The 144,179-nt window shown below is 37.4% G+C and overlaps 5 protein-coding genes across 10 annotated transcripts in view; 1 reads left to right on the forward strand and 4 right to left on the reverse strand.

Annotated features, from left to right (window-relative positions):
- Positions 1–8,360: 8,360 nt before the first annotated feature.
- TRPM6 (transient receptor potential cation channel subfamily M member 6) lies at positions 8,361–83,169 on the reverse strand. 5 transcript variants are annotated; one of them, XM_063295147.1, is made up of 40 exons: positions 82,726–83,169; positions 72,649–72,728; positions 70,880–70,927; positions 69,857–69,895; positions 66,684–66,864; positions 65,296–65,509; positions 64,557–64,681; positions 62,827–62,998; positions 62,059–62,233; positions 61,678–61,801; positions 59,942–60,014; positions 59,737–59,837; positions 59,428–59,562; positions 56,509–56,562; positions 55,500–55,640; positions 54,623–54,757; positions 52,847–53,127; positions 51,328–51,556; positions 47,782–47,937; positions 45,255–45,398; positions 44,615–44,743; positions 41,242–41,493; positions 40,267–40,441; positions 37,565–37,679; positions 36,814–37,016; positions 35,087–35,219; positions 32,685–33,817; positions 31,431–31,537; positions 30,284–30,410; positions 28,853–28,950; positions 25,522–25,586; positions 24,714–24,739; positions 24,171–24,221; positions 20,193–20,258; positions 19,690–19,976; positions 18,876–18,958; positions 15,206–15,411; positions 13,333–13,384; positions 10,807–10,907; positions 8,361–8,645 (listed from the first exon to the last, which is right to left on the reverse strand). In XM_063295147.1, exons 1-40 carry the CDS (start codon positions 82,738–82,740, stop codon positions 8,509–8,511), a joined length of 6,168 nt encoding a protein of 2,055 aa, XP_063151217.1. In that variant the 5' UTR covers positions 82,741–83,169; the 3' UTR covers positions 8,361–8,508. The 5 variants fall into 5 exon arrangements, 4 of the variants coding, with proteins under 4 accessions (XP_063151217.1, XP_063151216.1, XP_063151218.1 ...); XM_063295146.1 differs by lacking the exon at positions 82,726–83,169 and adding an exon at positions 79,509–79,619; XM_063295148.1 differs by lacking the exons at positions 8,361–8,645; positions 15,206–15,411; positions 82,726–83,169 and adding an exon at positions 79,509–79,629 and having other exon boundaries at positions 10,802–10,907.
- A 1,004-nt stretch (positions 83,170–84,173) lies between these two features.
- On the reverse strand, positions 84,174–89,447 carry C2H9orf40 (chromosome 2 C9orf40 homolog). The gene is made up of 2 exons (XM_063295150.1): positions 88,956–89,447; positions 84,174–86,066 (listed from the first exon to the last, which is right to left on the reverse strand). Exons 1-2 carry the CDS (start codon positions 89,331–89,333, stop codon positions 85,914–85,916), a joined length of 531 nt encoding a protein of 176 aa, XP_063151220.1. The 5' UTR covers positions 89,334–89,447; the 3' UTR covers positions 84,174–85,913.
- A 6,426-nt stretch (positions 89,448–95,873) lies between these two features.
- CARNMT1 (carnosine N-methyltransferase 1) lies at positions 95,874–111,259 on the reverse strand. Its single transcript, XM_063295151.1, has 8 exons — positions 110,896–111,259; positions 108,670–108,865; positions 106,593–106,756; positions 101,082–101,222; positions 99,786–99,964; positions 98,326–98,439; positions 97,465–97,568; positions 95,874–96,890 (listed from the first exon to the last, which is right to left on the reverse strand). Exons 1-8 carry the CDS (start codon positions 111,249–111,251, stop codon positions 96,780–96,782), a joined length of 1,365 nt encoding a protein of 454 aa, XP_063151221.1. The 5' UTR covers positions 111,252–111,259; the 3' UTR covers positions 95,874–96,779.
- A 1,319-nt stretch (positions 111,260–112,578) lies between these two features.
- NMRK1 (nicotinamide riboside kinase 1) lies at positions 112,579–130,149 on the reverse strand. Its single transcript, XM_063295155.1, has 9 exons — positions 129,996–130,149; positions 126,468–126,510; positions 119,889–119,979; positions 118,546–118,594; positions 116,326–116,494; positions 116,177–116,248; positions 114,975–115,081; positions 114,521–114,601; positions 112,579–113,034 (listed from the first exon to the last, which is right to left on the reverse strand). Exons 2-9 carry the CDS (start codon positions 126,494–126,496, stop codon positions 113,015–113,017), a joined length of 618 nt encoding a protein of 205 aa, XP_063151225.1. The 5' UTR covers positions 126,497–126,510; positions 129,996–130,149; the 3' UTR covers positions 112,579–113,014.
- A 245-nt stretch (positions 130,150–130,394) lies between these two features.
- OSTF1 (osteoclast stimulating factor 1) overlaps positions 130,395–144,179 on the forward strand; it is a 24,003-nt gene continuing 10,218 nt past the window's right edge. The window contains exons 1-4 of one of the 2 annotated variants that reach the window (XM_063295154.1): positions 130,395–130,667; positions 139,802–139,848; positions 143,106–143,156; positions 143,261–143,324. In XM_063295154.1, the coding sequence (XP_063151224.1) occupies positions 130,634–130,667; positions 139,802–139,848; positions 143,106–143,156; positions 143,261–143,324 (196 nt within the window). In that variant the 5' untranslated portion in view covers positions 130,395–130,633. The remainder of the gene's footprint in view (positions 130,668–139,801; positions 139,849–143,105; positions 143,157–143,260; positions 143,325–144,179) is intronic. The other variant, XM_063295153.1, reaches the window with a different exon arrangement.

Consider the following 144,179-nt stretch of genomic DNA (forward strand, 5'->3'; position numbering starts at 1 on the left):
CACCTATTTATTGGAAGAATAAGAAGCCACAGTTACTTGGGAAGACCTGTTATGCTCACCAATGAACATTGCAAAAAAGACCAGGTTCAGTGTGGCAGATAAGCTTGTGGCACCCCATTACACTTCCTCAGAACCTGAGTTAGTAGAACAGCAGATGTTCTTGAAAGTAAACCTCCCACTCAAGCTAGACCTGCATTAAGAAATGAGTGCCACACACTCACACTGTTGCATGCCGTTGCTGCTTACATACATACATACATACATACATACATACATACATACATACTCTGTGTGTGTGTAAGCGGCTGGATAGCATAGTGGTTAGAACGCCACCTTTGGAGTGGGAGACAAATCCCAGCTGTACCTACCTTACCAGTAGGGGTCCTTGGGCAAAGACCCCCTAACGTTTCACCTGCCTGCCTCAAAAATATGAAAGTGACATAAACTAAGAGAGTCATGCCAGCTTGGATGTTGCCTGGATTAACAACGTCCGCATCAGATGTTGGGTTGTTATTGTTTATTCGTTCAGTTGCTTCTGACTCTTCGTGACTTCATGGACCAGCCCACTCCAGAGCTTCCTGTCAGTCATCAACACCCCCAGCTCCCCCAGGGACGAATCCATCACCTCTAGAATATCATCTATCCATCTTGACCTTGGTTGGCCCCTCTTCCTTTTGCCTTCCACTTTCCCTAGCATCAGCATCTTCTCCAGGGTGTCCTGTCTTCTCCAGATGTTGGGGAACCAGGACAATCTGACGATAAGTGGGCTACTGGAACAAACCATACATGGACAAGACAAGAGAACCTGGAATTGATGGAATGCTTATACAATAGCAGATCTAATGAGAGGGGATATATGAAATGCATGAGGGAACAATGGATGGATAGAAGACCTGCATCCACACTAACTGAGAAACAGCTAGTTACCCAATGCTTCAACATAGTGAAGAGGAAGCTGCTCTCACAACTTGAGACAGACCAACTACACATTATATCCCAGACTCAAGAAGACCCAGAAGAACAACTGGAGGTGCAGCCAACACCTGAAGCTGGAACATCACAAGCTGGAACATCACTGCCACCCCCTCCATTACAAAGCACAGCAGCTGATATGAGGCAAAAGATCATGGATAAACTAACTACAGTCAACTCTCAAGACTGATTACCCAGGCTCAGTGGAGAAGTACCATCAGATAGTATGCTAGAAGATGCCAACAGAGCCCCCGTGACAATCCCTACTACCACTATAACTCAAACCAATGCACTAGTATATGCTACAGCTGCTGTAATCCTGGAGATGCTTGGCTACTTGATCAAGAAAAACAGGAGTGCATACCCCCCTGGAAAATGAGGTTGGAGGCTAAGATCAAGGCAAGTCAGAGAGAAGTTAGGCAGCTGGTGGAACTACAGAAGGGTGTGGAGATTAAGGATAAGACTCGGCTACTGAAAAAATACAAGGGTCTGACTCCATCTGAAGCCCTAGAGACTGCTAAACAAAGGCTCACAGCACTGGCTACCAGGATAAGGAGATTCACTAGAGAAGCAGAGGCCAAGAAAATAAATGCCCTGTTCGCCAAAGAACCATCCAAGGTGTACTCCCAACTGCAGTGCAACAACACAGTAACAGTAGAGCCACCAACAGCAGAAACTGAACAGTACTGGAAAAACATATGGGAGAAAGAGAAGACACATAACACCAGTGCAAAGTGGCTGCAGGATCTGAGAGCAGACCACAGAAATCTCCCAGAGCAGGAACCAGTCACCATCACAGTAGCAGACATCCAACAGTGGGTCAAGAACATGAAGAGCTGGACAGCACCTGGCCCCAACATGATCCACACCTACTGGCTAAAGAAACTAACAGCAGTGCATGAACGCCTAGCAGCACAGATGAACCAGCTGCTAGCAGCAGGCTCCCACCCAGACTGGCTAACACAAGGTAGGAGAGTGTGGATCATGAAAGACCCCAAACAAGGGAACAACACCATCCAACTACTGGCCAATAACCTGCCTCCCCACAACATGGAAAGCCCTATCAGACATCATAGCTGCCAAGCTGCAGGACCATATAGTCCAGTACATGAGCACAGCTCAGAAGGGCATTGGGAACAACACCAGAGACTCCAAACACCAGTTGCTCATAGATACAGCAATTGCCCAAGATTCAAGGTCTAGACAGACCAATCTGAGCACAGCCTGGATTGACTACAGGAAAGCCTACGACTCAATGCCACATACGTGGATCTGTGAATGCCTTGCACTATACAAAGTCAACAGGACATTCAGGGCCTTTCTCAAGAACTCAGTGGGACTGTGGAAGACAACACTGGAAGTCAACTCAAGGCAGCTTGCACAAGTGGCCATCAAGTGCGGCATATACCAAGGTGATGCACTGTCCCCACTGCTGTTCTGCATGGGCTTGAACCCCTCAGCCAGTTTATCACAAGAACTGGATATGGATACAAGTTCAAGAGTGGAACTACCATCAGCCACCTCCTCTACATGGATGACATCAAGCTGTATGCTAAGAGTGAATGAGACATCGACTCACTGATCCACCTGACACGGATCTACAGTGAGGACACTGGGATGTCATTCGGATGGGAGAAGTGTGGCCGGATGGTAGTAAAGAGAGGGAAGGTAGTTAAGACTGATGGGGTGGAACTACCAGCAGGCCACATAGCAGACATACAGACCAGCTACAAGTACCTTGGTATCCCACAGACACATGGGAACCACGATGAGGAGGCAAGGAAGACAGCAACAACCAAGTACCACCAAAGAATAAGACAAGTCCTAAAGAGCCAGCTCAATGAGAAGAACAAGATCCACACCATCAACATGTATGCCCTGCCAGTCATCAGATACCCTGCCAGTATAGTGAGCTGGCCAAAGGAGGACATGGAGGCTGCTGATGTGAAGATGAGAAGCTCCTCACAATGTACAGAGGCTTCCACCCCAACTCCAACACTCAGAGACTGTATACCAGGTGGAAAGAGGGAGGGAGGGGTCTGGTGAGTGTCCAAGCCAGTGTCCTGGATGAGACCCAAAGCATCCAAGAGCACATCAGTAAGATGGCCCTTAAAGATGAGCTGTTGAGAGAATGCCTGAGGCAGCAGCAGACGTGCCATGGCAAGACAAGACCCTGCATGGGATGTACCATCGACAGATAGCTGAGGTGGCTGACCTTGGGAAATCCTACCAGTGGCTGGAAAGGGCTGGACTAAAAGACAGTACTGAGGCACTGATCACAGCAGCACAAGAACAGGCACTAAGCACCAGATCCGTACAAGCAGGGGTCTACCACACTAGACAGGACCCAAGGTGCAGACTGTGCAGAGAGGCCTCAGAGACAGTCCAACACATAGTGGCAGGGTGTAAGATGCAGGCAGGAACAGCATACACTGAGCGACCCAGCTAAATAGCTGGCATTGTGTACAGGAACATCTGCACAGTGTATGGGCTAGACCCTCCCAAGTCCAGATGGGAGATTCCACAGAAGGTCGTGGAGAATGACAGGGCTAAGATCCTGTGGGACTTCCAGATCCAGACAGACAGGCAGGTACTGGCCAATCAACTGGACATCGTGGTAATAGACAAGGACCAGAAGACAGCGGTGGTCATAGATATAGCAGTGCCAAGTGACAGCAACATCAGGAAGAAAGAGTATGAGAAGCTGGAGAAGTACCAGGGCCTGAAGGAGGAACTAGGAAGGATATGGAAAGTGAAGGCCAAAGTGGTCCCAGTGGTGGTAGGGGCACTTGGGGCTGTGAAACCCAAGCTGGGAGAGTGGCTCCAACAGATCCCAGGAACAACATCAGAGCTCTCTGCCCAGAAGAGTGCAGTGCTAGGAACAGCCAAGATAATGCACATAGCCCTCAAACTCCCAGGCCTCTGGTAGAGGAACTGAGGTTGAGGAAGACACATACCACCCATGGGGGTAAGAAGGGAATTCATGTATGTACATATGTATATGTATATATACATACACACACACACACACACACACATACATACATACATAGGGTTGCTTTGCATCTCTTTAATGCAAATCCTCAGCTCCAACTATGCAGGCTGTCCCATTCTGGGGCAGACATCACTCACCCGGGTCTTTTAATTAATTAGAGGCCATGACATTTCCTCCAAATTCTCAAACTTATTAATTGTGGGGTGGCTTGCCTCATCCCACACTCCTCCCCACCAAAGATTGATTCTTCTGGGAGTGGGGCAGGGGCAGGTGGACAGACTAATTCAAGATTTGTCAAAATAACATTTCCTCTGCTGGAAACTGCAATTTGGAGCTGCCTTCCTCATCCACACTACAGTGATTCTCTGCCTTCAAAGAGGCTCAATAAGCTGTTTAAAAGTTAAACATAGAGAAAAACGACTTCTATTTGGTTTACCAGGTCAGATATAAAAATTGACATTGAGTGAATGTATTGCCCCCCAATGTGTGTTGCTGCTGTTAAGCAAGAAAGGGAGCAAGATGTGTGAACTGTGAATGGCTCTTAATTGCTAATGCTAATGGTTGGCTTACTTTTCAGGAACAAGGCAATGGTGCTTATCTTGCCAAAGGTGCTACAGTTAGGGCAGACTCTTGTCAAGTGTGTGGCTTTTAAAAAGACAAGTTATTGCTTTGGAAAAGGAGGCCAGGCTTGGTTGAAGTTTGCTTTCCTCCTCTCTCTCTTCTCCCTGCCTGCCATTCTCTCTCGGTGCCCACAGTGCCGGGATGACTTTGGGGAGCTGTTGACTGCTCAGGACCAGGAAATGAGCGTGTCACTTTCTGCTTCTTCAGTGCCAGCCAGCCTGCCAGGCTTTCACAAGCCTGCTCTTTCCAGGCATATTATTTCATGTTGCTAGATTGGCTCTGCTTCTCCCTCTCTCCGACTGACCACACTGCCAAAGCCCGCTGACCTGCTAGAAACCAGATCTGCATTTCTGCAATCCTCTCTTGGAGAGGGAGCCTTTAAAATCACCCACATGGAACATAGTCAGCCAGTCATACCCTCTGGAGTTCCTCTTACACTGGGACTTGGACTTTCCTTCAGGGTCATTCCCATAAGGAGTTGGGCTAAGAAACTGAGCATGAAGGCAGGCTTTCAGTGCTTTGTTTGGAAATCCTGAGAGTTGCATCATGCCAAGGAGCTATGTAAAGCTGCCTGCCCGCCCATAAAAAGCACTGATCTTAGGATGCCAACCTGGGACTTTGGCAGGTCAATGTGAATTGAATGGGGAGGCACACGAGCTTAACCAGCAGGCTTTTCACGACTCTTGCTCTCTTCACAACATTGCTCTATTATGGTTAGAGCAATGAATGGAGAGGCTATCTCCAAGTGAGGGAACTGCTGAGTGTTTGCTAATGCTATTTCTTTTATTGATTAGTGGAGACTTGTGCTCTTCTCCAAACGAGCAAGACTGGAAATGGAGTAAAGCGAATGTTACTTGGGCTTCATTCACTGTCTGTGGTGTTTGTTTGTTTTTTAATTTATCCATTTTTAGATGTAGAAATGAAGATGGTTGAATAGTGTGAAGGGAACACTGATGTTGATGTGAATGGGTAGCCAGAAAGTTTTGTTATTTCGTTAAACTCTGCCAACAGGACTCTGTTAGAGTGGCAAGGTTAATACTGCTTTGGACTTCATTCATTCCTCAGTTCTCAACTTGCTTGATATGGCAAACTGACAACTTTTAACTTTGCCTTCTCTTGTGCTAATGGAATGTTACACTTCGGTTCTTGTTCTGCCATTACAAGTGGGAAGTTCAGTTGGGCTCTCAGTGCTCTGAAAGTGGGCTCAAGGCTGCCTAGTGCAGCACTGAATCTCATCTGTTTCTGCAGCCTCTGCTAATCACTTAACTAAGAATATTTCTAGCAAGCTGCCCCTCTGATGCAACTGACAGCAATGAGAAGTCATCAAGGTCTGCCAGTGTGCCCTACTCCACCTAGCATCACACCTAGGCCAATGTTGAGAAGATCTTCCTGGGACAGTTTCTGCTCTTCTTCCAGAAAACCGCATTTATTATCAGGACACCAAAGAAATCACAGTACTAATACTAGGGTCTAGAACACCCTTGGCCCCATATGAAGTGTAAGCAACTGAATCCAGAATCACTGTGGTGGATCCATCACGGGATCAGTATTAAAACCTGGAAATCAAAGAGTTACGACCTAAACTCCTGCTCAAACTAGTTGTCTTAGATCAAAGGAAGGTTTGAATGGCAGTACATCAACTGCAACATCTCCACTATGTCAGTGTTCGCTGTTGACATGGCTACAGTTTGTAGCATTTATTGTCACCCAGTGTAAGAAATGAATTAAAATTCTCCACGGGGCCCTTACTGGTGCAGTGTATATTAAGACTAAAAGGCTACTTATGTAAAGAGTTACATCATGGTTATTTATCTGCCTGCTGCTGAGTTGCATCCAAGGTAACAAAGTGGCCACAAAATGTGCAATTTCACATGAGGCAGTTATCCAGTGGCGCTAAGGGGTCTTCCTGGCATCATGTCTTTGTAACAACAAATGCAAACAAAACGTGTGTGTGTGTGTGTGTGTATGTATGTGTGTGTGTGTGTGTGTATATATGTATATGTATGTATGTGTATATATATATATCAGGATCAAAATTCTCTTGAAGATTATATACCTGGTTCCAAAACCCATGGTAATAAAAGCAAGTCTTTCTGATTTCAATAATTTTAGAAATGCTAGAAAATGTCAGGGGATACAAATTATCCCCTCTCCTCCCCCAAAACCCCTCCTATTCTCTAATGCACTGAATTACCAATCTGTTTTTCCTTGGCTTTTGAGCACACAGATTACTTCTATAAAGACAGTCACTTCTACATAATGTATTTATTTCCGTGTGCTTATAAGAAGAGAATAAATGCCAGCATAATTCATATTAAATAGATCCATTCTTCCTCTCTCCTAAAACACACACACAGATAAGAGAGATCTTACACAATGCTTAAATATTGAGTAGAAAAACAGATTTATTCTTCGTTTGAGATTTTCATTCCTTGCACAGGTACCTTAAAGTTGGAGGACTGAAGTGAAATTAAAATAGAACCATTCCAACAGCTAAATTATACCAGCTCTTCAGGCAACAAGGCAGGTTTGATAAATGCTGACAGTTACCATTGACAAGAGGGTTAAATTTGCATATCATATAGTGTGTGTATATGTGCATTTCATCTTCTTTTTTAGTTACCCCAACCCTCATTATGAAGACTGAGGAAAGCATCTGTCAGATACATTCTTGTAGGAATTTTAGCTATCTTTCTTCTTTAATTTTATATCAGGGCAACACCATACAGCATTGCTCAGAGCTGCATCTACTGCCTGCTAATTTACACATTTTGACAAACAGGAGGAAAGCTTGTGGCTCTGTCTGAAATGTTATCTCACACTATTTCAGTACTAACGTTCCACTTATTTATTTATTTATTTATTTATTTGCTGGGAAGGGCTTTAGCTTAGCAGGAGCTCATATGTTTTTGTGAGGAAAGACCTCTGTTCAGTCTGCCGTGTGTCTGTAGGACAGGGATATTTATGTCTGAAGCCCTGAGACTCCAATTCCAGCTCAGTATAGAAAACATTAAACCAGCTGAGTCATAAATCTATTTGTAATAAGATCCTGTGCCTTGTATTTCCAAGTTAAGTGATCATATGGATATCATTCCTCAGTCCTCCTGATTTTAATGTTTCCTAAGTGACTTACTGTACATTTATGTATGAGATGGTGTTCTTTTACGTACACACACACACATAAACACTCAATGAAAATCTAGATACTAAAAATGTTAGGAACAGGTCTAATGGGGAGAGGGGGAAAAAAGTACATTCTCGTTGCAATGGATTCAAATGTTAACAGATATCCACCAAATTAAATTTTAATAAATAACTTGAAGCACTTTCCATGTGTGTGATCAGAACTTACTTGAAATAAAGCCATGGTCAACCCAAACACCCAAAACTTTATTAAAATTACCAGCCATAATCATAGGATCCACTGTTAAAATAAAAAGATGAACAAAACATCCATGAAATATATATGCAGGAGGCCTTTTCTGCTCCAGCTCCTGGACTTTGGAACTCTTTGCCTTAGAAAGTTTGAGCTTCACCTTTTATCTGGCATTTTGTCAAGTACTTAACACCATTGGACTTTTGACCAGGATTGAATATTTCTGGTTGCCATCTGGGGGATTTCTATGAGTTAAATTGTTTCTTGGAAAGCTTCCAATTTCTCATAATCATTTGTTATTTTCTTATTTTAAGTAACATTTTTAAACATTCATAAATTGAAGCACTGTCGCTAGCATCTCAATTATTCCAGTAACCTATACAAACAGGAGATTCCTTATTTTAGAAGAAATTTATTTGCAAGCACTTTCACATTAGTGGTTTTATTTCTTTGTTCTAGAGAAGTACAGACAATGGAGGTAGTGGAGCCCTAACATTTGGCCCTTCAGAAAAAAATTCTAAGGATAAAACTAACAACTCATGCATCACAGACGAGTATAATATTCCAGCAGTTCATCATTCCTACTGTTTGCAGTCTCATCTTCTGCTGCAATTGGTACTTCAGTGTCAACTTCATAAGCTGGATTGACCCTCCCAGGTGCATAATCATTTCTTTTCAAATCTATGAAGAAAACAGGCAAAAGCTTTATCTTAGATAATACATCTTTATTACATTTGCATGCTGCAGTAATCTCCAAGGACTCCAATAACAATAAACATCCAAGCAATATACAAAATTAAAACATCCGCTGCTGCTGCTGCTGCTACTACTACTACTACTACTAATAATAATAATAATACAGAACTGTAAACCATGGACAGTGTCATCCCAGCTTATCCCTAAATGCTCTCTATACAAGCTCTGTTTCAACTAAATTCTGGAAAGCCTTAAGAGGGGGAGTGAGTCTTGTTTCACTGAATAGGCACCATCACTGAGAAACAATATTTCCAGTCATCAGCCCCCACGCCATCACAAATCCCCTATCACCACTTCAAACTTGGTCCATGAAAAATGAAGATTTCACTGAATCAAAATTTTATCATCAAAATGCTGAGCACACACACACACACAAAATCACAGCTGCCTGCTGCGAGATTCATCTGCCCACTACTCCTCAAAATGAGAGTTGACCACAGAGCTGCCAGCATGGTAAGATAAGTACTGGTATTTTGCTACACTTATCATCAGAGTATAGGCTCAAACTTGAGCTTGTTCAGTCAAGTTTACTCTTTGTCACCACCAGTACTTCAGGCACCATGTCCGCTGCTTCATCTCCAGTAGCTCCTCCAGAGCCCCTTAAGATCAACCAATAGAAAAAGGCCACTTTAGAGCATCAAGATTCCAAGTCACTTTCTGTTACCAGAAGTTGGCTACCCAAATCAAAAGAACTGTCCACCAGGTTATTGGAAAACTCCTCAAGCACCCTCCAGACTCCCTCCAGATCCAACAGTTACTCAGGACTGCCTCAGGAATGTCCTGGGTGGTAATTGATCTCATCTAAACTAAGAAGTGATTGGACCACAGCAAAGGACTAAAGTGTAATGTTCTCTATATCCAGGTCACAGCACACAAATGCTATGAGGCAAAAACAAGATTTAACCTATGCTGTCCATGTGTATGAGACAAAGATCATCCAGGACAAGCCCTGGATGATTGCCATGGAAGTCATGAATCTCTGACCCCACCCATAGGACATGAAGAGCAAATGCGTCTAATATGAAAAGGCAAGAGTATTCCAACATCTGCCCAGAGACAAAGTCTAGGAGTAAAGGAAGGGAGCCTACCAGGCAAAAAGCAGATGGCACACCATAGAGATTCCCAGCTTATACCTACAATCCAGCTCTGTCACCTTAACAGCAGGAACCCTGATCATAAGAAAGATGTCTTTTAAGATCAACTCTATCACTCTGAAGTTTGCTGCAGGATCCAAAATCTAGGTAGGCAGATTTCCAACAGAGTGACATCACAGCCATCATCCAAAGGGGTTTAGGTAATACACATTAATATTACTAACTGAAGAAATATCTCTTCAACTAAGTAGTGAGCCTGCATATAATATAGTAATTATACAGAACAAAAAGAAATACTTTTATTATTATTTCCTTCCTATAATCTATTAGATTGTAAAAAAAAGTGAAAGGCTCCTTACTTAATCTTTAAATATACTGCTAAAAACTAATCTAATATTTAAATATACTGCTAAAAAACTAATCTACTAAAAAAACTAATCTAATATCCTGTTTAGAGAAGGGACATAATTGCATGTTTAATATGACATTTTAATTCAGAAGTCCAAAACCTGAGGCCCCAAGGCCACATATGACCCCCATGTTTTGGGTGCAGCCCTCTGCCTAATACAAAAATGGCCAATAAATTGAAATTTTAATGTGATAATAAGGAATTTAATATAATATAATATAATTTAAATTAATTTATGTTTTGTTTTTATCCATTTCTTTTCTTGTCCCTTCCATGCTTGAATGGATTGTGAAAAGCCAAGTGGGACTCTTGTCATTAAAAAAAGTGCACCCCATATTTAAAGAGTTTGTCACACCAATATCTGAAATATAGAAGCAATAAATAATGTGTAATATTGCTCTTCCCTAGACATATGTTAGTATTGTGTCGACCCTCAAAACATTTATGGAAAATCTTAATTCATATAAGTCCTTCTTAGAGTTCTTTGTTATCAGGGTCAATAAAATGAGCTCAGTCCTAGATTCATAGATAAACTCTAAGGCCAGATTTATTCAAAAACATGCAGAACATTCCTACTGCATACCAGGAAGTTTGAGTTTCCTGCAACAAGAATTGCAGCAATGCTTTGAAATGAAGTTTTTGATGGCTTCTTCCCCAAGGTTTGCTGGTCCAAATGCCATCCCTCTAGAGTTTGAAAATAACAAAGGACTAATTAATGTCACAATATTTGTACACAAAGCAATCTCAATCAAGTATATATGTATGTTTATATGCATTCTCCTGAATTCTTCTACATAATTCAACCAACAGTATTCCAATTCAGCAATGATTAAGTTCTAATTTTTAAAGCTGCTCATTACATATAAATATAATACAAAAATTTGCTGACATCCTCAAATGATAACATATTTATAAATTATTTGTCATTAACAAAAGATTTGTGACTAACAAAAGATTGGTTAACCTTCCTAAATTTACACTGAAATGCAGGTCTACCTGCAGCCATCAGGATGCATTGTGTAAATGGAACTGGTTGTGAATTTGGGAGTGGGAGAAATTGATAAACAACCTATTTTTAAAAAAGCAGCAGCAAAATGTCATCTCAATAGATCCATGTCTTGTGGGCCTGCATTTTTTGGATAAGACTTCAAGATCTTCATTCTTCCTCCTTAAAAAGTTTAAGAAACTGTTAACTACAAAATCATTTTTTAATTCATAATGTGATTTCATTGTACTCAAAGATGCTCCATAGTCAAGCAAAGCATCTCCCATCTGTTCAATTTAGGACAGACATTTCTTATGTAAATACTGTAGAACTTTACTTGTCCTACTATTGTTCATAGGCAAGATCTAGAATCCAATAATTGTCATGAGTAAGGATGGCGAGTAGGGGGCTCCCATCCAGACTGTTAAGCGCATGCGTAGCACTGAGGAATTGGTCAGTCATTCAAAGAGACACAGATTGGGACCGGCTTAACCTTTGGGGTTTGTATGTCTGGGTTTTTCCCACGTTTCTTCAGTTTGTTAGGATTACTGTTATGTATTAGCAATAAACATTAGAGACCAGTTCCCTGTCTCAGAGTGTTTCCTGGGAGTCAGGACAATAATCTTAATAAAAGTTACAATACAGGTTGTCTATTTAAATGAATCCTTGAATTGCTGCAATGTGACACTCTTACAACAGCAGTATAACAAACAGGGTATTGAGGAATTTATCTTCAGCTGCACAATTGACAGAATATCTGAGCATGTTGCAGTACTGGTAAAATACACACACACAAACACACATACTAAAGTGAATGCCTATTAATTTATTTACTACAAAATTGAGAATCTTCTGAAAATAGAATTAGAACTTGTAAATATTAAAGAAAAGGCTGCACAAAAATACTGCTGAGTATACAGTATTATATTTATATGACATGTACTGCATCCCCCCAAAAAAATAGAGTGTAAAATTTTGCCTAGTTATGCATTGCTATCAGAGAAAAATATGTCAATACTTGGATCCTCTGATCAAAGTCTATACATTTTCTGGAAAGTGCTTTTTGAATTACTGTGATGACTTCCCGGATTACATATTACGTATTAAGAGATCATCCTTATTTGTATGCAATAAAAATTCAAAGTCTAACTAAATTGTTATGAGCAGAAAAATTGATACAATTAAATCTATCTACCATATACAGTATATTTACCATATGGTATGTATTTATATGAGGCTTTGAGAGTCAGGAGCCATACAAGTTGCTGTTGTTGTTGTCTATGGATTCGCTGAAATATAATTACTCCAAAGCCTTCCCTGAGCATGTATCAATATACTGCAAGTTGATGGGATGTGGGCAACAGTATGTTAGCTTGAAAGATAGTTTCAAGATTTAAGGCCCAACCTTGTAAAAAATAGCATAAGCATGGTTGGAGTAAAACAGCTTTCATTGGACTTGTAGCATACTAGCCAAAATGTGCCAGACTGACAGTACTGTGTCCTTACCATTAGCACAAAATGCTGTATATGGCACAGGTATGACTAAGGTTGGTAACCTAGTATATACCTTCTCTAAAAAAGCCAAGTGTCACTTGGCCAAAACCATGAAGAATAGTGGAAGTCACTAATCTATCTGGTGATGACTATATCATATCGATGTTTGTGCCTTGGAATGAATAATAAAGACTGAATTGTTTACTAACGATTGGAAAATGGATGGAGACATGTTAAGATGTTAAGACATACAAATGATGGCAGAAAATGAATAGGATGTGTATGTTGTAAGAAATGAATGTTGGCTGAAAGAATTGAAAATGGCTGTGGAAAGGCCATGTTTTTTTTCCATTCTGTTATATGGAAATAAGAGTTTTTCAGTTTTTCAATCAGTAAATATTTGCATTCGTAGCTTTATTAAGCTTTCTTCAGTGACCTTTATGTCAATGCATTACATTATTCTTGATTGGCCACTTTAAAAGATACAGATACAAAAGTGCAGTGATAACCAAAAAGAGCATCATTCTCAGCAATGTGTACAAATATGCATATGTGCATTACAGTTAATACTGAATTGAATCATGCAATATACGTTACCTTTTATATGATAAATTTACATGAGATACTCACTGTTTGTCTTCAGGTTTAATGACAGATGGATCTGTAAGGTTTTCTCCAACACCTGCAGAAGTCAAATTTAGAAAGGTTATTAGAAGATAATTGTCTTCTTAAAAACCATTTGGGAAATTATAACCTATGCAATTAGTATATAGTTATCTAATCTTTTGGTTTATAGAGTAGAAATGAAAAGGCAATATTGAAATTATAAAATACATCAGACTTTGACAAGCAAATGTTGCATACTCAACTGTTTTTTAAGCCATTTTTCCATTTTAATACATGCAAACAACACAAGGGCTCTAATTCAGAATATTTTGTGGATCCAAATGTATGTTGCTGGAACAATATATAAATAAGATGTATATTTCAATGTCATAGAGAACTAAGATAACTACTTTCCATACTGTGCAAGGAAACTTCCCTACCCTGAATAAAATAGATCAACACAACACACATTTTCCACATATGTTCTAAAACCTTCATATGCTCCAGAACATCTAGATCAAGACAGAAATATGGTTCCCCACACTTAGTCTACTGCTTAAGCTTGTTTTGCGGTCCTGAATTAATAGTTCATGTCAAGCATATTAAAAAGTCTTTTTGGTTTATTTATGTCAAAGATGGATAACCTTTATGGGCCAATTTGAAACTGTGAAAGCATTATGTCAGGCACGATCACAAAATGGCTGCCATAGAAGACTTCCCTTGTCACAAAATGGCTACTGTAGTGAGTGTGGCCAGTCACAAAACATCCATTTATCACAAGGCAAACTAGTCCTCAAGGATGCTTCCCATCATCACTGTGGGACCTCATGGCATTCATGAAGCACTAGAGGCTGGTGCTTTGCTTTGGAACAAACCAGTTCCCTTTAAAACATCTTTTAAAATGTTTTTTAAGTGAAGCTTTGCTTCACTACACCTTTCCTCATACTTTCTAAGATAGAGATGCCCTTCTGATGATCATTATGCAATACTTGGTGACTCACTCTTGGAGCACTTCTGATCAGTTTGCTTGGCATCAGCATGGAAGTGATTTTTGATTCCCTTCTTCTGAGAAGAAAGAAGTTTCTTTCAACTTCCAGTCTAGCCTACATCCAAGTACTAATTAGGCCCAATCCTACCTAGCTTTGAGCTAACACAAATTCAGACTAGTGCTGCTGCTGGCTGAGTCTCATACCTGTCATTTCAACCTTAAAAGAGATGCAGGGGGGATATTTATAATATCCCCCCTGCATCTCTTTTAATAATAATAATAAATTATTATGATGAAACCCTTGAATATCCAGCAGAACCTTCACAGGGCTAATGCCTCCAACAAGTCAATAAACCCTGTATTTTTACCTCATTCTGCCAAAAAATGAAGTAGCCACAGGGATTTTGAGACTTTCCTATTATAATCTAAAGAAACAGCTCAGATCAGGTTGATTTGTCCTCAAATCAACAAGCCCAACCTTAAAACAAATCATGCTTATTTTGAATCTCAATATTCAAACTGAATCAGAACTAATACACACAGGCCCAGTGGCATTCATGGGGATGGGGAGATGGAGGGAAGGAGGAGAGAATGACAAAAGCAGAACTGCAATGTCATGTTGCTCACACAAGGAAAAGGAGACAGAACTTGTGGCATGATTGCACAATCCTCTGTAGATGCCCACACACAGGCCCAGAAGTCACTGTTAATCAGTCACCCACCTAACAATAGATGGTTGTATATATGTGTGCCTATGTATATTTTATACTGAATGCATAGAAGTCTTCTTCTATCTGATAAAGTCCACCAGTACTGACAACCAGATAAATGTGTTAGCCATTCAAGTGTCACACACCATTTTCCGAGCTTTCATTTCCTAACTTTCATGGTACAGTCTTTATTACTCACCTTGCAAATCTAGTACAAGAAGTTCTCCTCGAGTATATTCATAACTCCAGTGAGAAAAAGCCAGCATAACTTCTTCCAGCAAATTGCTAGGGGTGATTTCATCCCCATTGTTGTTATTGTACTTGCGGAATTCTCCTGTCATGTACTTTTCTATTGTCAGCCACTGATTGGCTGAATGGCAATAAATTAAAAAGACTTCAAGGAATCTGAAAAGAAGGGATAGTATCTTTTCAGGAGGTATTTTTCACACTGCTATTGATGAATAAAGGGTACTAATCTCATGTAAAACTTCTATCTAACATCATAATTTTTAATAACATTCAAAAGCATCAGGGTGTGTACTGTATATATGTAAATCTCAGTGTAATCCTATTCATGTCTATGCAGAAATAAACTTCATTGAATTAAATTGAATTTATTCCCAAATAAGTAGTTACAGGACTAGAGCCAAAAAAGATGGCCTGAGATAATTAACGTAAGAGTCAATGAGGGCCTAATCTTCAGACTGGGCTTTATAAGATCTCCATGTTTGATGGGGAAAATGGGCACATCCCTTGAGAAAATCCATTCTCAAAATCTTGGCAAACAAATGGCAGGGGGCAATCACCACCTGCAATTTAACAACAGAATAAAAGTATAATAATCACAGCAAATAAGATTCACTGGTGATTCCAGGGTAACTTGCTTGCAAACCTGTACGAAGCTCTCACAAAACTATTAACATATCTCCCCCCCTCGTTTCTTTTTTTTTGCAATAATCAGCAATTTTCTGATATTTTTGTTTATTCCTACATATCTACTTTCCAGAGGGCTTGATCCAATGTAATCTTTTCTGCTATTTCTGAAGTTGGATACTCCAATCCAAATCACTGTTCATGGAATTAAAAGCATGTCATTGTATTACCTTGTAAATCAAATAATAACATTTCATTTCAAATATTCAGAATGAAGTTTTGATCTTGCTCATCAAATGAATACAGGTGAATGGAGAAGCCTGAAGTAGTCTCAGAAAAAAATTATATATACACGTTAAAATAATTCTATCCTGCTACACTATTATCTGACTTGTGCAACTTTATCAGCACTGAACTGAACAAACGGCTTTAAAACAAAACAAAACAAAACAAAACAAAACAAAAACAAAACAAAACAAAACAAAACAAAACAAAACAAAACAAAAACATAAGGATAGTTGAAACAAGCCTAGATTTACAGTAACGGTACTATGCTCCCTGAATAAGTAGAGGAAGATGCCACTTTCAAAAGTCCATGCAAGGAAATGGTTTGTGGTTCATAAGGATCTATTTCAATGCTAACAGAAGCCAAAAATAAGTCTCGGTGGCAACTATCCATTACTGGATTAGCACTCAAAGTCAGTTCTCTCATGAAATAAGACTAAAGTGCAACGTGATGTGAGAAATCAGGACACAAGATAAAGAAAAGCAAATTTTGAATTTTTCTGAAATATGATTTTTTCTAAAATTTGAATTTCCCTAAAATTATGATTTCTTATGTAGTGGTGGCCAGCAGTAAAAACAAAATCAAAAACTGATTGGTCCTGTTGCTTCTATTGGACAACTGCTAAAAGGAGCTGGCTGGCTTTGCCACATCTGAACCATGGTTTCCATGAGTGTTCAGAAACATGAAGTCATTGGAAAGCTTGAACACTAGTCACTGAAGACCACTGGGAAATAGATTATACGATAAGACTCTCCCTTGAATTCTTCATCTAAATCAGTTTTTTTCCAAATTAGTGTCTTCTGGATGCACTGAAATTCAACTCCTATCATTTCCAGTCAGCCTCACAAGGATCACATTGACTGGGAATTATGAGAGCTGATATTCAACACATCTGGAAGGTACCAAATAAGAGAAGGTCAGTCAATGTTATGATAAAAGTGCTTTCCCCCATTTTATAGTAATATAAATATCCAACTTCTAGAAGATTACATTGGATCTTGCTGAACTGGAACAAATATTTCTTCCTTCTCACCACCTATTATGTATGCTTTTTTGGGGAGGGGGCTGCAGTGTTGATTTCCAAAGAAGAATTCACAAATTATAATGACTATGATATTTTTAGTATGATCATAGTTAATTAGAATTACCATTTGACAACTTAAACATTGAAAAACTGCTGATTTATCTATGAAATGTTTATACATTAGGAATGATTGTTGGGTATTATATAAAACAGCCAGCATAGAAACCCAGCCTTTAAGGAAATATTGTGTATTCCATATTTATTTACTTATTTATTTAATGTAGGCACTGCCCAACTCCAAACCAACTCTGGGTGGTTCACAATGTAACAAACAGGATAAAAATACAATATAAATTTAAAAAGCAAGATAAATAATGAACAGAAGGTAAATCCAGCCAACAACACAAGACATAAACAACTCCAACTAGCAAGGGGCTCCAGCTATCCTAGCCGAGGGTCTGGGAAAACAGCCAGGTCTTTAAGACCTCTGGAATGCCAGCAGGGCGGTAGCCACTCAGTTCTCAGGGGGAACCACATTGCAGAGCGCAGGTGCTGCAACAGAAAAGCACACTTCCTGTGTCCCAGTAGATAATACTGTTTGATCAAAGGAACCCTGAGTGTGCCAGCCCTGCCAGCTCATATCAGCGGGGTAGACATTATGGGTGATAGGCAGTTCCTCAAATAACCATGTCCTATGCCATGGACTTTATAGGTCATAACCAGCACCTGGAATTGTACCCAGAAGCAAATTGACGACCAGTGCAGCTTAGGGAGCAGAAGCGTCACTGAAACAAGCCCACCACTGCTCAAGCTGCCACTTAAAGCTTCTGAGTGATCTTCAAGATCTACTGCAGCCCTATGTAGAGCACACTGCAGTAACCAAGCCATAAGATGACTAGGGCATCAATAAATAATTTCATGCATAGCATATATTCTAATGTAAAATGAATGCATAAATTTATGCAGAGATACATGGACACACAGAGCCTTCAGTTCAATTTAACTATCTAAGAATGCTTGTTCTACAACACACAGACATCTCATGTAGGCCTACTTAGCATTTTGAGTTGGTAAGTTTATAGGCTATTTGCTTGAAACTTTCAACATTTGCATGATACACATTTGTATTTAATATCTTATGTGAATAAAGCCTGCAGCCAGAACTGAGTTTAATACAGAATGTCTCAACCATCATCATAAACCATTTGACCAAGCAATGAGGTGCAGAAGACACTGTAAAATGGAGCTGCATCCATACCCTCTCTTTTGCCACCATCTGCTTCCTTTCCATATTTCTTCTGAAAGTGCCACCATTCAGCAGCAGGCACTTGATTGCACAGACACATAAACAACAATGGAATTGTCAAATTTATTTTTGAAGAGTTGCCTATATGGCAGAACTAAATTATGAAGTTGTATAATATCTTCCAAGTTTATTTTAGGGATAAATAAATGTAGTTTAAAATCTTTCTGACATCACTCCAAAGTGATAGACTTGGCTTCCTTGTGCTGATGTTGCATCCTCTCTTACTAGGACATCAGTGCAGTATCAGGTTTTGGTGATCACTATATAGAGAGAGGGTGGGGTGGGATGAACTATGGAATATAAACTACATTTAAAAATACATGAATAAATAGTTGTCTGCTTCTCTAATAATTGTTGGAATTCTAGCCCATTTTTCATACCTTGGAGTATATGGAATGGTATGGGGCTTCATTTGATTGAAGGTATATATCAATTTCTGAGCTGCCCTTTGCTGTTGTATTTCCTAAAAGTATTAACAGCAGATTTCACAAAAAATATTAGCAAAAACCCAAAAACCTTCTAGGTATATTATCTCAGTAATGTTTACAATAACACTTTAACAAAACAGTACTGCTTCCATCCAAGTTATCCTTTTTAAGATTGTGATGAGAGAATATGATTTGACTAAGTTTGCCCAATGACTCTTTCCAGGGATGAAGTAAGAACTGAATTCTGAAATCATATCAAAAACTACTAATGGCATGGGTGGGGAAAACTTACAAGCACTCATAAGCATCATTCAAAGGACATGAGGAAGAGATAGTCTTCTTAGAAAATAAAATCACAAAATACCTGAAAAAATAAGAGCGATCTGTTCACATTTATTTTCCTGACAAGTAAGAAATACACTTTATCTGATCTGTCCAGTCCTACTACAAAGATACTAACAGCTTTGTGATGCATTTTATTCAGAATATATTATAATATGTATCTGAGAATACAAGAAGTTACTGGTATTACCACTTGTGTGCTACAGTGAATCCATTTTAGCCATTTAGCTATTCTAATGAATAGACCTACTGTTGGGGTACCTGGGGAGCAGGGCTGAGGCAGTGAGGGTGTTCTCACCAGCTAACTGTTGGCAGAATTGTGCTGTGGTGACAAATGGGTTTTGGCAGACTACCATGGACGTCACTGTGAGAGTGCCTGCTGTAGAGTCTCCTGTTGTATGGATTGCTGATCAGATATACTCACTCTAAGACAGAGATGGAGAACTGTGGCTTCATGGAAGATCTTCTGCCAAGTCTGAACAACTTCAGGAAGGAAAGATTTTACAATGAAAACTTCTCCTAACTTTAGCACATTATTTTCAGACCAGGTGCAGACAGCTTTCATAGCTCTCCTCAGCCCTCCATCCATTTCCTCCTGAGACAAAACTTGAATCATGGCAGCCATGCCATGCTGTGACCAAGAGGACATGCTTTTATCAAGGTTCAAAGGTGAACTTTCTTCCAGTCTATAGATGGTTACTTCTTCTCCAGCTAAATTAGAAATATTGTGAAAAACACAATGAGATTGATTAACAATAGAAGAACATTTTAAGTTTTTTTACAATAATGTTTTTCAGTTATTTCTTCGTATTACACAAAATAATATATAAGATAAATAGATGGATGGATGGATGGATGGATGGATGGATGGATAGATAGATAGATAGATAGATAGATAGATATGATAGTATGGAATCTGGTACTCACCAAAAAACTGCACTGGTGTGAAAGGGATCGTTTGAGCTAGCCTCATTAAATTGTTTCTTTCAACAGCTGCAAAGAAGCAGGTTAATCATATGATCGATTATTTCCATCCAGAAACATTTGAAAGCACTTGTCCATCATTTTAAAAAAGAAAAGAGGAAAAGAGACAATTTTTTCTGAAATCTTATATCAAAGGTACATCATTTTATAAAACTTCTCTTTTAGATTACAACATAATGTAAATTTCAGTCCTTTTAACCACATATTTCCCAACTGTTCCATCAGTATATCTACCTTAAATCTTTCTCTTAACTGTGCATACAAAAAACATTGAAAACTAAATCCCTCTCCAGCCAATTGCTTTTTTGATTTCATCTTATATTCTCCATGTTCCTGTTCTAACAACTCTTCTTGTTTTCAACAAAACAAAACAGTTGTTTTCTAACAACGCCATTTTTCTTTTCCTACTGTTTCTTTCTTGTATAATGCTTCTTGTGCAAAAACCCACAAAGGCATTTTTGGGCACATTGGGTTTATATTGTATCTGTTCCATATTCTCAATATGGTACTTCTAATATAATGATTCTTAAAATCTACATTAACCTTAACTTTGTCGTACCATAGAAAACCATGACATCCGAACCTCGGGTTGTGCTCTTCTAATTCTAAAATTCTTTTATTTCTCACTCTTATTTCTCACACTCACTCTTTCATCCAAACTAAGCAGCAGGCTTCAAAATATAATTTCAAATTAGGTGGTCCCAATCCTCCTTGTTCCTTTGCATCTTGAAGTATTTTATATTTAACTCTTGGTTTTTTCCCTTGCCATACAGCCTTGGATATATCTTTCTGCCATTGTTTAAATGGTACATCAGTTGTCAGAACAGGTATTGTCTGAAACAGAAATATCATCCTTGGCAAAACATTGATTTTTATCACAGAAATTCTCCCCAAAATGGCAATCGTAATTTGTCCCAACTTAACATGTCCTTCTTAATTTCATTCCATGTCTTAACATAATTATTTTGGTATAACATACAAATCATATTAGTCATAGTAGTATTTCACTTTTTTCTCAATCTTAAAACCAGTTTTTCCCATCAATTCCATTTGCTTTTCAACGTTCATATTCTTTGTTAACATCTTCATCTTTCCTTTATTAATTTTAAAGCCAGCTAATACCCCATAGTCCATTAGTTTTTCCATTAATATTTCTATTTCTTCCAGAGGATCTTCCAAAATTATCACCAGATCATCAGCAAACTCCCATAATATATAAGTTTCTCTTTTAATCTTCACTCCAGCAATTCTCTCATCTCACCTTATATCTCTATTAAATACTTCCAAAACTAAAATAAATAGCAATGGTGACAAGTGGCATCCTTCTCTAGTCCCTTTCTGTGTCTCACAAGGTTTTGTTAATTCCCCATTCACAATTATCTGTGCCTTTTGTGATGTGTGAATTGATTTTACCTGTTTGATAAAATTCTCACCAAAGTCCATATCCTCCAAAATTTTAAAGAAAAATTGCAATTCAAATTGTCAAAGGCCTTGTCTGCCTCAAGAAAAATCAGTGCTGCTTGTTCTTCATTATGTTGTTCCAAGTACTCCAGAATATCCAATACATTTCTAATATTGTCCCTCAGCTGTCTCTCAGGGAAAAACCCACACTGATCTTCATGAATAAAGTCCTATAAAACCATCTTCATTCACTCAGCTAAAGTCATCATAAATAACTTACAATTATTATTCAGTAATGATATCAGGCGGTAATCTTTTGATGAGGAAAATCTTGACCTTCTTTAGGTATTAATGCTGCATTAGCCTCTATTCAACTGTCCAGTATCTTTCTAGTCTCTAAAATAAGAGTTTATCATGTTTTGCAATGGTTGTAGTAGTTCATCTTCAAATGTTTATAATTAGAGGCTGGTAAGCCATCTAGTCCAGGCACTTTCCCCATTTTGACCTTTTTTATTGCTACACAAATTTCCCTTCTTGTTATAGGTCCATTCATTGTTTCTGTTTTTCTGTGATCTTCAGTAAATTTTGCTTCTTTAAGTATTCATCAACCTCTGCCAGGGAAATTTCTTTCTCCTTTATACAATTTAGAGTAATATTGATGAAATATTTTTGTATCTTTAAATTATCAGTTGTTATGGAATTTCCATCTTGTCGCTTAGTATTATTTTTTTCGCTTTTCCTTTTCTCAGTTTATATGCCAACCATTTCCCTGGTTTATTTTGCAAATTTAAAATTCTTTTGTTTTGCATAATTCATTTTTGCCCCCATTTTTCTTATTGTTAACAAAGACAACTGCAATTGTAAAAGTTTAATTTGTTGGGTAATAATTTGCAGGGGGAGGGATTTCTTCAATTCTTTATTTTTATATGATCTAAAATTGCCTGTGTTTTCTCTTTGCTATTATGCTGAAGGAAATATCCCCTCATAAAAACTTTACTTGCATCCTAAAACATTATTCTATCTGTACTTTTATTAAGATTATTGTCAAATAATTCTATTAACTTCTTCTTTACCATCTTCCATTACTGTTTCTATCTGCAAAAATGTTTAGTTTAACCCCCATTTGAAGGAACTGATTTTCCTTTTAAATACTAAAGTCACTGGATTGTGGGTTCAAATACATACAATGAAACAAAGAATTTTAAAGATCAACATTCAGTTGAAACCAGAACTTTTCTTGCTGGGATTAATGGACAGCCAATTAGAAAAGAGCCATGGAAGATTATTTTTATATATGATTACTGCTGAGAGACCATTATTTGCACAAAAAAGGAAAGACTCTGCAATACCCACAATGGACAAAAGGTTGGTGAAGACAACAGAACCAGCAGAGATGGCAAAATTAGCTTGTTTGATTACAGAAAGATCAACAACTTCATTTATCAGTGACTAGAAACCCCTTATGAACTTTTTGCTGAAAAAAGAAAAATGAACGTGTGATTAATGGGTTTGAAGATTTAAAAGGATAGCTTATGGAAAGAAGGAAATTATGAGGAAAAATATAAATGTATTTATAACCACTGTCAAGAAGATCAGAAGCCACTTCTTTATGATCTTTCTTTTCCTTTTTCCTTTTTTCACTGTTTACTATTTTTCTTTATTATCTTTATTTTCTTTTATGGTTTTTGCTTTGTTAAAAATTTCTTCAATAAAAATTATAAAAAAATAAAATAAAATTCAGTGTGTAAAGTTTGAACGTGTTTTGCTAAAGTTGCATGAAAATCCAATATGGCTCTGTTTTAAATATATACTAAAGTGAACACAGCATGTTTGGTGTTTGCTGATATTTGTTTATGATATAATAGCTGTTCTACTTATTGTAATAACAATATACTTGCTATAACTATCATACAATTGTTACCTACTGCAAATATTTCATTTAGCAATCTCATCCTAAACAATATTTGCAAAAATTGTGATATAAGTATGTTCTTAAATGTGTGGACTACAAGGACATCTGCTGGTAGGTTTCACAAAGTTCATCATCTTACAGAGAGGTAAAATCAGCTTTGAATGAAATATATGTAACAGAGCTTGGCATGTTCATATGTGTTCACTGCTTCCAAAACGGTGTGAAATCATTTTTAGTATATGAATTCACTAAGAATTGATACTGAAAACAGATGTATTTGATCAAAAACTGAACTAGATGATCTTCCATTTCCTCCATCTCCTTTTATTGTACTTCCTATATATTTTTCTTTCTATGGCTTTTGATTATGAATCTGTTATTATTCTTTCCAGTACTCAGTTTATTTTACCAACAACTGCTTGACATGCAAAAAGCAGTACTAACATAATAAATAATCTTAATCTTCCCAAGATACTCTGTTAGGAATTATTTTGATACACTGCTCTTGATAATGAGCTACTTCAAAGTGAGATAATTAGAAAATGTTAGAGGGAAATAATTAATATACTAAGCATACTCACTTAAATACTTAAATAGTCACTACTTACCTGAGTAATGATGTTGCAAATCTTGAGGGGGTTTTAAGGAGTGTGAGATTTCTGAAATATTTTTAAAACATTATTTTAAATATAGAAAGAAAATATACTATTGTGAGCACTCTGCAGTCAGGACTGTCATAAAAGTGATTGGCTTAGCATTCTATGAAAGAGAATGCATTTTAACTTGCTATAAAGCCCTTCACTGGGCTAATTAATAATAATGTAAATGAATTTTATTATCAGTTAAAAAAACATATAATTATACTGGGGACCACAATATTTAATTGTTTATTTCACAATACCTATATCTCGCTCTATTCCTAGCAATCTCTGGGCAGGATACAACAGGGTAAAAACCATTTTTTTTAAGTTTATAAAATTAAAATAATATTTTAAAAAGTCAATGTTTAGTGTCATAGGAACCAATTAAATTAAACTAATTGCCAAACATACACCAGGATAATATTGGTTTCAATCTTATAAAGAGGCTCTTTTATAGTAACTTTGCTCTAAACGTGCTTTGACTATTTACAAATGAAGTCAAAAACTTACTGCCATCTCCATCTAAACTTCTCAACCTATTTGAAACAAAAAATGGAATTAGATTTTTATCACTGTCTGAATTAATGCACATACACACAGTCACATATACACAAGGAATGTTTAATTGTTTTGGGAAACTTACATAAATGTTCATTCATTTTAATTTTGCAAATAGAGCCAGTTTGGTCTAGTGGTTAAGGTGCTGGGCTAGAAACCAGGAGACTGAGAGTTCTAGTCCCACCTTATGCAAGAAAGCCAGCTGGGACCTTGGGCCAGTCACTCTCTCTCAGCCCAACTCACCTCACAGGGTTGTTGTGGGGAAAATAGGAGGAGGAAGGAGTATAAGGTATGTTCGCCGCCTTGAGTTATTTATAAAAATAATAAAGGTGGGATAAAAAAATGATAGTACAGTAGCTGCAATAAGGACTGGATTCATTCACCATTCCTACATTGACTTGCATTTCTTAATATCTCATGATTAATGATAGAAAAACTCTATATCCAATAATTTGTACCCAGCATTTATCTGCTTTATGCTTGATGTATTGTAAATGGTTCAGGTACAGATATTTCTGTGCATTTTGACACTAGTTTCAGTGAGGACCACATGCAAATTGAACTCATATTTATATTCACTTATAAATATACTTAATATAACTCACAGTCCTTTGTGATAATCTTTTAGAATGGGACATCTCAATGAGGTTATCAGCTAAAAATGATTAAAGGCCACAGAGGCATGTCCAATAATAGAAATAATATCACTGAAAACCATAAAAACAAAGCCATCTTTGATCAAATAGAGAAGGGTACTTACGAGTGGCTTCTGCTCAGATTATTCTTTCTATTTTTCCTAGTCCAAGCAATGCTGTTATTTAAATCCTGAAAAAGTTGTTGCTTTTATTATTTTTTCTGAATAGGCATTTTAAATAAAATTATGCCCCAAGATCATTACTAGTAACTTCCATATATCCACATACACTCTTTCCTCTGTAACTGGCAAGGTGCACATATTACACAAATTTGTGGCTTCTTTTAAGTACAGTTTATTGAAATCACTCATAATCCTAACGAAACTTGTGACTCACAAGCTACAGTAGCCGGATTCTTTGATCATGTTAAAACAAATCAACCACTTCATGAAATATGAAAACACAAATATTAATAGTTCCTCACTAAGGATGCTGGAAAGTCTGAGGAAAGGCAGAAAACAGCTAAGGATATATACTTAAAATTCTAGTTTTTGTTTCAAAACTTTGTTAAAATACAGCTTTGTTATTAATACTTAGTCATTATGGATTTATACAATGGACCAGAAAACAAAACTTTGCTCTCCACAATTGGAAATTATTCCTTGAGGCTTTTCATTTAGCAGCTCAACATTATTGTAATTTTTAATCAACATCAAAATATTTTTCTGGATCTAGTACAATAGTTTAGCAAACTCGGTGGCTTCACAAAAGGAACAGGGATTTTGGTCAAAAAAGGCCCAAAGTTCTAATTGTAAAATTCTTTCATCGGCAGTCTATAGTAGGACTATGCAAGTTCTTCAAAAGAGTTCCTCAGAACATTCTGGAGTGTGTATGACACTTGGGTTCTTTTTTTTTTTTTTTTTTTAATAATGAAAGCCATGTCTTTTTCCAGCTTTCACAGCTGCTTCAGAAGTTATTTCTGGGAACAGCCATGGAAAGTAGCTTCCAAAAAAGCAATATGATCCTGGGAAAAAAAGGTAGTTTAAAAAGATATGCTATGTATGAGCAATCCACATTACAAAGGATCCCTTCTGAAGAGGACTACACACCACCAATCTATATTACTCACTTAAGTTATTTTCTTAACAGTAGGCTGACCATATTTCCTTGAGACAAAAATGGGACATTGGGATGGCAAAATGGGACAGGGTTAAAAACAGGACATTGGGATGGCAAAACAGGCTGGATCAGCAGGCAGGAACTTCTCTGGTTTTCTCGGGCTGGGAATCTTCAGATTCCTTCATTTGCGAGAGGCAAGGCTGGGCTGGAGAGTCTAGTGAACAGTTGTCCCCAACAAGCCGTTCCTCCTCTGGCTATTCTTTTACGTTCTTTTCTTCCTGCCATTTCAAGGCAGGAGCCAGTCGGCTGTTCCTTTGATCACCACCTATCAGCTGATCCTGTTTTTTCCTTTTTAGGTTTCCCACGGGGTTGAGCAATGTGGCTTTTTTCCCGCCGTTTCTGTTGAGCTCCCCCTCCTTCCACTCAAAGTCAGACTGCATTCTGACAGGTTAACGGGAGCTTTCAAATTTTTAAGTAAGGTTTTTAAGAAAACGGGACAAAATGGACATTCATATTAAAACAACGGGACGGTCTGGAAATTTTAAAAAAACGGGACTGTCCCATTCAAAATGGGACATATGGTCAGCCTACTTAACAGCCAACAATCATATAAAGCCTCACCTTTTAAAGCTATTCTCTTCATGGGGCTTCTGGTGGGGAATGGCAGGCTGAGCAGCTGTGCCCGCAGGCTTAGTGGGCGGAGCTGACAACATGGTAACTTTTTTCAGGCTCAGGCAGGTTCTCCTTCCTCCAAGATTTTAAACAGATTTCTTCTGACTTTTACCAAACTTTTATGCAAGATATTCAGGACATCATAGAAAATATGAGATTTAAAATGTGCCATCAGGTTGGGGATGTGGTGGAAGAAACTGAGGAATTCAACAGCGATAGAAATGTTTCTTCTAAGAGTAAGATTGGGATTTTTATTGAGATGCTAGATAAAGATCAGATAGGAAATTTAAGGGAGAGATCTGCAAGCCACAAGTGAAACTGACTTTCTGATGGAATGCCATGAAAAGAAGTTGCAATTTTTGAGCGGGGCAGTTGGACTGTTTGATTCCTTTAAGAGAAAAGCTCTGTGCACATTTGGGGGATATGTAAATGCCCTGGATTATTTTGAAGTGGTATAAGGGTTAAAGAATGTCAGTCTGGTTTGCTTTAAGGGTTTGGTTAATGTCATTCACTTTTAAAGATTTGGATTAAGATTATTAAGGTTAAAAATGTGTTTATTTGGACGGTTTTAAGGATTTAATTTAAGGTTACTATTTTGAGTTGTCTTTGTTTTTGGGGTTTATTATTAAGATTTTTAAAACTGTTGTATTATCAAGTATAATAGCAGACAATCTCTGTGCTTTTTAATTTGATTCTTATTTTAGTAGACAGAAATGTATAGAATAGAGGTAGGAAGGGAATAATTAAATATGTGTTATCTTTTGAAGAGAAAGATGTTTAGGAGGTTTACATGATTTTTTTAAAAAATTATTTTAATTTAAGTGGGAGGAATAACTGTACTAAGTGATTTTTATTATGTGCCAAAGTGGAATGATTTATAGAAATAATGTGGTTTTGGTTTAATATAGAGTAAGAGATTAATTATGGAATTTTTTTATAACCTTGCTGTTTAAACACAGAAGACACATCTTTCTGTAAATTTGAAAAAAAAATTCTCTTGTGTTTTCACATCTTTTTAGTTCTTTTTTCCTTCTTTGTAGTTTTTTGTAGTTTTTACTCTTCTTTTGGGGACGCGGTGGCGCTGCGGGTTAAACCGCTGAGCTGTCGATCGGAAGGTTGGCGGTTCGAAACCGCGCGGCGGGGTGAGCTCCCGTTGCTCGTCCCAGCTCCTGCTCACCTAGCAGTTCGAAAACATGCAAATGTGAGTAGATCAATAGGTACCGCTTCGGCGGGAAGGTAACGGCGTTCCGTGTCGTCATGCTGGCCACATGACCCGGAAGTGTCTATGACAACGCCGGCTCCATGGCTTAGAAACGGAGATGAGCACCGCCCCCTAGAGTCGGATTCGACTGGACTTTACGTCAAGGGAAACCTTTACCTTTACCTTTACTCTTCTTTTGAAACTTAATAAAATTTATTAGTTATTCTCTTCTTGTATCCTTTACTTCATGCTTTCATAGGTTAAAGTTTTTAATCATTAATCTTTTAAAAATATAAGTGAAGAATTACTTATTTCTTCAACAGCATCTTCTGTGCTCGCTGCATAAAAAATACCGCATATCAAGAAAAGTCTCTTTATTGTACTCACTATAGGTTCAGCCTAAAATAACAGAACAACTAAGCAACTAATATAATTTACATAAAAAGCTGTGCTGCACATCTTACCTCTTGCGATTGTCTCAAGTAGTCACAGATTTGTACTGTCTGCCTCACCAGTTCTTGATTTTTCATTTCCTGATGCATACAACTGATATGATCCAAATCTAGCCAAGTAAACAAATACAATAGCAGCATATCTGAAGTTATTGCAAGCATTTTGTTCCCAAAGAAGTGAAAGAATCTTCATCAATAAATCCATTTAAAGCAATGGGAATTGTGACTTTTATAAGAGTTATGCAATGTCAACACTGGGCTATGTCATGGTAGACTTTGTTCATTATGAGAGACAGCCTTTCTTCTTCACTTTGTTTGCCTGTCACTAGGCTAGTCAGCCAAGGGACTGAAGGGAATGATAAAGGAAATTTGCATAATTAGGATTAATGATAAAGGATTTGTATAATCAAATAATTAATATGATCTGGGTAAGGTGGGTGAAAATCAAAGAATTTTGCATATGGGAGTGAAGTGTGCTAAATATTTTTCAGATCTGGGGGTAAATTGCACTCAGATGTACACTAGAGAAAGGACATGGGTCCACCCCTGTCTTTCTCTACAGCAGGAATGGGTAATCTACTGCTCCCATCATCTCACCAGCTTCATTTTTACAGTCCTGAGGTCCTTGCAGGACTCCATTGTCCAAGTTCATCAAAAAATACTGATTTTTAGTTGCACCCTTTCTGATTCTGGGATAGAATAGTGGTAAAATGCATGTTGTTAACCCTCTGCAATATTTAAGGCACCTATTTTACATTAAAAAGTCTTCCACAAATAAAGACAGGCTAAAAATACCAGCCATGTGCCTTCTAGTCATGTCACTACTTGGCCCCTGCAACACTCAGAGGGAGGAGGAGGAGTGAAACCTCTGGCAAAATAAAGTTGACTAATCCTGTTCTTCAGAACTCATTAAACTTTTGCTGGTTCTGTGCAATTTCATATTCTCTACAGGCTCCTGATATCACAATATCTACAATAGAAACAACTCTATTATTCAAATGCCACTGCTAAGAAATAAAAAGAAATCTCCTACAGAAATGGAAAAAAATGCATACTAATGGGCTTCTTACTGTAGCACATATGGAAATTAATATATTGATGGTCAAGCCAACATGCATTATTACAGTAAATTTACACTGTTAACTCTGTAGAACAGTTGCATGTTCCCCCGCGGTCCAAGATTTCCTGCAGGCTGGGCATCTGTCACCTGTTACTTATGATTTGAAAACATGACCATTCTAGCCATCATGGCAGACCTACAATTCTCCCCACCCTTGAAATGAGATTAGTATATTCTTTATTCTTCAAATTCACAGTACTGTAATTCTTCACAAGAAGTCTCTTAGCCTATCTTTATAACTTGTTCTCTTAAAGAGGTTATTTTCAACAGTATGCATGGTTTTCTTAAAGAATATGCATCTTCATGGGCCTAATGTGACATACTTAGTTGCTTGAAATGAGACACGGTTAGCCATTTGGCTCTATGTTCCTGTTTGTCTTCCACAGGTTTACTGTCAAGTGACTCCAAATTCATTTGGGTGCTCTGAGGACAACTGTCCACTGTAATCAGCTGCCAAGAGAAAAGAGAAAACAATAATCAGCAAAAGGTCCAGAAAATAGGCATTTGAATATCACCAGGACTGTTGTCATGTATTCAGCCACTCTAAAAGCAATGTCTATTATCCCCAATACAAACAGGGATTACAGAGTTATTGGAAAATATTGCATGAATCAAATAGAACAGTAACAAGGTACCAAAACAAAAACAAAAACCACCCAACAACCCCCACAATCCCAGTTTTTATCCAAAGCCAAATCAGGTTATCTACATAAAAGTATTTGTATGCTTCATGCATTACATTCATTATACAGTGCAAGTAGTAGACAGAGGGGAAGAAGTGATTTAGCTTACATAACAATCAGTTGCACTGGGGAAAAAAATCAGATGTCATCAAATGTAAGATTAAAAGCCACAACACTCTGGGAAAATTCTGTTCATAGGATGAAATCCAGTGATTAAGCACATAATTCTATAGATTTCAATCAAACTTAAAATATGCCTTTTTCCTGTGGATTGTATCCTAAAATTTCCAGACAACTCATTTCATCAAACATTTCAAAATTCAGAATATGGTTCAGAGAACAAAAAAGTTATCTCTACAGATTAAGTACTCCAAAACCTGCTGCTCTGAAAGAATCTTCAGTGGAGATAAACAACTTTTCTTTGAAAATATCTGCATCAATAAATTATCCATGCATTCCAGTTTACAGATTACCATCCTCTATTTGAAGGACTATTTTCTATTTTTGGTAAACCTTTGTCCTCTATTTTGGTAATGCATTGTCTGCAAACAAACAATTAACTGATCCCACCAGCACTTTTAATCACTTTGAAATCTAAATAACACTAAAGCAGTGTTACTCAACCTCAACAACTTTAAGCTGTATGGATTTCAACTCCCAGAATTCCCCAGCCAGTATGCAGCTTAAAGTGGCTGAAGTTGAGAAACAAAGCACTAGAGTATTAGGTCTTTTGTTTAAACACACACACACTCCAACAACATGTTTTTCTAATTCTATCAGTACCTACCGGAACCTGAAGAGTTTTTCGCTTTTTCCTCAAGGACTTCCTTTCTTTGTTTCCAAGTTTTGCCTTGGCCCATACTGACTGACATAGCTGAGTAGATTTTGAAAATTCTAAGAATAAAAGGGGGGGAGGGGACACATTCATACTTCAAATAAATCTACAATTTTCACACTGAAGGTTCTATATAGAGGTAGGACATACTGTGGTCAGTGGGATTTACTCTTAGGTAAATCTTTACCTTTTTAGTATTAACAGCTTGCAACACCATGCTATCATCTTTAATACAATAAAATATGTGAAAATTAAAGACACCATGAAGTTTAGTTATAGAAGTGGCTTGTCACAGACTTCTTGCAGGATATTTTCTAGCAATATTTTTTAAAACACACTGATTATACAAATTTACCTAGAATCTATTCTGCAAATGAACAAGTTCAATTATTTAGGCATAGCATAATACATATTTTTATTTATGGCATGCTGAGAGTGACTAACAAAATATCTAGCATAATTCAACATACTATTTTTTCCCTGTATTACCTTCTCCATTAGATTACATATCATCATATTTGTGGCACAGTTGACCATTTATTTAATTACAAATATTTTTATGCTTCCCATTTTAAACAACTCCAAGTGGTTTTCAATTTATTTCCCTCTTTTCATGCCAGAGAGGGGAGGGGAGGGGAGGGAAGGAGAGGAGAGGGGAGTCAAAATCTCCTAGCCAAAATTTAATAGCATAGGTATATGGGGAAGTGAGGGGAGGAGTGTTTAGTGACATCTCATATGTCATGGAAGTATTGCATAAATTATATATGTCATTTGCCCTATGATGTCATAAAATGTGTGATATCATTGTAGCTTCTATTGCATCCTACTCTAAGATACTGCTAATGTCATGGTGCCTGTGGGTGCCATCTTGTGATCCTTGCACTAAGATGGCTGTGTTCATACAACCTGCCTAACTAAAACCACATGACATACATTATTGCTTAGTGTGTTGTTTGAACCCAGTCACTGGGTAATAGTAATTTATTTGTATCCTGCCTTACACACACACACACACACACACACAGGAAGCTAAAAGAAGGCAGAAAAATGCAAATACAGTAAACATGTTTTTTTAAAATAAATGCAATAGCACGCTCGCTTGCTCTCTCACTCACTCTCTCTCTCTATATATATGTATATAGCAACTGAAGATTTGAAGATAAAAGCATAAGAAGAGCAGAAAACTCAAGTTTGTGTTGTTATTGCCTTTTATTTTGCAGGTTTTTCCTGTTTTCTCAGCACCATGGGCGCAAAAGCTGCTTCCTTTGCAGAAAGGCCAATTTCTTTTAAGTGGATTGATCCAGACCGACATGCTGCGCTGAAAAGTGAGGTGAGACTGTGAGCTGTCACTACTGTATCCTGATATGTCAGAACTGTAAGAAAATGATTTGGATTCCTTTATCTGCACATGTGGAGGACTATAACTGCAGTCTTTGTCATGGAGCGAATGTAGGCATGCTTGCTGTCTTGACTGATTGCCACAATCTCTCTTTTCATCATCTTCCAAGAACCCCCAATTTACATAACCTTTTCCTGGTCCTTCACAGTGATAATGAGAAGGTCGAGAGATCTCACTGACACTATTAACTGCCTGGATGGACAAATGGTGTTCAGCAGCAGTTTCATTCTCTTTCTCAGCAAGTGAAATGTTTAGTTCCTGCACTTGGCTGATAACCGGCATTGTTTTTGCATCATCATTGGTATTGCATACATTACATGGAGGGGCAGTGTCACTCTGCTTAGTTTGGTATTTAGCTTTTAAGTCATCATCCTTAAGCTCATTCAGAGTATTTGAAAAGGCCAAACTTAAACCAGCATCTTCATAAGATCCTTTCTGATCAGAAGGCACAAGAAGAAACTGTCCATATCTAGAGCTTGATTTATTCCCTGAAGATAACTCTGATGTTAGAATGCCATTTTCAACTTCCTGTTCCTGATCTTTCTTGATTAATTGGATTTCACTATAGTTTAGGGCATCAAGAATGGGATGCTTCCCCCCCAGTGACCAATGGCTCCTTGCTAGGTTCCTCTGAAGGGAAGGTGGCATGCTGTAGTAATTGTACTTAACACTCCCACTTTCCATACAACTCAAACCCTTTGAACACAGGGTGTTGCTCCAACTATGAGGAAGCTTCCTACAGGTTTGATGCTTCTGTTCAGAAAGAAAGGCCTCCCCTTCTTGCAAAGTATCCACAGCTGAAATGACTTTGAGAGTATCAACTGTTAAAACTGAGAGGTCCTGTAAGTGTCCCAGTTGGCTGTCCAAGGCAAGCAAAGCATCTTTGATATAAAATACTTTCTCGTGTACTTCCTTCAGCTGTGAAAACATTTCTTCAACTCTAGGGGAAGAACATCCAAAAGTTATATTCCTATGCATGCTTCACTATATTAAAGGAATGTATTTACTGTATTTTCCAACCAGTAAATTAAAGCACTCATTAGATATGAGGTCAAATTGTATAATATATCACTATTTGCATTTTCTACCTGATGTATTGTAACAAATTAAACCTTGATACTGCAAGCTATTTATGATCCATAACATAGCTTGGCATAAATGTAAAATCTGAGAGAAAGAGCACGATCATTAGTGCAAATAGGTTTGGTTCTGACTAGCTATTTGGTCTGAAGAATGTTCAAATCTAAAATACACACCTTTGAGTTTCTTAAAAGAAAAGGAAGATACAAATGCAACGGGCCAATACTATATTCTATACAGATAGAAAAAATGCAAAAAAACCTCTTCCTACTCCCTTGTAATTTCAGTATGTCAGGAGCTCCAGCTTCAACACTAAGTGGACTCTCTTTTTCCTAGAACTTACAGAAAAAGGGCTTTTCAATTCTTCAGGAGCAACTGCAACACTGAGAAGTTGTAATTTAAATGAGACAGTGGAATATTGCCAGCATGTTATTCTTTTCTTACTAAAAATGTACATGAAAATGTAAGAAGCAGAGAAGATTTTACAGTCTATTGCCCTGCTTTAATTTTTCCAAGTGCCAAAATTTAGCAGACTGCAACTTAAATGGGTTGCAGTCTGCTAAAGCAGTTTCACTGTCATATTGCTCAATATAATCTATTTGAGTAATAGAATACTATTTGTTAAATATAATTCAGCATAACCCAAAATTTAGCTGAATAAATCTTTGCTTTCTGTATTAAACTGGGGAATGCCTGAAGTGTCTAATAGGATATGGTAGCTTAAGGAATTTAGTTATTCATTTTTTTCAGAATTGCTGCAACACCACCTTATATTTCATACCCTTATTCTTTCCTCCACTGTATTATGCAGTACAGTAATGAAAATATTTAATTTCATACTTAAATATTTAGGACTTAATTTCCAAAGTTCAACATACTTTTTTATTTCTAGCCAGTAGCTTCCACTGGGGTGGGGGGGTGAAGTTCAAAATCTGCAAGATGGTAGATGCAAGACTGAGATGCAAGCCCTGGCTCTTTTGCATGCGGATACGATTTTGCATACATGCACAAAAGGGCTGGGACTTGCACTGTGATGTTGTGTCTGCCAACTTGTAGATTTTGAAACCACCATCAATACCATTATTGCTAGGTATTAAAGGAAGAATTATTATGGAAAGTGTTCTCCTACCTTGCATTTGTAACACGGATCTGTTCGCTATCACTGAAATGAAGGCTTTCCTTCTTTTCATGTAAGTACTGTTCCACACACTGCTCTTCAAAATCATGAAGTTTTTTTAATTCTTCCTCACTCAGGTACAGTTCTGGATAAAGCAGTAACAAATCAATTTTACCTTTATCGGGTTTAAATAATCCTAGTGATCAAACATGTGACAGAAATGTGTTAGTTACAGGTGGGTGAATCTTTAAAGCAGCATTGATTAACTGCTGATAGGGAGTGGCAAAGTGAAAATTGAGACAATGACATGTGAAGACATAAACTCTTCTTCCAGACCTTGGGATTAAGATGGCTGGAGCCTCTTGATGAATGTTTTGTCTATATTTTTACATAGAGAGACTGGATCCCATCTTGTTTTGTTCTGTATCATGTTTTTGCTGTTTATTATATTGTAAGTTGCCCAGAATTAAATTAAACTGAATTAAAGTTAAATAAAATCCTTTTCTCCTCCACTGTAATTCCCATCCCTTTAGTTAATGTTTTAAACACACACAAGCACACACATCATGCCTAGCGTCACATGTAGCTGTCCCTCATATTGTGTTAAATAAAGGATGATACTGAAAAAAGTTGCTTTCCTTCATACATACAAAAGATAGCCCTCCTTAAAGAAGGCAATAGTGAATTTACTTTTGGAGAAAAGACAATATAATGGTATTAGCAGTGGATAGTTTGCTTGAACAAGTGTTGTTCAACATATTCTGGAAGAGGTAGCATTCCTTTCTACACAATCTAGTTCATACTAGGAGATTATGATAAATCTAGCTTTGTCATTGCAGGACCGCTCTGGAATGCAGCATCTTTTACCAACAGCTGTAGTGGTACAGCTACAACCCCACTTGATTAGAAATAGCTTCAACTGAACATAATATACACATTTCAGTTGATAGAAAATATGGCGCTAGGGTACTGATTGTAACTGGGATTTATGATCATACTATGTTAATATGGATTAGTGTTTACATTGTTCAGAGGTCCTACTCCAAGGGCTTGGGGCAAGATCTCTGAAGTTGATGGGACCAATGAAGATAACACTATTGTTCTGCTGATATACACATATGGCAGCTTAAGGAATTTGACAGCAGGCCTTTTCAATAACAACACCCTTGTTACGAATACCTTATGTTCAGAGGTCCACCGTACCTACTTTGTTAATCATTTTGGCATCAGGGAAATCCTTTTAATTTTCTGACTTTCCAATGTCTCTGTTACTATGTTTTGTCTTTAAATAATTAAGCATGCTGAGGCAAACCCACCACTGCCCACACTGCTGCTTCAACTGAATGCAGCTACGCTGGTTGTCAGCATGCTTCTAGGTACAGTTCAAGGTGCTAGTTATTACTTATAAAGCCATATGTGGCACAGGGCCTGGACGTTTGAGGAACTGCCTATCTTCTGTGGTTTCTGCCAAACTGCTATAAGCTGACAGAGTGGGCATGCTCTGGGTCCTGGCTCTAGGTAAACAGTGTCATCTATCAGGACCCAGGAAGCATGCTTCTCTCTAAAAGGATTAAAGATACATACATACATGCATACATACATGTTGTTGTTTCTTACTTTTATACTTATAATCACAAAGTTAACAATTGGAATGCCACTGTAATATTTTATTTACAAAAAAATGGCATATACGTTTGGTTCTTGTATAAGAAATCCAAGGATAGACAGACTCTGCTTACTCAGTTCAACATGTTCCTCCTCCTCTTGATCCACTTCATTTGACAGCCGGCGGCTGCAAAGGCAATTTAGCACAATACCAATGTGGCTCAGTATTATGAAAGGTGGTGGCAGCCATGGTTTTTCATGGTATGTCATGATATAGCGGTAACGGTTATATTTCCAGAGTTTGTTTGACATAGACTTCATATCAAAATAAACATTACTGTGGATTGAGAGGGAAAGTAGAGAGAGTGGATCATATGACAACTTTGTAAATAACCATAGAAGTGTTACATAAAAAACAGTTTGGTTTTTTAAGAGTCTGCTTCTTTTTATGTCAAAGGTCTCCACTGCCTTTCACCCAATGGTAATTAAATAGCATAAAGCCTATAGAACTAGGAAAGAATTCCTAGATGTGCATACAAAGGCAACATATAAGCAAACATCTGCTGAAAAACTGTTCAGTATTGAATTCATTTAACAGGCATCTTACTATAGTCTAGTAAGAAAAAATCATGATCATAACCTTGAACTGATTATGCCTTTTCTCCTGAGTTTTGCTTTGGACATCTATATATTACAGCTCCAGTAAGTTGATTTTTACTTCTGTAAAATTTCTAAGCTAAATATACTACCAATAATAATAAAATGTCCAAGGATTGGGGTTTCTTCAAGTTGATACTTTACAGATGTGTTTGAACTATAACTCCCAAAATTTCCTTGGGAACTCTCAAGGTCATCAGGATAGGGATGGTTGATCCTGGTACTTACTTGAAGAAAGCAATAAGTAGATTGACCATGATGATGTATTGTACAAAGAGATACACTGCTTGAAGAAATGGCGTGAGGAATGAACCTGGAGGACAGCCTGGATCTAATTCACAAGCTGAAAAAAAAAAAACCCTCTATAAATCTGGCAAGTGAACACTAACATAATTAAGGGCATATCCATTCATAAACTGTTCCAGCCAGTTTAAACCAAATAATAAAGTTTAACCAGTTTGATGCTAGTGAATCAGATATAATGAACCATTTCTAATCATTTAAAATATTATTAATAGTATAATAATATTATAATTATTATATACATTATAATTATATAATGTAGTATCCCTAATATTTCTTTTATTTTCCATAATGAAAGAGAAATGTATTTACAGAATTAAGATTTAATGACACCTAGCAAGAGAACAGAGTTCTTTGAAAAACACACATAATCTCACAATGTCTATTCTATTCTATACTAAAAATGTTGTAAAGTCAGAGCGGGTGGAAACATATGAAAAATTATTGAACAATGACCTCATTAGAGAATATTGTATAATAAATTTTAAGATGTAATGCAATCTAAGATAGTTAAACTTCAAGTGCTTCAAAGATGGCTAGTATATCTCAGAATAATCTAGTTATTATTATATAAGAGTCACTTCTTATGAGATGAGTGGCCATATAAATTTGATAAATAAATAAATAAATTTGTATAGCTCTCATTTTGTGCAATACACATTTTAATCATTATATGACTTACACTCATTATAATCCTTTGATATATTAATTTTATAGATAAGGGTTAATTTGTGATTAATTAATATTTATATTTTTCTATCTTTACTGATATAAAATTTCATAGGATAAATCCTATGAAACTCAAAAGTGAGTCTCGTTGTGTTTAGAAGGCTTATATTTAAGACAGAGATGCACAGAGCTGATCTCAGGGTGGTTATGGCTATGGAAATATTATTATCTTTTGTGGCAATTTTAGGATGGATGGGAACAAACATGGTAAAGCTAGTGCAGACAAAACAATTGCTATGAATAGGGAAATCAAAAATTTTGGCTGGAGGTTTACAACTTGTCCTGTATGGAGTTGTAGTATCCCTAAGAGACCAGGGACACTACTTTAGAGTACTTCAGGACTCACTGTTAATTATCACAGTTCAGTTGGTGGTAGTGATCAGGATTACTTAGACTAGTATACAAAGAATGGCTTAACCTGAAAAGGTATGATACTTTCTCTGTTAACCATGCAAATCACATGCAGTCTATTGAACTCTCCATAGAGTTGCCTTTAAAGACTGTTGGAAGTGGATGTCAGGTCATGTGATATCTATATTGTTTGACCTGCATTAGTTGCCTGTGTTTTTGGAAGCGAGTTACATGAAATCATTAAGATTGCAAATGTATTTGTTCATCACACTCGATGCTGGTATTGGTGGTTGTGGAAAATAAACAATGGCCCTTTGTCTCTGAAATACATCACCAACCAAAATCCATCACATCTAATTTATAAAGACCTATACAAATGTCCCCCTATCATCTTTTGAGCTATGTTTTAAGAATACTGCAATCATTCTTTTTTTTCCTTTTTTGGTATGTGTATTAATATTTTAAATTAAAACAAACAAGTAAACAAAAAGATAATGATTTGCCCAAGCCCATTCTGTCAACTGAGGGCTGAAGATTTGCCTCTTTGTTTCCTGAATTTATTCATCTATGGATTACTATGGGTAACCACTAAACAAAGGTTCAGACCAAGCCATGATGTACAGGCTCTTGTGGAGGAAGATTTAAGGCAGAATGACCACTGCTGTCTCAATTTTTCACAACCACTACATTTATATTCTCCAACATAAAAATCTATATAATATTTTTGAGCATTTTAAGAGTGCCACAACTTTTCATTAACTTTAAACATTAAACTTTTAGTTGGAAAAAATAATCTCACCATTGCCAGTTGATTGCTTATCCTACAACCACTTGTTAATTCCTCTCTTCTGAAACTACTCACTTATGACAGCTATGCACATTCTTTCTCCTGCCCTAAAAAGACTGGGTGAAAGAGCAGTGCATAACCATGTGTCACAGCATAATCTGTTGTGTATTGCAGCATGGTATACAATCCTTCTGGCCTTTCCTGGATATTCTTCTGCTCAAAGCCTTTGTCATCTAGCCTATCTTTGTTTCTTCCCCTAACTTTAAGAATCCAAGACAGATAGTAGTAAAACGACCACAGTGCTCCAGTTGGGAACGTCAAGTCTCAAGTTGTCAGAAAGGATGGGAGAAAACGGCTGCTTTTTTTTTTTTGGTGGGGGGGTGCTATTTTCCTGTTTATCCAGATATCATAGCTTCTCATTGCGGTGAAATTGAGACCTATGAAAGTATATTTCATGTTTCATTTGCATTTCAAGTTATACAGCACAATTAAGACAAACATTTTCCACTGTTTATCATTACTAGTCCATATAAAAAGTGGCTGTGTTAAGAAATAACCTAAGTAATTATTTTATTATTTAATTTGTCAAATTTATATGGCCACCCATCTCACATGAAGTGACTCTGGGCACTGAACAATAAAGCCTACTATTAAAACATACTACAAAGCCATCAAAACAATTAAAACAGTAAAACAACAAACATAAATAGAAAGATTTACATGAATGTGGCATGCAACATTTCAACAATAGCAGACATACCATCAATTTCTCCCGCATACACTTCACCAAATATCATCCAGTAAGGTTGAAATACAATATCTCGTGCAAGAGTCCATGATGGCTGCTCATTTGGAGAAAGTATTGCTTTTCGTGCAACGCCAAAACTTAACAGTACTATGGCCATCATAATGACAATATAGAACATGTTTGCTGTCTGTATGAAAAACAAAATTAAGCAATCAGAGTAGTAAGAATTTTAAAGCAAAGACACATCCCCTGTAGTTGGCTTTTACAGTTGGCTCTGTAGTTGGTTAATAGTGCAATCTATTAAGAAATGATGTAAAAGCATCTTACAAGGTATGATGCCAATTATTCAAAAACCTTGAATAATAATAATATAGCTTATTAACTGACAAGCTCCAATCAAGTCAATGGGCTGTTCATAAGCCCTTCTACAGTGTACTGGTACATTTAACCCATTCACTCCCTCAAATGACTAAATAAATCAGGAATAGTTTGTTTAGCATATTGTTCAAACTGGGGAGCCTGGTTTATTACTCTCAAAGAATCCAAGATTTATGTGAAGAATAAATTGTAGATTATGGTCCTGCTTTATAATGGGGAGTGGTCAGAGAAACAGGGTAAGAGAAATTACCAAGATCTTTATTCAAATATGCTGCACAAATCATTCTTCATTTATTCAGCCTTATGTATTAGCAAAAGAGGCCAAGTGGGAGCAACATCCACCAACACACACCTTGTACCCAGTAAGTCAAGTGTCCTTCAGGATCACATTTTATTATTCCATGTGACTATCTGCACATAATGCAGTTCTACTGTGCTTATGTAACTACAACAGAAAGCAAGAATTATTAACTTCTTTTGCATGGCTGCTTGTACATGATAGGCAAAGTTCAGCAAGTGAAGATTCAAACTTTGTTATAATTCTGCCACTTGAAAAGCTATTAAAGCCATGCCTCATTAAGAAAATGTGCTCTATAGCTAAATACTTACCATTTTCCCGATCATGGTCAGATAGGGGCCAGCATGCTGATTCACAGCAAAAAAATCAAGAAGTCGAGCATACCAGAATATTATATCCAGACAATAAATTAACCTTCCAGCTGTTTGAAGTGGAGGATTAGCCCAGCGCAAACCAAAACCAGTCATGAACAGGATGATGGCAATAAAATCTGTAAAATTCCAGTACTCATAAATCCACACTTTCATCTTTTGGATGAACTTGCTTGGCTCTGAAATAAAAATCTAAAGGCAGAATGATTTGTTATAAAATTACTGTATAAACAAAATTATGTATTTCAACTGAGTGACATAAGGCACCATGAAAAATTATTCTCCATTTGACTTCAGGGTCAGCACAGTGCAAATGCCCAACACCGCTTCTATACTTACATATTAAATTATATTATTTTTTCTATACAAATGAAATAATAATGTAATTATTTATTTACATAATAATGTAAAATTAATTACAAAATGTCACTGAACACACTTTCTTGAAGATTGAAGAAACTTATATATTATTACCCTAGAAAACACAGCAGATTAAGTTCTTAAAGTCTTTATAAGAAATGGAAAGTAACTAATGGGTACAAATATCCTTATTGATACATTCAATGAATCACCTGTATGTTGCCATTTGCTATATTTATTTTCTCATCCATAAAACTCAAATTACAGTGCTTTCATGACCATGAATAGTCAGATTGAAATAGATATGTTTTTACATGTAATGACAATTTAGAAAGAAGCCAATTTCAAACTAAAAAAATAACCTCTTAATTTAATTTAATTTAATTTAAAGGTTAAAAAATTAACCTTTTAATTTCTTTTCAATGTTAAGGATTTATTGAATTTATTACTGATAACAATAAAATTATCCTGACTCAGATCAGGGAATGGTATCATTTCAGAAGGGTAAATATACAGAAATGGCACATACTAACACATATCTCCAACTTGACATATTCTATTTTCCTACTGCCTTGATTTTCTATTGTAAATAGTTGAATGGTATGTGACTGTTTAATTACTTCATTCATGTCTTATTTTTCCCAGTTAATTTTTTAACAAGATCTTCCTTCATAGCTTCTTTGAGGGCTTATCAGTTATTCATCAGTTCATAGCACCAGAACAATAGATACATTTTGTGAAGAGTAACCTTTATATGTAAAATGGTGACACCCAAATATCCTGACAAGCTCACTTGCCCATAGCTCATGTTTCTCTCAAAAGTTCTACCCCTAGATTATAATGTTTTTATTTTCACTTTGAAATGTTTGAAATGCCTTGAAATTGAAGTCTCCCCAGTACGCTAGGGGGCTCACATCAGGATTACTGATAAACCATACATCAAGATCACAAAATTAGTATTGTTCAACAACTCAGTTCTTCAGTCTACATGATGAGAATAAAATATTTGCAGTCAGAAACCTTAAGCCTAAATAAAGATCTACTCATAGCTTCACAGGTAAGTTGGAAACTGAAAGTATAAGTATAGGCTATCTGGAAAGCTCTGGGGTCAGAAGGGCACAGATGAAGCTTACAGATGAAAGAGACTATTAAGACCCTTGGACTGGAAATCCTTCAGATGCAGGCTATGCAAAAAAAAAAAAAAAGGCTAAGGAAACTTGTGTTCTTATTGCTTTAAATATTTTTAGTCAGTTTCTTCATTTTGTTTGTAAAGAAGCAAGTAGTCTCTGATTCTTGAAAGTCATTACTATCCCTGTTGAGGCCTAATTGCCTTGATGCTTAATAGATATTTGGGAAGTTCATTTTTACAACTTTTGAAATGATTTGAACAGGGTAGTTAAGTGGAAGGGTGGTGGCAAAGAATCACTCACCGAAACTTTGGGAAAATGGTTGGCATGGCAGAAGGAACAATATTGTAGTTCAAATTTGAAATTACTCATTCAACTGCTGTTCAAAAATCCTGAATCTCAGATTCTTGTCTGTTCTTCCAACTGAAATGTATTTCTATTTCTATGTCTATTTGTTCTCTATTTTGTTAGAGTGAGCATAGGGGTGCAATTGTTAAACATGTGTTTAAAAAATAGCACTTTGGCAATATAAAAAGATAATAGACATCATATAAAACCCAGGAAGCAGGTGGGAAATCAAAAGAGTTCTGGTAAGTGAAGTATGAATTAATAAATTAGTTTTACTTTGATACAAAAAGAAGAAAACAAATTGTTGCCATTTATAAAAGACATGCCAATCCTGAAAAGAGAAGTTTTTGAAATTACAAGAAGAGAAAATGGCATGTTGCTTTCTGGAACAATAAGAGTCTCCTCCAGGGCTTTTTCAGTGAGGCAAATTATGAACTGGAATCTTTGGAAGGTCAAGGATTTCTTAACACATTATACAGTACAGCCCAATTATACACTGCTATGATCATGCTGATAAGCTGCAAAGTGAAACAGTGATGTTAAAATGTTTGCCTCCAAGCTTGAAAAAGAGAGAGAGAAACTTATAAATAACCCTATGTGTATAAGTCCCACTAAGCTGAAGGATACTGTTAGGAAGTATACTAATATTTAAAGAAATGTTGGTCAGGAGTTAGCAATTACTTGATATAATCTAAGAGGCAAACATCTCCATCACTGCATATAGCAAATATTTGTGAAGTTAATTAAGCATATGTAAAACACAATGCTCTGCAAAATTGTACTTAGTAAACCAGAAGCAGTGCATGATACTGTTTCACAAAGGAATAGCTTCCAGTTCCAGTTCATCAAAGCCTGATCTCTAGCATACACATAGCCAAAATTTAATTAATTTGCACCCCTAGGACTGAATTCTTCCAGGGCAGGGGTGCATAGCATTTCCTGGGCAAAACTTGACCTTTGAATGGCATGGCAGGGATTGCACTCTGAAAAGGAGGAGACAGGAGCAGGACAAGAACTACATTTGATTTCTATTTGATATATATTTACCTATTACATTTCAAATTATAATTTGGTAACGATTTTTGGTTCTGGAGCCAAATGTATCAGCAAAGAGCTGCATGGCCTAAATGACCCCTTCCAACTCGGATTCTATGAAACTGGTGAAAAGGAGAATACTGCAGAACAAAAATGCTGCCCAGAATTGTTAACTGCTGCTTTCAAATGTATTTGTTACGTTCCCTACCACCACTCCAAAAAAGAGATTGTTGAAAGGCTGCATGCTCAATGCACATTTTCAGACTCCTGTTTTGTTTTGTTTTTGCAAAAAATGTAATACTAATATTTTCAAGAAAAAAATTAAGTGGATTAAAATTCCTGGGAATTTATTTGGTCTTTCATAGAATTGTACATATACAGTGCATGTGTGTGTATATAAGAATTACTACAGCAATAAGTTTAGCATTAAATAAAGGGCATACCTCTCTGACTTTCTCAATGGAGGTAGTAAAAATGTAGATGATTACAAGCCATTCCTGGACACTGGGGGTTGGTTTCATCTTTACCAAAACTGTGTAAGTGAACAGCATGAGAAAGGCTAAATAGGCCATCTAGGGAATACACAATAGACATTTTATGACAGACAGCTGTGACAAAAATGAGCAACAAATAGTTTACACAGTCTCAAAGCATTGTTATTCAGCATCCGTAATTCATTCACTTGCCTGCCCTGGATATTGTGCACAGTAGGCCCATAGAGCCAGTACTGATATTTTGAGGGACTGAATCATAAATATAATACAGTCAACTAAAATAAATATGCAAATGCATATTTAGTAATCTCATTGTCTTATTAATGCCCCATTCTCAGGAAAATAGAGTCAATATTATTTCAAATAAGTTTATTTTAAAAATTATTTGGCTATTAGAAAATCTAAATCTAAGATAAAATAAATAAAATAAAATAAAATACAACCAGATATTTAAAATAACTACTTAAAATACCAAAATTCTCATTCTTTCTTATGAGTAGCTCTGTTTCAGTGACATGCATAGTGAGTTGGTTATCTATATTTTAATAAACATTTTAGTAAAACATTTAGTGTAACGTCAATAACTGACCGTGTGGAACCAGAACTTGACAATAGGGGCATTGTAGAATTCATAGATTTTCCTAGTTCCAGGAAGACTTTGATGTTCATTGTTGTTGGGAAAAGTCTGCTTTTCAGCTTGCTTCTCCACCCCTTTCTCAAAATCATAATTGCTCTTTAAAAAAAAATGAAATGTTTATATTAGTTGCCATCCAACTAAATAATTGGATTCCAGGGTATGTAGATAAGCATATATTCTGAATGTGTCAGTCCACTGTAAGTACTCCTGAATTGGTGGGATGCAGGCAACTGTATATTGGCTTGCAAAGTAGTCTACAGATCCAGCCTGCATAAACTAGCATGAATGTGTTTTGGTTGGGACTTCTGGGGACGAAATGGTGAAATGAAGATGGCTCTGCTAAAAGTAAAGCCGATGACTGCAATAGAATGAAAATCTTTTTTTTTTAAATAAACAGCAAAAGGGTGATTAAAACTTTGATTCTGAAAGGGTCCAAGTGGATTTGAAATAAAATTTTGGAATTAATTATAAGAATCCTTCCCATGGGAAAATTTAATTAATTAATTAATTGATTGATTGATTTTTATCCCACCTTTTGCTGTGGTTTTGAATTCTTTTAAAAGAAAAAAAAACATGATAGGATGGGACTTTGAAGGTTGGACACTAGAGGGAACTAGAAGGAACTAAAAATTAATTGTAATTTTTAGGAGAACACTTAAATTTAACTTACAAATTCAGAAGCAAAATATTTTAACATTGGACATATTGAAGGATAGTTTTGAACAATGGACCCAGAAGTTAATTTTAAGAGTGTTTGCCTCTATAGATAGACTGTGTTTGAAAGATATTATGGAAGAGGAACAAGTTTTACCTGATAAGTTTGAGACTGATTTAAAAGTGGATTTTAAAATGACAGGCTACAAGAATGACATGGAAGAAGATGTTACTGTGGTCATACAAAAGAAACCAGCTGATGTTTTAATAATTAAAAGGGATACACAGATAACAAACCAAGAGGATGATCTGGATAATTTTCCTATATTGGATTTACAAAAGAGGCTTGTTGAAGCTTTGAAGAATTTTGTGAGAAGGGACACAGAAAAAATGAAAATCAAGTTCTTATTTAGTCCCTTATTTATTTATTTATTTATTTTAGTCCCTTATTTGAAGGGACTAAAGAGCAAGATTGTTAAAAGTAAAAGGAAGGAATATAAAGTTGGTTTATTTGATCAAGGTTAAAATAGATATGCTGTTATCTCTGGTAAACCTTAATGGACTTTTGCTGATCAGGACTGAAATGATGAGGTTTTAAGGATTTGTTTATAGATAAAAGATAGGATATGGGAAGAAGAGATCATTTGTTGTATTTTAAAGGAAGGTGATAAGTTACTAAAATTGTTTATACTTGTGATGAAGGGGGAAGTTATTTCTTTATATATTTCTTTTCTTGTTCTTTACTATATTCTTATTTTTTCTTTCTTTTCTATTTTTCTTTCTATTTTTTTCTGCACCTTCTATTTTTTCTTTTTTCTTTTTTTTAAGTTTGTATTAGCTTTTATTGTTGCAATTGTAATTTTTAATAAAATTACTATTAAAAAAACATTTTTTGGTTAAAACTGAACTTTGATTGTACTTGTGGCATACTGGTGATATATCAAACACAGAGTAAAGCTGCTTCACTTTCTTCCAAGATAGTCAATAGGAGAAAAAGTGCAAAAGAAAAAATAACTTGGGTTGAAGAATACAAAAAATTGTGCTGTAAATTCTCCCTAGCAAAATAAAAGATATCTAAATGCAGTGTAAAAATCTATATATCTGCCTTGTATTTATTTATCACATCAGTAGTGCATATAGTTATTGAATTATGGCATTAGAAAATGAGAACTATGAGGTTGATATTTTAGTGAGATTGTTCTTAGTCCAAAATCTCTTGCTGTATGCTATTCAAGAGAAAACAACTATAACTGGGAAAAGGTTATAGCTCAACATTAAAATATATGCTCTGCATATAGAAGAGCCTAGTCTGTTGTATCTTAAAGTAAAGCTGAAACTTATCTCTTCCTAAAAATTTTGGAGCTACTTTGAGTTACTGTAGGCAATTCACATGGGAAGAATCCATAGTCTAACTAGAAATTACCATAATAATTTCATATGGCCACAAACACTCAGAATAGCAAAATTCAGATCCTGCTTTAAAGCTTTTTTAGATCTCATAGTCTGAGGGCAGTACATTATCTACATTATCCAATACGAAAGGCCTATCAGCAGTATATTGTTAAGTGGCATGAATGATTGAAAGAGAGAAAATGGGGTAGAGGATGGGAATATACTGGAGGAGAGCTGAGAGTGCTAGAGCCCAGCACAATATACCAAAGGTACACAAATATTCCTCCCTCCCCCCAACCGCCAAGTGTATCAAACTTTCTAAGCTTTGGGTTTTTTCTTTTGAACCAACATTTAAAACAAAACATTTCCTAACAAAAATTCTGCTTGTACTCCATTGAATAAAATGAAATCAAAACCTGGCTTACATACTCACCAATGATAGGTCATCCTTTCCACTGGAGGTGCTGGGATCACCATGATACCACGTGAATTGATGGGACTCCTGCGATTGAGGCACATGTGACATTTCAGCCTTGCTTTTAAACTCCAGCATCAAGATGGTGGGAGGTAGAAGAATACTTAGAATCACCTAAAATAGCATCAAACTTTTACTACAGATGTGTTCTTTATTCTTACTTAATATTAATGATTAACTAGAGAACAATCTTTAAAAAGCAAGTCTATCCATGCTGACCACATACTTTTGGCAACTAAAACTTGCCAAAGATCCTCCTGGCTGAGTGAACTTGGGCCAGTCACTCTCACTAAGCCCAACTCACCTCACAGGGTTGTTGTTGTGGGGAAAATAGGAGGAGGAAGGAGTACTAGGTATGTTCACCGCCTGGAGTTATTTATAAAAATAATAAAGGCAGGATAGAAAATAAATAAAAAATAAACTAGATTCGCCTGATTAAGCAGTTGCATAAATAACATTTAAAACTATCAATAACAGGGAGCCATCATTCTGGATTATAGCCATGGTTGGAGAGACTGCAGCGCTTCAAAATTTTGCCCTCCTTATAATCCTGATTTGGACTGGAAGCTGGAATTTTCTACTTAGATTGGAAGAAAAGCTTGGTTCATATGACAGGTTTTCACTGCAACAGTCCCCACATTATGGAAAACTCTCCCCCAAGAAGTACATGCACTGTTACAGTTCCATAAAGAGGTTAAACTGTTTTATCTCAATCCACTTTGGTTCCAACTGACTGACTTATAGGTGCCTATCTTGGGTTTTGTGGTGTATCTTTTTTATTGTTATTATTTGGTTTGGCATTGTTCTGATTCACTTATTTTTGGTTTTCTTTTTGTTGATATCATATACCACCTAGAGTCCTTTGAGACTGGGGTGCAATATAAGTACCGTGAAAAGAAGGAAGGAAGTTTTCCTTCTAGAGGCAAAAGCAAATACTGGAACTCAAATATTCAGATCAGAAATGCAATAAAAGACAAGCCACTCTTATTCTCCCATGTCAAAATTCCAATCTGAATCAGGTTCTCAGTCCTAAAATAAATAGAAATATTTATTTTAGTTTTGTGAAATTTGATACACATGAAGTTGGGGGCATTCATACCAGCAGTCTATTGTAGATTGCTTGAAATATGACCAAGATATGACTGTTTAAACATGTCGATGTTTTCAAATAGTAACCATTGGTTTTTTGGGGTCAATGACATTTCAGTTCTTGTTCCATTTTTGGAAGCCAAAAGGTTTTTGCCCACTAGTGAATTTCGCACACCAATTGGTTACATCTGACTTGTGCTTTTTTTCCTGCCAAATGGGTTAGGGTTAGGGTTAGGGTTATTGATTGATGATTGATAGTTATGTCTGCAAATTTATTTACCCATGCTGAAATCACAAGGATATCGCACCAATCAATTACTTCTGCAGTGGGCGAAAGCTTTTCAGACATGAGATTTTAACACTAGTGGTGGGCAAAAAGTAACAAGAGTGAACATTTAAAAAAAAATCAGAATAGTCCTGAAACATTTTCCCATCACCATTAAAATGACAATTAAAGCAGAAAAGTTCCATTTTAAGGGAATTAAAATCTAACGTCCAAAAAAGGTTTTGCCCATTGCAGATGTAATCAATTGGTGCAATATCTACGTTTTACAACATGAGTGCATTAATTCACAGAGGCAATGATCAACCATCAGTCAATAACCTTTACCCTAACCCACTTCACATGGAAAAATGTGCGAGACAAATGAAATAAGTAGTTGTAATCAACTAGTATGTGAAACTTACTGGTGGGCAAAAACTTGGGGGAAGAGGCAAAAAGGGAACAAGAGCCGGCATCTCTATCAAGGGAGCGGGGAAACAGCACTAGTGCAATATCTGCCGTGACCTATCCCGAAGTTGAACTGAAAGACCAAGACGCACATGGGTATAGGATTCCTGACTTCAGTCATCATAGTAGCCTATAAGATTTTATATGTTTTATACTCCAGTTTTCTGGGATTCTGAAGCACAAATGGAAACTGAAACTTTTTTATACTGTCACCTTAAGTCTACCCACAGTTCCTCTCCTCCCCCCTCCCAAGTTCTCCTTTGATGCACATTTAGTTTTCATCCTGCAAGCTCTATGCTCAATTCTTCTCTTCAAGTGAACCAAATAGCCTCCAATTGGAATTGTTTCCACTTTTTCCCTCCTAGATATGCAATAACATCATGTCATAAAACAAAACTGGTAGAACCAGCATTAACAAAAATAGACCTGGCAGATGTACCCCCTGATTGGGAAAGAAAACTGTTTTATATCCATGTCTCCTTACTACACATGGGGATAAGTAAGCAGAATTCAGTGGCCATCACTGACTGTGAAAGTTACTGTGAAACAATCAAATGCAGGAGTGTTATAATCTATGTTTATTTTGGCAGACAGAGGCAAAGGGCTTCTGTGGGACTACAAAGCATAAATGAGTTTTATGTTACAAGAGCGCAGAGTACATTGCCTTCTCCACAATAGTCCAAGGAGGAAATGCTTTCGAAGAGATAACGAACAGTTCAGTATTTGAGAAACAGGAAGGAGTGCCTTATAAGTGTACAACTGACTTCACTAATTCCATCACTTCCCAGATAATCCTTGTTCATTTATTTGCTGTGGCAGAGGAACTACGTGCAGTTTCTCTCCTGCCATTTTTGTCACATCATCAGACATTGACATTTTGGACACACGATGCCACAAGAATCTGAAAAAGTATGTATAGCTGTTTCAGGCAGTTCACCTGGATACATTCCATTTGGACATCCAGTTTCTGTTTTCACCTGCTGTCCAGAACTCACTCAGTTACATACTGTCGTTCCCCAAACCACTAATTATATCTGACCATGAATTAAAACAGCCATTGATGGACCATATACTATATAACACAATCATGTGTTATTGGATTTGTGGTTGTCCTGGAGACCAACTTTACTACATACTCACATGATCAAAATTACAAAACTGACAGGCACTTGCCTTATCTTGCTTCGGTACAAACATATCCTGGAAACACTTTCTTGCCTGCTCTGTCCCCATGATGTTGTTTTCATTTCATCCCAGCCCACGAATGAAACAGGCTTAAGTCATCCATAGACGTACTGGTGTTAAAGTAATACTTTTCCCCATATTCTGACACTGACCAACAGCAGCCTCAAGATGTATGAAATTGGTTAGGCTCTGGCTGCCATTACCTCAGAGGGAAGTTAGGTGACAGTGACCCAAAAGGGGCAAACAGGATAGAAACTGGTAATGAGGTTAGTTAATTTCACAACAGTTTTCTGGCAAGTCAAGGGCAGGTGGATAACATTATAATTTGGTAGTGCAGAGTAACTCAGCATTGAGTACCTTCTCTCTCGAAACTAAAACCACTGAAATGAACTAAAATGAAGAAAGTTTTATATAATTCCAGTCTAAGATCCTCAAATTATGCAGCCCAAGGCTGGAGAAATGCCTTTTGTTTGGACAAAAACAACATAGAAATTATTTACCTTAAACCAGGAATTCTTTCTCATTTTCAGGCGTCCCATCCACATATCAGTCAACAGCATCTGGGTACATGTGTGAGACACAAAAGGTCGCAAGCCCACTGACACAGCCAGTTTCAGACATGTTGAATTACTCCAGTTCTTCAGCTCATATGTCAACAGCTTCATGGCCATCTGTTCATTTTGTTTGAATGCATTATCTAACACATCTAGAGCAAGCTGCCCAAACTCACTATGACAGCAAAAGAAAATAGGGCAGGGGGTAGGAGAGTAGTGAATTTTAGAATAGAATTAGTCATTGTAGCCAAGACATCTTGCATAGAGCTCATTATCATATGTACACCCTGACCCTAACATTGACTCAAATGAGAATTAAGTAAGGACAGCAGCCGTATACAACACTGTGCTTTTCTACAGTTTCCAATTAACCTATTTCCTTGAGAGAATCCAGAAATCCTTATATAATTTATTCTACAAATCACAGGCTTATATATATATATGTATGTATGTATGTATGTATGTATGTATGTATATATATATATATATATAATTTTTTACTAGCATCAATATATGTTTATGAAAACTACAGTGTAACTAGTTAAGGCAAGTAGAAGGGACCATGGTGTTTCAGAATTTGAAATTTTGTTTTAGTTATACAATATCAGAGTCCTCGTGTTATGGGGGAGATGGGCAGTGATAGAAATTTGAATAACAAACAAACAAACAAATAAATAAATATAGATTTTGTATTTTCTGCTTCAAAATGGCAGGAAGATACACTTGGTGATCTTGGTCAAAGGGGGATATAAAAGGGGTACAGGTTGCTCATTCCTGATTTATGGTAAAATTCTCATAGGTTTTAATGGATTCTGGCTATATTTTTTTGAAACCCATTTTACCACAATCATATACATAATTACTCAGCTGTGAATTCCATTATGTCCAATGAGACTTACTCTTTCATACCTCCTATCAGACTATTATTGCAATCAGATAAAGTGAAGATGAATCACTGACAGAGACAAGAAGAGGTAAGCTTCACACTGGTGCTATAAAGTAATAATTCATTTTATGAATAATACCAAAATGCCAATAGATTTTAACATGGGCCTCACTCAGAAGCATGAACTAAATAAAATAATGAAAATACTGTGAAATAAATAAATAATGAAAATACTGAAATTATACATATATGACTTCACCTGAAAAATATAAATAAAATATAATTCATAAATAATCCAAAATATATGGTTATCAGCTTTTATATAACATTACGTACTACAGTATCATAAAATGTAAAGAATACACATAAAATATAAGAATTCTATACAACAGTTGGAATTAGTGTATTGGGATGATTAATTACATTTCAAGCCAGCTCTTTTCATGCTGAGCCAAAAGATTTTCAGATCAGATTTCACCCGTCATAACATTAAACAGTCTTAAGCAACCGAGAGAAAAGAGTCTAACCATTCTAAGTATTGTAGATCATTATTATCTGAAGTGAAGGAAGAATCCCTACTTTGAATACTTCTTCAACTCCTCTGATGTATCATCCTCCATGTTGCATTGTTTGGCTTCACGTGCCATGGCTCTATAGAGCTTGCAAGCCACCACAGCCTTGACCATTGCTTCTTTTCCATGCTGCCAGAAGAACATAGCCATCTTCTGTCTTTTCATCAAAACTGCCCAAACCAAGAGATCATTGTAGGGATAAATAAAGCCAACTGACTCTTGGTCATCAGATACTGTGAATTCATCTTTGGTTTTCTTCTTGGATTTATGGAGATTTGCTGATTTTTCCTACAAGTTAATGAATAAAAAGTCAAGATAAGTCACTAAACATTTAGTATTTTGATCCTATACTTATTTTCTCAGTTCAACTCAGCTTTGTGTCTTGGAATTAGAAATCCATGTTATAGGTTATAAGCAGAACTAGTAACATGTAATACTTAAAAGATAAAAACAATATAGAGAAAATTACAAGTTCACAAATGGAACTGCAATACATGAAACAATTTTCAGAAAATTGTATGCAATGATTAATATCAATAATTATTTTGTGGTTAGTCTGTATTTAATCTAGGCAATTACACATATAGTGTATGTTGGAAACAAGTAATATATCAAATCAGATAAACAGAAAGTCCACAGCCTGAACCACAATTTCCAACAACTTAGGTACAATTAAAATCTAGGGGAATATGCCAAGTCTCACTAAAGTGGTGAGGTCTAATAGCTGGCTGCATTTAATCTGTTGCCTTTATGGCAGAGCCCTATTCTGCCTCAGTTATGAGGCCAGTGAATAGTGCTATCCTTACAGCTTTAACCTAGGGCTGGTTAAGGAAAGCAATTGGTGGATTCCCCTGGCTTTGTTTTATTGTCAGTGAGGAAAAAACCCACAATAACTCTCTTTAACATGTGGAGGGGCAGGAATGGGAGAATATAGAGAAATGCTTTGAATGGCAGCTTTAGGCATCTGTCAGATTCCTGGACTAAGAGGCTGCAAGCGCAGAAATACTCTGTATGTGTGACTATTACTTGGATTATTTCTGAACTCAGGTCTAGCAATCTTTTGAAAAAGCACTAAACGTGTGTCCAAAAACAGCCGGGCTGATAGGTTGTAAGTACAGAGGAGGGAATGCATTCACTCTGCACCTTCCACCACATCTGTGACTTGCCAGCTGAACTAATTGATGAAAAGGAGAGATATGGGGTAAAGCAGACAGAGTAACTGATAAAGAGAAAGAACGCAAAAAAAAAAAAAATGCTGAAGGCTACTTAAGGAACCCACATAAGTGCTTCAGAAAGCAACAGTCAGGTATTATGTCGGCAGATGCTTCTCCAGAAACCAGGTGTCTGGCCTCTTTTGCAGCCAAAGGCAAAATGGCCATGGAAAGCAATGCACAGAGAATGGAGAAGAAGGGCTGTGCCCATGGCAGCTAAATCCTACAATGACAGGCATAGTCAGGTCTTGGGTAAGACCTATTCAGGCTATTCCTTAGGTTAGGTTGGCTTGTAAAAGTTAAAGTGTCTCCAACTGATCTCTATCTATTGCCTGACTTCAGCAAATACCTGAAATCTTTCTCTGCCTCTCACCACACAAAATAGACCAAGAGGAATATAGAAAGCCAATAGTATTTCTAGTTCTTATCTGATTCAACCTTGCCACCATGTGCTAAAGAGATTTTTTTTTAAGCCAACATGCCTGCCTCTTTTCATCTTGTTGAGTGAACAAACAGGATCTCCAACCTAGTGCTTTTTAACAAACTGCATGAGTAAGCAACAATCACAGTACTTTGTATTTGTATGGCTGTGCTGTTCTGATAAACTGGGAATGCAAAGTATTTTCAGCAGATCCACTTCGACTCCCAGTCTGATTAAGCTGATGAAGAGGGAGGTTCTGTGTCAATCTGGAGACAACTTCCTGGTTCTAAAGATACATTATGAAACAGAAAGAAAGAGTTTAATTAAGACTCAGTTGCAAAACCATTATATACTGGTCATGACAATGCTGATTAAAACGTATGCATACATGCAGAACTTTTCTTTCCCACTCAATAAGTTAAATAATGACCTTCAAAATTATATAGAGTATGTCCCCACCATTTGCTTTACAAAATGGATGTGTCAAGGCTGCAAGCTAAGCAGAAAACAAATATAGGAACCCTTCCACTGCTCTTGGGTATCAAGGAAGTACATTCTAAACTAAACTCAATTACATGCTTACACTTAGTTTTTAAAAATAGCCCTATTTTATTTCTTTATTAGATTTTTATCTCAGTTTTTGTACAGGAGCTCAAGGCAGAATACTTACTGCTCCCTCCTCCTATTTTCCCCCACAGCAGCAACTCTGTGATATAGGTTGGATCAATATTTTAAAAGAAATAGGCAGACATCTGAAATGTTATACTGACTGTGTGCTGATCTAAGATGGGTCATCTGCCCAAAGTGAAGTTTATGTATGTGAAGTTTACCCTTAAAGCAAAAGAGTGGAATTTTCTTGAATCTTCCATCTCTCTCAAAAAATAGTTGAGCTTCCTTTGGTAAGTAAAATTACAAAATCAGCGTGGGAAAAGCATTAGGAGGTAAGAAATGGATGTTGACATTATGTGAATGAGGGTGCTCCCCAAACAGCATAAGAAAATGTGTCATGGAACTAAGTCTTTGTTTACCTTATGTTTCCTGTAAATGTTATTGTATAAAATTCTGAAATGTTTTCTTGTGTAGCTGCTCTGATAAGCTCCACCGATCAAGTATTCTATAACCAGCCCAATATCGATCAATGATATTTTATAGTCCACTGGAAGAGTACTCTGTAACACAAATATTTAATATCTTACATTGCAATAAATACTTGTTTTGGAATGTATTTAGGAAATCGTTCTCACATCTCAGAAAATCTTTCAACAGCATTATTCTTCCCATCTTGTGGATGAATTCAAAAGGCATTAGCTTTGTCAAAATCGCCTACCCTGTTCTTGATTAAACTGTGATAAAACTTTTCTAGCTCACGGTTTATTCATTAGACCAAATTATTATTATTATTATTTCCTGAGCCAAAATTGAAGCCAGCTAGCTATCAAACACTATAGTATCAATATAAGCCAATGAAACAATAATTTGGCGAGATTTTTAAAGTAGAGAAAACTGCCCATAAAATAAAATCAAGAGATAAAACACAAATTATCTAGCTGATGGCCGAACAGGTGCCTGAAATAAAATAAAATATTTATTAAGCAACTTAATGCTTTTACAGAAAGTTAACTTGAATACTGAATATAAAAATAACCTTTGCTGTTACCTTAGGAACAAAAGAACACTTAGCTAATATAAAGTTCCAAGATTTACATGTACATTCATAATAGTAATAACCTATGGGCAGTTAATAGCTTTTACCATTTTAGTCAATACCATATCCCTCTTACGTCTTTAATTAGAAGATACCTAGATATCTTCCTCAGTAACAATAGCTCAAGACAGAAAGGAATGGGGGACATTTCACGGAAGAGTTTTCAATTAGAGTGTCTTACTTAGTGACACCTTTTTTATTGCAGCTATTGCTATAGACCAATAGGATTATCACACTTCTGAGAAAGATTATATATACATTTGCCAATAGCAAATAGAAATAAATTACTGCATACAAGAGCCCTTGCTCTTCATACTTTAGAATTAAATTACCTGTTTCACATCACAAACAAGATGATGTAAAAGAAGATTTGTCAGCCCTTGTTTCTGGAATTTTAAAACAAAAATAAGATGAATACATTGAATAACATGAATAAATACCCCAAAGAAAACCAATAACATTTAATTTAGAAGGAAAATTTAGCCATACCAATTCAGTTTCCTTGGATACTTGTGTACATCAACTTTCCTCAATAAATGTTGAAAATCTTTAAGATTTTAGCTGAATACAGTTATAATAAAAGAGGAATGAAATTACAGTACATACTTTATACTTTCTATCCATGTACACAACAGAAGAATCTATGCTACACATGAACTCATATATTGAAGGAACACAAAGCTATATGCTCTCTTTGACTGAAACAAAAGACTTTAAACTAGGAGGAGTGGAGGAGTAGAGGAAATTGATATTTCTATACCCATAATGTTATCAATCAAGCTTCAGCTTTTTTTGTGAATAGCATAACCTAATATTGCTGTTCAACTTTTCTAATATAAAGCCTATGATATTTCTTTATCTTTGACTAATGTCTAGTAAAGCTGGAGACTGATCTCAGTAACTGCTGGCCACAATTAAAATTGTGGCCAATGATTAAATCCATAATTTTACGTATAAGCTACATTTTGTAACACCTACCAGAAACCAATCATCATCTTCATTTCCAGATGGTTCATTTTATGTCTACAGAGAGGTCAGCCACATAGCACACACAGAAACAAGGAACACAGGAACATATATCTCCCTTGAAAGCATTGCCCATAATTTTAATGACTTAAAGCAAGTAAGATCACTGAAATGTCAGTATTTCAGTGATTGCTCATGAGTTTTCACAAGATTTTGAAAGACTTCCTTTAAAAAAAAATGTATGAAAACTTCAAAATCTCATGAGATCTCAAATTTCTTTCATAAGAACGTGCAAAATCTCAGGGTGGGATGGCCAAAAAGCACTCAATCTTTAGTCATTTTTCAAAACTGAAAGCAATTGTTGGGACTGAGATCACACTCTGGCCCCCAGAGCCTGAAAAATGCCAAGCCAGAATTACATTCAGGAAGACTATTTGACCTTGGTTCCCAAATCAAGCTGGGGGGAAGGGGAAGAAGGGTCTAAAATTCAGGGGTTTTCTTGATTATTTTTTATTTAAAAATAAAAAAAATATCTCAACCTTTTTTCAAATAAATGGTTTATTTACATCATGTCTTATTATTTTTCAAGTTTTTTATTTATTTTATTTATTATTCAAATTTCTATCACCACCCATCTCCTCCCGAATAAAACATTTTTTATTATTGTTGTGGGTCTCACAGTCTGCAAGTGGACTGAGCCTCTTTCAATCTCTGAAAAGAAAAAAGGTTGCTAACAGCATCAGCTGAATTTTCCAAAATCTTGCTTGTTATTTTGTAACTTAATAATGTTTAGTCTTAATAATGATTTTGTTCCATTGTCAGTTTGTTTTTGTTTGTTTGTTGTTGTAGTTGTTTTGTTTTTTGTGACATCTCTGTCTATACCAGCCATGGGGGTTGCCAAAAGAATTATACTGAGAAAATGGAAAAGTGATATTACTCCAGGAATTAAGGACTGTTTTTTTGGAAATGCAAGTTATCTTTCTCTATTTGATAATAATATAATGTTATAAGGAACTTTCTGTAAAGCAGTGATTTCTACACATTTAATATATATATTTTAGATGTTTAGTATTTTTTTTTTTAATTTTCCCTGGTCCTTTTATTTTGTTTTTGTTTTCCTATTCCTTGTTCTGCTTAAGTTATTTATAGTTCATTCAGTCTTTAGTATTTCATTTTTTTTTAATCGTATGGCATAGCAGTTCGGTGTTTATGCTGCTTTTTCTTGCTGGGAAACCCTTGTGAGGTCCAGCAGCCAGATATGTAGACTATTTAGCACTGACAAGTCACATTGCCTGGGTGCACCATGAGGAGGCTAGTCTACATTGCACCGAGTTGGGCTGAGAGAGAGTGACTGGCCCAAGGTCACCCAGCTGGCTTCCATGCCTAAGGCAGGACTAGAACTCACAGACTCCTGGTTTCTAGTCCAGAACCTTAACCACTAGACCAAACTGGCACTCTAGTATTTCATTGTTTGTTTCACTGTTTACCTTTTGTATTTTTACATTCTGTTATTTTTATAATCTTATATAAAATATATAATTAAATGGGTGAATTTTTAATTTAAAAAAATTAGTGTAACTCTCTGTACAGGTGCTGTTCATGAAGACCACCCAGAACCTTCAGCTAGCCCAGAGTGCAGTGGCGTATGTGCTTAGTGGTCAGTCTAAGTACTGCAAAGTTACACCTTTGCTGTGCAAGCTTCTCTGGCGACTAGTAGGTTTCCAAGGGCAATTCAAGGTGCTGGTCATTATCTATAAAGCCTTATATGGCTCAGGGCCTGGGTACCTTAGAGACTGCCTTTCCGCAACAGCTTCTACCCATCCAACCAGGACAACTAGGGAGCACCTGCTGAGCAACTCGGTGCAGATGTGGGGACTGATAGCAAGCATTCTCTGTAAAAGCCCCCCATCACTGCAACAGCTTGTCCCCTGAAATGCATATGGCCCCCACCTTCATGAAAACATGGCTCATCTGGAGGGCCTTTGGGGATTGACATATTGTAATGCCACTTGTTAATTTTATATTTTAATCATATTTTATTTTTTTATTTGTATTTCTTTTTAACCATTAATTTCTGTAAGACACCTAGATTTCAGGTTTCAGGTGGTTATATAAATTTTACAAATAAATAAATAAATCTAAAGGACCTGACATTTTCAGGCGTCTTTATAATTATCCTGCAATAACTTTATAATTCCCAAAGTTGTGGTACTATTTTGTTTCTTGGTTCCTGTTTAAAAGCCATTTTTCATTGTTAAAAACAAATCAGAATTTCAGCCACTCACAGTATTGTACAGTTCTTCCAGTCGGGATATTGTAAGAAAACGGTGCAGATTCACGCCATGTTCTATTAACAACTTCACAAACTCCACCCGATCCATCACCAGAGCATCCTGCATTGCTTGTTCAAGGGAGCCAACCTTCAGAAAATATGGTGAATGAAAATAATAATAGTAATAATAATAATAATCTCAATGCTGATGACAATTCAGATACAAGATGCTCTATAGGCAAGATAAGACAAGTAAAGAATTGCAGAGAGCACGATTGCTAATAATCATATTCAGAAGAAAGAAATTAAATGTTAAGTTTACCTTCCAGTGTTGTCCATAAACCAATATATGTTTCTTAGCAATGTCCAATCTGTTCCAAGCCAGAGCCAGATTTAGCTGATCTGGAGCAGACATGTGTGTGCCTATGGACAAACACATTCTCTGTTAGATTTTATACACAGAATAATTTAACTACTACTTCCTGATCTGATTTGGGAGGGACACGAGAAATGAGGATACGAAGTACCTTTCAAGAGTGCAGTTAGGATTGCCAAATCCATGTCCTGATGTTCCTCTGACTCTGCATCAAATATGGTTATCTGTCAAAGAGTAACGTAAGTTATTAGAGGAAAGAAAAGTGAAAACCACTAGACAATTTCTAAGGTCTGCTAAGTGGTAAAGAAAAGATTGATAGGAAGGAAGGGAATAAATGCCATGAAAAATATGAAAATAAGATTAGAAGGAATAAATTAAAGCTGGAGTGTTAGAGAGATATCTATGACAGGGATGTTAAAGAGTTTCTGTAAGCACGAGAAATAGAAGCGGATACTACACAGCTGGAATCGGCACACATGAGGGAAGTGTTCAAATCATTTCTTAGTGCTTCCAGGGAATGGTAGTGGAGACTCAGTCATTTCATATTTTAAGCCACATTTACATAACCTGTGGTTCCAAGACCAATAATTGAACTGATATACAAATTACAGCAATCAAAGGATTTTCCCAAGGTATCACAACCAAGAAAAAGGGTAGGAATGGGCATTACTACAAAAGTATAAGAATGGGCATTACTACAAAAATGCATAATGTTAGGGGAAAACTGTGCATAAAACTGCATATTAGAATAACATAGTATAAAAGTGTATTATATGAGAGGAATTATTTGCAGAATGAACTTACTAGGAAAACTGCATTGCCAAATTATGTAAAACATGGGCACAAACATACAGACAGAGGACAAAATGGGATAGGACATATCTATGGTTGACTAAATGATGACTGAAGGAAAATTGAATTCAACAGATTTCTTCATATGTATTCCAGACAAAGATCCTAGTGCAATTGATCAAAATACATTTGAAACTACATTTTTTTTCTTTTGTGGAAGATGACAGAAAGAAGAATATAATATAATATAATCATATAAATATAATATAATATAATATAATAATATGTGATAACTAATGGAAGATGACAATCCTCTCTAAAATTCTATGAATGATAAGAAGAATTGCATAAGAAATACATCTGAAAACATACCTACTATATTAACAGAAGTTTCTCTGGACTAAAAAAATGGATAGGCAAGTATATCTACTGTAAAACAATCTAAACCCACAGCTGAGAACATTAAAAGTGGGAATAGGTAGATTTATGAATACCAGAACAAAAGAGCTCTAGTAATTGAAATTATCTCCATCAGGCCAACAGGAAGATAAACTCCTAAGCAAAATTTAAGAAAAGTCCTTTAAAAACAATTTGAACATATTAACGTCTAATCCTCTCCAAAGTAGTCAAACTTAAAAACGTTGAATAAGCTATAAGCTCTAATGCCAATTTTATTCCTTCATCAAACTGGGGTTTTTTAGATGGATAATTTTCAGAATTTAACATCAATAATTTACAGGCAACCTGTTGATAACTCACATAGCAATAGATTTTATCATGGTTTTACAGAATTGAGAAAGTGAAAGGCTATCATACTTCAACTGCACATTGCAATATATAACAAATTATAAGCATTTTATGTATTTGCAATACTAATTACCGGTTCACATTACTGGTGCAAAAATGTCCACAAATTATCTTGAAGCATACAATTCTCACCTTATTAAAAAAGCCCTGTACAAATAAACATTGTTCTTAATTATTATTTTCCTACTGATAATGTTAAGGAAACAGTATCTGTATATTAGTAACAATTCAGTGGCAGAGAAGAGGATGAGATTAATAAAAAAGATTCCATGAAATCATTATACTTACAGAATCCCTATGTTCCATACATTCCATTAAAATTTTAAACAAGTGATGGGACTGCTTCTGCCCAAAACTGAAGCTGTTCTGAATCATTAATAATATCTCTTCTTTAAGCTGAGAGTTCCAATTTCTGATAGGGAAAAGTATGTTCAAAAAGATATTATTTCACTACACACGTCTTGTCATGTTCCCTACCAGTGTAAATGTTTTCCAACAACCCCAGCAATGCTTATTATACTGTACCTCTCCTGAATAGCCAAATACAAGGTTTTAGATACAGAGGTAGTCTTATGACACCCCATTTAAAGAAACACTAGATTTGAACTGTTTACTTTGGTGCACTACTTTTTCATTCAGTATCTGAAGGAATCTTATGGAAGTACTCACGTGTCATCTGCGGTGTGCTTATGGGTAAAAGCAAGGAGGTCGGCAGCTCTTCCGGTTCCTTCACATATTACTACAGGAACAGCAGGTTTGTCCCTAACGTATTCCCGTACTGTCAGGATTTCATTTGGACCACCTTCTACCACCAGCCCAACTAAGGGCACTCCTTGTCCCATTCCTAGTTCAAATCACACAGAAATTGTAACCAATAATGCAGGGCATTCAGTACTTACTGAAATCCACTGTTGCCATTATGGGAGAAAAATCTTACTATTTTTCATGATGTGAAATGTTGGAAGAGCTCTAAACTGAAGACTTCTTACTCAATAAAAATATTTTAGTAAGAGGTTGATTTCATTTGTTATGTTGGATTAATGTATGAATGACAGCAACTTTCAGAATCAAGAATCATATATTTTCCTTGTTTTTATATAATGAGTATGTGCACTATGATGAGCTTCTTATCAGAAGAAGCTTTTCCTTCCAGGGTGAAAGAAAAGGAAGAAAACCTTTAAATGTATAGTTTTTAATGACTACTTTGACAATTATATACACAGTAATGGCCTGTTAATTAAAAAAGAACAGAAATATGAAGACATTACTATTAAAGAATATCGTAAGACCAATGAAACAAGCCACTTAATGGAAAATATGCTACCCCGTTGCTAAAAGACATATTCCCTCTACCCTACAAGATCAATGTAATTCATTAGAAAAGTGCATCACTGAAATAGCTTCTTACAGAAATATCACAGAATAAGGATTTCTTACTGGTATGTATTTTTTGAAGTGATAGATACTTTTCCAGTTTCCTCCTGAGTTTCATCTCACTGCCATACTTGCCCACTGTGCCATCGTCTACCAGTATGAAATGGGAATGCATGCTGTTGAGGGCGCTCAGCTTGCTGAGGGGGTTGCCCAGTGTCTGGTACAGGCAGACTACCTGAGGACAAAAAACAATTAAAACAAAAACAAAACAGCCCCTCCAAAGCACTATTGCAGTGCCATTAAGATGGACTACAAACATTTGAGAAGGTTCAGGAAGACCATGGAATATTGACCATGCTTGATATCAACTCTCCAATACCCAGCAGAGGAACAAAGAATTATGATCCTTGAATTATGATCCTTGATACAACTCTTCGTATTTTATACCTAGCAAACTAGCAGCCTTAAGTAATGAGAAATTACACACACACACACAGACAGAGATTGATTGATTGATTGATTTTGTGGAGGAAATATGGAAATCTGCTCCTCTTCCACTATCCTGTTCTGTTTCAATATTTTTTTGTAGAATAATGTTTTTTTTACAGAATTGGTAGAGAAGGGAAAGAGCATTTTATTTCTCATCATTCCTCATTAAAAAATTTTAATGAAGTAACAATGATCTTGCCAACAGGATAGCCTATGGCAAGATTCTAGCTCATAAGAAGCTACTTAATTTGTGGGGTTTATCATGATTGATTAATTTTCAATACATAAATTTAAAAATTCAAATGGTATTTTATGTTGTATAATGAAAAATAATATGATTTACTTACATAAAACCTGGAATGAATCATTCACAAATAGTTCCAAATATTTTTCCTATGTTTTGAGATTCTGCTAAACACCTTAATAATTATAAATTCCATAGTAAATCATACAAAAATAAAAACAGTATGTATTTCTGTATGGAAATGTATTTGCCTGCTAAAGTGAAAGGTAAAACTCTCAGCTGAGTATACAAATAAAAAGACAAATCTCAAGTGACATTCACCTAGCTTTAAAATATATCAATTCTATTTAAAGAACAAAATTAAAATTAAGAGCTTTCATTTTGAAAATTGGTCAGTGGTAATGAAGAAAGTACTCTCCATCCTATAAACATTAAAATCTGTGTTATAAAGACTTTCAAAACCTAAGATTCATTTCTAAAAGAAGGATGTTTATAACTGCAAAAAAGTGTAGCAGGTGTAACTGTTACTTTCCAGATTGTAAGGGACTGGGACTCTGCTTAGCTGAGAATCTGTGTGGTGTAGGGCATGGAGTGAACTTGGATCAAAAGACTGGAGGCCTCCCAGACTTATATTTCTCTGCCCACTATTTGACAATGTTAGATTAAAATAGAGATACAGTTTTAGAAGATGAAGATACTTATGATCAATAAATAACAAGATATTGTAAATGACCAGTAGTACACAGGCTAAATTTCTAAAAAGTAAATTTTGCAGCTGTTTTAATAGGTAAATAGAAATGTTCATCCTCACATATATTATATATGGGGAATTAGTAATATTCTACAATCTGTATCATGTCCCTAATATTACGCAATTAAAACATTATGCACCTATTACTAGATAGATGATAGAGACAGACAGACAGACAGACATCTGATGCTAAATGGATCTTAAAGAAAGCCCTGTTTATTTATTTATGCAAGTATGTGCATGTGATAGTATAGTGCAGAACAGTGCAAATAGTGCATTAAGAAAAATAAAAAATATTTGGAAACTCACATCTTTCCCAATAAGTTCTCTCTGATTCTCAATGATGCCCCAAGGGGGAATTCCAATAGCACAGATCTTCCTTAAATATTGAGAGGCATGGAATTTCAGTGCATCTCCCACATGCTTAGATACTCCTAGACAAATAAATAATAATTACACTGAAATAGTTGGCATATTGTCATCATTATCCATTTGTAATATGATCAGATTACAGAAATGAAATGTCTTGTAAGCCTTCCAAATATAAACAAGAATCAGAGCAACAATGAATCTGATGGAGTTACTACAGCTTAATTATGTTACATCTGTGAAATGTCTACACAATACTGTGCATTGGTTCCTCAGTTACGGTACATGATCTGAATGTGTTTTCAGAAGAATGGGATGATACAATATTTTCCCACATGTTAAATGTGACAAATAATGCTCTGTGGAATATAGATGCACCAGCTGTATACAGTAGTGATATATTTGTGGGGGCGGGGGTGGGGGAGGAACCAGTTGCCAGATTATTGGCTGAGTTTCCAGAATTACATTTAGTAAATCTGTATTTCTGTAAGTTAATATTATCCTCCAAAAGTGCTTAGTGTTTAGTCTTTGAATTTGCCTCTCCCTATGAAAAGTGATATGCCTAAGATGGATCCTGTAGCAAAGAAAGCATGGCACCTTGACCTCTAGCAAGACTATTCCAGTGTTCACAGATACAAGATACATTTGCCCACGAAATATTAAAGAGAGATAAATTTACCGGTGTTAATGCCTTCTGTTAATATCCAAGCTCCTGTAGTTTCAGCAGCTTTGACCAAGCCTTTGCTGAAAAGCTGTACTAGTTTAGATGGAAGTTTGAAGTTTTGGATGCCACCATGAACAGAAATAACCAGTCTGGGAAATTCCATTTGCCATTCTTTAACCATGAGCTGCAACAGTTGGTCTAGCTTTGTGTCATAAGAAGTTCTGATATACTATGGGACAAAAAAAATATACAGCTGTGTTTGCCCAAAAAACAACAGGGATAAGTATACATTTACAGGAATAATATAGAATTTTAATTCTAGCTTCCTCAGGTTCATGTGAGTTCTAATCATTGTCTTGCTTTCTGTCAGCCCTTCAAGGTAGACCAGGCCAAGAAAAAGACTCTACAAGTTTGACTGGAACTATACTTTATTGATTTACTGTAACTTATAATAACAGAATCTTGAAAGCCTGTGTTTTCCCTTCTCTCCTTTTTATACCTCAGTGAATTAGAATGGAGCCACCCTTAGCTTCTTATGTTTTTTTCTGTTTCCCAGGCTTAACAAATGCTTTTGTTTTCATAACCATTTCTGCACATTTGCTCCAAGGTCATCTCTGTGGCTCTCCATATCTTCAAACATTTTCAACTCTGTAACATTGCCTGCAGTTTTCAATGTCATGCTTCTAACAACATTTACAACCTTAAATCTGTAATTGATATAAAGTGCCTCTTTTCCTTTCCCAGTATCACAACATCAGCAGGAACAGAAATCCACTGATTAATATGATTTCAACAATGTTTTAATGTTTTCCAAATTCCTGGTTGGAACATGCATGTTTATCACAAAGGAGTGAATGTCTTCACCGCTTTAATTAAATTATTGTCAAGCCCACTAGATGGACCAGACCAGGAAATCAACTCAACCGGAAGCTACTTTTATGAAGACTGACTATTATAACAGAATCCTGCACCTCTGATTGTGCTGTACCTCCTCCCTCTTCTTATAGTTCAGTGAATTAGGGAGGTGTCTGTCTGAGTCACTTCTGAATGTCATCTGGCGGTTCTAAACTTTAAAAATGCTTCAGCCCCTTTTGCCTAGGCAACAGCTCCTGAATGTCTCCATCAAGGTCATCTTCTTTCTTCTCTACAATTATTGTGCTTGAGATGTTAAGACTACTGTTTCTATAGAGTTTTATATGTATGTTCTCTCCTGATATTCAGCTCAACAAATTATGAGAAAGCATTTAAACAAAATCACATAACTACTGGTTCTATTTATGAAATTGCAGCAGTTTTATGTTTAGCGCTAATATTTGTTTTCTGAAGTTTCACAGCTGTACTTCTACAGGATTCTGAAAGAAACCCAATAGTGGTTACAAATCCAGTTTTAAAATTGTACAAACCTTGGCATGGTATGTATGATCACTGTCTTGGAAATTGATTGTACCAAATGCATCAGTTGGACTAATATTTGTGTCTTTCTCAACAGACCATTCCACATTATCTTTCTCTTTTGCAGACTGAAATACAGGGCAACCATAATCTATCCCATGATGATCACCAATTAGCCGACCACAGCAACATCTCAAATAGAAAGATAAAAACACTATAACAACACTAGTTCAATTAACGTTGCTACTTTTCTTCTAACATTGAATCACCATAATAGCAACTTCACCTCAAAGTTTATTATTAGAAATCTGTTACATAATTTTCATGTTTTCTAGGGCTTAAAACATAACCACGTCTTCTGATATATGAAAAAAATATGTTAAAATTATAAATGAAGTGCATGAAATGGCCTCTGTTAAGAACCATTTTAAATGCCCAATGCAGAGAAAAGTTTAGACTGAATTAAAGGCAAAGATGGAGAAAAGGGACTGCTTGATTTGATGGAGAATCACAGGAGGAATGGGCTATCACTTATTAGTTTCCTGATTGAAATGTTCCCTCAAAACTCCTACTTGTCTCATGACAAGGAAAATCAGAATAGGAAAGTCCTTAAATACCCCTTCCCCAGTATTGTGACCTTGATCTGAACTCCTCCAGAAGAGAAGGGAAGGGAAGGGAAGGGAAGGGGAAGAGGAAGGGAAGGGAAATTGGACATGCTGCTCACTTTCTATCTCTTGTTTAGTTTTACTGTAAGAAAACAATCTTCCCCAGGGCATTTAATTATTATTATCCATTAATACATCATTGATTATCCATGTGGCCCTGTCTGGAAGGACAGATTGCCTGAACAGATTAAAAGCACCTGGGCTCCTTCCTGTTCCTCCCTTCTTGGCCCTCTGAGGGAAATGGCTCAAGGAACATTTCCCTCATGCAAATCTGAGGGAAAGAAATAAACCCCTCTCTCTCCCCAGTTCTCTCAGTTGCTGCCTCCTTTCCTCTTGCTTCTTCTCATCAGGGCTGTCTATCTTTTACAGGTAATCCTCGTTCAGCAACCACTTGTTTGGCCCGTTCAAAGTTACGATGGCGCTGAACAAGACTTATGACAGGTCCTCGTAGTTGCGGCTGTTGCAGCATCCCCACAGTCACATGATTGTGATTTGGGAGCTTGGCAACCAGCTGGCAATTATGACATCGCAGTATCCTGCAGTCACATGATCACCATTTGTGACCTTCACTGCCAGCTTCCGATAAGCAAAGTCAATGGGGAAGCTGGCAGTAGGTTGCAAATGGTGATCACATGCCATTGTGCCTAATGACTGTGCAGGATTGGCCTAACCACAGCACCTGGAACTGGTGAGTGTGGGGTTTGCTCCCTGTTTATATACAGTAGCTACAGTACAGTGCAATACAGTACAGTAGCTACAGTACAGCAGGAGTTATCTACAACAAACAGTGTAAGGACAGTAACAGCCACTATGTAGGACAGATAGACAGAAGATTAGCAGAGTGCAACCATGACACCAACTAGCAGTCGGAAGACATGATGAGAACTCCTTAATCTCACAACACATGGACAGACTCAACCATAGTTTCAACCGGGAAACTGTGAGCATCCTAGACCAAGCTAAATCCAAAAACACTAGGGTATTCCTGGAAGCTTGGCACTCAGACAAATCAGACAACAATAGATTCATAGCGATAAACCACATTTACACACCATTCCAAGGAGACAGTAAAAAGCTAAGAAGGAAACAAAATGACCAGAACACATCCCCTCCTGCAGCCAACACCCAGATAAGCAGGGATTGACACCAGGCAAACAATCAAGCAGAAAACAACACCCTACTCAAGGAACGACCAAGGAGAAAGCCACCGTCACCAACACTGGCAGGACAAGCTATTGTATATAAACAGGGAGCAAGCCCCACACTCACTTGCACTGATAATGTTACCTAGTTTGGTAATGAAACATCTGCAAGCAAACAACTAAACTCAGAGAGCACCAAGGACTCCATAAATCTAAGTTTCTAACTTCTCCTTTGTTGTACTCAACTAATGTACAATATTCATTTAGACGTTTAATTTTTTCTGTGTGTCTCTGATTTCAGTTCTTACTCAAGAATTGAAATATCAGAGATAATCAAAATCATACTCTACATACTTATATTTGGCTTGCTGCATAATATATTTATTTTATTTACTTATTAATCAAATTTAGCCACTGCCCATCTCCCCCAAAAGAGGGACTCTGGGCGGTTTACAATAAAATATATAGTAATATATATACATACAATATATAGTATGTATTGGACCTATTCTTGCTCCAATTTGGTTAAACTTCTGTTATGACTATATGCTGTTAGTTTTGACACTACTGCATATTCTCCAAGGTTAAGTTCCCAGTCTGATATCTTCAATAATGTCTCTCTTTTCCAATGTTGTGTTAAATTAATCCTTGCCTCTGCAAACATGCATCTTAGTAAATTGTGATATTTGCAAGTAACTTTTTTTTACGGCAGTGGTAGACAATTTCACTCTCTACTCACTCTCTACTCACCATGAAAGCAACCTCTAGGAGTCTTTTCCTGATGTACTTTTAAAGCATTGTTTTCTCCTTATGTCTATTCAAGAGATCTTGCCCATTAAGACTGCAGTGTTTTACTTCCTTGCAGGCTAATTCCAGCAGCTCACTGCTTGCTTCACAGAGGAAGGAATGCCCTTTCAGATAAGTCAATTGTTGCCCAGATCTTTAATGTCTTCTAGAGTTTCCCTTTAACAGCAATCTGAAATTGCACAGAGGTCATGACCTCTGCCTAGCATAAAGAAGGTTGCCAACTGGAAACTTGTCAGACTTTTTTTTAATTACTATTTTTCTTTTCCTGCACTATCTAGTTTTTCCCAAGGGATTGTTTTTTTTTTTTCTTTTTCAAGTAAGTTGAGGGGAGCTACATCATTTCTTGAAGTATTTTTGTTGTTGTGTTCCATGTTTAAGACAAAAGTTATGATGGTCTTTGGAATATAATTTGTAGGTCATCACTATAACATGATCACTGGAAAATCGGTTATTGGTACAATTCTTCATTTCTTCATTATTATTGAAGAATGGTTAAATAATAACTGCATCATCCCTTAAGAATACTCCGTTCTTTGTTTTTACAGATGTTCAGATTTTAGGTGGTCTTACCGAATTAGATTCTGGCATACTTGACATCCTGCAGAACCTCTGAAAAAAAAATCCATTAAAAATACTGCGTTAAAAAAATGCATGAAATATTTTAAACAGTTAAAACAAACAGTTCTATAGTTCATTAAAGACTTAAGACACTGATTATGGCATATGGTTCCATGGACTTACGTGCCATAAGGGGTTTTTTTGTTGCAACAGTCCTGTTATTGCATTAAGAGATTAACACAACTAACCTGTTGGAATCATGCATAATAATGTCAGTTATAAAATACATTACATGCTGTTTAATAAAGATACCAGAAACAGTGTGGAATTCTTGTGTGTGTGTGTGTGGCATTCCTTAGAATTTAGATCCCATTCTTCAAATATTAGACTATAAAGGGATGGGCAGCATAAGACCATTGGTAACAAACTGGTAAGTAATGGACTGAAAACAGCAGCAAAGTGATGTGTAGTTTAACAAATGAACAAACCACATGAAATACAGGCATAAAGGAAAAAATGAAGACTGAACAGAAGGAGTCTAACATTAACTTAAATATTTCTTTATGAATGGCATTGTATCCAATATTACACTTGGATAACAAGCAAGATGAGCTACATGTTATTGGGCACAAAGGCAAGTATGATATAAGAGGGATTATTATTATTATTATTATTATTATCCCATCTTTTTTATATATATGGAACTCAAGGTGGCAAACATACTTAATACTCCTTCCTCCTGTTTTTCCCCACAACAACAACCCCGTGAGGTGGGCTGGGCTGAGAGAGAGTGACCAGCCCAAGGTCACCCAGCCAGATTACATGCTTAATGGAGGCCCAGAACTCAGTCTCCTAGCTTCTAGGCCAGCACCTGAACCACTACACCAAACTGGCTCTATAAGGATTATAGAAACATGATGGAATGAACCACACCAGTGAAACTTTGGGCTTGATTGGTACATCTCGTTTCAGTGAAATGGGCAACACAAGAGAATAAAAAAGAAGTGTAGCATTGTATATCAGGAATAAACTTACCTGTACAGTGATCCACTGGACTGATAGTAACGTGAATGTTGAAAACATCTGGGTTAAATAAAAGAACACGTTAACAGAAAGGATATCTTACTAGGAGTCTGCTACAGCTCACCAAACCAGCCAAAGGGGGTAGATGGAGATTTTTTAAAGCAGTTCACTTAAGCCTAAAAAAAAGTCACTGTGTCTCTAAATAAGGATGCGTATTAGGAATATAAGGGGGGGTTAACAGCCAAGGAAGTTTATAAAGCTCAAAAGTACAACAATGAGGTCAAAAAGGCAAAGGTAGAAAATGAGCTAGGACTAGCAAGAGAGACAAAAAGCAACAAAAAGTGTTTCTTCAGATATGTCAACAGCAAGAGGAAAGGAGGTCTTGGGCTCACTGCTAATTCCAAACTGGGCAATCTTAACAGATGACCAAGAAAGCAGAGAAGCTCAATTCCAGTGTTGCCTCTGTCTTTACAAAGTGAGTTTACTAGTGTAGACTGAGAAAAAATGTAACAGGGGAGGGTGCAAGCCAATAAGGATGTAGTAAAGGATCTCCTAGCTAATATGAATGTTTTCAAGCCCCATGTCCCAGTGAAATACACCCTACATTACTGAAGAAACTGACTGAAGAGTTGTTGGACCTCTGCCAATTACCTGAAGAACAAATGTGGTCTATTATTCAAGAAAGGGAAAAAAGAGATGCCAGGAATTATCAACCACTAAGCCTAACAATACCTAAAAGTATGTTAGAGCATATAATGAAGCAGGCCATTTATAATCCTCTTGAAGACGATGTCGTGTATGCATAAGTTTGTTCAAACAGGTCATATGAGACAAATCTCATTTCTTTCTTTGACAAAATTACTACTTGAACAGTCAAGAGCAATGGCTGAGATACAACCTACCCTGATTAGGTTCCATATCACATTTTTCCCTGTTTCTGTCCCCACCCCCACCCTTCCCAGAACCAAAACCAACTCCTTCTTCCCATGGAAGATGAGCTTTACCACAGGGTACAGCTAACCTCCTCCCCCCACAGCTATTAGTTCTTTATACATGTCCAGCAATTTTCCAAAAAGCAAAGGAAAGCTGAAGTAAAGTCATAAGCACAGTCGTGGTCACGTGATTTTCACTAGTGACCACTTTGCTTAACTACTGAGTTGACAGAACCAATTGTGGTCACTAAAGAAGGACTACTGTATCTAATGATTCTATGCTCATTATGCTGACCTTATTCCAACTCAGCCCAATTAATCTTTCTAGCTTATAGCTGTCATTCATTATAATAAACACATTAACTTGTTGGACATTCCATCATCTCCCACGCCACTTGGAATGCATTTTACTTTTATTCCTTTGTATTAATTCCTTTGTATTAATATAGACAGATCTAGATGTACAGAACACTGAACAACTACTGTATGTGATCGGCATTTAATCCATGATAATTATATTTCCTCAAATGCTATCTAGTTTGTGGATGTGTCACTTTTAAGAACAAAAGCAGTGAGTGCAGAATTAAAACATGGCTGCAATTTTTTGACTAAAATTATTTACAGAAACTAAAATGACAATATTTGACCTTGTGGTTCAAATATCAGCTTCTCCCCCACACTGTCCACTGTTTTGTTTACAATGGTGCCAATAAGATTTGGGATTGTTTTTATGTCAACATGATTAACTTTGCTCATTATTTATTGAACACTGACATTGTTAAGTATACATTTATACAAAATACATCATACTCCTTGTACTAGTCAAACAAAAGACAAAAAGCAAAGTACCTGTGAGAATCTTTTGAACTTGGTACAATTTTTGCACATTCTCTTTTACTGAAGGCACCTTCAATCCAAGATTTCTGGGACTGAACAGAAATATTACATCTCAAAGAGATTTTCTAGAAATCTTTGATACACACAAAAAAAATCAACAATTCTATAGTATCATGAATAAATTGATATTATACTGCAAATATCAATACAGAACTGAAAAAAAATGTAGAAGTTGTACATTAGACCATTAGTTTACACAATTCTTGCCTTTACCATGTGAGAAAACTGTTGATCCTTTTTTACTCACCCAACTGAACTCCATGGTAGCCAGTTTGTGAAAGCATTTGTGACATGTTAATAAAATTCCAAATGTATCTACTGGTTCAAAAAATTTTGAGATGCTTAGTGTAGACATTTGTTTAAACTGAAATTTGTGTTCTATAGTTGAAACTTTTTTTTAACCCATAGGTAACCTAATTAACCTCCTCAAATTCTTAATAAATGACTATTCGCCATTTACCAGAAGGCCAGATCATCTACTGTAGTGTTGCTGTCTGCTAGAATCAGTGCCTATTTACTGAAAGCATACTGTACATTATGCAAGAATCCTCTAAGAAACCATTCTTTTAATCAAGCTACTGAACTGAGCTAAAGCAGGAAAACGAGCTGAATGCCCAATGATTTTTTCTCTGCAATTGGTTTATCCATCCAAAATTGCTCTAGAATACAGTTGGGGAACCTGTAATTCTGTAGATGTTGCTAAACTGCAGCTCCGCTCCTGTTGGAGCTGCTGGGAGCTGTATACAAAACCATCTAAAAGATCACAAACTTCCTTACCCCTGTTACACCAAAGGTTTTGAATCCTTCAGCAGCTGTAACTCCATGGCTGGAGAGGGATAGTGGCAATGAGATTAAGAGATTTGCCTGTGACCAAGAGTCCTGTTCTTAAGGTGGCAGAGTATGCATGAAATTAGGTTATGGGTATCTTGATTATGTACCAACCTTGTTGCTGCCAAGCAGGAGCCTTTCTTGAGCTCCTGGACCTCATTGCTAGGCTGGTGTTGGAGAAGTTCAATATGGCTGTGGAGTCAGGGTAGACTCGGGAGTTCATGGCCTCCATGGTGAAGACAGGCTTGTGCTGGGTAATGTTGGGCCCAACACACAAAGGTGGGTACATGTTGACTTTGTGCTTGCCTCAGAACAGTTGGCATATGATGTTGATATAGCCATTAGTTTACTGGTCGTATCATTTCCTAGGTGAAATGAAATTCAACACAGCCTTCAATCTCCAAGAAACCAGTTAAAATGGTCAGTGAGTTGTTGTTGAACAGCATTGTTTAGAATGGTCATCTCTCTTAGAAAAGGGGAGGGAGATCTTCCATCAGGGTGCTATGACATTTTTGCACAATATTTTGCAGATAAACTCACATTCACCAAGTCCTGTCTCTTCATGGGCAGGGTCTGAAACGTTGATTGGGTCAACATGTTGTAATATTACGTGGGATTCCTTTTGGTCTGTAGACTCCAGTGAAATGGATACAGTACACTCTGATACAAACTCTGCCACCTATGGCTTAGATCCTTTGCTCCTGACTCTTTCAGAGGGCTGGGTCCTATGACTGACTGAGGTCTGGGAGATGACAACATTTCCTTAGGGGAGAGGGTAATGTCACCTACCTTTTTGAGAAGGTTATTGAGAAGGTGCTGGGGTGTCCTTTACAAAATGCTGTATAGGACAAAGATTATTTGGAGACCTTTTAGTCAGGATAAAGGCCTGGGCATTGAATGGAAACAACAGTAGTCACTCTGGAGAAGACTCTATGCCAGGATTTAGGAATGAGTGAACTCTTCCTGATGCTGCTAGACTTTTGATGGCATTCTATACCACTCTCCAAAATATCTGTGAGGGTTGGAGTTGGAGGCACTATTCTACAGTGTTTCCCTTCTTTCTCAGCAGGCAGTTTCAGTTGTGGTGTGGGAGGAGAGGTTGGCCAGCAGGGTGCTCCTTTGTGGGCTATCCAGGGTTTGGTCCTCTCTCTTGCTTTTTTGCATTTATATGAAAATGCTGGAAGGTCATCCATTGAGATACCAGTATGATATACATCCATTCTACATCTTCATCCCAGGTGAAGTTGGAGATGCTTGGAATCTTAACCCAGTATCTGGAAGATATTGGGGTCTGAATAGCACACACAGGCTGAATGTGAACCTCAGGAAGATATAAGTACTCTGTTCAGAAAGGCCATCAGTTTGTGCTAACCCTGGTTTGTGTGGTACCTGCAAAAGATAGTTCTGTTACTTAGGGATTGTCCTGAACTCACAGATATGCTGGATGAGCAAGAGGAAGCCATGGCTGGGATTTGCCCAGCCTTGGTAACCTAGCCTGAAGCAGGAGGCTCTGGTGATGGTACCTCATGCTCTTATCACACAACTAGACTAATGTTATTAGTCTACACAAATAGACTAATAATATTGTATATGGAGCTCATCTGAAGACCACTTGGAAATTGCAGTTGTTGCAAAATGAAGCTAGCCATTTACTGGCAAGTGAAAGCCACTAGAGCCTATGTTAAAGGCCCTGCTCTTGCTCCCAATAGGTTTCTGAATACAGTTGAAACTGCTAGCTTTAACCTATAAAGCCCAATATGGCTTGGCTCCTAGGTATCTTGAGGATTGTTGCCTTCAAGTGGAATTAACCCATCAGGTATGTTCTTTCTATAAAGTTGGTGGTAGTTCTCAATTTTCAGATGAGTAGCACTGAGGCCAAGAAAAGGTGCCTTCTTTTGTAATGGCCCTTATGTTATCAATAGTCTCCCCCCTCTGCCGCTCCCCACAAAGCTAGGTTGGTGCCACCCCAATCACTTTCCAGAATTTGGTTAAAACTTCTATTTTCTGAAGAGCTTTTGGAGAAATGGATGCATCTACAGTTATTGTTTTATTGTATTATGAGCTTTATATGTTTTTGTTGTTGTATGTTATGATGTTAGTTACAACCAGTATGTTATTGATTACAGTGGTACATTACACAAGTAATTATTCTCTTTCTCTTTCTTCTGGTGAAATAGATTGTGTAAGAGATGACAACTAACTAATTTCATTCAATAAGACTGGTAGCTAACTGCAGATCTGAGTCTCCATGCCTAAGGCTGCCATGATCACACTGTATCTTATATCAAACAAGTTACAAGATTAAGGAAGCATCCCTTCCTGATTTCAGGATGTTCTCTGCTACAATTTTCATTTTTTAAAACGTTCCCCATCCCCACTCTATACACGGATTCTTTTGCTGCTCTTTCCACTAGTTCTGATGGGTCATCATGGCAATTGCAGTCTAGTAGCCAGCCCACTTCACTGGCCAAACTGTCTCTCATTGTATTTCTTCTAGTAGGATAGGAGCTTACAAATTCTTGAAATTAAAGGATATTTATGTCCCTCTTCTTTGAAAAAGGGCTGACTTAGGTTCCTGAGAAGGCAGTAAAGTCTAACTGCTTTGTAAGGATCTGACATGCTACACCCATAACTCAACTTTCACTATTTTTGTTTTTAATTTGCACTTCTTACAGTCTAAAGACTCAAGAAAATATACAGTAGAGTAGCTATTCTTCCTTTGTTTTTAAAGTTCAGCTTTCAGAATTTCCAGACCTGGGTCTTGATCTATAACCAGTTAGGGTTGGCTGACTGGCTATTATTATACATAACCACTCTGAAAGATAGGTTCAGAGCATTCATTGAGACTTGGCTGAGAAAGGAAACCTGTAGTTACCAGAAGTCTTGCTATTTTACATAAAAGCTCATATGTTTATGGGAAAACTCAAATAAAATATTAATAAGTAACTGTTAGAATTAGAAACCTTGCCCATATGCCTGGTCTGCATATTAGACACATTTACAGTAGCCTGGATTTAAAGCTGTAAATACTTTAGTGTTTTAAAGCAATGTTGTATTGAATCTGTTACATACATGGCAAACCACAGCACCATCTGTCAGGAGACCCCACTTTATGACTGGTTTATCTTATATTTTAGGAAAAAGAATGTTCAGACTGGACTTTGGGGAGGGTATTTTGTAAAAAATATCCTATATTTTAAAGTGTTATTTCAACACAATAAAATATTACACTCACCAAGACCATAAAATCTTACAACAGCTGTGGTAATACTAGAGCATTACAGAACATTCTGATTCTCTTGATGGCTTTTGAAAATTGTTGCATAGATTGTATTTACAGAAAGAGAATGCAGAAATAGTCTAAATAAGTAAATTATCTTTTCTCAGTTCGTTGTGCAATTAGCCAGTTAGATTTATGAAAAGTAGCTGAGTCTAGAATGGTTGCACTGAAGCATAGGAGTCCTACAAAATATTCCATACATCCAGCTATGTAGTTTGTAGCTTCAGTGGTGTAGTTTGTAAACAACTGAAGCATATTGTAGAAGGTCTCCAGTCCAAACTAATGAGATCTCAAGTCCCTTATTTTAATCAAATGTTTACCTAAGGGTAATTTATGAGCACTTGTCTGGTAGATTGAAGCTTTGTACTGAGGTATGATAGTTGTCTTCTGCAAATATTCAAATTGTTTTTATGGAAAGTTAAATATCATTTCATTACTGCATTTTCATGTGGTCTTTATTATTTTTCAGACAAGTTTTGTGGCAAGTTTCCGGTTTTAAAATACAACTGCAATACCAGCTAGCTTAATGTGAACATAGACTTTTCACAAGTGCTGTGCGTTTAATCATGTTCTTCCTTTTGCTGTTAAAAAGATTTTTCAGCAGCTTGTTCTGCAGTTCCTTTTTCCATAATCACTGGCATTCCTTCAGGTATCCTTTAACAGCACATTAGGCTGAGACTCTGCTTCAAATATTTATTTGATTAGTAAACATCTAAAAAAACATGGGATTATTAAACTCTACCAGTTGACTTAAGAAACAACTGGGTAAGGAAATATAACATTACAATCTTAGTAAATGAGAGGTCTGGGAAAACAGATATGCCTTGAAATATTTCTTAATCGTAGTTGTAATAAGATCATATAGTTAATTATGAGGCTTTGTACATTTTGATTTTCAGTCTTACAAACTACCAACATCTACACGTTTATTACCTCAGCTGCTGATTATGTAAATGTTTATTTCCCAGGAACTGCCATGGCAGAAGAAAAAGAAGTTGCTACAAACAGTTCATGTGCACCAGACATGAGTATTTTTTCTCCCCTTAGTTGATTTCATCATTTGGACTTTCTATCTTAAACTATGCTTTTAGCAATTAAGACAAAGTTGATCTCAATGGGAAGGTCAAGGCTTCTTAATGAAAAGTGTGCTAAATGCGGATAACGAGTTCTTAGGGACCTCTAGAATTAATATCGCTAAATTCAAGTTATTGCACAAGCAGACATAAGCATTCATAAATTGGTGAACTGGAAAAAACCTAAGTTCCAATATATTTGGGGAGGGAGGGAGGGAGGGAGGGAGGGAGGGAGGGAGGCAGGAGAGAGAGAGAGAGAGAGAGAGAGAGAGAGAGAGAGAGAGAGAGAGAGAGAGAGAGAGAGAGAGAAGGATCACTAACTGTCTGGCTTTGAAGCCAGCCATATCTGGATTTCTTGGTTCCAGATGAGTTTATTTTACATTTTCTCTTCTCTGTGGGAAAAGAAAAAGTGCATACATAGAGAAAAATCAAATGTTCTCTTGCCATCTATAATAAAAAGTATTACTGTGCCATAGTGTGGGATGTACTTTTATAGACCAAGTTCACCTTATCAAATATATGTATGCAAGCATATTTGAGCATACAAACACACTATGGACAGGGAAAGTGCCTTGACATGTAAAAGGTATATATAATGCTCAACATAAAGAAAATGATCATTCACACAAATACAATTTGGACAATTCTACAGAAACAAACTTAAAAGAGTTAAATTGCTTGTTAAGTTATAATTCAATGATTTAACATTTGTGTCTTTCTAGAATCCTCTAAGAATAGAAAATTTCAGCTCAGCAGTAAAATGTCCTAGATGACAGCATAGTGCTTTTTGGAGGTACAATTTGTAAGGTTTCATTTGTGTTATTATTTTGTGTGATGAAGAACCGTAACAGGTACTATATCACAGAAGTGAATGAAGTGAATGAATCCTTGATGTTCTGACCAATGTAATTAAGAATTGTAACTACATCACCTAACTCAATAGGGTTAGACTTGGCATTTGGATTTATTGCAGTTAATTATTTTTTGTTATGTGGTTTCTTACTAGAAATTAGCAGTCTTAAATTAGTAGTTTGCCTATATGAAAGTGACCTGTAAATAACTATCCTTCAAACACTGCCACTCATTGTATTACTGAACTACAATTCCCAGCTTTTCTAAGAAGATTGGTGAATAGTAATGGATGCTAGGAGACTTCTCCTGGTTTAGAGTATGAGGGGCTTGATAATGTTCTGTCACTTTATCTCCTGTATACCCCAAACCAGATTCTGAGTACAAATCTGAAACATTTTCCCTTTTTTCAAGTCCCCCCCACCCCAAGAATTGTTCCTTCCTACCACCCCGTAGCTTGTTTTTCCAACTCAGTTACAAAGTAGTCTGACAACCCCTGAAAATACTTCTAAGCCATGATCTGCATTCTATGTCTCTCCTCACTTATAGTTACAAATAGGGAAATAACTTACGAAAACTTAAGAGCCAAATAAATAACAATTTAGTACCCATGTTCATAAGCATATGCTACATAAAAAGTAATTGCAGTGGAAGAAGCAGGTTTGAGACATACTTTCAGCTAGAAAGATCACTAGCTGCCTAGATGTACTGTATTAAAATGACTAGCAAAAAACCTGTCCAAACTCATCTATATGCCCAACTCTATGTAGATATATTTTTACCTTCACTTGAACTTTCATCCTGTCCTGATGTTTTTCCCTTACTTCATAAATTGGAGCTTTGCAAGCTGGAGTTGCACTCATAAATCAGTGCTGCTCTCTTTCTTTCCCAGTCCCTGAAAGCTGCTTGAAGTATCGCAGATACACAGAAAGGAAGTCCATTCAAAACTCAAAGAACACTTTGCCTGATCCTTGGACTACACCAATGGTTAATGTTCCACTTTCTTCTATCAGAGATTGGCAGCTGTCTTTATGACCCGAGTTCTTTTGAGGATTCTCTAAGTTACGTACAAAGGCTCTCTTGCAAAATACATAAACAAGAGACAGGCCAAGGGGCATGGTCAGACTATCCAGTTTGGTCTGTTATGAATACCAGCAGGTGCTTTTCCACCTCAATGAAACACTGCATGGTTCCTCCCTTCCCATAACTTAAAATAATATATGCAAAGGAATAGAGTTTCAAACTTTTGGGAGCCTCCCTACTTTAGGGAGGAACCGATCAGGCACAGCAGTCTAGCCAAACTTGATTTTTCAGTCCAAAAGAATACTGGGGTAAGATAGAGTAACTGCTGTCACATTGATAAGATTCTCTGAAATAAGCCAAACATATTTTAGTTTGATATCATAAATTATGAAGTGGCTGGGCATATACTTTCCAAAGGGTAGATATTTTTTTTCAAGGTAAACCCTAATATTTATAAAAAAGAAAGAGGAAAAGAAACCTGAAAATAATAAGTTACTTTGGCACTGTTCTCCTCACTGGGGAGAACTCCATAGTTTCCACACAGGAAAAAAATAGCTAATGCTTTACATTTTGGCCCTAAATTATTTGCACATACAAAGAAAACATATCAACTCACATCTTAACCTTCAGAATCTAACTCAATGTGATAATCAGTCATGTACCTCTTTTCTCAACATTTTAATAAGGGATGTACAAAACAAAAAAGTTTTATTCTGAACTCTGAACAAAACTTCCCCAATTAAGACATGCTCTAACGGAACAAAACTTAAAATATATTGACTATTCTGCTATAGGAATTAAGGGAAATTGAGACAAGCTTGGGGCTCCCGTTTTCTGTCAGGAAGGAAGGAAGGAAGGGGCAAGGCAGGCCAATAGTCCACAGTTATGTAGAGAGCCACAAGGATGACTCTGAAGAAAACGGGCATTAACAGCCACAGAAACAAAATCCTGCATTGATTCTGGGAAACAGAGGTGTGAGAAAGCTCAGACTGGACCCACCCTAATTCACTGAGATGTAAGTGGAGGGACTAGTAGCAGTCAAGCCTCGCTTCCAGATTCTATTACTATAGTTTATATCAATACAATATCAAGTACAGTGCTAGTCAAACTTGTGGAGTCTGTTTCCCGATCTGGGCTACCTTGAAGGGTTGACGCTCATCTACAGAAAAATGGCCAAGAGGATATTTTTATTTTCTTGGATTCTTAGCCTGCACTTATAAAAAAAAAAAAAAAAGAGAGACTGAGCTCAATAGGGCAAAACTAGCTGCAATGTACACACATCATGTACTACTGCTTTTGGCAGATTATCAGAAAGTGCTACACACAACCCATTGCCTTAACTTCACCAGTGAAGAATTTAAAGACCACCCAAAACCAGGCAGTTAACAGTCTTTTTAGTCAAGAGCTCTGAATGCATTTCACTGATTCACTGAAATCAAACAAGCCACATTCTCCCTCCCTGGATGGCCAAGTTTCAGTAGGAAGTTTTAATGGGCAGAACAGAAGAGTCCAGCAGCTCCTCAGAATTCTACTAGAAGTCAGGACCAGAGCATTGTACTTCCGAAGCAGGCCTCAGATTCAGTCAAGAATCAGAAGCAAGTGACAGCAAAAAATTCCATCTGCAAGACCTTTAATATAGCAAAGATTTCTAGTGCTGAATAGTAGATTACATGGGCAAATAATCTACCTTGATGTAAAGCTTTTTCCTTTACATTTTAACCTATGGCCTTCTGAGGCTATGGATCAAAAAAACAAAACAAAACCTGTTGAATATTACCAATCAAGCCTAATTTGACCATCATATTCATTACAGCAGCATATCTGTTACAACATGTATCTTAATCTCTTAAAAACCACCAATATGAAATATTACCAATTCAACTACCTAATCACCCAAATGTTTTCCATTCAAAAATTTACTTGGACCAGCCACCTCATACAAATAAAGGAGTACTGCTCTGGTTCATGCATGCATTTTCATCACTTCAGAAGTTTTAAGTTTTCTAATGTAGAAGGTATGAGACAGAGAGTAAAATAGAACCATATTGTTCAAATGAAGAGCATAACTCACATATTTATGAGAACTGAAGTGTAAAACCACATTTTCTCTTCCCAGAACACATTTGTGATTTAGCTATAAGTTATTTGATACGCAAGGCTATCCTATCCTCTTTACTTGCCCTTTGTACAACTTACTGAGCATTCCTAAGGGAAATCCTCTGCATCATGAGTAATTTTAGCTATAATTTATCTTAGTATTTGAAGAGGTAATTGGTGTCTTGCAATATTTTTTTTTTCAGAATATGCACAGCTCTGGATTTGTGCATCACAAATGGAAAAGGGACTTCGTTATTGGTTTGAAATGTGCTGGTGAAATATGTAAGGAATGTATATTGCTTTTTATTTCACTTTAAGTATTTATTATAAATATTTATTTCTTTACTCAGTAAGAAATAATCATTCCTTTTTTCCCCTCAAAGCAGTGTAATTCGAATTCTCCGAATTGATGAGTTCATAGGATAATGACCTACAGCTATGTTACGGACAAGAAGTAAAACTCAACAGCTTGAGTGCAAAACTCATTTGACACAACTTAATCCTAGAAATAGAATTCTAATTCTTTACCCTCTTTTATTGATCCTTATACATAATTGCAGATCAGTAATATGTGAAAGTCCAAACGTAAGTGACTGATGCAGCTAGATTATTTTGAGGACCCAGGTAACATTTCTTCACATGCTGTTTTAACCAGTTTTGTCTTTTGCTCAGAGGTATATGTTAAAAGATCAAGAATATGCAGGAAAAAAACCATCAGTGCAACTGTTTGCAACCTCCTCTCTGGTTCTTAATTTTTCATATGCTAAAAAAGTTTACTCATTCCACACCGAAGCCGATAAAAACACTTTACATAATTTTATTCAAAGTTTTTCCGTATCAAATCTGCATACATCACAATAGAAAAGTCAGCTTACTTACCTTCTTCATTCTCATCACTACAATGAAGTTTTTGTAGCCTTTAGCCACTGGATTTCATACTGAAGTTTCCATCTACATCACAATCAGATAAAGCCTGCTTAGCCCTAGCAGCTAATGGAAACAATGCTGGAAAGTAATGATTACAATTGTCCATGCGCTTGCAATTAAAAGCTTTAATGGGAGCAGGAAAAAGATGAACTCTGAAAACTCTGGTGACAAACTTGTACTGCAATTAAACTGAAGAGACTACAATTTATAATCAAGAACATGTGATTTGATCTGGTTTCAAGTTCATATACCACATTAGGGAAATGATTAACATTCAGAATGTTGCTTGTTTAATGTTTTAGTAGCAGCTGAGTTCAGTATAAGAGTTTTCCAATGGAAAAAAATCCAGATTTTCAACTGTTCACTGTGCATCTCTTCTACTAATATAAGCTATGATTTGTTCACTCTGAGGTCACGAAAAAACAACTTTTACTATTTTTCTTACTAATCTCAATACTACTAAATAAATAAGACTGTTCCAGTTAGTAGCTGTTGCAACAAAATACTGATGCAACGATTGCCACCAAAAAGCTTGTTATTGTTTGTACAATATATAGCCAAGTGAGTCCTTATAAGCATCTTTTTGTTCAAGTAGAACTTGTTGCAGAAACCAGTTTTTCTAATCACTTTGGGTAAATCTGCAGAGACACCAGGAAAAAAGTCAAATGCCTGAATTACAATGCTCTTTTTTAATGATTAAAATGCAGTAACACCAACTTATGGCTATCCAAGAATGTGTTCATTTTTTACACTAAAGTAGGTAACCTTATGCATTTTTCAAATAATAGTTCCTTCTACAAAGGTAGCTTCTTTTTGTCACTTCTGTTCTTTGTCTTATTCTCCCAAACCAGTTTCTTTGGTGTATGACCCACAATAATGAAATAAAGCTGGTAAAGGGACAGGAATGTTTAGGCTGATGAAATATTGTAAGAATAACCTTCTTTCATTCCAAAGCAAACAGACAAATGGAGAAGAATGGAGAAGAAAGGAGATTGTACTTGCTTTTTCTTTTGCATCTAAGAGAACAATAATGAATTCTTATGAAACACAGCAGCCAAGATACCTAATTCAAATACAGAATTAGAAGGAGGCTGCCTATACAGCAGCATGTTTTTTGAAAGAAAAAAACCTGAAATCACTAATCAAGACTCCTTCAGCCTCTTAGTTAGAACAAAGCCTACTAAGTTCAACAGGTGTCATTTTTGAATAAGCACCCAAAACTAACTTTATAGCTATATACAGTTATAGTTTAAATGTATAGTTTGTACATTTGTTGGAAAAATATGAAAAGTCAGTGAAAATATTTTACAGATAACCAATTTTATGAGTCTTATTATATGTTACTTTCTACAAGGTATTTCAACATGCCCTATTAAAGAAGTCTACCAACATTGCCCATGCTTGTTTACTGACAAAGCAGATTGTTTACTGACATAGCATCCAGGTATACAGTGAAAATACCATTATTAAAATAAGAAATCATTTACGTGAATTAGTTCATTGTATAAACAGTAATTTCTTCATTATTTTAAGAAGTTGATAGAAATTTTATTAGACAATGAAAAATGCCTTTATTCAATATGCCCAAGTTATGGTATATTATTAAAAAAAACCCTGCAATCTGAGTAAAAACTAATAATTGTCAGAAATCTACTGAAGAGTTCTATGGTTTCAAGCAACCATCATTAGTAAAGTGACACCAAAGTCAGTATTTAAAAAAGAATCAAACTTTTATAATATGCAAGTTTTTAACCATACAGTACAGATGTGCAAAATATTCAGTGCATGGAACAGGCAGTTCTGAATAGTCTATAGTATGTCAGACTGAAACTCCTATGTTTGGCCTGGGTACAGACCTGGAATCAGTGTTTGGTCTGAATACAGAACACACGTTCTAGATAGAAGTGTTCCAGAGTGGGAGGGTGAGAAAGGGGAAAGATCATAAGAGGTAGTGCTACATAGCAGAAATTAAAGGAAGATAAAGACAAGGAAGGCATGGGAAGATTGGTGGGGAGGCAGGATGAGTGATTTGGAAGCCACTGATGGCAGTGTGCAGCTAACAGAAAGTATGAGGTGGTGAAGGCAGGCAGGCTACTTGGGCATGGGCAGTTGGGGTGACAGCAGCTAAAGGAAAGTAACAGAGGAAGATAAGCACAAGAGGATGGGGAGGAGTGGACTAGTTGAATATGCATGGAAGTGGTGACTCAAGAGAAAGCACAGGAGGACTGGGGTAATGGGCTAACTGGGTATGCTGACTTGAATTTGAACATGGTGTAGGTGGGGTAGACAATGGAAAGATTAGAGGAGCAATGGGGGCACAAACCACATGGACAAGGTGGAGAAAGAGGGTCAAAGTGTACCAGCTTTACTCTATTCATCCTGTAAGACTCGTCTAGATTTGTTTCAGCCCAAATCTGAAACAACCAAGATGTTCCAAGCTGACTGCAACCTCCCTCCTGAATCAGTTTCGCTAAACTGCCAAGCCACTTTCTGTAAGAATGTCCAGAACTTCCATCAGTTGGTCCAGAAAAATATGTGTAGGTTTCCTGTTATTACCCATCATGATTCTTCTATTCAGCTGCAAATTGCCAGAAGTTCTTAACATTACTAACCAATTAACCAGTTATAATCAAAATAACTGATTTAAATTACACTCAACAATAAAAGTTATTACTATGGAAATTCTTGGAAGAAAGTGTTGGCCACAGTAATTTCAGTTTTGCAGAGACCTGGGATTTTATTTTGCTGTTAATCTTCTAGCCATAATGAAAATACAGATATAACTAGTACTCTTTTCCATGGCAGCGTAGTAGCACACACCCTTTTTTAGAACTCTGCACACTTTTCATTTACACTGGCAATGATCTAAACCCATTTGGTTCATATATATCAGTTCTTGTAAACTCCTTTAATCCTCTAAATTTCACATTCTGCTTGTTCTATACACTGTCAGCTTCTCTAGACAGTCTTTGATGAATTCTATAGTATATGACTCCCTCATTTTAGAAGAATTTAGGAGAAGTTATCCTTTCTTCAAATTATATTTTATACCTTCATAATATCAAGTCTGCTTACATTTTCAAGCAACAATAATACAAAACAGAGACCACACTCCACAATCTATACCAATAGATTACTTTTCAGGTTTCCATTTCTGATAGTGCTGTGCTGCTGGAGGATCTTGTTTCTGTTATGGCGCCTTTTTCTAATTCCTGAATATCAGATAGATCAATGGTAGGTAATGGTAACTTCCAGAACTGGAAAGAGTTGTAGTGCCAAACATCATCTTCATGCTATGAAAACAAAATGTACAAACAGGTTTTACTGTAACAAAAAAACAAAACAAAACTCACCACCAACAAAACCTAACTAAAATAAAGCTAGAAATTAAGACCCCATTGTCAAAGAACATGGTATGAAGAAATATTTACACAAACATTCAAATGTTCTCTAGTTACCATCATTGTAGCAGCTCACACAATCAACTTAAAATTGATTTACAATAATGAGAACAACTGTATTCCTCTATGCATACTTCCTTTTAAAGGCCTTCCTTGGATTTGAATGTGATGTATTATGTGTTAGCAATCAGACAGAAATTGTCTAACACAGAACTTAGAAAATGTAACTTGCATGCCCTCTGGTGGCTTGAACTGAAAAAATACTATCCCATGGAAGTACTGTCCTGAATTCTCAATAGTTCATAGCCAGCCAACACTTGTGACTAGAAGGCTAGGTGATTGGAATTATAACACTTCCTTAAAATTCTATCTAATTTTTGGACCTGGGAGGAGACAAAAGATTATGTATCTAAAAAGGAATATTTAAATTCATTATATGGCAACCAGAACCTGGCTGATCATTCACCGTTAAGAAGGAATGGAAGTTCTATGTGCCATCTATCTCACTCCAATATTTTGGCTGTTTGAGAGACTAACAACGTACATATATAACAATCTGAGCTTGTGAAAATGAAATTATACACAATGAAAGCCCTAGTTTAGATTATAAACTGTTGGTGGATGTGCAAAATTCAAGTGGAGCAAATATCCCAACTTTAGTTATGAATTGATGAGGCAGAAATGATAGTGACAAATACAGAAGAAATCCTGGGTTCAATCCTACAACTCAGTGAAATCTACGAAGCTGCTCATGCTAAGCCAGATATTTTTATCCATCCAGCTCAGTACTATCCATAAAGTCTCAAAAGAATTCAGACAGGAAATTTTTCTAGCCTCATCTGGTAATACCAGAAATCTTCTTTATATAAAGTATGTGCTTAATCTTTGATTTTTCTAGGGTGGTTTATGTATGTACACACCAAATTTTATAATAAAATCACAGAGATAAAGATTATTTACAAAGGAATTGAAAATAATACATTACTAATTCATGGAAAAAAACTGAGAAAGACAAAATTAAACTGTATAAATCCGCGTATGCTCAAGGAAAATTCACCCCTTGAGTCAGGGTCACTTGTTTTCTGTAACAAATTATTTAAAACAAAGCAAAGTACTTCACAAATCTATAGCACGTTTACAGTATTTGCTATGACAAGTTGTGGAAATGGTCATTAATGCAGGAAACTGAAAAGGAAGATTTAATCTGTAGAAAACAAGTGTGGCAAAATATGGCAATTAACCATGCTACCTAAATTAAATTAAGCTTCTATCCTGGCTTCACCAATGCTCCTAGGGGGAGAGAGAAAGCTTTGAAACCTGGCTTTGGTCCCAGGCCTGGGGTTGATGCTTATTATTTGTTTAAGGCCCTTGTTTTATTTTGTTGATTTTGTTGTTTATTGAATCATTTAAGTCGGGGTTGTCTGTCTGATTTTATGTTTTTAGCTGTTTCTGTTTTTCTAGTTTTGTACACCACCCAGAATCCACTGGAGTTGGGGTGGCCAATAAATTTAAACAAACAAACAAATCATATTGGATTTACAAAAGAGACTTGTTAAAGCTTTGAAGAATTTTGAGAGAAGGGACAAAAAAAAATGAAAAGAGATCAAGTTCTAGGACATTATTTGAAGCGACTAAAGATGAAGATTGTTAAAAGGAAGGAATATAAAGTTGGTTTATTTGATCAAGTTTAAAATAGTTTTGTCATTATCTCTGGTAACCCTTAATGGACTTTTGCTGATCAAGGCTGAATGACAAGGCTTTAAGGATTTGTTTATAGACAAGAGATGGGATATGGGAAGAAGAGATCATTTGTTGTATTTTAAGAAGGTTATAAGTTACTAATATTGTTTATACTTGTGATGAAGGGAGAAGTCATTTCTTTATTTCTTTTCTTTACTATATTCTTATTTTTTTTCTTTTCTGTTTTCATTTCTCTTTTCTGCACTTTCTATTTTACTTTTACTTTTTTTTATTTTGTATTCGTTTTTATCTAATCCCACTTAAAAGGCCAAGTGTTTCCAAGATCTGGAATAAAAATGACATTTGCTTTATTTTATGTAGTGGCCTTGGTCAATCTTGAAAAAAGCTAGAGTCAGAGCTGATTAGTCTTTGGTGGGGAGACCATTAGGAGACCCCAGGGCTGTAGCCTACAACATGAAGCCACAAAGGCATTATTTATATCCAATTTGCTTCCTAATTAGCAACCTTACAGTCACCTCCACACTAAGTACATTCAAAGAAATATGCGCGGTACAAGTTAATTTATTCATCAAATCTATCTAGCCACCCATCTCACAAGATGGCATATAATTAAACAGTTAACTAAAAGCAGAGTTCATTAACAGAATTGTGTACTCCTTTCCATGCTCAGTCTTTTAACAACTTTGTGGCAGCCAAAGGCTTGAACTTGTCCAGCCGATTTTGGTAATTTTTTTTTTCTTTCAGAAGCCCTTAACAAAGTGATACTCCCTTTTTGTTTTTGTAACGTTTGGGCCAAAATGTCTTCGTTGACAGATGCCTGTGCCTCACCATTATTCCTTTGTTAATAAGCACCTGTGATGATTCCGATTAGCAAAAGTGGAAAAGGAGTCACAAGAGAGCCCCCAGAGACTGCGCCCTTCCCAAGCAAGGCTAGGTAGCCCAGTCGGAAAAGTCCAAACGGATCCACTACTCGTCAAGGTTATCACCGTCCTCCACTACGGAAGTTCCCCCGCGTGGAAGCGAGGGACGGACCCCCTACAGTTACCCAGAAGCCCCCAAAACGCAGCTCCGCTTCTTTACCTCCTCGGGCTGTCCCCGACTGCCCGTTGCATCTCCTCCCGCTAGGGCCGCCGCTTCGGTTGCCATTCCAGCGAGCAGCAGAAGCCGTTGCTCTGGCTCCCGCCGCGTCGTTCCTTCCGCGGGGACGGGCCCCCACTCCTTCGGAGACCAGCGCTCTTTCAGCCCCACGGGCCTCTTCCCGCTGACCCCCGCCTCGTCGCCTTCCTCCGCCCCCATCCATTTGCGCTTCTTCTCGCCGCTGCTGCCACGCCAGAACACTGAGCCTCGCGAATCCCGCCGTTCGAGATCGCTCCGCGAGCGCTTCGAAGGAGGCGCGTGCAGAAGGTAGTGCTGGTAGGGCGCGCGACAGGCCACCGCCTCCGCTCTGCGTTTAGCCATCAAGGCTGGCTTGGCACGTTCCGAGGGCCGCTTAGTTAACTGCGCACGCGTAACTGCTGCAAACGGGGCGGAACTAGCGGGAAGAGCGTAGAGAATGATGCTTTCGTTTAAACTCGAGGTTGCCTGCGCCCTCTGCCGGGGGCGTAATAAGTGGCTGTGCGCGCACTGCTAGTGCTTCTTTTTCCTCTGGCTTGCTAGGAAACGAAGTGCGAACTGGATGCTGTTTCTGCCAATGCCCGAATGAACGCGCATATAGGCTTATGGTCAAATCCTGCATTAATTATCTGCTCTAATTTGAAAACATTATTGCATATAATTAAATAACCTCTAAGTCTTGCGTACCTCAGTTTGTGACTTGTGAGTCTCAGAGCAGACCTTGACTTGTAGAGGAGGGTGTGTAGGTGGAAGATTGGGAATGAGTGTGTTTGAATTGTGGAGTCCTTGGCGCTCTCTGAGCTTGGTTGCTTGCTTGGTTCATTACCCAACTAGGTGACATCATCAGTGCTCATGTTTAAATTATCTGCTGGGCCTGGAGGGGACCTGGTGAGTGCTGGTCAGAAGCCACTTCTTCAGGGTACCTATGAATTAGAAGGTTGGTTGAGTGAAGTTTGTGGAGATCTCTGGGAACGCTGGGGCCTTAGGGCATAGAGGTGGACTGGGAATGGGGCTGTGAGGACAGATAGGAACATTGCAGCAGTGAAGGACAGAGGAGGATATGGCAGGAGATCGGATTGTTCTTGGGGATGGCCAATTTGATATGTTACTCTACAGAGTAGAGGAAGATGACCTTGATGAGGATATGCAAGCTCCATTACTAAAAGCAATGAGGGATGAAACATACCTTAAATCCATGATATACAGATTATATGCTCAGGTAAACACCTCCCCTAATTCACAGGACTTTTAAGAAGGGGAAGGAGGTGCAGCACAAGCAGACATGCAAGATTGATGTCAGCCTTGCAAGGCAGTCCAGACAAGCACACCCAGGAGCACTAGCTCTATCTTTATTGTAAGGTTACATTAACAATCTTTTAAGTCTGAAAGTACATTTCTTCCCCACTCCCCTCTTTACAGTCCAAGAAACTAGGGAGGGTCCCTTTTGAGATGTTTGCCATGCCCCCATTCCTTCTGCGGGCTCAGTTGCCTCTTATCTGACCATGGCTCTTGCTCCTGTCTCCCAAGGTCATTCCAACATACCATTACAGGTATGGAACTAACGTACCCACAGGTGTATGTGTGTGTGCGCATTGAGGAATGGAAACAAGACTACTGAATGCTGTCAGACCTCTTCAGAAATGGAGGAAATGGAGCATAATCAAGATGTCTGTTTCCCTTTTTTCTTATATTTTTAAGACAGACACAAGAATAAAGATGTAAAAAAGAAAAAAGAACATGAGTAAAAACCATTATGGAAAGACTTTAGTGTATTCTTCCTTCCCCTCCCATTTATTTCTCGAACAACTAACCGCAACCTAAACACTTGCACTTTACATTGAACATCAAAAATTGCTAGTATGTAAGTAATTTGTTTCTTTTGATTGGTCTCATCACTCTTTTCCTAGAAACTTAAATTTGCTTTGCTGTGTAATTTGTAATATATAATGGAACCATTCCTGCATGAATTTAGTTAAACTTCTATTATGAATATACAGTATGCCATCAATTTTGCCATTGCTGTATATTCTCCTATTGTAGTCTCCCAATCTTGTATCAACAGGCAAGTTTTTTTCCCATTGTTGTGCCAAATTTATTCTTGCAGCTATCAACATGTATCTTAACAAATTGTGATTATTTTTCATTTATGCTTTCTGGAATTATACGTAAGAATATATGTAGTTTCGATTAAAATTTTATTTGTAGAATTTTCTGAATATTTTGATGTATTTCTTTTCTAGTACTTCTAAATATTTTTTTACAACACATGTGGTAGAATGTTCCTATTTTAACTGTAGCATTTCCAACATTTATTGTTATATGATTTGTCTATTTTGAAAATTGTTGGAGTTATATACCATCTATAAAACATTCTGCATTAATTTTCTCTTAAATTGTAGCTTGGACTAAATGGTATTGATTTTTTCCCCATAGCTCTTCCCATTGTTGTACTGTGATTTCTTCTTTGAAGTTTGGAAGCAGGCATTCTCTGTAGGAACTGTCCGCCTGTGGATCAGCTTGCCCTTTCCCTTTTGTTTTTCCAGAAAACTGTTAGAAGGGGATTTTTCCAGAAGGCCTTCGAGGAATAGAGTAACAGTATGTGGCACCATCTAATATTTTATCTATTGTATTACATCTGTTTTATTATTGTTACTATAGTTTATTATATTACTATAGTATTATATTGTTGTATATTTTTTTAAAATACTTGCAATTAGCATTAATCATTACTCCATTCCAGTGTTTCCTCTTCTTCATTTAAAGAGAGCTACAATCTGTTCACAAAAGGAACAGGAATCTGTCCATAGTTACAGTTCTGCTCAAATGTTTGTGAACTCTTTTGAATTTTCAGTATTTCTGCATAACTGTAATCTAAAACATGATCTGTTCTCCACACAAGTTTTAAAACTAGATAAAGAGAATCCAATTAAACAAATGAGTCAAAAACATTATACTTCTTTTCTTTATTAAGGAAAATGATCCAAAGCTGCATGTGTGTGGCAAAAGTGAACCTTTGTTTTCAGTAACTGGTGTGCCCCCTTGGGCAGCAATAACTGTTTCCAGTAACTGTTGATCAGTCGTGCACATCAGCTTGGAGAAATTTAGCCCATTCCTCCTTACACAACAGTTTCAACTCAGGGAAGTCGGTGGGCTTCCTTGCATGAACAGCCTGCTTCAGGTCTTTCCATATTTCTATAGGATTAAGGTTGGGACTTTGACTTGGCCATACCAAACATTAACTTTCTTCTGCTTTAACTATTCTTTGGTCATATCACTTGTCACTCTCTTGCTATATGACCATATGTCCTTTATTATAAAGGACAGTCCTTTATTTCACAAATCTGTCCTTTATCAGAATACGCGTTTTTGTAAAGTTTTTCTTGGTTTTGCTCTTGAATTTTCCTTTGTAAAACAAAGTTATAAACAATTAAGCACTGATGATGTTACCTAGTCAGATAATGAAATGTTTGCAAGCTAACAACCAAGCTCAGGGAGTACCCAGGACTCCGTAAACAATTAAATTTTTTTATCCTTATGAACCTCTTTCAGATTTGCCTCTTTTTCTGGTTTGTCCTTTACCTTTTCCAAGAAAATATGGTCACTATATTCCATGACTCACTTTCTCTTGAACTTCAGTTCACGGACAGAAACCCAGACATTTTCCTGTAGAATTTACTGGTACAATCAGAATTCTTAGTTCTATCAATGATGGCAAGCAGTCCCTGTCCAGAGACAGCAAAGCAGGCCCAAACCATGATACTGCCACCATGTTTCACAGATGGGATACGGTTCTTATGCTGGAATGCAGTGTTTTGCCTTTCACCAAACATAATGCTTTTCATTCAAGCCAAAAAGTTACATTTTGGTCTCATCCATCCACAGAACATTCTTCTAATACATACCTGACTTATCCACATGATCTTTTGCAAAGTGTAGATGGACAGCATCTTCCTTTTTGGAGAGTAGTGGCTCTCTCCTTGCAACCCTGCCATGCACACCATTGCCATGTACACTGTGAACACTGACATTTGCCAACGCAAGAGAGGCCTTTAGTTCCTTAGACATAGGCTACCCATATTTCCTTGAGACAAAAACAGGACATTGGGATGGCAAAACTGGGCAGGGCTGGGCGACGGGCTGGATCGGCAGGCAGGAACTTCTCTGGTTTTCTCAGGCTAGGAATCTTCAAATTCCTTCATTTGTGAGAGGCAAGGCTGGGCTGGAGAGTCTAGTGAACGGTTGTCCCCAACAAGCTGTTTCTCCTCTGGCTGTGCTTTTACGTTCTTTTCTTCCCACTGTTTCAAGGCAGGAGCCAATTGGCTCGCCCTTTGATCACCACCTATCAGCTGATCCTGTTTTTTTTCTTTAGGTTTCCTGCTAGGTTGAGCTCTGTGGCTTCCCATTTCTGCTGAGCTCCCCCTCCCTTCCACTCAAAGTCAGACTGCATTCTGACAGGTTCGCAGGAACTTTCAAATTTTTAAGTAAGTTTTTTAAGAAAACGGGACAAAATGGACATTTATATTAAAATGACAGGACGGTCTGGAAATGTTAAAAAAATGGGACTGTCCCATTCAAAACGGGACGTATGGTCAGCCTACTTAGACATTACCCTGAGGTTCTTTGAGACTTCCTGGAGTATTACACGGGAATGTATGTCTTGGTGTGATCTTGGTTGGTTGACCACTACTGGGGAGGGTAACAATGGCGTTGAATTGCCTTCATTTGTATACAATCTGCCTGACAGTGGACTGGTGGAGTCCAAACTCTGGAAATAGTTTTGTAACCTTTTCCAGCCTAGTGAGCATCAATAACTGCTTTTTGAGGTCCTCAGAAATCTTTGTTCAAGCCATGATACACTTCTACATACCTGTGTTGTGAAGATCAGACTTTGATAGTGAATACCTAGAATTCTGTTATTTAAATAAGGCAGGACTTTCCCCACTCACTCCTGATTATCATCCCATTGATTGAAGCACCTGACTTTAATCTCCCCTTCAAATGAACTGAAAATCCTAGAGGTTCACATACTTTTGCCACACAAAAACATGTAGCTTTGGATCATTTTCCTCAATAAATCAATGAACAAGAATACTGTTTTTGACTCGTTTGTTTAATTGGGTTCTCTTTATCTAGTTTTAGGACTTATGCAGAAATACTGAAATTCAAAAGGGTTCACAAACGTTTAAGCACCACCGTATGTCATTTTCAGTTAGTAACAAGATGAAAAGGTATTCAGAGATAATTTATACAATGGAAAGCCTGGTCAGTAATACAGAAAAAACAGCAAAATATTGGTCATAGTTGCAGCATAGAACAGAAGAAAAATAAACTTTACTTGCTACATTAGTTGAAAGTAATGTTGCAAGAATATATACACAGATGGTTGCAAAGTCATTTGAAATAAAGGATGCATTACATATTTTAATTTACTTTCATTTAATGGGGCTGCATACGTGCCTTTAAATGTTATACATCAAATGACCATAAAATGATCACTACTGCCAGCCTCCTTTGACCAAAATAGTTAATTTTCTGTTGTATGCAAATATACAAGGAGTATGCAAACATACATACAAGAAGTAACGAAGATTAATTCATGATTAGTTCTATTGTAAGATACAGAATATGAATTCTACAAATCAGTGTTGGACAGTGAATCCTAATTCCTAATTTTCAGAAATTATTACCATGTTCATATTCTGAAAGTACTGTATGTGTAAAAGGAAAAAAACTTAATGTTCTTCAGAAATTAGTTATTGCTGAATTTCAAAATATACACACAAATACTCCTCATGAAAACTGGAGTTCGAATAGGGCATGGACCTAAAGGGTTAACTCTTGTAATTTTAACAAAAAATGTAAACAGTAAATAAATCTGATGAATTAAGAAACTTGATGTACAGTAAAATTATTTGACCACTGATACATAAAATACATCAGTTTCAAAGTAGTTCCAGACAATAGTTGTTGTGAAAGAGCATTTTCTAGGACTGAAAAGCAGCCATAAGTGGTGTTTCCTTTCCTTAGCAAAGACAGGAGGAAAATATCAACAGAACAATCCAATACCCACCGAGAAGTAAATTCCACTTACTCCAGTGGAACTTAGTCCCAGCTACGTTTGCACTGAAAGACAACCTGCTTTGAACATGTATCTACAGATGTTCCTGGGGTATAACAGAATGAGTACAGCTTGCTCTTATAGAGGAATTTAATTTTCCTTTAAAGGTCAAGGGAAAAAAAGTTCAAAGGCTTCATATTCTGCAGTTTGTACAGACCCAAGCAACTTAATAAGCAAATCTGAATTCTGATTTTTTGAACTATGAGTTTAAATAGCTAACAGCTTTGCTCATGGAGCAATACATTCCATTTTTAGTTAAAGCACAGTGGGAAGCAAGGTTTATTTTCTTTAAACTTGAAAAAAGGACATATAGTTAGGCCTTACTAGCATATGAAAAACCATTAAATCTTAACCCTCTTGCATTATTTGGTATCTCAAAAGCCATTCATGTGCCCTAGATTATATCTTCTTAACTCAGCTCCCTGGAAGCATTTTGGATTGGATTTGCCAGCTAAGTTGATATATTCAATGAACAGAAGAATGCCTGACAACTTTGAGATGGTATATTAATTTCCATAGCAGATTTACCTAGGATTAATTTTAAAGAAACCTTGCATATACTGTACTTAAATAACTAGAATTCATGGCAATGAAGGATGCATAAATCCAAATAGCTGGAAGTTTATGTTATGCCTAGTAAAGAGTAAGCATGTGTGTGATTAGTGCAAAATTCTGACAGACTTCAAATACAGGCTACATCATGAGACCTAGGACTGATAGTACATTTATCAAAACATAATTATCCTGTTTGTTCACACATACAGTATAGCACAATTGCCAGTAACACTGGCCTAAAAGAACTGTAGACAGAATTTGTTTTTGCTACATATGAATTCATTTGATAAAAAAATGCCTTAAAATCATGGATCAATGCCAAATATCTTTTAGGAATACTTAAGGACATTCATTTTGGCACTTATGACAAAATATTCCTTTACAAACTTTACTATGGTCTCATTTAGACAAGCAGTACCTGTATAGTGATTGCTGCCACATACCGGTATTTCAAATTATTAATCCATATGCTCAACATGGAATGAGCAAAAGCAACATCATTATGGATTGCAGCTCCATGTATCAATCAGTTTTGTATGAAAAAATTCTTATGAGGACAAATGTGAGGTTTTTACAAACTGTTCTTATTTTTTCTAAGGCTTTGAGATGTAAACAGCCAAATTCACATGATGCTGTTTGCAGAATTTGCAAATCAAATTTAAAAAAAAAACCTTTTAGAAAAATCACCAAAATACTGACTTTTCAGTGAGATTTGTATTTGTTTTCTACACAATGTGGGGGAAAAAATCCAGTTTTGTATCCAGTAGTATTTCTTTCAGACAAGTGTAGAAGACATTTCTGTATATTATGGAGAACTATGAATGTCAGTAATGTTGTATTAAAATATCAATCTTTCAAAAATACCAATTAAATAAAACTGGAAGTGAAGATACACCAATATTTGAATTCCACATTAATAACCCAAATATAAGTAAAACAGAAGTGCATGTCTGGATACTGTAAGGAAAGAGTAAGAAAATAAAGAGAGCTACATTCTGTTAGGAATAAGAAGGCACCACTGATAAGAGGCTGTGTCCAGTCATCCCTTATAGGCCACTTCATGTTCTGCTAACATTATAAACAAAAATGCCAGCAACATTCCTTTTGGATAGTCTGTTTCAGATACTGCTTTCTGGTTTCCTAACCACAAACATCACACATTCATAATAGTATTTCATCATAGATAATTCATTCACAGTGTATGTTGTCAAAACAGATTCATTTTCCACCTGAAAAGTAAACAATATTTTCTTTAGTTATCTGCATTTCATTTCAAATATGAAATGCTATTGTAATGCTACACAACTGAAATTTGTCAGCAGGTTGGTATAGGGTGAAAAATGATTTAAACTCATGTGTTCTTCCCAGCTGTAGTTCTCTTCCTTTAGAACATGTCTGTAAACAATTAGGGATCAATTACTATGCCTCTTCTGACACCCAACCGGAACTTTTACTCTCCCCTTCTCCCCACTAACATCTCCATTTTCCATTTATCCTGGAAGCTTACAAATCCCTTTATGCCATTTTGTTTTTGTTTAAACTCATAATCTGCAAATATATCTTTGCATACTTAGGCAGCTCTAAATATACAAGAATCATGGGGTTTTGGTCTGATTTTTTTAAAAAATAAATATTTTTCTTTCCTGCCCAAAGGGCACTTTGTCCCTAAGCTTTTTCACTGGGTATTGACAAATTAGTAACTTTGTTACCATCATAGTAACTAATCATGTGATGGAAAATGAAGAGGATGAGGAACAATATATTAAAATTATTATTGGTATGTAAAAATACAACATTTCTTACCTCAATATGGAATCCATATTGTAATATAACATTTTTTATATCCTCATAGCTCAATTCAATAGATAATTCATTTGCTAAATTTTCAAAATGATAAAGAAGAGGACCTAGGACACATTAGGAAAAGCATTAATCTTATCAAATCTGTCTGAGGTCAAGTATAATTTATTTATTAATTGTTTAAAAAACTGCCCAGCAGCTGAAGCTCTTCAGGCAGTTTACATTAAAGCACACAAAAAAAATACAGTCTAAATAAAACATATAAAATAAAATGCAAAATTAAAACACCATATAAACTATGCAGCTGCACTGTGGTCAAAGACTAAAACAATGTAAATATAAACAATATAAAAAGCCTGGAAAAATAGAAAAGTCTTCACCTGGCACCGAAATGATGGTCACCAGTTAAGCCTCCCTGGAGAAGGAATTCCATAAATGGGGTGCCACCATACATGTTCTCCCTCTCACCTTACCTCCTCTGATGAAAGGAGTTGGAGGAGGGCCTCATTAGATGACCATAAGGTCTGGGTAGTGCCTGAAGCATGTTTGTGCACATAGAAAGGCAGTGCACGAAGCATGTTTGTGCACTTTCTTCTAACTTAAAGGTAGATTCTGTTGTTCTAAAATGTTTTATAAGATCCTTACTGGCAATCTACTTTGAATTGTAATCAAATATTTAAGGGTTTTTCCCTCAAAAAATAAATTGAAATAAAAGAAGACTGTCAAATACCGGTAACATATAAACTGACAATGCTCTTAATTCAAAGGGTTTAGATCAAGCTGGAATTCCCACACCATCACACTTAAATTACATTGCACAAATATTACAGCCCTTTATTAAACTCACAAGATATAGCAAATTACCTAAATTGATCCATATTCCTCCTGGTTTAAGAATTTTCCATATTGTATCAATGTAATCAATGACATTATGTGCTGTGTCTATGAAGAAACAGGTTGCTATGCAGTCCCATATATCTGTATATAGGAACAGGAACAGAGAATAATCTAGCTGTACAGCTTATAGGTTACCATCAATAAGAAGACTTAAGAGTGTGCTCAACTGAGTATTTTAATTTCCACCAAGTCTCTATGGCTGCAATCTATGCAGTGTAAATAGTAAATTCCAAAGAGTCTACTTATGCAGAAAAATATAATATATTCAAAATCTGTAGAACAGAACCATTTGATTTTAGCTGTCGTTAGCCTTAATGTAACTAGTGAGAATCATTCTGTAGTAATAATAGGAATCATTTTGTAGTAAAAGCACTTAATCAAACATTAGTAGTAATAGAGAAAAGAAAACTAAAAGCAGAAGATTCTCCCTCAGGAAGCTAACAACTATTTCTTAATGAAAGAGGCAACCATGGTATGTCCTGCTTTCAAAAGATAAGCCCCTGTGTGAAACTTTCTAGAGGATCTACCAGTTCAGTTGATTGGTTTGTCTCTCTGTCACATACACACAGCCATGTAAAGGTAAAATGAATTCTAGTCAAATGCTAAACAAGACCATAGAACCACTGTGTTCTGCATTTGTGTTTTTTGTAAGTTTTTAAAATGAAAAAATGAGAATCTATTTTAAACCATCTTTTGTTCTGCACATCATACTGTTAAAGTGATTCTGGTTTACAGGTAGTCCTTGACTTACGATGGCAATTGGGACCAGAATTTCTGTTGCTAAGCGGGGAGGGTGTACGGGTGGGGAGGACTTACCCCAGCGACTTGTAACGTTCTCTGACAGCTCCCCAATGACGTTCTAGAGAAGCTGGCAGGGAAGGCTGCAGATGGTGGTCACGTGATCACAGGGTGCTGCAACTGGTCATTAAGTGCGAGCCGGTTGCCAAGTGCCCAGATTACGATCATGTGGTCACTGGGGTCCTTGGATGGCTGAAACTCCAAGGACCAGTCATAAGCACTATTCATTCAGCGCCATTATAACTTTGAGCAGTCACTGAATGAATGGTCATAGGTAGAGGACTACCTGTATTCCTTTTCTATCTGGGAGAAAAGGAAAAAGAAGCTAATCAAACCTGATTATTTTGTGCAAAGACTTTCCTGCTCTCTATTGTAATGCTAAAGCATGATCAAGTCTTATTTGCTAACTGGAAAAAAACAACACCAAACAGATGAGATCAGAGATTTATCCGTCTAACAACTAAATATTTTCCAGTAAAATTATAAGGTGCTTTAATAGTCAAACTGAGATGTATTCATTTTTCTAACTGAAGAACTGAAACATAATTTGAATTAGCTAATATAGTCTTGTTTCTGAGGATTGGACAAATTTTATTTTCCAAGTCTGATTCCTGTCACTCCCCACTTACTACTCTCAGAGTAGATTTCTTGAAAATCGCCTGCTGTCATAGAAAAGTTGGCACCAGGAGGAAGACTGTGAGGGTCAACATCTGGGAAATAAATTGGCTGTATCTGATCAGCAGATCTCTTGTTATTGCTAAACTGATGAATCCAGGGATATAATTTACACGAATTAGTTTCACAGCATCTGTAACATATAATTATCAAAAAGTTATTATTTAGTCTTATAAATATTACAAAGTTTCATATTTTTATTCTGTGTTCTTTAAAACACAAGTTGATAATTAACATCAACATTTCTTTCTTAAAAGTAATTGCTGGAAGATTTCACTTATTATTTGTAACCTACTACAAAGCAGCAGCTAGAAAAACCATTTGCTGTTTTAAAAGTTTTTCTACTTAAGAGAACACTCTGAAAGAGATAAATGGAGTTCAGTTTTATATCCTGTTTAGTCAACCTCATTGTTTAAAATTAATCTTATTAAATCTTTAAAATTAAAACATTAGCTCCTTTCAGACAGCTCAAATTTCTAACTTCTTATAATATTTTTTACATTGTATAAACTAAACTGCAAGAGAGATATCCTCCTAATCTTCGGGGGGGAGGGGCTGCTGAAGGTGATCCAGAAAGGGCAGGCCTGTTTTTTTCCCCCAGGGTCTTCAGGAATTTACAAGTGAGAGCAGTTTGCCTTTCAGTTTCCCACTCCTATTTTCATTCTTTAATGCAAAAAGGGGTCTGCAATCAGGCAAAGACATGGCAATTTAGTGATGAGGGTTGGAGTTTAAAGGTGAGAAGAAGAAACTTTTTAGCCATTTTGAAGATTTTGGTGGCACAATCTTGATGTTCTGAGAAGCATCATGCAGCCCATGGACTGCCCACAATTACTGTATAATTTCCTATTATGTACAAACTGAAAAACTGTGGATTATTTCCTTCTTGCTAACAAGGATATAAAGAATCAGAAAGGGTAAATTTCCAATTCGTAAATAGTTAATTAAGTAGAGTTTCCTGGTTCAACTATAATAGGAAACAAGGATTTATTTAATCCATCTTAATACTGTTTGCCACACTAAGTACAATCAATTAAAATGAGCACATATGAAATACAATAAAATCCCTCTATATAAAATGAAGAAGAAATAATAGTTTAGCATTTAAATAATTTAAAGAAGCATTGGCAATATTAAACACCCATATATTAAACAATCAATCAAAGAACCTGAGTTTAATGAAATAACAGTATCAGTGCTGGCCAGGTCAAAGATACAAGTGTAGAACCAGATGTACAAGACAGTATATGTACCTGTTGAGTACAAAATTAGAAGAAAAGAGCATAAAGAGGCTCCATTCATTTCCTTGGCAAGTGTAACCAAGCATAGCTATTTCCCAGGCCAATCTACCTAGCCCAGCACCAGGTACCAGGATATTAACTTTGGAGAGATCCCTGAAACAACAAAAATGGTTAACCTTTAATTAAATATATTTGAGAGAAATAACTCCAGTTAATCTTGGATAATGTTTTCTATTTCCCAAGCTTGGTTTATTCTAGCAAAAAGCAATCTTCAGCTTGCCTATTGACTTTATACAGAGATTATTATTCAAAATTCTAGTCCTCAGATTTGCTAATTAAGTTTTACTACTTTTTTTTTCTGCTCTCTGTCCTGGAAGCGGCCTGATTCTTTTAAATACTGGAAAGCTACTAGTATCATTTCAGAAAGGAAAGTATCTTTTTAAAATCACAGGTTGCACTTAGGAATACTTTGACTTTTGATTGCACATTGCACAAACTTAAAATGTAATCTATCCTTGCCTTTTCACATTTTAATTCCACTTTGTTTAATGGATTTCCTCCCAGATAAATCTGTAAATAATTAAATAAACAAACATTTGTAAGACTACCACCTAGACAATAGCTTCTTTGTCCTTAAGGTAGTGATTTATTTTTAAGTTTATAAATATATCACTGAATTATTAGCTTGCTATTTTTTTTGAAAGTCTGTAATATACTGGAGACCAGTCTCAATCATATCCCACACCAAAAGGATCTATTCTATTACTCTGACATCCACACCATTCTATGGAATCTGAATACTAGCTCACTACTTGGTGATTTCAATGTGTCCTAATAAACATATTGTTACTGCTATTCAAATTCTGCACCCAGAATTACATTTTATTTTGCATTTCATTCTATTAACAGAATGAAGCAGGTTAACAGATGTTTTATGATTCTCAGTCTGAAAGTTTTGAGGAAAATCTTTAATCACAAATCTTGACAATACCGTAACATTGCCAGTCCACTGTACAGAATGCTACTTTACTTTATGTAATGGTACATATTAAAACCCTGAAAGACTTGAGCATTAACCATGCCTTTGGAGGCATCCTTCAAATCAGCCTTTCCTAGCTTCTGGCATCTCCAGATGTGTGGAGTTCAATTTCCAGAATTCTCAATGATAGTTACTGTATGTCGTCTAAGAGCTGATGGTCAGACACAAAGGGTACCTAGTTTAGGAAGGTTGTTCTAAGCCAAATACAAACATCAAGCCTGTTCTTTTACCAGAATTATTCCAAGCATTAAAACAGTCAGCTGAATTTTCCCTGGCAAAATAACTCCTTTCTCTACATATGAAAAATATGCCACGTAAGCTTAATAAACTTTAGACAATTGATAACAGCCTGAAATGGCCAATTAAAATGATATAAGTTATGTTAACATGGGGAAAAAAATCCCTTGAATTCAGCAAAATGGATATCAGACAGAACTGATTATTCTAAAAAATAAAATAAAAATCAATCGAACATATGGTCAATTAACCTGTATACCAGTTAATTAATCAAAATGGCTCAGAGAGTGTCTTGATTCATAAGCATTATTGTTCCTGACAGTTTTCTTTCAGTGCAAAAGCAGGGACCAATTTGTTTATATTGCTGTTTGGCTATCCACAAGAAAGATTTCTATACACATCTGGACAAGGGAAGCATACTATGGAAGTAAACTAATGAGGCTTAGTAAAACTAAATTACTACGTATAGTGATTCAATCTTTAATCAAATGAAACATATATTATAAACAAACAGAAAATGTTGACTTTTTTCAGATGCACAGCACAAAGAATTAAGCTATGTAAGCTCATCAGTGTTTTACAGAACTATTTAAATATTAGTATCAGTACTCAAGTATAATATCTACTTCATTTTTGAAATCCCAAACCAGTTATCATTTCACCAAAGATTATTACTGTGTGCATCCCCAAATATGGGACTGCATCCAGTGTCATTCCACTGATAGATTCTGTTCCACCTGGCAGATTGGACTTTTAATCTCAGCCATATTTCTGTGCACAGGCTCAAGCATGTTCCAGCACTAAGAGGACCTTCTGTAACAGATTTTGGGCAGGTAATCCCGTGTAAGCAGAAATCTGCACTTGGAATATTGATTATAGTCCAACATTCAGGTTTGTCAGAAACCAATGTTAGGCTGTTAACACTGCCAGCACTGTTAAATATCCCTGGAAAAAAACACTGCCAAGAAATTGCTCAATCAATGGCTCAAATGAGAATTTTGGGAGCAGAAAATGTTTTCAAGGTTGTGGAAGGATGCAAGACACAACTTCGTATCCAACTCTTGCCCATTCTCATTAAGCAAGCTAGACCAGGACTGGCTGGCTGCAGGGTTAAGGGAACCATCATCTCTCCTGCATAAAGGAGGCAGTAATAAGAAATTTACTGAAGAAACACTTCATAGAACTGGGTCATTTTACCTTGGTTCTTGTGCTACCTGTTGGGCCATGTCCTGAAAGGGATGTTGAGGAACTACTTTTGACAGCTAGATCACTGGCTCATAGTATCCCAAAAGAGTCCATATGGTTCTCCATGCTGTTCAATATATTCCTTACCATCTAATTCCAAGAAAGCAATGTTGAATGTTCCCTAAGTCCGATACTAATCTCAATGAGAGAGATCCAGACAAGGCAAAGCTGTTATTGGTAAACAAAACTGGATGTGGGAATTCAGTTTCAGCCTGATTTTGATGGGGTTGCACTCCTCATGAAAGAACAAGTTTGTAGTCATGGAGTGCTCCATGGTATTCAGCTGTCACTGGATGCACAGATGGCAGCTATAACGAGAAGCACCTGACTCAATGTGTTATCCAGCTATGCCCCTTCCTTAGCTAGTCAGATCTGGTGAAATTAATCACTCTTGGTTACATTTCAGCCTGCTAATGCAATATCCTGTATGAAAAGTGACTCTTAAAAAGTGGAAGTTGCAGTTGAGGCAAAATATAACCACTACTTACTAACCAGTGCAAAGTAGAGATAGTATGTAGGCCATATTGAAAGATCTGCACTGGCTGCTAATTACTTACCAGGCACATTTTAACATGTTGATACTGACCTTTGAAATCTAAATGGCTTGCAGCCTAACTACCCAAAGAACTGCCTCCTCCATTAAAAATCTGCTGGTTAAGATATGCAGGAGAGCCCTCTGGATGATTTCCTTGCTGTCAAGAGTTTTATCCTTCTGGCACGGAGAAGGCCTTTGCCTTCACTACTCCCAGGCTATTGGATGAACTCTCTCAGGTGTTGCATTTGGTTCCCACTCTCAGCATTTAGGAAATATGTAAGGATGCATCTATTTCCAGGTGATTTTAACATTTCATTGTTCATGTTAATCTGTATTTTTAACTTTTTATATGGTTTTAAATTTTGCAAGTTGCCCTGAGTTCCCAAAAGAGCAGAAGACTAAAGTATAAATCAAATAAGTAAATATGCACTTGAAAAATCAGAATCTTTTTCTGATTGAATTAAATTATTGTTTAGACTACTCAAACTCTTTAAGAAACGGGTTTTCAAAACGTGGAGCACAAAGAAATCTCAGGGGGTTATAAATTTGTGGGGGGCTCATTCTGCCTGGACAACTGTCAGAATTTTCTACAATTGTTTCTATAAAGATCAACACTTGATTCAAAATAAATGAGACAAGAAGTGAAATTAGCTTTCTCAAAAATAAAACCCAGATCTCAAATGCAAAGATAAGCAAGCACATTCCTCTCATTAAAAATATAGTTTTTGATTCTTTTTTTTCCAATGAAAATAAATAAATGTGAACTTTTATAAAGTCAAAAGATTCTATCATTTTATTTGCTATAGAGATTAAATTAATTAAAAAATAAATGGTATATTTTACATGCCCAACCCTAACCACACTATTTACCATTAATTTGTATTATTTAAAAAATAATCACCTGACTGCATTTTGATACTGTTTTAAAAAGGAGTAAACATTCAGAACATTCTGAGATGTTTTTATTTATTAGTGTATTACTTCAATATGTATGATAAGGAATGACAATTCCTTAATTTTCCAAAAAAATGAGCCACATTACATTTGAAGAACAGGTTACTGCTTCTTCACATAAGACACGTCCGCATAGAATGTCTGTTTTTTCTGGTTTTTGCAGATGGAACATTGTTGCCCTTGACTGTTATTGTGCAGAGCAGAAGTCACGGTTAGTACAACAGTGCTCAGCTGAATTGGACTGGCCACAGAAGAACTTTGCTGACGTAGAATGTGTCTCTACAAAGACAAAATACTTCAAGGTGGATCACAGATGATCCACACTCCCTCTAGCATAGATGCCACTACCTACTAAAAAAATAACTTACTATACAGAAGGGGAAAGAAGGAAAAAAACCTTTTTATTTCGAAAGGAAAAAAACAAGAAAAATACTAATCCTTAACATTTATTAATATTCCTACACAGTTAAAAATTCACACACACAACTATTCGTTTTTCCACCAAGCTGGGTGGGGAAGTGGGGATTCTCGAGAAAGGCAAGCCCTTTTATTTAAATACATAAAAACTTACCGTAAGTTTTTCTATATTTGAAGACATTCTTGAATGCCTTGAATCTAACAAGGGAAGGGTATTCATGTTATATTATGAATTAGCTTTTTAGCTTTTTTTTTCTTCAGTAATGCAGTAGCAATTACAAGCTGTTTTAAAGTGAGATTAAAAAAGACTGTTTTTCCACATAAGCCCACCATAGTTATCAACTGAATTCTCTCAACACGGACAAGAGAAACATTAGACTCAGTCAAGACTGCCATGCTACATACATTATATAAAGAATCTCAAATAACCAAATGTTTGAATATTGCCAGGTCTTATAGCTTCAAACGCTGACTATACAGAGATTGTATATAATTATTTTCTGATTTTGATTGTAGAATTTCTTTCCACCTCTTCTTCATTGTGGCTTTATTTCCTGCATGATTAATTAGAGATACTTACTCTATAAGTACCTTCTTGAATGTTATGCTATGCTGATCAATGACCAATATAAAGACTACTAGTACCTCCCAATGCTTTATTTACACTCGTCCTAAGATAATATATGTTTATTAGGTCTCACAAAAGAACTGTGGCACCAGAAAGCCTTTTAGTTCCTTTCATCTCTGGCTCTTAAAAAAATCAAAAGGAAGATATAGCCAAATCACCTTTGGTTTTCTTAACATATCCTTCCAATGATAACATGCTGCTACAGCTAATACAAAGAGTTAGTTTATCAGAGTTAAGTGATACGTTATGCCTGCAACTATAAAATTTACCCCTCCGCTGATCTCTTCAGTAATAACCACATTTTAAGCCAAACCATTAAAAAAAAAAACTAAAATTCATGACAATTTTTTCTTATGATCAAAACAAATTTTCAAAGACCAGTTCCAATAACATTTAAGTAGTCCTTCGCCATGAGTGCATTATCGTGCATATCTTCTCTTTAAATAAATATTTTTAGAAAGTATTTACCATCTGTCTTTTGGAAAGTTCTTTACAATTTCATTAATGATAGGCTGATAGCAAGAGTCTCTTTCAGGTTTCCCAGTTTCACTCCAATCTCTTACAAATTGTTTCAGAGTGGATTTTAATTTATCCATGTCAAAAGTTGAAGCTGGTGTAATCTTTCCATTTCCCTAATTAAAAAAAAAAGTTAGCTACAGATTAATCTGGTACATTATCATAACATCTTGGTTAATATAAAAATTAGGGCTAATAACTGGAACCTGAATTAAAATGGATATCCTAAATCAGAACTTTAACATATTGTTACATGATACCGTCATACAATATATGCAATACAACAAAAAATTGACATTAATTACTCAGAATAAAAGTTGTGTGATAAGCCTTTTCTCAGCAATAGTGTCATGAGTACTGATGGCGAGCAGGAGGGGGCCTCTATCCAGGGGGGAAAATGCATGTGTAGTACTGAGGAGTTAAGCAGCCATTCAAAGAGACACAGATCAGACCCGCCTTAACTTTTGGGGTTTATCTGTCTGGGTTTTCCCACGCTTCTTCAGTTTGTTAGGATTTTCTGTCTTATGTAGCAGCAATAAACACTAGAGACCTACTCCTCGTCTCAGCGTGATTCCTGACTGTTAGGACAAATAGCTTTTCACTGGTGCTCCACATACCCATTCATCCCTGCAGATACCCAGATATGTCAATACTTGCTTTGTTGATAAGGAGCTGAGAGTAGGTATTACAGTAGTTTATATTTAGAAAGACAGGTGACAAATATGGAGTAGCAAAGGGGGAACTCACAGGAAGGCTGAGAAGAAGCTTAGAAACAGAGGTGATGGCTGGCAACTAAAATGGTGAACATGTACTTAGATAGTTCTGGGAGCTGTTGGATGTAGTTTAAAACCAGCAAAAAAGGGCTAGTGATCCCTAACCCTAAAATGAATTAGGTAGCATTTGCACTGTTGAAAGTTCATTAGGTCGTGAATCATCTATGTCCATTAAGCGATCCAGGAGACAATTCAGAGTGCTAAAGAGGAAGAGGACTGGCACGGGATCTTATTTACTCTTTGAATAGGATTTAAAGTGGGATTCAAAGTGATGGAAAAGAAAAAGATGAAAAGTTTTACTGGCCAAAGCATATCCAGTTAGATCAAGGCCAACTACCAGTAGGTCTGCCTGGGAGAAGATTTGGAAAAAATGCCACTAATACCTGTAATTTCTTGCTTAATTCTAGAATTAAGTAGGGGTTGAATTAGAATAGAGCACACACATGGCAAGCTTGTACAATAATCAGCATGCATATCCCTGCTTAGAGTTGACTAGAGCTGAAAGTGAGTGTTAAAAAAATTATATCACTTGTACTTCTGAAATGTGATCTTATCTGAAGAGGGGAAACTATTCATGTTGATATGAAGAGCAATTAGAGCCTGTAAATCACACTTGCAAAGTTTAAGGCTAAAGAAAGGAACTGCTATTGTTGAGAGATGGGCGGTGACGAAATTTGATAAACAAACAAACAATTTCATTTCTAAAGTCTGAGAGAAGCTTTATCAATTTTCCTAGAACTTTCTTAATTTAGCCCAAGTAACATGAAAACTATTCCCATATGTAAAAGCCAAGCTATGAATCACTAAAGAAAAAATATTTGATGATTCTTTGAAAACAACTTTTTATTTACACAAAATGAAACTAAAATCTTGTATCATTTTGTAAGAAAAGCCTTAATTATTAATCTCAAAGAGCCAAACATATTACACTTTATTATAAAGTTTTCATGTTATGTACATATTATATACACATGGCTACATTTTTTTATATATTATTGTTTTATTGTTTTTTACTGCACGCCACCCAGAGTCACGCTCGGTGAGATGAGCGGCTATATAAATATGATTAATGAATAAATAAAAATAGACAAATCAATGATTGATTTGCAATAATAGCTATAATTACATACTTTACAGAAATTATATATATAATTTCTGTATATATATAAATAAATATATATATATAAGTAAATAAAATAAAGTAAGTTGAATGCAACAAAAGAATAGTTCTTTTAGAAATAAGATGTTAAACATACATCACCACCATATTCTTTATTTTCAAACATGCGGGTACAGTCATTCACAACTGACTGCAAGATCCCTTGATTGTGGTCAACACATTTTCGAATCTTGTCAAGGTGAGGGAGAAACTGAGGTAACAATTTCTGTTGCATCACTGGAAGGGATCTAAATTGTCTTTCTGCACGATTCACTCTTTCATGCATATTAATTCTAGAAATTAAAAAAAAATGAATACCAGAAACAATGAATAAAACAAAGTTCTCTTGATATCAGTCTTGCATATTTTCAGTGGATTCCCATTTGGAATCAGTTTTTAATCACATACATAAATTTATCAGAACAGATATCATTTCACCCAAAGTCAACATGCCAGTAAATGAGAGTAAACATATGGTTAGAATCCTGTCAAAACTAACAATTTAGGATCCAATGAATTTTAGTGCTAGATGTAACAATATTCTAAAATCTATTTTATATTAAGAATACCAAATGTATTTCATTTTAATAGGATCATGCTGTTTTAGAAGAAAGTTTAAGTAATGAGAAAGGCATATGGCCTGCCACCAGTAGCCAATAATATTTATGAACTTTGTGAAATAGCACACAGATATTCTTTCAAAACTCTAAGCAGAAGACAAATGTATTTTAAAACCTTTGCAGTATTGTTGACCTCATTCTGTGCTGGTTTTAATTTGTTTTAGGTTTATTCTGTGGCTGTTTCAAACTGTTTTAACATGTGGACAGACACAATTCATTTTACAGTTTAAATCTTAGGTAGTGAACTGCCCAGAGAGATTTGGTTATTGGCCACTGTAGAAATGCAATTAATAGACATAACACTTTTATTTAAAAAAATAGTTAAACAAGCACATAAAGCCTGATCTGTACCGGGGTGATCTACAGATTTGGCAGTCCCATTACCTTTGCAAACACAATTGGCTACAGGCTAAAAACTGTTGAAAAGGGGGTCCTGTTGAAATTTGTCCTGATGGATTTCCAAGTCCACAACCTCAGACTACAATATTAAATCAATGAATATGGACATGTCACTAAATTTGGAAGTGATAATTTACAAAATTTTACATGCTGTATAATTGACACTGGTACCTTCATTTGCACTTTCTATGATTTTGGAAACTGAAGTGAAAATATAAGCTTTTAAACAATCCTGTGTGCACCTACTCAGAACCTCACTATATGCAGGTCATACTGCCAGGAATCCTTTAGCCAGTGGTGTTTGCTGTTGTTCAGTCACTTCTGACTCTTCATGACCCAGTGGACCTCATTTCACCAGGTTTATCTACCAGTAACAGCATTTTTAAGTTCTTGAAAGCTCATGCACACATGATCAGTGTTATTATGTAGTCTTTTGCTGGCCTCATTTTTAATTGCTTTGATATTTCCAAGCATCAGGACCTCCTCTAGTGACTCTTGCCTTCACATTATGTATCCAAAATATTTAAACTTTAGGTTTTATATCGGTGCTTCCACAAGTAGTCTGGTTTTACTTTCTCTAATATTAAATAATTTTTCTTCTTGTAGTCCAAAATATTCCCAACAATTTTCTCAATGGCACAACTCAAGGGGATCAATTTTTCTTCACTCAGACTTTTTGATGATCCAGTTTTCAAAGCCATGTTACAACTGGGAAAACCATGGCCTTGACAATGCATACGTTTACTGTCAGTGTGATGTCTCTGCAGTTTAATAAGTTATCTAAATCTGCCATAATAATTCCCTTAAACAGAGACATCACTTCATTTCATGGCTTACGGAATAGATATGCCCTAAAACAGCATTCCCAAATGCTTCCAAGCTAGATCTCTCATAATTCCCACCCACAACGGCCAAGATCAATGGGAATCGTAAGAGTTACACTTCAAGGCATCTGGATGGCACCAGATTGGCATTTTACTTACTTGAGAATAAGTCCCACTGTACTCAGCAGGGCTAATTTCTGAGTAAATATTAAATGTATATGCCACCTTTTCTCCTAGAGCTCAAGGTTGATTGTGAGGCAGACTGGACTGAAAGAAAGTGACTGGCCCCAAGTCTCGCAGTGAGTTTCCATGGCTGAGGATGAGCTTGAACTGGGTGTTCCCAGTCCTTTGATCCCTCAAGCCCCTGGCTCTCCATGGGTAGATTCCGCTATAAATTGGGGGATTAGAGTCAGGGGTCCTATACTCCACATAGGTATGGGGCTGAAGGCTATCACAATAAGTGGGGAGGGAATTGGTTACCCATAGTAACGGAAGGCATTGATAATTCTCCGGAAATGTTCCCGTTCCAGCTTCTCCTCCTCTTTTCCGTCCGCCTTCGTGGCCGCCAATTGCTCCCGCGAGTCCCGTTCGCACCGGTCGTTCCCTAAAGCCGCTTCTTCATCCCACCTCCGCGGCTCCGACTGTTCTTCGTCTTCCTCGCTCTCCTGACTGTCCCCGCGCATCGCCTTGACCCGCGGCTGCGGCTGCCTTTCCCGTGACAAAGCGCACGCGGCGGGCACCGACATCCCAGTCCCCTTCCCCCGACGCCGAAAGCGAACAGATGCTCCGACTCCACGCGCCCTCGTCCGAGTTTGCTGACGCGCTTCCGGCTTCATAGAGAAGACCCCTAAATCGGCGTCAGCCAACCACCTTTTGCCGAACGCGACCGTATCGCTCTCGCTCGAGCACGGCTACCAATGCGCAAGCGCGTGACACGAGGACCGCGGGCGACCCGCTACGCAAGCGCTCTTGAGCCTCCGCGCCTGGTTTGAAATGCTAGGAAAGGGGCGGTCTTCATTAATTGTGGGCTGCGCTGTTCATCAAAGGCTTGAAGCGCCCATGCCTTAGCTTGCCCTTATGTCCTCCCTGCCTCAGACTGCAAGATTATCTTGCCCAATACAGGGAGTTAAAGCGGCGCCCTCGTGCACTCCTCTTTGAAAATCGAGCGGCGCAAACCCTTGTTTCATTCAGAAAGCAAGCTTAATTAAGCCTGAGGCTATTCTAGCAAGAGCTGTGGGTCACTTCCCGTTTATGGCACGTGACTTCACAGCGTTTTGCTTCCGACGTGGCTCAGCGAGGCATTTTGAATTCTTTGTTCCTAGCCAAGAGATGAGGTTCTGCATTTCAAAGTCCTACATAAACCGCTGGGAATCTATGTAGGTATAATTTACACAGCTGCTGAATGCAGCTGGGCTACTCACCATGAGCTGTCATCCTATCCTCTGTTGAATACCTGCAGAGGTTCCTTTAACTGCGATTCTACTTCTAGCCTACAATGTATCTCTGAGATTCCCATTTGGGGCACTTGATAACAAAGGATTACCATCCCTCCTGAAGAAAATAGCCTAGTGTAAATTTGCACCTTGTACCTGTCAGAAAAAGAACTCCGTGTGAAAATTCTATGTTAGGGATTTACTCAAAACTGCATGAGTCAAGTCACAGGGAAAACTTTCAAACCATTTTAAGTTCACAGAATTTAAGCTAAGGAACCAAAGATTCATTAATAGACAATGCTCCTGTTTTTTCCCTGAAAACTTAAGTTTCCATTTTTTTCTCTTAGAGAAACAGAAAAATAAGCATCAACAATAGCAAGTACACATTATAAAATATTAGCCAAATGCCAAAATATTTCTCCCTTGAAATCTCAATATATCATGTAATCAAGTAAGAAAATTAGATTTCTTAATAGTGTGCACATAATGGTAAATAGCATATGGTAGAGATAACATTCATAGAGTAATGTTAGAGCTACTATGTAATTGATTCTCCTACAGGCCCCCCCTTTTTTAATCTATGCCTCTGTTTCAAAAGGTTTCTTAAAACATTCCTTTAAATACAATTTATATTTAAATCTTTTAATGGTCAGTAATTGTCATTAAGAAGAAAGGCACTCTGACACTTGCCTAAAACTGAGAATAATTCATTTTCCAAACACAATTCTCACAGAGTGTTTTTGACAAGATTTATTAAGAAGAAAAGAATGAGGTTACAGGAATTCCAGCAACTGAATTGGTTCTGAACCACAACCAATATTAAGAGCAGAGACATCACACTAACAAAAAAGGTCCGCATAGTTAAAGCAATGGTATTCCCCGTAGTAACATGGCTGCGAGAGCTGAACCATAAGGAAGGCTGAGAGAAGGAAGATCGATGCTTTTGAACTGTGGTGTTGGAGGAAAATTCTGAGAGTGCCTTGGACTGCAAGAAGATCAAACCAGTCCATCCTCCAGGATGCTAGGGAAAGGGGAAGGCATAAGGAAGAGGGGCCGACCAAGGGCAAGATGGATGGATGATATTCTAGAGGTGACAGACTCGTCCCTGGGGGAGCTGGGGTTGTTGATGACCGACAGGAAGCTCTGGCATGGGCTGGTCCATGAAATCACGAAGAGTCGGAAGCAACTGAAAGAATAAACAACGAACAAAAACAGTAGAGCTAAGTTTTCCTCATTTAATTTTTACTGCCTTTCTGTGAACTGTCAAGCAGGAGTGGGATGTTCTTCAGTGATTAATGAAGGAGCTTATAGGTGGTTGTGTCATGAGTAAGGATGGCGAGCAGGGGGCTCCCATCCAGGCTGTAAAGCGCATGCGTAGTACTGAGGAATTAGGTATCCATTCAAAGAGACACAGATCGAGGCCTTTGGGGTTTATCTGTCTGGGTTTTCCCACGCTTCTTCAGTTTGTTAGGATTTTCTGTTATGTAGCAGTAATAAAACACTAGAGACCTATTCCTTGTCTCAGCGTGGTTCCTGGCTGTTAGGACAGGTTGTTATGAAACTGTCCAGAATGGGAACCAACCATCACAGATTTATGCACATATAATAATGCCTTACTCATCTATAGAAAAAAGAAACAAGCCTACATTAGTTCAGAGATGTGCTGTAGCTTTTCCTAGTCAATAATCTGTTTCCAATATTAACCACATATCCTTAAATTATCCTTTTTATTTTAGAACAAACTATGGAAGATATAGTATATATCATACTATTTTGCTTTCCTAGAAGACCTCCAATATAAGGCTTCATTCTTACACACCTGAAGCAGAAAATGATTCAATGGGATTTATTTTAGGTAGGAATTGTGAGTTTAATTAACCCAATTTTGGTATACCTTGTTAGTCAAATATATGCAAATAACAGTTTGGAAATCGTAATTCTGCAAAATTAATGCCTTTGACAATAATTTCTCCCCATAAGTAAACACATGAAGAACCTTATGAATTAAACCTGGAAACACACTTAAGTTTTAGCCATAAAAGCTACTTTGCAAAGGGAAAATTAAAATTGCTCTGGGAGGAGCTCAGTGAACCTGTGTTTACTGCAAGAGACATTTTTCAAAGCCACAATACACTGGCATTAGGAGTACCAAAGATTAAGCCTCATTACCTCAGCTGGGGGGGGGGGGGGAAGGACAGTGCCCCTGGCAAAGTGCCTGTTGTAAGGCCTCTCTGATGACACATGTTTCCTCACATTGATGGGCATTCTCCAGCAAGTTTACTAATGGCTGGCAGTCAGTGTCATGGCCTGTAGGCAGCATCTGCAGATTACTGGCCATTTTATTACCTGAATGGCCTGATAGTGCTGGACACCGGAAATTTTTTTAAAGGTGAACATTTAACAGCCACCAATTGCTGCCCCCCGTCTGCCTGTACCTGCAGTGGGACTTAGTGGAGAGGAATGGTCTTAGACAAGGCATCGATGCCAGGGGTCCCTGCCAAAACACTGAAGCCCTAGCAGCTGTCCAAGAGTTGAATTGTACTGTGATTCTCAGGAGGCTTTCATCTGATTTCAGAGGTACTGGGAAATACACACATACAAATCTAATAATGGTATGGCATCATCTGCTGTTCTATAAATGCAAACCATCTTAACCCAGACTAGCTACTTACTTGTCTTTTCCAATTCCTTCATTATATCATTATATATCCTTGAACAGAGGTCTTCCTGTGATTTTGTTCCATCTAAATAAACTGCAAAAGGAAGAATACAAACTGAAATCATTTTCAGCAGAGGGAAAAATTATGAATATAAGCTATCCAGCAGCACCGCTCATTCAGAGTGATATAACCTGAGGCCTCACATCCACATGCGCTCCAAGCAACAGTTTGAACACTAACAGTGTGAGCTTATAAATGTCTGTTCAGAGGTTAAGAAAACACTGGGGAACTAGGGACCCTCTTATCACACTCATAGCTATTCACCTTGGATATATCACAAAAATGCTAAAAACTACTAAGATGTTTTTTTAAAAAATATACAGGAACTGCATTAATGCCACTATCTATGCAATATTTATGCAAATAACACAAGTATCTGGGACAACTATAAGCATGTTAGCCATACCGATGCTCGTTTCATTTTCTTCCATTTCTCTCTTGTGTTTCTGATACATGGGCCACACATGTCCATCAAAGTAACCAGGTGGATCTGGTGGACTGTATATTCTGTTGCTACATTAAACAAAAAAACAAGCTAGTTCTTATTAGTTTGATAATTTTAAATGGCTTCTTCATTCTGTATTTCACTCCTAAATTTTATAGTCCCGCATAGAACCACATTTCACATTGTTCAATACTACTACTTTTAAGCCATTTTCATAATGTTGTCACAGTCCCTCAAGGATGCTGGGCCATTTATAGAAATTTAACATAATGCTTCACAGCTTTTCTTCTTCAAAGCTTTGTAGCACTAGGGCAAAAGTTGAGCACCTATGACGTTTTGAATATAGCTGAACTACAAGTCCCTAAAAGCCCCAACTAGCATGAATCAAATTCTACCATCAAGAGCCTCTGTAGAATCACAGATTACCCATCCTCAAATCACACCTTTATTATAGCCATAAGGCCAGCAGTATCCCCACCCTGTATTCAGAGATAAATGAACGTACATTCTAGAAGAGGAAGCTTTCCTTCACAGAAAAAGGCTATTTTTCTCCATGGAGAAAGGCGATGGAGTGATCATTCCCAGCATCTTTTTAATTGGAGGAAATCAATCTATCATGTGGATAGGCGTGCCTCAAGCTTTACTAGCAAATAGCAAATAATAGAACTCTCGTAATGAAAGATCTGTCTCGTTGATCTAACTAGGTTCCACGGTGTCACAGATTCCATTACAGATCTACAGTATGCAGAAGTCCTTCTGTTTCCTGAAGCTCTATCCACATGATAGATTGACTTCCTCCAATTAAAAAGATGCTGGGGACGATCACTCCATCACCTTTCTCCATGAAGAAAAATATCCTTCTTCTGTGAAGGAAAGCTTCCTCTTCCAGAAAAAAATGACGAAGGAAGGGATGATCACTCCCTTTCTCTTTTTGAGTGAAGGACAAATAGCAGTGGCTTCCCCTTTCCAAACGCCACCTGATCCAGGGGGAATCCAGCCCATGGGCTGAGTATACTCCTCCCAACACACACCCTAAAAATTGAGGTTATTTTGAAGTATGTCTTAAGAAGAGAAGCCTGAGGTGCAGTTTTACAGAAAAAGAAGGAACAGTGGACGAAGAAAAAAATGCCTTATATTAAGCATTGCTTTTAGGTGTACCATACCTTCTTCGCCTTTTACACTCTTCATAAGGAATAGTTAAGAAATATTTTTTATCCCATATACTGCTAAGGGGCCTGCAAGAGTAAAACAACAAGTAAGGCATGCTTTTTTGCCATATTCCAGTTCTTGTAAATGTTAAACAACTGCTTACTTGTAGTTATACAGAAGGAAACCTTCAATAATTAAGACACGAGTATCTTTTGCTCCTGTCTGATCATCATGTGTATTATTGGGTGGTCTTGGCAATGCAGAGTCTTCTGGTTTTGTCTTCCAAGAATGTATGCTTGCCACCATTGTCTCCATGTACAAGGCATCAAGTACTAAAAGAGACACTTAAATCTTAAAATGTAAGGCAATATTTCAGGTCTGCACGCATTCTACTTATGAGATACTCAAGACACAAAGCTTGAAGTATATGCTGCACAGAATGAGAAAGTTAGGAATTATTTTAAACAGCAGCAGATTTTGTTATTTTGAGGATTCAGCACTATCTAAGAAAATGCAAAGCATGTTTACTATTGATTAATCAAGACTGGAAACAGGGAAGTTTAAAAATTGATAGCAACATATAGGAGCAACAGATTCAGTGATCCCATTATAGTTTTCAAATCTGTGAAATTCTATGCACATAGCAGAAAAATGGGGTGGAATATTAAAGGATAAATTTAAAAAACAGAGCAGATTAATAATTTCCAAACAATATCAAGAGAAGAAACAATAGCTTCAGTTTCTCACGGATAGCCTGGATTACACTAAAACTTAAATCTGTATCATTTAGTATATAAAGTGAAATATTACATCCTCCTTTGAGCAAAATGAATTAATTCAAAATAGTTATATGAGTTCTTTTAAGGCAGTAGAGTGTCATACATAGAATGCTTGATTAAATTTAATTCTTCAAAGCTATATGAAAGAAGTAAGCTAACACATTGATTTATGTATCAGAAGATATTACTGGGGTTCCCTAACTTTAAATATTGAAAAAAAAATATTTGGAAGTCTGGACAATTTTCTCTTCTTGGCAAAAGTGTGGAATCAAATTATTATTTCCCTAATGACCAAGTTTTGACATCAACTGTCATACAGTTTAAGCAGTCATATTGGGGCAGATACCTGTTGAATTTCATTCAATAATGCTGTTTGTAAAGTTGCTTACTGCATTTTTATGATTAAGTAGTGAAATGGAAAACTGTTAATGAAAAATATTTAGATTCCAAAAATAAACTGAATTTTGTAGACAGTCAAGTCCTCATACCAAACCAGAAAGCTTTGAGAGAATCCTAAAGCTTTTACATAAAATGTTATCTTTATCCTAGAAAGAAATTCATTCCCCTGTCTTTTCTTTTCTGATAGCTATTATTTTTTTTCGGCTAGTTCAGATTTCTGAACATAGGTGAAAATGAGATTCACCTCATTCATATGTGATAGCCCTGAACAATCTGAGGAAGTTGATTATGCTTTCCTAAGCCAATTACTTTTATGGTGAACTCTTATTATTACTTTATAACTCACAGATTTAATAATTGCCTGTATTCCACAACAATCAGCAGTGTCTGAGTTTGAACAAGTTGATCACATTTATTGCCAAATATCTAATATTAAAAGCTTCTAAAGCCAGACACTTGTTTTTGAAGGCAGAAATAGTACATTTGGATTCCAAGAGCAGACCATTTCCATAACAGAACAAGGTTTATAAGTAGCTGAACAGAATAAATTGCAAATTGCTCTTAGCTATGCTTGGACTGAACGCTGGCTGCTGATACACCCAGGAAAGGAGGAACCAGAATGAGCAGAGAAGAGTTTCACTGACTAGAAACAAAAAACTCCTTTCTTCTCATTTATAAATAGGATGCCTTTGTGCTATGGTATAAAGACAAAGATAATTGAAAATTTTATTTTTCAGTATTATACTTTTTAATTTATTTATTGTTTGTTTATTTATTGAATTTCTCCACCACCCATCTCACGCAACGACAACTCTGGGCGGTTTACAATGAATAAAAGAATAAGGATTCATTATAAAATATAAATATGGATAAATACAAAAATATAAAATGTAAAATATAAAATATTTTTAATTTGTTTATACACACACACACACACACACACAATTTAGAGGCTGCTCAACTCCTGATAACTCTAGATGGCTTACAGTTAAAAAGTAAGAGCAATACAAAAAACAGAATAGAAATTATGAGTGGCCTAAATACAAACATTAAACAAGAAGCCCATCCAAAAGGGGCAGAATGAGCACCCTGCCCCAAACCCTGGCAGAATAGTCAGGTCTTTAATAGCTTCCTGAATGTCATCAGGGTGGGCGCCATCCAGATCAATCTTTTGAGTTTTTTAAATATCGAAACAGTATATTTACCATCATACTGCAGAAATCCACGATCATCTATGGCCACTTCAGATTCTGGCTGAAAAAAAACCCAAACACATTAGCATTATGGAGCATAGGGTAAGTTGCTGCAAATCTGAATACAGAGAGGGAGTTTATATCCAGAATTAGCAATATTATCCCTATCATTCTGTACCATATAAACCCAGTTCCTGTATATTAATAAAAAACAAAATGACACCCCTCACAAACCACATTTTTATTTAAAACTGGTATTGCCAAGCTCATTTCAAGCTAAGAATGTCCAGAACAATAAAAATCAAAGACTGAAACTCTAGGCAAACTGTACAGCAAAACAAGTGAAGGATATGGTCTCCTCCCATTATTTTTGAGGTAATTCAACAAAGTCAATTTGGCTGATTCTCTAGAGACTCATCAACCATTCTTAACATGCATATGATTAAAACTGACTAGATCTTTACATGCTACCATACTTCTACACTGTGTCTGAGGAGAAATTCTGCAGCTAGCTGCTGTTTTTACACACGTTAATTTCCTACGTCAATGTTTTTCAACCTCAGCAACTTTAAGATGTTGCCTATAATGGCTGGGGAATTCTGGGAGTTGAAGTTCACATACAGGTAGTCCTCACTTAACAACTGTTCTTTTAGCAACTGTCTGAAATTACAACGGCATTGAAAAAGTAACTTTACAACATGACTAGATGAACTAATTCTACTTTATTGTAAGGCTACATTAACAGAATCTTGCAAGTCGGAAAGTACAAATCTCCTGCCTCCCTATTTATCACTTGAGGGGTCAGGGCGGGTCTTTCCTAAATTTCTCTCGGACTCCCTTTCCTTTTATCTAATCATTCCCTTGGCAGCATCTCTTCCCTGTTATCCAAGGTCACCCTCACATTCCATCACATCACGTGATCACCATTTGGGCACTTCACAGCCAATTCCAGTCATGTTATTGCCATCTGTGCACTTCACAGCCAACTTTCGACAAGCAGAGTCAATGGAGAAGCCAGCAGTAAAATCGCATGTCGCGGTCATGTGACGTCTCGCTTAACGACCGTGTCGCTTAGTGATGGAGTTGCCAGTCCCCACTGCAGTCATTAAGGGAGGTCTACCTGTATCTTAAAGTTGCCAAGGTTGAGAAACACTGCCCTACTGGAGTGAGACCTCTGATCACCCTGGGCAAGTGAGTTCTCTACATAGGCTTCGGATCTCCATCACTGCGCAGACTGATTGTAGGGTGAAACAAAGCAGAGGATGCTTTGGGGGCGCTGGAGCCAGCAACGTGAATCCACTTCTGCATTGAACCAAAATAGTAACTCAAACTGTAAAGTCTTTTAAACTTGTTACCTTAAAAAAGTCATCTTGAGAAATTATAGTGCAACTGGGAAGCAGTTTCTTCAGCTTTCTTGCCAGAGTTGTTTTGCCTCCATTTGTTACCCTGAATTGGAAATTTGAAGAAAGGCGTTTAGAAGAGCAAACTGTACAGTATATAGCACTATTAATAGCTTTGTTTACTATTGCAATTGTGTTGTATCCAGTCAAATATAATGTTTTGTTTTTTTAGCTTGAATAGCCAGAAGGTTATTTATTACAGCTGCACAAGGGCTTTCCCTCTCAATTATCTTCCACATTATAAATGCATAATGATTACTCAGTGCTTTGTCTGTTAAAAAAAAAAGCATGTTTCTTCCTATCCTCCCTGAGAGAGCAGGGTTCTTACAAGTATTTGTATGATTGCAACAGCAAAATAGTAGGACTAGAGTTGCAACAGCAGTGGAAACCACAGTTTCATATGCATCAAATATTTGCACAATACAATATAGGCATAGATTTAGACATTCAGCAAACTTATTACATAATCACAGAATGCCATAACTTTTAAAGGTATTTTACTGGTTTTAACTATGCCAACCTGAGTCAGTGCAGAGAAGGGTGGTCTTTATAAATCTAAATTATAAATAAATGTAAGTAAAATGCAAAGTTTGTTAATATATAGTTTTCTACTACAGATTAAGGTCACTATGGTAACTAATGATTCTGGCCAGGTGAAGAGGTTGAATTTAATTGTCCCCTTTTCAGTTGTTAATTGTTGCACTGGGGGGGAAGAACTTGCCTGGACTTGTTTTAGTTTCAGTTTCCCTTCTGTGTAGGCTTGCAGAGAATATGCAGCTGAGAGAAATCTCTCCTCTCAGCAAACAGCCTTTAAATATGTTTGTTTTCTGTAAATAAAATTATTTTTATAGAAATGCCTGGTGTGTGACTTTTCTGATCTCTCCTGGGCCAAAGGCTTTCTAGCACTCTGCCAACAGGTTATGGGCCCAGTAAACAACCCAGTAAGCCCAGTAAAACCCAGAGAGAATAGAGAGATCAGCTCCACACCTCATGCACAATTTAAAGGCAGGTAGCAAAGACCTGTGAAGATTTTCTTTGGAGCCATCTGGAGATTTTTCAGCAACTGCCGGTCTACAGGACAAAGAAGCCAGCTGAGGTGACTTGCAAAAGAAGGAAGAAGCCATGGCTACCTCCCAGCCCTCAGCGATGCCTCTGGAGTGCCTATCAGAGACCAACTATTTGAATTGGGCCCTGAAGATGGAGATGTATCTTTGCAGAGAGAATCTTTGGCTGCCAATGGGTGAGCAAACCCCCCAAAATCCCAGGGCTGAATGGCTTAGACAGGATGAGCGGGCTAGAGCCACCATTATCCTGGGAGTTGAGGACAATTAGCTAGTCCACATGCGAGGTATGCAGTCTGCAAAGCAATTTTGGGACGCTTTGAGAGACTCGTATGTAAAGGCAACAGCAGGGAGTAAAGTTACCCTGACAAAAAAGCTGTACAAAGCCTACCTTGCAGAAGGAGATAGCCTTCCTGAGTACCTGCATTATATTCAGCAGCTGTTTGTTGAGTTGCAGGAGAGAGGAATGGAATTTACACCTCTCACAAAATCCTATATCCTCCTGTCCTCACTGAATGAAACGTGGGACATGCTGATTTGTACCCTGGAGGCTATGCCTGAAGCAGACCTCACCCCATCATATGTTACACAGCGCTTACTCGCTGAATGGGAGAAGAGAGAGGAAAGATCCCCCCCATCTCTTCTGGAAAGCTGCAGTACCAGAAAACAAGGGAAAAGAAGGGAAAGGAAGCTGAGGCCACAGCACTAGCCAGCCAGCAATGCTTCAACTATGGTTCAGCTGGACATTTGCAGAAAGACTGTGCCTTGAGACCCAAGAGTACAAAGACAGAGAAGAACACAAGGGCAACACAGAAGAAGGCTCTTCAGACAACCCAAATTGCACAGGTTGCTGAGAAGGGTAATTCTGATGTATGGGTGTTAGATTCTGGGGCCAATTGTCATTTATGTAATTGTAAAAGCTCTTTTGTGTCACTGTCTAAAACTGAAAGACAAAGTGTATCTTTGGCTGATGGGTCTGTGACCAAAATTATGGGACAAGGTGACTTGTATTTATCCTGCTTGGGAAACTGTAAAAGGTGTGTTGTATGTGCCAAATTTACAATCAAACCTTTTATCTGTGGCACAATTGGCTGCAACATAACATTTAAGAAAAACGGTTGTGAGATACGTAAAAATGGAAAATTGTGTGCTACTGGTATATTAAAAGACTCCTTGTACATTGTGCAAAATGCAAGGAAGCCAAGCTGCAAGGCTGCAGTTGGCAACATGCCAGATCATGACCAATGTGTACGCCTGATGCACAAGAGATTTGGTCATGCTAATTTCAAGTATATAGCACAAATGCCATAGCTGTGTGCTGACCTAAAGATAAAACCCTGTGACAAATACTTAGATTGTGTAGTTTGCAAAGAATGCAAAACATTAAAAGCTCCTGTGAGTAAGCACAGTGACAAAGTTACAACTAGACCTTTGGAAATTGTACACTCTGACATTATTGGTCCTTTTGCTCCAAGCAAGGTATGCAATGACCATCATTGATGATTTCTCAAGATACACATTTATCTACATCTTAAAACAAAGATGAGGCATTTGAGAAATTTAAAAGTTTTGTGACATGGGCAAATGGAAAATTCCCTAGGCCTGTATCTGCACTCCAGTGTGATAGAGGAGGAGAGTACCTTTCTCACAAATTCAAAAGGTTCCTAGTGGAAAAGGGAATAGAACAAATTATTTCTAACCCGTACACCCCTCAGCAAAATGGTGTTGCTGAAAGAAAGGGCAGAACCTTGCAAAATGCTATGGAATGCATGCTTAAAGATTCACATTTATCTTTTAAGTATTGGGGAGAACCAGTATCTACTGCCTGTTATGTACAAAACAGATTGTATAACTCTGTGATTCAGGACACTCCATTCCATTTGTTTTATGGTGTGAAACCAAAGGTAAACCATCTTAGAGTGTTTGGTAGCACTGCATGGGTTCATATACCAAAACAACAGAGAAGGAAAGGAGGCCCCACAACAAAGAAAGCCATCTTTGTTGGCTATGAACAAATCCAAAGGAGCTACAGGTTCATAATGGGAGAGAAATTAATAATTAGCAAAAGCGCTTCTTTTGCTGAACAAAACTGGGGGAGATTAAATTCTAGCTCTCCAGATGATCTGACCACAAGAGAACAGCAAGGACTTGCTGATAGTGATCTTTTGCCTGATGAGGACATTAAACCAGAAAAGCAAACTGAAGATCTGTCTGATGAGACAGTTGCTTCTCAGAAAAGTGATGGAAGTCAAAATTTAAGCCCTGTATTACCTCACAGATCTCAGAGAAGTAATAAAGGCGTTCCTCCATCACATTTTCAGGCTGAAACAGTAAAGGCTTTTCACATATTCACAGAGCCTGAGTCTTTAGAACAAGTGAATGCTTTACCACCTGAGATTGCACAAAATTGGCATTCTGCCATGCAACAGGAGTTAGCATCCTTGAAAGAAAATAAAACATGGAAACTGGTAAACCTACCTCCCAATGAACGCTGTCTAGGTTGTAGGTGGGTTTTCAAACTGAAAAGGGATGCTGATGGCAAAATCCAAAAATATAAAGCAAGGTTAGTTGCAAAAGGGTTCACTCAAAGGGAAGATTTAGACTTTGACAAGACTTTTGCACCAGTTACTAAAGGTGAATCAATTAGACTACTGTTAAAAATTGCTGCACTCAAAGGAATGTCCGTTCACCACTATGACATTCAAACTGCATTTCTCTATGGTGATTTAGACCACAAATTATACATGCAGCAACCCCCTGGCTATGAAAAAGGGGAGAATCTAGTCTGTGAACTGCAGAAGTCAGTCTATGGGTTAAAACAAGCTGCTAGATCCTGGAACCAAACATTAGATGAAAAACTGAAGAATTTTGGTTTTGAAAAAGGAAAAGCAGATCCATGTATATATATGAAGAAAGACAAACAAGGCTGTATGTATCGGTGCATTTATGTTGATGATTTGCTGCTGTTCACACCAACAGAAAAACAAAGGCTTGATTTTGAAGCCTGCATGAAAAACCATTTCACATTAAAAAGCCTTGGAATTGTAACAAATTACCTAGGTTTGGAAATACACAGGAAGGATGGTAGCTTTCTGTTAAACCAAAGGGGAGATAATGTTAAAATATTGTGAATGGAAAGACATACAGAGTTGTCAAAGGAAATTGGTTTGTGTCTTATTCTGTAGTATAAAAAGGGGAGTGTTAATATATTGTTTTCTACTACAGATTAAGGTTACTATGGTAACTAATGATTTTGGCCTGGTGAAGAGGTTGAATTTAATTGTCCCCTTTTCAGTTGTTAATTGTTGCACTGGGGGGGAAGAACTTGCCTGGACTTGTTTTAGTTTCAGTTTTTCTTCTGTGTAGGCTTGCAGAGAATATGCAGCTGAGAGAAATCTCTCCTCTCAGCAAACAGCCTTTAAATATGTTTGTTTTCTGTAAATAAAATTATTTTTATAGAAATGCCTGGTGTGTGACTTTTCTGATCTCTCCTGGGCCAAAGCTTTCTAGCACTCTTCCAACAAAGTTCAGACCATGAACTTCTTATTGCACAATTTAGGATCAGACTCAAGAGATTAGGGAAGACCCACAGATCAGCTAGATATGAGCTCACTAATATTCCTAAGGAATATGCAGTGGAGGTGAAGAATAGATTTAAGGGACTGGACTTAGTAGATAGGGTCCCGGAAGAACTATGGACAGAAGTTCACAACATTGTTCAGGAGGCAGCAGCAAAATACATCCCAAAGAAAGAGAAAACCAAGAAGGCAAAATGGCTGTCCACTGAGAAACCAGAAGTAGCCCAAGAAAGAAGGAAAGCAAAAGGCAAGAGTGATAGGGGGAGATATGCCCAATTAAATGCAAAATTCCAGAGGTTAGCCAGAAGAGACAAGGAATTATTTTTAAACAAGCAATGTGCGGAAGTGGAAGAAGACAATAGAATAGGAAGGACAAGGGACCTCTTCCAGAAAATTAGAAACATCAGAGGTAAATTCCAGGCAAAAATGGGTATGATCAAAAACAAAGATGGCAATGACCTAACAGAAGAATAAGAGATCAAGAAAAGGTGGCAAGAATATATGGAAGACCTGTATAGGAAGGATAACAATATCAGGGATAGCTTTGATGGTGTGGTCAGTGAGCTAGAGCCAGACATCCTGAAGAGTGAGGTTGAATGGGCCTTAAGAAGCATTGCTAATAACAAGGCAGCAGGAGACGATGGCATCCCAGCTGAACTGTTCAAAATCTTGCAAGATGATGCTGTCAAGGTAATACATGCTATATGTCAGCAAATTTGGAAAACACAAGAATGGCCATCAGATTGGAAAAAATCAACTTATATCCCCATACCAAAAAAGGGAAACACTAAAGAATGTTCAAACGATCAAACAGTGGCACTCATTTCACATGCCAGTAAGGTAATGCTCAAGATCCTGCAAGGTAGACTTCAGCAATTCACGGAGTTAAAGCAATGGTATTCCCAGTAGTAACATATGGCTGCGAGAGCTGGACCATAAGGAGGGCTGAGCGAAGGAAGATAGATGCTTTGGAACTGTGGTGTTGGAGGAAAATTCTGAGAGTGCCTTGGACTGCAAGAAGATCAAACCAGTCCATAGTCCAGGAAATAAAGCCAGATTGCTCACTTGAGGGAATGATATTAAAGGCAAAACTGAAATACTTTGGCCACATAACGAGAAGACAGGACACCCTGAAGAAGATGCTGATGCTAGGGAAAGTGGAAGGCAAAAGGAAGAGGGGCGACCAAGGGCAAGATGGATGGATGATATTCTAGAGGTGACGGACTCGTCCCTGGGGGAGCTGGGGGTGTTGATGACTGACAGGAAGCTCTGGCGTGGGCTGGTCCATGAAGTCACGAAGAGTAAGGAAACGACTGAACAAATAAACAACAACAACAAAAAAGTAAAGAGTCCTTGAGTTTCCAGAAGGGGCATAAAGTAAAATCTAACATAAACATATGCAAAGTGAAATGTTCAACTAATATTTAAAACTCAGCTAGTCTCGCTTAATGACAATAATTGGGACTGGAATTTCCATCACTAAGCGATGTAGTTTTAAGGCATGATATCATGTGACTGCACCACTTAGTGACAGCAGTTCTGCAGTCCCAGGTTACTGTAGTTAAGCAAGGACTGCACATGATCACAATTTCCCACTTCTCCACTAACGCTGCTTGTTGGAAGCTGGCAGAGAAGATCACAAATCACGATCATGTGACCATGGAACGCTGCAACAGTCAGAAGTCAGGGCCAGTCACCAAGCACCCGGGCTGCAATCATGTGACGGGGAGGGGGGGGTGTTGCAAAGGCACTATGAGGACTCATCATAACTACCAATCATTCAGTGCCGTCACAACGGTCACTGAACAAGTGGTTGTTAAACAAGGACCACCTGTACTGAGAGATTTGGATACATAAAGTAAAAAAGAGGATTTTAAATACCTGTTCACACTTACCCTCCAAGTCCAATGACCAACCTTTTCATTGTTCCTTTACAACCTAAACATTAAATTGAAAGGGTAAAATCAAGAGCAAATAATGTCCACAAGCTATTTTTCCTAGCCTATGGAACCTTTACGTATTTTTAATTTGAGCTATACCAATGAGTGATTCAGTCTGAAACTAGACCCGACTGGCCACTCTGTGAAAACCACACAACAAACAGTAAAACTTACCTAGCCCAACAGTGATAAAAACCAATGAGAGCACAGCTGAGACATAAAGTAAAAAAAAACTATAAAAAGAAGGATTGGATAGGGATCTGCTGGGAAGACACTCTATGTACATGCAATCATCTGGATCACAATCCATCTTTGCCACTCCCCTATGGTTTGGTGAATATGAGAGTATGAAAAGTGTATGCTTAAGCAGACCTTGCTAAATGGCAATAAATAAAACTAGACATTAACAACGTGTCTGTGTGTGTGTGTGTGTGTATTTGTGTGCTATGTGTCATTTTCAAGAGTCACTTGCCTATCCAAGATCCTGGAAGAGTTAATATCTCTTTTTCAAGGCAAACATACAGGTTGCCACGGTCTCTTCTCCTAACCCTTGATTTCTAATCCCTTGATCATTCTCATGGCTTTTATTGTCCCTTCCAGTTTTTCTGAATCCTTCATGAAATGTGGGGCAGAAAAAGAGGATTCTGCATATGGCACAGAGCCTGGTTATTTGAGGGACCATTTGTCTTCCATAGTACCTGTCCGGCCAATTTGATCTGGCAGGGTGGGCACACTCTGGGGTCCTTCAATTAAACAATGCCATCTATCAGGACCGAAGAAGTGCACCTTCTCTGTCATAGCACCTCCCCTCTGGAATAAGGTTCCCCCTGAGATCTGGATGGCCCCCACCCTGCTGGTATTACCTAAATTGCCCAGAGTTGCTGGGAATCGGCGGTGTAAAAATGTAGTAAGTAAATAAACTATGATATGACCAATGCAAAACTATTGCTTCCTGTGATTTGGACATTATTCTTCTACTGATATAGCATAAAACTGCATTGGACTTTTTAATATTCATGTCACACCGCAGATTCATAGTCAACTTGTGTTCAACTACAATTCCAAGGTTCTTTCCATGATATCAAAACAAGTATCCCCCAGTTTACATCCATACCATCTGAAGCACCTTTTTGGAATGAAATCTGAAGTACTGCCCAGCCCTAATGCACATGTACCTAAAATAAGCTATTTAGGTAAAATCAAACTTTTCAGAATGTCCTATTTCAGGTTCAGGTGCTTTTAGAATACAGGTAAAATTATGACTACAAATACTAATAACCATGAATGTATTTGGGTTATTTATTAATTATCTATTATGCTACAGTTGCTCCCAAGTCCTTTACCAATTACATAAAGGTGAAGGCTTTGAACTTTTTGGGTTGCAAATAGAGTTTAAAATAGTAGAGCATGGGTCCAAGATAAATACTGAAGAGCAATGTTACATAGACAAAAACAGCTGCATGAATAGTACTCCATGCTGTCATTTGAGAACACAAAGTATAAATTAAAATAATCACTGAACCCTGCAAAAATAAGATTTATGTTTACATCAAAATGATTGTCAGTACAAGACAATCCTATTTCAATTACAGCCTTCATAAGTAAGAGCTCTGTGGTTACGGAATAGGACTGCGGTTCTAATATAAGTAAACTTAAATGGAACAGAAAAGAAGCTACAGTCAGGATGAAACATGGTGTAATGGACTTGCTCCAAGTCAGCAAAGGAGTAAGACAAGGCTATACACTTTTTCCTTATTTATAAATTGGGAGAGACTAGATTGGAAGTACATGCACATGATTTTTAAACTGGAGGAAGAAATCTGTGCTATGCTGATGACACTACTCTGAAAGGTGAAAATGCAGATGATCTACTAGCTCTAATAATGAAAGTCAAGGAGCCAAGTAGCAGTCTAAGATTAAATATCAAAAAGGTCAAATTAATGGCAACAAATATAGCAACCAGTCTTTGACTTGCCAATGAAACACTGAAGTGGTGGATAGCTCCTACTTTTTATGACTGAATATCAACAGTAATGAAACTAAGAATTACACCACAGATTAAGACTTGGTAGGGTAGCAAAGAAAGTTGGGAAAAAGTCAGTTACCATGATGTGTCTATACCTGAAAAGGTCAGAATCATGCAGACAATGATTTTCCCTGTGACACACTATAGAAGTGAAAGTTGGACTTTGAAGGAAGATGGAAACAGTACTGATGCTTCTGAATTCTGGTGTTGAAGACTCCTGAAAATACCATGGATAGCCCAATGGCTCATGAAACAAATCAATCTAGAGCAGCAAGGTGAATGGAAATTACAGCAAGAATGGGTGCACTAGTGAGCAATCTGAAGGACCAGGCTGAGGTCAGATCATCCTGGAAAAGGTCTACTTGTACGGCCACCAAGAGTAGACACCAACTTAATGGCACATAATCAGTCAATTAATCAGTTACATGGCCCAAGTCCCACTAAGTTCAGTGTGAATTTATTTCCTGTTTATCTTATTTATATTGTATTTATTTATTCATTGTATTTTTACACCACCCATCTCGAAAATGACTCTGGGCGGTTTAGAAAGAAATTAAAACAGTAGGAATTAAATATCAATTAAGAAGATACATTATAAAAATATACAAATATGATAAAAACTCTAAAATATAAAATCCAAGATGGCAAAATCACAGTCTCGTTAAAATTTCCCGGGGCCGCGTCAAGGCGCCAGCCACCCCCAAGATGAACTATCCCCACTTCCATCCCCCTTACTTCACTCCCAGAGTCTTACAGAAGACAAGATGATATTGATTTCCAGTTGTAACTGTCCAGTGTTCTCATCAGTTCTTTCAAACCATGAAAAGTCAGTACAAAGGCAAGATGGATTAATTACAATGATTTTTGATGGGTGGTGCTAGAACCCTTTTGTCTGGCAGCACAGCAGAAATATAAATTGTTATCAACTGGATTTTTACCCTGTACTTCCTTGGATTTCTACAGATCTTAATTATACTTCTAATCCTCCCATCCTTCCCACTTGTTCCATCTTTTTCTTACCATAAGTTATTAGTCTGAAAGCAACCACAGAAGAACAACCATTATATAGCGCTGACATACAGCACCACAGTAACTCTCTCTAGACCAGTGTGTCTCAACCTTGGCAACTTTAAGAAGTGTGGACTTCAATTTCCAGAATTCCCCAGCCAGCATTCTGGGAGAATTCTGGGAGTTGAAGTCCACACATCTTAAAGTTGCCAGGGTTGAGAAACACTGTTCTAGAAGGACCAGGATGCCCCCACGCGTATTCAAAACACGCACATTATTATGTGGGCAAGTACAGATTATCCAAGAACGTCCTGTTCCCTCAATCACAAACTACACAGAACAAGGTCATATTCTCGCTTTTAGAAAAGTTAATTATAAAAGGGCTTCTGTTCAGATTTCCTATAAAGAAGCAAAATCAGACTTTAAAGCAACGTAACAGTGAAACTCACACTTTTTTCGTTTTCTGAGCGAAGCACGCGAGCCAGCACCTCAGGAAAGCAAAGCGAAGGCTGCAACCAGCACGCAGACAGAGAGGTCCCGCCTCCAGGCTCCTCCCCTATCACCCCGTTAGTGACTGTTACCTCCGTAGCACCGAAAAGGGGATAGAAACAGTCAGAGGCGAACCAGCTTCACACAGAGAGCAGGCAGGGAGATCGCACTGCTGCGCTCCAATTGGTCAACCCTGCCCAGGCGACTTAGCCCAAGAAACCGCCCCGCCCCCATCGGAGTGCGCGCTGTGATTCGCCGGCTTCTGTCGGCCCCTCCTTCCCACGCGGGCCGCCTCATAGGGCGATTCCGCCTTGCCTGGTCCGCCGCTCTCCCTGCCGTGCGGTTTCGTGGCCTCTAGGGGGAGCCACGCCTGGAACAGTCCGCACTTCCTCATCGTTGCAAAAGCACCTTTCGTGCCCTCGCCCAGCGCTTAGCTGGGAAGTCCACCAACCCCGCTGCTCAGTCGGTCGCTCTCGATCCGCGCTGCTCCAGAAATCCTTCGCGGGGGAGGGGCCACGGCGATCTGGAGGTCGCGAGCGAGCCAGCTCAGCGCTAGATCAGCGGTCGGGGCGGCTTTGCTTGCAACTCGGACGCAGCGATGTCCAAGCCGCCGCCTAAGCCAGCTAAGCCAGGTAAGGGAGGCGCTGGTCTCCTAACCCGAGTGAGTCCTTTTCTTCCTGGTAGCCGTCATCTTGACGTTGCTGCTGCCGTCTCCCCTCTAGTTGGGAGGGGGCGGGGGCCGCTGGGAAAGGGGGCGAAGGGCGCATCTTGAGAGCCGTCCGGCGGCAGTGGGTCGAGGACGGGAAGGGGGTCCTCCCTGACACGTGGATCGGCAATTGCAGCGGCTCAGCCAGGAGAGCCGCGCAGGACGTGGTGCATTTCACGTCCTAAACTGAGATGTAACCCCCATACTGTAGCTTTGGCAGCCTTGAGTCTTGCTGACCGGTTCACTTTTTCTGCCCCTTCTCTCCTCGGTTCTCTGCTGCTGCGATGCGCTGGAGATGGAGACGAAGAGGCTCGCTTGGAGAGGAGGAAGAGCTACTCTCTGGGTCGGGTGGGGCTCGGAGGGAGCTTGTCACTGTCAAAAGTCAGGCCAGGAAGTTGAGCTGAGCCGCGAGGCTCCCGGCGGTGCCACCTGGGGGCGGGCGGCGGCTGCTCCGGGAGAGCGGAGGCCAAAGCAAAACAGATCGATCGCTTGAGGTATCTTTGTAGCCGCTGCTGCCGAAAGCGCGCCGGGGCGGGCCGCGTCTGGTGCATTAATGCAGTTTGCGAAATCGGCAGCAACTGAAGGACTTCCCCGCCCCCGTCTTCAGGCTTGTCAGAGGCTTAGAAAGTGGCAGGTTTACAGTACTGATCCGGAAGGTGGGGAGAAGAAGGTGTCCTGACACGCAGCCTCCTAGGTAAAAAGTGCCCGACGTGCATTAACATACCGGGCAGACAAGCAAGCCCTCTTCATACCTAGGATTTCTCTCAATCACTTGCAAGACAAAATAAGACTTATTCATTTGAGGGGAGAAAAAAAAAGAGTTGGGTAGCATAAAATCACTCCATAAAATCAATGAGTTTGTATTGTTGCATTCTTACAAGTCAGGCCATTCCCCTCTCTAACTCATTTCCCCTGGAGAGAGATTCTGAGTTGATGAAAGGATACTAAGCTGCTGGGATCTATAGCACAGATATTTCCTGATATGTAATATACAATGGAGTAGAGCATTTCCCTGGTACAAGAGAAAGTGAGAGGGAAGTTATAAAAATGTTGAAATAGTCCAGAACTTGAGGGTTTCTTTCTCTAAACAGGTTGAATTGATTGTGGGGGTCAGTGTGGGATGGGACAGAGGGTGCAGTGCAGGACCCCAAACTTTAAATTGTAGCAGGAATTCCCAAAGTGCAATTACTTGGATCTCAGTGACTGAAAGTGTCTAAAAGAAAAATAAAAGACTTCCAGAGCAGTGCAACACCGAAAAATGTAGATTAATCCCTACAGCAGGAAGTCACGTAATGTTAGACCACATTACAAAATGTGGTAAATTACAAAATTGTAACTTATAAAATTTTTAACCCAGAAAGTGCACATTATTTATTCAATTCGAAGAATAAAATAAATATTTTATATCTTTATAAATATTGCATCCTAAATTGATTCTGAGGCACCTTACATTTGCATCGGTACTAATACCAATTAAATGCTAATACCAATTAAAATAACAAAGTGGAGAATCATTAAGAATAATTCAGGGAACAGAGAGAGATTCAGGTCACATTAACTGTGACTCCCCCAAATTTTAATCATTTCCTGAAAAGCCATAGGAGACGGGGACTACCAAGCTTATTTGGGGGTGGGGGAGGGAGAATCACAGACAAACAGCCAGGGATGAAAGGCTCTCAGACAATTATAGCTTTTTAGGCAACAGGGCCTAACAAGGCATACAAGAAAGCCTCAGATGATGGCAAAGCAAGTTCATGAAATAAAACAAATATTTTGTGTTTTACATGAGCCTTCCTCAATCCATAGCCCTTCACATTTTTGAACTACAGTTCTTCCCCAGCTGGCACATTTATTTCTCTGGATAACAAGGACAGAGATTTTTTTTCTTTTCTTTTTCTGAATCATTTTCCATATTTCTCTCTGAAAAATATGTACAGTAACAGGCCAGATAGTATGATGGCATCAGGATCCCCTGCCTCACTGGAAGAAAGGGAGATTATGCTTGTCTCAATTTAGCCTCTTACTTTTGGGAAGAAAATGTGGTATAACTGACTTGTTTTCTCCTTGGGGCAATTTATTTATTTATTTATGTATTAAACAAATATATAAGGCTGCCCAAATCATACATAGTGATTCTGGGTGGCTTACAAACTTGCAATCAGTTTTGATGGCATTTCAATGTTCAAAGAACAATAGGGAAGGGTTCTTAGGCATCAAAGTCCTGATCTCAACCACAAACATACTACTTAATTTTTAAAATTCATATAAATTTGGGGACCCCTTTTTGTGCAACCTATGTGTAACATCTAGTCTGGCCTGAGAATCCAAGTGTGGTTTTAAACTTTTTAATAGACGTGGGTCTTTGTCTCATGCTTTGTTACTTAACAAATCCATTGTCACTTTTCAGTTGTTTTGCAGAACAATTATTTTCCACGAAGAGGATGTAATTCTTGTTTTTAAATTGAAGAACAAAAAGTCTATCTAAGGAAATATCGTGGCGAAATTTTAATAGTCCAGTCCTTGGGAGTAACCTAGTCTCAGAGCCATATCTTGTTAGTTCCACAACATTAAAAAGTCTTTTACCTAATCCACATAATCAAGGCAATTTACAATACAAGTAAAATTGTGGAGGCAAGGGGAATCAAAACCAGCAATTAATTAAAAAGCTACTGATGTAGGAACATACAGTATATGGCAGCCTTGGAAACTGATGTCCCATATTCTCCCATCCAAAATGGGGCTTGGGGAATTAATGTAATAGATAGTGGGAGCATATAATTGAGAAAGGCTGATACTGGACCTTGTCTCTAAAACAATATTTATTGTTAGTTACCCTGAGCAATATTTTTCAGAAAGGTGGGATATATTATGCAAATGCTTGCTGAAATAATATTTTGTTATTGTTCTGGTGCCTTCGAGTCGGTGTTGACTCCTAGTGACTGCCTGGACTAGTCCCTGTACTTTTCTTGGCAAGATTTCAGAAGTGGTTTGCCATGGCCTTCTTCTTAGGGCCAAGAGAGTATAGTGGTATGTGGGAATGACCTTTAGAGATGAGGGGAAGAGATGCTGCCTAGGGAACGATCAGATAAAATGGGGAGGAGTCTGCAAATGCATAACGGGCAGAGAAAGAAACTTAGAAAGGATCCGCCCTAACTTGTCAGGCAGTAAAAAGAGACCACGGGAGATTTGTACTTTCAGACGTGCATGATTCTGTTAATGTAGCCTTACAATAAAGTAGAATTCGCTCATCTTGTCATGTTTCCTGTCTGGTCTACCTGGGAGGTTGACATCAATCTTGGATGGTGATTGATGAGCATAGGATTTTTTCTTCTTCTTCTGGACCCATACAACTCTCATCTGCTGCTCAGCAGTCACCTCCATCTGCCTTTGGGACCCCAGCACCTACGCCCAGGCCTTTCTCAAGCATCAGCAGTTATGGCTTTAGGTTCTGGGTCACCAACATGACAACCACAAGTACCTCTCTTGGAGCTTCATGCCTTACCTGCTCCCTCGCTTGCTTATTTATTTAGAATCTTTTAATTAAAAGGAATAGAAGGGAAGCTGGCCTACAGAAAAGCAAAAAGACAGCCTTGAATATATTGTAAGATGTAAGTTCTGGGACTGATTTTGTACTCTGCAAATACCCCAAAGATTTTCATAGAAAATAAAAATGACAGCAGGGGGAGGGGGTTGCTGCCCAGTACTCTGATCAGAAAAGAAGAGAAGAGAAGTAAGGGAATGGAAGAGACAGTAGGTAAGAATGCATAACATCCTTCCTCCACCAGTTCTACCTTCTTTGCACCAAAAGTAGGGTTTTCCAACTTGCACTGGTACATGTAGTGCTGTCTGGTTCGCTTGCTCACTTCATTTCATTGTATGGAAATACCCCTGCTCCAATTAGCTGCTGTACACTACAGCAGGAATGCCTCTTCCCTCCAGTGTCTACTTACTGCCTTCCAGGGCCACTTTTGTAAACAAGTTGGCTGATAGAACCGTGAAGTGTGGACTGGACCAGCCTGCCTGCCTGTCTTCCTGCCTTCCCTTTTTTCTGACTCATACTGAAATGATGGATGTTTTTTTAACACTAGGTGAAGCTGACAAGAGTTTTGCCACTTTCTAGCCAGGTGACAGGAAAAAAATGGTAAAACTATGATCATCCCCTTCCCCTTCCATCTTGTGAATGCAGGGAAGTGTGAAGTGGGGGGGGGTTTTGTCAGCAGAGGGAGGCTCATACAAAAGCTCCATCAGTGCAATCCATATGTCCTGAGGGCTCATGAAAAGGAAAGCAGTTGGCACTTGCTTGGCTTGGCACAGGTAGACAAGTAAAAAGGCAAGGGAATCCACTAATTGTCAGCCATAGTAAATGCAATCCAGGCAGAACGCAAAGGCCATCACTATGATCAAAGTGGAGGCAGGGCTTGAAATCTGAGGGGGAAAAAAAGGATTTCTTAGGCTGACATCCTTTCCATCTGATTTACACATGCAAGTCAGGCAGCTGAAGGTTGTGGGCAGAAGTTCATATTGCAAACAGATATGACAAGGTAAATATTTTAAGTACCTGGAAAAGCTTCATAACACTGTCTTTCCAGACATCACTTCTAAATCAGATCAGCTCTGTGTATGTTTGAGGACTTTTGAATTCCACACTTTGAACTTTGAATACAATAGCTTAGAGCAGTGTTTCTCAAACTTGGCGACTTCACGATATGTGGACTTCAACTCCCAGAAGTCCCCAGCCAGCCACATCTCGAAGTCGCTAGGGTTGAGAAACACTGGCTTAGAGTCTTGTTTTCAGGAACAAATGCAGTACGTAGGGTCTGGCTGCAGTGGAGCAAGAATAGGGCTGTGCTAGTTCCACTTCTGAAGTCTGTGCAGCAAGCACACTTGTCTGCATAGGGAACATCTGCACAAGTCATAGTAGGACAAGAAAAAGGAAATGATTACATTTTTTTTTCTACCACAGAGCTGGAAGGCTCTGTGCTGAGAGAGTATCATTTGAAGTAGAAAACTGGCAACACCCCCACGCTTTTAAATCTGTTCCCTTTCTGTTCATTACCTGGTCTAAACATCTGACCTGAAAAGCTTGCTCTCTTTTTAAAATGGATGCCATTGTTATAATTAAGTTATTTTGGACTATTTTGAAGCGTCTCTTCTCTCTTCCACTTTAATGGTTGCTTTATTTTATCTGCTGCTGCTGTTAGACTTTTTCAAACATAGTTTTATCGCTTATGGCAGAAAGCCAAGGTGTGAACTTCTGCTGAAATGGAACTCTTAAAAACGTCTTGGCACAGTCTTCCCTCAACATGAACACATGAGCATAACCATCACAGCAACAAAGCAGTACAACTTTGTTGTGTCAGTGACCAGAATTCCACAAGCAAGCAACAAAATAAATACTAAATATAAACAAAAATGAAATAGGTCCAACTGTATTATCAATGCAGTCAAGTCACAGCCAGTTCTACGAATAATCAGATAAGGTTTTGCCACATTCAGAGAAACAGAATTGTGCTGGTTAGATGGCAACAGCTGTACAGAGCCAGTTTGGTCTTGTGGTTAAGGCAACGGGCTAGAAACCAGGATACTGTGAGTTCTAGTCCCGCCTTAGGCATGAAAACCTGCTGGGTGACCTTGGGCCAGTCACTCTCTCTCTCTCAGCCAAACTCACCTCACAGGGTTGTTGTTGTGGGGAAAATAGGAGGAGGAAGGAGTACTAGGTATATTCCCCACCTTGGGTTATTTATAAAAATAATAAAGGCGAGCTAAAAAAAATCTAAATAAATAAATAAAAAATACAGAAAATAGAACTGAATGGTATGGAACATTTGTTAAAGGAGCCTATAAAATGTAAACTGCACAGCATTATAAAAGAGCAATACACCTAAACATGGGCCCTACATTCAACAACTACTTTGCCACAACAGTGTCTTGCCATGTATGGGACTACCACATCTCCACGCTGTGTTCAGATGAATGACCATGTTGTCAATTGCAATAGTTCCAATGCATTTCTTAAATGAAAAGACATTCTTCACAATGATATTTGTTTTGTTTTTGTTTTTGAACTTATAATGGAAAGGCAATTTCAGTTCCTCTATTTAGTATTGGAAACTTGTCTTTCTTAGAAGCTGAAAATGGGTAAGCATGTGTTGTTTGGTGTGCAAGGGAGGGAAGGTAACTAGATAGGGTGCAATATCATTGTAATAAATGAAAACAGTATAAAATGCTGGTGGGAATCTTTTTATAGATGGTGCCATTGGTTGAGGATTATGGGAGTAGCAGTCCAGTAGATTTGAGGATTGCTAGAGAATGTGGTTTTATACAATGGATAAGTTATTGTAAAGGGCAGGGTTGAAGAAAATGAATGAGTTGAAGAAAAGCTCTAGTATTCAAAAACAGTAGCCTATTATTGAGAAAGTTTTAGTGTTTAGTTTCAAGGATCATCATAAAATCCTTCCCCTGAAATAACCTCAGATTATTTTAAAGGGCTGTTTCCCCTTATATCATACATAAAAATATTTCATTTTTGATACAAAAATAATTTGTTTACTTTGGCAGAAATTGTTTACGAGAACATAGACATTGATTTTGGAGGGGTAGAAGTTAATTGCTGTCATCCCATCTCTGCTGGTCATTTCCAAAAGCTGTTTTTTTTAAATAAACTTCTCATAGGAGTTATATTTTCAAGCAAAGCAAGCTGTAAAGAAATGGTTCAAAAATCCGCAGAACCACTTTTTGCTTGGGCATGCCCTTTTAAGAAATCTGCACGGTAGCAAATCCCAAAGAAAAGAGTCTGTATCATTTGTGGTTCCTGTTGACATAAGCAGAAGAAAACACAGAAATAATTGGAGTGTAATTTTGTCCCTTGTGAGTTTGCTATGATGATGAAAGGGGTGAAAATAGTAGCACGCTTTACAGATTAACACCTGATAACACTTGTACTAGTATTTCAGGAAATTTGCTGCCAGAGAATGGTGGCTTCCTTGTTCCCATGTTGCATGGTGCAGTTCAATGGTTTTTTCTCTATATCAGTGTTTCTCAACCTTGGCAACTTCAAGATGTGTGGACTTTAACTCCCATAATTCCCCAGCCAGTATGCTGGCTGGGGAATTATGGGAGTTGAAGTCCACACATCTTAAAGTTGCCAAGGTTGAGAAACACTGCTCTATACTATTTGTACACCTCTGTTGTTTGTATGATTGGAGCAAAACAGACATTGAGATTTGTAATAGTCCAGTCTAGTTTTTCTTTAAGTCCCACTGAAATCAATAAAAGTCATTGTTCTTGCTCATTTAAATGTAATGTTATTTCACTGTGGGAAGAACTAGTAGTAAAACCTAATTGTTAGATGTTGTGTCATCTCAACTGGGCAGAATTACCCAGAGAGATTGCTACCCATCTCTTTGTGAGTTGGGTAGACTAGATCCCCATCCAGTACAAATTAGTTATATTAGAGGCCAATGCAATTGGGGCAGTTATATTTATCATAGATTTATCCAAGAACAGAGATAGAGGAAATAGAAGGTCCCAAGGAAAGAAAATACATGGATTTAGTATACTGTTGCTATTTTTTTTTAATCAGATGTTTTTCTTGCAGTCCAAGGTACTCTCAACAATTTTTTCCAGTACCACAATTCAAAGATACCAGTATTTCTTTCTTGTGGTCCAGCTTTCATAGCCATATGTGACAACTGGGAAAATCATAGTCTTGACAGTATGTATCGTATACAGTCACTTATAACCCTATCCACAGATAAGCCAACCCTTGGATTTTTAACCAAAATAAATGAAAAATGAACCACCCAGAGAAAAGCCAAACCTCAGAATGTTCATATTTTTTAATTTTCACAATTGGCTTATCTGTGGGTAATCCGCCGATTATGCATTATTCATGGCAGTATTTTGGTTAAAAATTTGAGGGTCAGCTTAACCGCAGATGGGCTTATATGTGAGTATATACAAGATATATGGGTACTTTAAAAAGTATTACAGTATCTTCTCATGGACAAGCCCATCCACAGAGAAGCCGAACCTAATTTGGGGAATGTATTTTGGCACCTAAAATTCTCGGCTCATCTGTGAGTATATACGATACCTCTATTGTCTGTGTGATGGCTCTGCATTTTAATATTTGTCTAGTTCTGTCCTATGTTTTTCTTCCAAGTAGCATACATCTCTTTATATCACCGCTACATCTACTGTCCTTGGGAATGTTTTTAACGTAGGAAGATCAAGTCTGTTAACTACTTCAACTTTATATCTGCCTATTTGCATTGGGTTGGTTTTGCTGTTGACATATAATTAGGTTACTATCTCTATTTCTTGTTCTCTAGCATTTCTCATTATACATTTTTTACATATGTTAAATATATAAAGGTACAATATACAATTTTGTTGGGTACTTTCCTAATTTTGAACGTTTTAGTAGCCCCTTGTTCATTCCCTGTTGCTTCTTGGTCACCATACAGATTCTTCAATTGGCAGATAAGGTGACGAGTACATCCATGTTTTTAAGATGATGATGATGATGTGCCATCAAGTCAGTGTTGGCTCGTAGTGACCACCTAGATTTTCTCCATGATTTTAAGGGCTATCCACAATTTGTTGTTTTCTATATATGCCACTAATATTATAACAAATGAACAGCCATACGATTCCTGCAGTTAAACTGGTATTGTTGTCGGTTTGGGGGCCATTCTGATCTGTCAGACGTGTTCAATGATATATGCTCCACACACCATTATTATAGCCCCCAGAGCTTCCAGAATCACATTATCAAATTTTGGTAGCAAACTGATGAGAAGCAGCACAATTTTCGTTTTTTTTCCTCTCTCTCTAGGAAAACAAAAATGAAAGTGGTATAAGCTTTCATGTAGCTTAATACTACAAGGAAAAAGAAAGAAAATAAACATTAAAAAACAACAACAGGAATCCAGTCTCTGCCTCCTTCAGGGGCTTCTAGGACACTAAAAAAACTGCCATTCCAAATATAGTTGCTTGAGTAGCTTTAGGAAAAGGAGAAATATTCTCTGATAATGTTTATTTCTTTCTGTATTTTAGGACAGGTGAAAGTTTTTCGAGCCCTATATACATTTGAACCCAGAACAGTAAGTATGTTTCTACTTTTTAAAAATAAGTAAATAAGGAAAACTGTATTTTTGTATATTAAGTGGTAACTTAGTCCAGTCTACTTTTTATGAACATGAAACGCTGGAAGGAGTATGTGTATTTCACCTTTGGAAATGAAATATCATTTGATTTTTATTTTTTTATTTTTTAGATGAAAGCTGCCAATTGTTCATCCACATATTTGCTGAGAACTTAATCACATGGCCTCTGATTATGCTTTGGCGTCTAGATAAAAATGGACGCAATGTGTAGTTTAAAGTAGACAACTCAGCCTTTTCATTGCTAAATCATATTCTGGTATGCAGTGGGGTAAAAATCACCATACTTAGCATGTTCAGGCCTTGATTGTGTAAATCCCACCAAGTGACCCAGTCATTCCTGAGATACAGTTCAAAACGGCTGAGAGAAGTATAACAGGAAGTGGTGCATGATTGCAAATGGCATTTGTAACCACTAAGAATTAAGGAGGAATTCTTTTAAAAGAAGGTTGCGTCTACCTCCTCATTCTGCACAAGTAAGTGCAGTAAGTAAGCAAATAAATAAGTAAATAAGCAAGTAAGCTTATTTTATACAAAGTTTTGGGGTATGATTTCCTCAGTTATTTTAACCTACCGTTTTCATGGTTTGAATTTTATGGTAACCCGATTGAAATTTTGCAATGGTGAGTGGATGGAAATGTTTTAAATCAATCAATTTCTGTAACCTTCCAGCTCAATCTGCTATTGTGCTGACTTAATCATGTCTTGGAACTTGTTTATCCCAATGTCTGCCTTTTCTCAGTGTCACTGAGTTTAACCCGTGACATTTAGAAAGTTGGAATTTAGAAGATTATGAAAGAATGTAAGCCTCATCGCTCACTTTTGATGCACCTTAGGGAGACCAGAGATAGACTAGCTTCTGCTTGTTCATCCTGATCAATTACAGAAAAAGTATTAATCCAACTATGATGAAAGATGCAAGTCTTGCTTGCAAGATGTTTGGATCTTTTATTATACAGTATTCTCTCAAACACATTTTCTGAGCATTTGTTATACCTTGGCTAAATTTTAGAGATAGTATTCTTTTAGCGGTTATTTCATGATTTCACCTCAGCAGGGCCAGCATTTAGCTGATATTGTCTAGTATCGGAAGCTAAATAGGATTAGGCCTGGTTAGTACTTGGATGGGAACCTTTCCAGAATTCCAGGGCTGAAGCTACACCAGGAATAATGCTAAAAGGGAGACGGGGGGACCCACAAAATTTGACCATTTCATCAAAATTACAAAATGAGCATCGCAACACAAGCTCTGCCCCTTCCATAGGTATGTGTGACATCACAACACCCATACAAAAGGGGCAGAGCTTGCAGTGTGAGAGCACAATTGTTCTGTCATTTTTCTATGTTGCTTTCTCTTGTGGATACCTCTGACAGAAGGGTCCTTGTTGTTCCTGGGTGTCAAGCTTAACTCAAAGGAGATTTTATCCTTTCATAAGATTGGTGGAATAAACAAATGGGCAGAATTTCTACTTATGATTCTGAATGAAGCCTATTTTTTTCCCAAATGAGTTTAAAGTATATTTGTAAAGGCCTTCATTAAGCTGTAGGCTAAGCAAGTGATCCTGTCCCTAAGCCCCCACCCCACCCCCCATTTCTTCATTACACTAGCTGTATTGTATGAGCATTAGCCTCCCCTTAAGAGCCTTTTCTGTGCCCTGAAATTCAGAAAGGACTAGTAATGCAAAGGCTGTAGCCTTCAAAAGAAGGTAATGGTTGGGGTTTATCTCAGGTCCTTGGGTTGGTACATTGTACACACTGTACACACTGGTACATCAGATGTAAACTCCTACTTCATCTTTTTCCATTTTACTTCTCTAAAACACAAACACACACACCACACATACACCAAAATCTGATCAAGTAAAATGAATCAATGAGCTCTATAGAAAGACATAGTTATTCTAGTTCATCTCAAGCCCTGTAGTAAGATCCTGCATTTTACAAGTTCCCCATTAAGCTTTCACTAAGCTTTAGGCTAACTTAGAAACAAGATAGGGAACTCTGAATAATAAACCCCTTGGCAATGCCCGAGTTTAAAGTAAATTGATAAATAAGATCATTCGTGAGTGATCACCTATCTCACTGACCATCATATCATATAACCCCCCTCCCCATGTAATAAATATTAGAGGTGACCAGGTATATATGGGTTTTGCAAATCCCAATTTAGAATATCTGCATTGGCCTGAATTGCATTGGTTCAGAGAACAGCTCTCTCTCACCACCAAACTAGTGAACTAGGGCCATATTTCCAAGTCTAGGGAAATGCAGATCATCCCTGGCCCCTATAAACTTCTTTTCATGTATCTATAACGCAAGAGACTCACAGATGTATCTACTGGATACTGCAACAGACTCTCAAAGAGTGATAGGAAAGCCATTAGCCACTTCTGCATCTCGTTATATGGCTGCATTGGGGTTTGTTACTGTCTGTATTGGACTGATGGTGAAGAGAGAGGGATGGTGAAAGAGTGGTGGGGGGCGGCTCAAGGGCAGATTGAGAAGATGGTTGTCAGTGGTTGCCCAACCCACAAAATGTTTTCACTCCGATGTATATGAGAATTGCAGACTAATTGGCACATGATTCAGGTCTGTGGCCTCTCATTCTGGTTACAAGTGGTGCTGCAGCAGATGTTCAATCCTTGCTTATGCATACTTTCCCTGCTCTAAATTACCTTCTTCCTACCACTGCTATTAGCTCTGCAGCAAAATCGCTACCATCACCAACATCATCCTTGTACTTGTTCCAGTTTCAACACAATGACACAGCCATTCTTCAGCATCAATATATCAATAACAATAAGGAACAGTTGCTATTTCAGTTTGATTCAGTTGCCGATCTACTGCACCATATGAAGTTTGACTCTTCTGTTGTGCAAGTATTGTATTTATTTTTTCATCAATAACCAGTAGGTGGCAGCAGGAGACAAGAAAACTCATTTCCTTTGCTCTCCAGAGATGTCTGGTACAGGACAGTGTTTCTCAAGCTTAGCAACTTTTAGATGGGAATGGCTGGGAAATTCTGGGAGTTGAAGTCTACATATCTGAAAGTTGCCAGGGTTGAGATAAACTGGTACTGGATATAGTATTTTTGTTTCCTACACAGTTACATCTTTATAAGTATAGTAGATACAGTCATGGTTTTCAATACAGTTTACATCAGTTCTTTAACTAATGCAGTCTATTTATTGTTCCAGCCAGATGAACTGTATTTTGAAGAAGGAGATATTATCTACATTTCTGATATGGTGAGTTCATAAACAAAACCACTGAACCAATCCCACCTTAAGAGAATAAAGTGCACCTTGAACTCCCAGTTGCCTTTTTCAACACTGCTTTCTTTTCCCTCCAGAGTGACACAAATTGGTGGAAAGGAACCTGCAAAGGAAGAACTGGACTAATCCCAAGCAACTATGGTAATTTTGTAAATTGTGTTCCAAGAGATATTTGTGGATGATGATGATGATGATGAAGATGATAGAGGAGGATGAGGGGGGGAAGCGGGAAAATCAGAAAATATAAAGACCTTCAAATAGAAGTAGAACAACTGTTTCAAAAGAAAGCAAAGATAGTACCAATAGTAATAGGTGCTTGGGTGAATTCCAAAACATCTGGAGCACCACTTGAATCCCATCGGCATTGACAAAATCACCATCAGTCAATTGCAAAAGGCAGCTTTCCTTGGAACAGCTTACATCCTACAACAATACCTTTACTATTATTAAACAACATCTGCCTATCCCAGGTTGTTGGAAAGGACTCAATAGGTGGACAAAAATGCCAAATCTAGTCTAAACGTCTGGTTGACTGTGTGACCAACCATAATAATGCACTTTTCAGGTACACCTGTGAGTAGAATTAAAACTGGGATTCTAAGCAGTAAGATATATTAAGAATGTTATACTGTTGGCCAAGTTTTTCGTCCTTTGCTTTGCTTAGGTTCTTCCTTGAATTTAGGTTATTGAACAAGTTCCCTTTTTTAGTTCAACAATTTATCTTTCAGAAAAATCGTTTTCTGACTGTGACAACCATTTTGTGATGGCATCCTTGACTCTCTCTCTCTCTCTCTCAAAACTATAGAAATCCCTGCTGTAATCTCAAATTCTTGTTAAGGATGTCCTGTTCTCAAGAGTCAGAGCTGTGCAATATTAAAAGTCAGTGATTCACAATCAGGCCAGAAAGCGGAGCTGTTGAAAAGTCGAATATAGAGACATTTTGTTTTGAGATTACCAGTCCAGGATGTTCTTATACACAGGCTTAAGCTCTGAATC

This window comes from Candoia aspera, chromosome 2, assembly GCF_035149785.1.
Source record: "Candoia aspera isolate rCanAsp1 chromosome 2, rCanAsp1.hap2, whole genome shotgun sequence".
Taxonomy (NCBI): Eukaryota; Metazoa; Chordata; class Lepidosauria; order Squamata; family Boidae; genus Candoia; species Candoia aspera.

What these genes read in the sequence shown, in the direction of transcription:
- TRPM6 (XM_063295146.1), bottom strand. Translation starts at nt 79,589, where the DNA reads ATGAGTGCAACTCCAGCTTGCAAAGCTCCAATTTATGAAGTAAGGGAA. An exon ending in ACATTTACAGGAAACATAAG is followed by an intron (nt 54,758 to 55,499) that starts GTAAACAAAGAC and finishes ATGTATCTTTAG; the next exon opens with AACCAGGAAGTTGTCTCCAG. An exon ending in GAAAGGATGACCTATCATTG is followed by an intron (nt 45,399 to 47,781) that starts GTGAGTATGTAA and finishes TTTTTTTTAAAG; the next exon opens with AGCAATTATGATTTTGAGAA.
- C2H9orf40 (XM_063295150.1), bottom strand. Translation starts at nt 89,333, where the DNA reads ATGGCTAAACGCAGAGCGGAGGCGGTGGCCTGTCGCGCGCCCTACCAG. An exon ending in GTCGGGGACAGCCCGAGGAG is followed by an intron (nt 86,067 to 88,955) that starts GTAAAGAAGCGG and finishes TTGTTTTCATAG; the next exon opens with CATGAAGATGATGTTTGGCA.
- CARNMT1 (XM_063295151.1), bottom strand. Translation starts at nt 111,251, where the DNA reads ATGAAGCCGGAAGCGCGTCAGCAAACTCGGACGAGGGCGCGTGGAGTC. An exon ending in AATGCCTTCCGTTACTATGG is followed by an intron (nt 108,866 to 110,895) that starts GTAACCAATTCC and finishes TTTAATTTCTAG; the next exon opens with AATTAATATGCATGAAAGAG. An exon ending in AGGAATATGGATCAATTTAG is followed by an intron (nt 97,569 to 98,325) that starts GTAATTTGCTAT and finishes AATGTGTCCTAG; the next exon opens with GTCCTCTTCTTTATCATTTT.
- NMRK1 (XM_063295155.1), bottom strand. Translation starts at nt 126,496, where the DNA reads ATGAAAAGGTTGGTCATTGGACTTGGAGG. An exon ending in TTCCTTCTGTATAACTACAA is followed by an intron (nt 116,249 to 116,325) that starts GTAAGCAGTTGT and finishes TTACTCTTGCAG; the next exon opens with GCCCCTTAGCAGTATATGGG. An exon ending in GAGTGTAAAAGGCGAAGAAG is followed by an intron (nt 115,082 to 116,176) that starts GTATGGTACACC and finishes TGTTTAATGTAG; the next exon opens with CAACAGAATATACAGTCCAC.